This window comes from Haliotis cracherodii, unplaced genomic scaffold, assembly GCF_022045235.1.
Source record: "Haliotis cracherodii isolate W230 unplaced genomic scaffold, xgHalCrac1.p SCAF_11, whole genome shotgun sequence".
Lineage (NCBI taxonomy): Eukaryota > Metazoa > Mollusca > Gastropoda > Lepetellida > Haliotidae > Haliotis > Haliotis cracherodii.
In genome coordinates this window covers 33831774-33951516 of record NW_027266266.1, presented here as the reverse complement: position 1 = coordinate 33951516, position 119743 = coordinate 33831774, and the positions used below count along the sequence as shown (strand labels likewise).

At 40.5% G+C, this 119743-nt stretch overlaps 4 protein-coding genes across 4 annotated transcripts; 1 reads left to right on the top strand and 3 right to left on the bottom strand.

Moving 5' to 3' along the window:
• Nucleotides 1-46718: 46718 nt before the first annotated feature.
• On the bottom strand, nucleotides 46719-62717 carry LOC139455030 (uncharacterized). The gene is made up of 4 exons (XM_071236615.1): nucleotides 61089-62717; nucleotides 60150-60671; nucleotides 59042-59176; nucleotides 46719-46886 (listed from the first exon to the last, which is right to left on the bottom strand). Exons 1-4 carry the CDS (start codon nucleotides 62715-62717, stop codon nucleotides 46719-46721), a joined length of 2454 nt encoding a protein of 817 aa, XP_071092716.1.
• A 20-nt stretch (nucleotides 62718-62737) lies between these two features.
• Nucleotides 62738-63763, bottom strand: LOC139455029 (uncharacterized). The gene has a single exon (XM_071236614.1). It carries the CDS (start codon nucleotides 63761-63763, stop codon nucleotides 62738-62740), a length of 1026 nt encoding a protein of 341 aa, XP_071092715.1.
• A 7442-nt stretch (nucleotides 63764-71205) lies between these two features.
• On the bottom strand, nucleotides 71206-119316 carry LOC139456419 (uncharacterized). Its single transcript, XM_071238119.1, has 9 exons — nucleotides 119235-119316; nucleotides 114467-114592; nucleotides 110139-110518; nucleotides 106812-106912; nucleotides 102375-102520; nucleotides 95975-96579; nucleotides 79172-79273; nucleotides 76604-76739; nucleotides 71206-73153 (listed from the first exon to the last, which is right to left on the bottom strand). The coding sequence occupies exons 3-9, from the start codon at nucleotides 110218-110220 to the stop codon at nucleotides 73006-73008; spliced, it is 1320 nt and encodes a 439-aa protein (XP_071094220.1). The 5' UTR covers nucleotides 110221-110518; nucleotides 114467-114592; nucleotides 119235-119316; the 3' UTR covers nucleotides 71206-73005.
• Nucleotides 110981-113470, top strand: LOC139455028 (suprabasin-like). The gene is made up of 4 exons (XM_071236613.1): nucleotides 110981-111537; nucleotides 111653-111955; nucleotides 112003-112687; nucleotides 112811-113470. Exons 1-4 carry the CDS (start codon nucleotides 110981-110983, stop codon nucleotides 113468-113470), a joined length of 2205 nt encoding a protein of 734 aa, XP_071092714.1.
• Nucleotides 119317-119743: the final 427 nt, after the last annotated feature.

The window sequence follows — 119743 nt, the reverse complement described above, 5'->3', positions numbered from 1 at the left end:
TTGCGTGTGCTTGTTAATGGGTGGGACAGGGGACGCATACGGCGACCCGCGGCGACTCGACAAAAAGGCACCCGGCAAGTAATATAACTCTTGACAATCATAGCGTGTATTCACCCACTGGCGTTAGGCCCGATATACACTTCAGACTAAATTATGTGTAAGAATAGTTACTTTGCATAATGGTTTGAGCAATGCTGGTTTGAACGCATATGGTAAATTTTAATTTTATTCATATTTACCAAAAAGACCATATTATTTAACTTGTTTGCATCAGTGGCGTCACATCATTCGAAATTGAATGGTTAGCTTGGCCACCTCAATTTTCACATGCTTGCCTACTGGGTGGTACTCCGCTAACCGCTGGGGTAATAAAACATAGAACCCTGTGTTTCGTTGGTCGAAATGAATCCCTTACCACTGAGTAATGAAGAAGTCAAAGATATCATTTTGAAGATAATCCAATGCCTGAAATGTGACGTCGGAAGTCAGATAACACACTCTCAAATCAGGTTCGAGATCTGTGTACAGGATTTAATTACCTTAAATCAAAGATGACATGGAAACTGTACGACACAATCAGAGAATAATTTACGAGGACGTTGGTTTGATCTCCGGCAAGATAGAATACTGAATCAGAAAATAGCACTGTTCAATGACGAGATCGAAAAGTTAGAGGCGTTTAGCAGGCGTGAAAGCGTTTTTTTCTCTAACGTGAAATAGTAAACAAGGGAGACGCACACTGACTGCAAGGCAAGGTACTAGATAATTTGAACAGCAATGTTCAGACCAAGACATGGGTAGGTGATGATGTCATCCATGCACGTCGACTCGGCGCCCAACTTGAGGATACCTCTAAATCAAGACCGTTCATCACTAAATTACGGCTGTCTGCTGACAAGATGAAAGATCGAACAACACTCAGGAATAACCGTCATGGAGTCTCAAGTGACTTGACTATCCGCCAACGTGAACAACTTAAAGCCGTGAAAGATAGTGGACTGAGTGGATATTTCAAGAATAGTAAGCTGTGAAGTACACCACGCCGGGATGGACATAATCATGACAGAAAAGTCAGAGACCTCCAAATTACAATTGAGGAGAGTACCTCACAGCGTGGTGGGTACCATAGGACATTACAATCCGACCAGGACCTGTATCTTTCTACACAGAATGGAAATAACTCAAACACCGGTTACGATAAACATATGTCATTGCTGTTCGGGAACATTTGTAGTGATTGTGAGTTTATTTATCTCCAATCGTTTGATATTTGATATAACCGTGAGTGTATTGGAGACATTAATATCATATTTCTCAGACTTAAACTGGCTTCCCAGTTCCATGCCGGTTTCGATGTAGTTTTCGCATCTCATAACATACACCACATCTTTGCTGTGGCAGTTCATGTGGGCTTTCACAATGAAATCCTTGCCATTTGCAAAAAAGAAAGTAGTCCCTTCACTTATGATGTTACACGTGCCGCATCTTGGTGTGTTACATCTACTTACACATGGTACACTCTCTGTACAAGAATATTTGGATGGAAAAATAATTTGCTTGAGATTTTTTGGTTGCCTGGTACTTTTTTATTATTTTTAATTTATTCAGTCCTTGTTTCATTTTATCACTTTGCTGTAGAATTGGGAGGTTGTCCCTTATGACTGGCATGATATCACAGTTGTTAGGATTGAAGGTGGACACAAACGGTATCATTTGATCGCCCACAGATTTTTCATTAGGTTTCAAGAGAGTATGTCTTTGAATTTTTAACAACTTTTCTATAGCGTTATTTATGAAGCGAAGCGGATATCCTAGCTTCCTGAGATACCCCATCAATTCTTAAGTCTCTTTTATCCGTTTCCGACACGAAGGTGCATACGTGAATAAGGAATGTTGGTTCTTGTATGCCTTGGGTGACATGAACCGAATTGTAAGTATTGATGGGTGTCCGTTGGTTTGTAGTAGATATCAGTTTTCAATTGAGTATCTTCCTTAACTACAAGGACGTCCAGAAATGAAATTTCGCTCTCGCTAAACTCCATCGTAAAACTGATGGAAGGATGGAGCGTATTGATAATATCCAGAAAAATGTCTAAATTTTGACCAGGTGAGAGCCAAACTGTAAAACAAACGTCTAAGAAACGCTTCCAAGTTTCGCGTACATGTTTGGCAATGGATTCTGACATGGAAATAATATCCTCTATATAACCCATCACAAGTGTAGCTATGTTGGAGCGACTTTCGTTCCCATGGCCGTTCCCTTTCTTTGATGATAGAATCTTTTCCGTTGAAACAGAAGGTATTATTTTCTAAGACTAATCTTAAGGATTCCACGATGAAGCTTTCCGAAAATTCAGTGTCAATAGCCTCAGGATGTTTTCATGGCCAAAATTGAACTGCTTCCAATCCCAGATCATGGGGTATGTTGGTAAATAAACTCTTCACATCAATAAGTGCGGCATCGGGAGGTGGGTAAGAAAATCTACATCGTTTCTTACAAAACTCGGTACATGCTTTGTTAATGGTTTTAAAATGATATCGACGAGATTACTAAGGCGCTGAGTCGGGATGTTCGGTCCTCCGACAATCGGCCTGACTGTCAAATCAGTAGAGCTGGTCCGAATTCTGTTCGGCAATGGCATTACATATCAATTTACTTTTATGGATCTTGGGGAGTCCGTAGAAATAAGCCGTCAACGGGTCACAGTTTATTAAGTACTCTTTTTCTTCAGTGTGTAAATCTCCAGAGAAGTCTTCACTATGTTTTATAATCTTCTGAATTACAGCTGTTTCAGTATTATCTGTTTCATTCTAAAATTCCTTGTCTTGCAATAATTCATAAATTTGTGATTCATAATATCCCGAGTCTATTATTACGACTGCGCTGCCTTTATCTGCTTCCTTAATAACAATGGATTTGTCATTTTTAAGATCCTCCACAGCTTCCAGTGATAAGTTGGGATGGCACTTCCTGATGTTCCGCTAGAGGATATTTCTCAAGGTTGTTTAAGTAGTCATCAAGGTATTTATCCATGTTCTTTTTTGGATTGAACATGCTTTTATTCCTTATTAAGGTCTATTTGTGATCGATTTTCTTTTATCGGAAACGGATATATCATCCTCTTGATCATCACATTCAAAATATTCCATGAGTCTCAGTCTTCTACTGAATGCATGAATGTCCACTTTAAGTTCTTTGTGATTCTGTGACAGAGTTGCCGTGAACTTTAGACCCCGTTTTAGTTATTTCAGCTGCAGTGAGTTGTCTTTTAGAAATGTTAATTATTCTCGGGTCTACGCATTGTTTTTTTCTTCTGCAGCAGTTACATTTCTTTGAATCTGTGCCTTGTTTGGTGGCTGTACCCTAAAAAATAACTGTTGTAATCATCACGTTGTGCATTATTTGATCTGCTGTAAACACCTTGCTGTATATTCTTAACTCATCCTGGTCCACTGCTACGTCCTCTTCCGCGTCCTGTACCACGCAGAAAACGTTTGTGCGATTTGATTTAAAGTGGTCCAAATATTCTGCATGTTTTGGTCTCGTCGACGTCGCGGCCTCGTTCCATCTTGCGGTCTGACCTCGCTTCAATCGAGTTGAGTGATTTGAAGTAGCTTGCTGGTTAGTTTTCGCCACACTAGCATAATTTCGGGTGGCCCGATTAGAAGGATGGGTGCTTGGTGTTGTGGAATTAGAGTTCGACGGCTTAGTTTTACACTTTCTCTCCTTCACACACTTGGTCCTTGCAGTACTTCTCTGCATACCAGTTAAACCATACTTCTTTCCCACTCCATATTTCAACAGACTTCATTTCTGCTTTGGATATATCTTCCTTCTATAGTTTATTAGGAAACTCTTTAACATCCGTTGAAGGAATATCATGAAAAGCTAACGCCATATGATCATCTTTAGTTTGAACTTTACTTTCATATCTTGTCAGTCTCTTCTCTAAGAGAGCGATTTCCGTTTGAAATCTTCTAACAGCCAAGTCTTTACGAATGTCAGTGTCTTCTTTGGGTTCTCCCTGAATTTTAGTAATCCAGAATTTACGTGGAAGGATTGGTTACAAGAACTAACATTCCTTATTCACTTGCGTGGAGGGTATGCACCCCTCACGTTTGTATATATATATATATATATATATATATATATATATATATATATATATATATATATTTATTTATTCAATGATGTGATTTCACTTCTTCACACATGTTGCCCCTTGTGTTATTTTGAACAGGGTATTTCTCACGATAGTACTATCTATAGATTCGGACGTAGCTTTTTGAATCCATGCTTTGTTCTTCGTCAGATTGTACTAAATGGGAGAGTTTACAGTGATAGAGCAGGCAAGTTCACTTATGTAGGAGATAATGGTTCTTGTGCTGTTGATTTCATTGCATCTATTGATTTTTGTCCAGTGTGTAGATATGTCAAATGATGATCGATTAGATTCGGGCCTTTTCCTGCAGGTTTCCTTCCAGCAATCCTGCCATACGTAGTTTAAACCGTGAAGACTAGTCTCTATCAGGAGTCGACTTTCATGGAACGAATTGAAGGAAAGTTATTTTATCACAACACTGAGAGGGTCCTTGCATATTCATGAACATTCTTTGATGGATAAAATTGAAGCTAACGCAGAGGAGGGGATTACATATTTGGTACAGTCTGTTCTGGACTCGGCGTCCTGTATTTAGAAACAAAACGAAAGTGGTGAACCTGATCATGATAAACCAAAGTTGAATATGGTGTGTAGGGGCGCAAGATCTGAATCCACGAAGGGTCTCAGAAGGTACAGGTGTTGTTTCTGTAGAGACATTCTACACCAAGAGAGTCTATATCCCCAACAGAATGGTTAAGTAATTCAGGGAATATGTACTCGAAGTATGATTCTATATATCTAGTGGTCGATGAGTTTGAAAGTGATAAGTGAAGGGGCGTCAGTGAAAATTGTTGTGATGTTGACATCCTTCGGCTGGAATCACCTATCCTATATTTGATTGCTTTGAAACAGGTAAATCTGCTGGGATAAATTGTGTTACAGCTGAAAAGCTAAAATACACGTTACCTGATATCATGCCTTTTTGGTCAAGTTTTTGCAATCGAAAGGACTATTCAACCTCTGACTAAATATTCGCTTTGTATGCAGTCATTGATACTTAGCTTTGAAACTTAGGGTTTAAGAGGGGAAATGTAATGTTTGCCATTGTCAAAACATGTATGCAATCTAAAAAAGCATGTGTTCGCTATGGTGATACTAAGAGTAACTTTTTCGATTACCCGATTGGCTTACCCCAAGAATGTGTTTTAAGTCCTGTAATTTTCTCATTTTTAATAAATGAGTTATCTGTTGATATCATGCAATCTGGTAGACACGGCGTCAAGTTTCTCCCTGATATACCAGAACTTTTCATGCTACTTTTTGATGATGTGATCTTAATGTCTAGTAATTGGTCGACAGGAGTGTGACGTACTTTCGGAATATTCAAATGAATGGATGATAAGGTGATTTAATAATGTTGTGAATGAATACAAATGCCTTGGCATATTGTTTATCCACACACTGTATCTGAATAAGTCTATTATTAATACGTTTACCAGAGCAACGAAAGCTCTATTACGAGTCCACACTATTATCCCTCAGCTATCACTGAAAATGTATTCCAAATGATTTGATCCTCAAGTACAACCTATTTTACTGTATGGGTATGAGATATGGGGTTGTTACATATCTCTGTACAATTGAAAGGTTTGATCTCCTCGCTTGTAGAAGGTTTTCGACAGTTGGTATATTAACACCAAGTAATATTGTTTATGGAGAATGCGGGAGATTCACATTGTAAATTGTATCTTACACTCGTTGTTTGAAATATTGGTGTAAAACAATAACAATGGCCGAACACCGTTTACCTTAGAAATCTCACTACTTGCCTGTTCATCTCTCGATAATCTTGGCAAGATTACATGGGCTTCTTGTAGACGTACATTGGTTTCCATGGGCTGGCCGAGACAATTGGTTGTGTTGATGTTTTCATTGAGCACTTTCGCATGCGTGCCGTTTATAATGTCATGCAGCTACTTTTTATGTATATTAAGTTATAATGTGCATACAGATTTCCACACCTAATAAGCATAAAAATATAAAGTTTGAAGCTATATCATTAAAGCCAAACCTTATCGTCTAGCACAGTTGACTTACTGACGTCACACAATAGAAGTTGCTTTAGATGATTAAGTGTCACAGCTTGGCCACTCTGTATTTTGTGACAGTGTCCGTCATTTGTAAGAAAAGATGGCTGACTGACGCCCCAAGCGACATGCCACCTGTCACGTATATCAAGTCTCAGCTTCATTGTAGATGGATAAGCATAAATGTCAATCAGGTAAAGACAATATATTCATGTCCATTCAAACGAAATTGTTTTTATATGCATTGCTAATATTGTCCAATCATAATTTAGTACATCTGCAAATGCATTCATTATCATGTATAAAACTGTAAGTTTGTATCCGTATGAGAAGAATGTAGCCAGAGTGGCAGTCGACTCACGGGACTCGGGGCCCATGGTGCCGGGACCCCAGGTCACACTCTTAGTCGACTCCTACCGCTCTCCGTGTAATACAAATTTGACTTACACTGAGACTTAATACTTATGTATAACGATCCCCTGGCGTCAGTTAGGTGGTGACGGTGAACCACTCAATAAGTAACACTCACACGCCAGCGACGCACCCAGAGGTAACAATAACCTTAAAGTAGTAATATGTTGCAACATGAATGGCATTCAGATATTTACGAAAGATCAAGATGTGATACTTATCGTCATTTGCAGGAATTTGGTAACATCATTATTCGTTTTATACTTGGCCTGAATGATCTAAAACTTAAAACAGGAAGATTTTCATCTGTTGAGAATTAAGGGAATAACATTTTACGTTTATTCGCCCTATATATTCGAAAATAAAAGAAACAAGTACTTACCGCATGTGTCATTATCTGCTATGTCATGCTATAAGATTGTCTTTAATACTGTCCTGCAAGGACCCTATAATGCAACATCAACTGGCTTTGTACATACATCTTGCGCTTGTGTTTCGATGTGAATTGTTACCTTGACTTTGTATCTTATTGTGCTATGTTACTCCGTTGTATATGGGCATTTCCCCTTTTAAACAAAAAAGAATGGATTTGAATTGTTCCCAGAAAGACAAGTGCCAATATGAACGCTTTGTGAGATTCTTGCGCTATAAGCCACAAGCCGATGGTGCGTATTCATTGCTTCTCCAACTTTCATGTTATATCTGATCCTTCAGTCACTGTACACACAGTCACGTTCTCACACAGTACCACCACCCAATAGGCTACCACACGTATCTCCAGTCACAGTACGATTTCAGGAATATAACAAATTCGTGTAATATGCATCCATTTCTGATGTATCTGGTTTAAATTGCTTTTGTCCACATGTTCCGTTTACTTCAATCAAGACCATGTAATGGGCATCATTTGTTGCGTAACAATCGATTGCTGCAAATATGAATCCCTCCAAAGACAAGTGATAATATGTTTTGCTTTTCAATGGAGACAGGCATGTCTGTATTGTATTACCATGATGGGAGGGCGACTCTGTATGTAGCCTTCTATAAACAAATGTTTAGTTTCACGTCACTCCTGCAAATTGAGACTGTCATAAAATCGATTTCAATGAAGTTGATATCCTTAGATGATTGTCGATTTCCCTCGTAGATTGTGGAACTGACTGTTTGTGTATTCGAGCGTTTCAAAATAGAGAGCCATGACAGAGCTGATAGCTTCTCCTCTGTGCACACAGAGGCGGTTATGCTGGCTGAGAATAGATGGACATAATTCCTCTCTGTTTACATCATAGGGGAACAACCGATTAAGTATATCGACAAACACGTTAAAAAGTTTTGTTGTGTTCGTTGCCGACGGTGTGTTACCTCTACACAGTACACATAAGTAACGATATGTACTATAAAACTGGTATAAGTAGCTACTACATAACACACAGAAGTCACCCACCATATGTGCTATATAAATGACATAGGTAAGTACTCCATAATACACATAAGTAACGATATATACTATAAAACTGGCATAAGTAGCTACTACATAACACACTTAAGTCATTATATGTACTATAAAACTGGCATAAGCAACTACTACATAACACAAATAAGTCACTATATGTGCTGTATACATGACATAGGTAAGTACTCCATAATACACATAAGTAACGATATATACTATAAAACTGCCATAAGTAACTACTACATAACACACTTCAGTCACTATATGTACTATAAAACTGGCATAAGCAACTACTACATAACACACATAAGTCACTATATGTGCTATATAAATAACAGAGGTAAGTACTCCATAATACACATAAGTAACGATGTATACTATAAAACTGGCATAAGAAATTACTACATAACACACTTAAGTCACTATATGTGCTATATAAATGACATAGGTAAGTACTCCATAACACACATAAGTAACGATATATACTATAAAACTGGCATAAGAAATTACTACATAACACACTTAAGTCACTATATGTGCTATATAAATGACATAGGTAAGTACTCCATAACACACATAAGTAACGATATATACTATAAAACTGGCATAAGTAACTACTACATAACACACTTCAGTCACTATATGTACTATAAAACTGGCATAAGCACCTACTACATAACACAAATAAGTCACTATATGTTCTGTATACATGATATAGGTAAGTACTCCATAACACACATAAGTAACGATATACTAGTATACTATAAAACTGCAATAAGTAACTAATACATAACACACTTCAGTCACCATATGTACCATAAAACTGGCATAAGCAACTACTACATAACACACATAAGTCACTATACGTGCTATATAAATAACAGAGGTAAGTACTCCATAATACACATAAGTAACGATGTATACTATAAAACTGGCATAAGAAACTATTACATAACACACTTAAGTCACAATATGTACTATAAAACTGGCATAAGCAGCTACTACATAACACATATAAATAACTATATCTACGATATAGCTGATATAGGTAACTACTACATAGTACAGATGAGTAACTATATGTACTATACAACTGACATAAGTAACTACAACATAGAACACATAAGTAGCTATATGTCCTATATAACTTGCATAAGTAACTACTACATATCACACATAAGTAACTATATGTACTATATAACTGACATAAGTAACTATTATATAATACACATAAGTAACTGTTGTACCATATAACTGACAGAAGTAACAACTACATAATACACACAAGTCACTATATGTACTATATAACTGACAGAAGTAACAACTACATAATACACACAAGTCACTATATGTACTATATAAGTGACAAAAGTAACAACTACATAATACACATAAGTCACTTTATATACTATATAACTGCTATGAGTAACTACTACATAGCACATATAAGTCACTATATCTACTATAAAACTGACATAAGTAAGTACTACATAGCACACATAAGTCACTATATCTACTATATAACTGACATAAGTAACTACTACATAACAGACATAAATAACTATATATACTATATCACTGACATATGTAACTACAACATAACACACATAGTTACTATATGTACTTTATAACTGACATCAGTAACTACTACATAGCACACATAAGTCACTATATGTACTATTTAACTGACATAAGTATTTACTACATAACAGACATAAGTCACTATATGTACTATATAACTGACATAAGTAACTTCTACATAGCACACATAAGTCACTATATGTACTATATAACTGACATCAGTAACTACTACATAATACACATAAGTCACTATATCTACTATATAAGTAGCATAAGTAACTACTTACTAACACACATAAGTCACTATATATGTACTATATAATTGTCGTAAGTAACTGCTACATAGGACACAAAAGTAACTATTTGTACTATATAAGTGACATAAGTATTTACTACATAACAGACATAAGTCACTATATGTACTATATAACTGACATAAGTACCTTCTACATAGCACACATAAGTCACTATATTACTATTTATCCCGTGATATGCCAAGAGAGGCACGGGCCACCGAGCCGTGGATGCCCATGCCTATAATAAAAACAGAAGATGAGATTGGGTTAAATGGCCGAGGGTGTGCAGGTACCAGTGGGCTACTAAGCTGCTAGTTGTGTATGCCAAAATGCTACCGTTGCCATGGACTCTAGCGAGGCCAATGTCAATTCGCAGCTAGCACTGCTGGCCTGAGACTGCTATCGTTGTCCGGTCCCAACGGTAGCATATTTAAATGCTACCATTGCTTGGCAACTCCCACGCTGCCAAAAGCAGCTCCTGCTGCTGGCCTAAGTCTGACTGCTGCTGCCCACAAGCAAAGCAGATCCCACTGCCTGGCCCCATTAGCAAAACCATTGTGCGACTACCGCCGCGGACCCAACTGTCAGCTACCGCTTGACAAGACGACTTCCGCCGCCGCGCCCATATATGTGGTAATTGTTTGCCCCAACGTATGTTATTTTACGATTCCCGGCTGAAAAGTCGGGAAAGACAAGGTTCCCACTGAGAAGCAGGTAAACCCAGAAAGGTTCCCGCTGAAAAGCAGGTAGCCTTAAGCACGAGTATTAATTTGGAAGCAAGTTAATTTGTTACTAGCAGTGTAGCCCACAAGAACCCCGCCACAAAGAACCAGAGTGCTACCCCACACCCACGGCCACACGGAGATAGCATTATTGCCCAGCTTGCCTATGTACGGAAAAGAAACACTAACCTGTGGAGATAACATCCTTACTGGCGCAGAACAAGGGCCAGGGCATGCAATAAATTGTCCGTAAACACACAGAGTCCTTTGTCACTGAGGTGGACGCCCTCCCAGGCGTATCATGTCTTGTCTGATGCCAGGATCTGGGGATGTGGCACTATTGTACCGCCGAGTTCTTTGACTCGGTTGGCCAGTCGGCGGTTGATATTCTTCCGCATCCCCTCGATCTTTATTGTATCCCTGGCATCGTGCCAGTAGCGCCTGGGCAGCATTGAGGATACGATGATCTTGGTGTCAGGAAGCAGGAGTTGTATCCGAAGGATTGATGCCACCATGTCAAGGTAGAGTTGGCTGCCCTTGACAGAGCAGAGGTCGTTAGAGCCCATGTGAATGATGAGGGCTCTGGGCCTGTGCCGTGTCGCCTTGACCTGTGCATCTAGAATGGTGTCCAGTTCCTTCCACCTCATCCCCCCTCGTGCCAGCCATAGCATCCTTGGTTGGTTCAGACTGGTGCCCTTCAGGAGCAAGTACTGCCGTGCCCTGGCCATGTAGCTGGATCCCACCATCCAAACTGTAAACAATAAGAAGTGTAGTAAGTACCATGAAAGACTATTTGAATTAATTGTGCAGCATTAAATTTGTGGGTAAGCGTATGTAAGCATTGTAGCAATCTGATTTCCACCTGCCGTAGTGTTGTATGAGGTGTTCTAGCACCCCGTTCATGGCTGCTGATGTGGCTGCCCCAATGCTGAAGGAGTCCGAAGAATAGCAAGCCGTGTTTATGTTGCTGTGTGCTAAGGCCTTTTTTAGGAGTGCCTGGAATTGGTTCCCTTGTAACGGGGGAATGGTCGAAATGAACGAATGCATGCTGTGGGCCGGAGGGGCGCGCCTCCAGGTAGTACTTGATGGCGACTACCGGACATAGCGGATTACCTGGTATGGATGACATTGTAACTGTTGTTCCCATCCTGTACTGATCAGACTTTGAGTGTGGTAGATGGATTGAAAGCTGCTGGGGGTTGCCCGAGAAGCTTAAATTCTGGATGGCGCAACCTGTTTTTGAGGGTCCAGTTTGGACCAGCTCGCTAACCCTAAAGAAACCGAAGAAGGCTGTGCAGTAGACTGCCTTGAACAGTCTGGCTTCATATGCTGATGAGCATACATGTGTTTGTTACTACCTTTAGCAGATCTGCAGTGATCGGTTTTCTGGTGTCTGGTCGGCCCACTGATTTGTGTAAGCCTGTTAAAATCTTGCCCACCAGGAAATGGTTTGTACAATCGGTGAGCCCGTGGAATTTGTGCTGTGAAGACAGCGCTGCAATGTAAGTCTTGACTGTGTTAGGGGAGTGGTGAGTGACTGACAGATGAGCAATAAAGTTTACAACCTGATCCAGCGGGACTGACCACACCTCTTGTAGCTGGTGTGTGGACCGGAACTGGTGCAAGGCATTGATGCCTGTTTGGTAAGTGGCCCATGTATTTGTAGACAGAGATTGTTGTAGGAGTCTGCCGGTCTCCTGCTTCAGATCAGCCATATGTTGCACGGGATAGGTGTGGGGTTCTGGTCCGCGGCTGGTACTGCCTCTCGGAAGCGTTTGAGCTGAAACCTCGAGAGAGCATCGGCAATAGTGTTAGCAGTGGAACATACATACTTTGCCGTAAACATGATATTATATCGGAGGCACTGCAGGATTAGGCTCATCACTCTGGGGGCCTTGGTAGACTGTTTGTTGATTATTGCTACGACGGCTTGGTTGTCGCAGTAAAAGAGGACCTTTTTGTTTGCGAGTTGCTTGCCCCAAAGTTGGATGGCTAGTGTCATGGGGAACAGCTCCAGGAGCGTCAAGTCCGGTCTAGTTCCATCCGTCACCCACTGGGTTGGCCATGCGCCGTTAAACCATTTACCCTGCATGTAGGCCCCAAAGCCGGCAGCGGGTGGCACCACCCGCCGCGTCTGAAAACAGCTGGAGGAAATCGCTGTCTACCCATAGTTGGTCCTGAAACACTGAAATGCTGTTATGACTCATAAGAAATGTTAACCACATTTGTAGGTCTTCCTTGACCCAGCTAGTAATCCTAATGTGGTGAAATGGTTGCTTACCTTTGCTAAGCAGATCGATTAGCCTCCGGCTGAATGCCCTGGTATAGCCCTGCACATAAAGTTAAGCTTGCCTATGAGGGACTGAAGAGCCCTTTTTGTGACCTTGATGTTACCTGTTGACAGGATGTCTTGTATTTCCATTGTCGCCTCCTGGATCTTGGACTCTTGGATTCTGATCTGCATTGCATTGTTGTCGATGTCCAGCCCTAAGAATGTCAGTTTGGTCGTGAGGCCCACCGTCTTGTCGTGCGCAATAGGGACCCCAAGCTGTTCTAGTGTATGCACACATCCGTTGAGGTTGTCTGAGCAGTGGCTGGTGCCTGCTGTGCCCCCCATTAGGAAGTCATCCAGGTAATGCATGATCTGACACGTTGGAAGATGTGATTGCATGCACCATTGCAAGAAGGTACTAAACGTTTCAAATATGGCGCAAGATATGGAGCAGCCAAATGGTAAGCATTTATCGAAATAGAACTCATCTTCGAATCTGATGCCTAGCAGCTCGAAATCGGATGGGTGGACTGGTATAATTCTAAAGGCCGACTGAATGTCGAATTTTGCTAGTAGTGCTCCCTTTCCCAGCTGTTGAACCATATGAGTAGCTTCATCAAATCTGGCATACGCAACGGAACAGATCTGTGTCTATGAAGTCGTTTATAGATTTACCCCTGGGATACTATAGATGTCCATGGTGAATTAGACGGAATTCCTCCGCATGCTTACCCAGATGCTGACCATAGCCTGGCTGCTTCTTGGGTACCAGGCCTATTGGTGATACTTGGAGGTTGTCCAGGGGGGTGTCCTTGAAGGGGCCCGCCATCCTGCCAAGGTCGACTTCCTTTTGTAATTTTTGTTTCACATAGCCTGCCGTGTCTTGGTGCGTGGCTGATCGCAAGTTTCGTGCCAGGCGACCCGTGCGGCTTCCCTGAAACTCGAGCTTAAAACCAAAGCTAAAACCTAGCCATGAATAATTTGCATCTCTGTAATTGACCCTAGCATATTGGCGTAACCAGGGTGCCATTTCATTGAGATTCACGGGGGAAGGGGCCATTGAATTTACCTGCCTTGACGGCTGGTTTTCTGTTAGGGAAAGGCTGATTGGGCTTGTATGGGGTCGGTTGGACCCCATTCCCTCGAAAGCAGGTCTTAGAGCTTTGGGAATGTTTGCCACACTTACCGCATTTGTGAGTGTACTTACAGTTGACCCTGCTACAACCAAGTTTATTGAAGTCCCAGCATACCCGATTAGATACAGCGAAACGCTTGTGTACTTGAAGAGCGTCTGTGCGCGAATGACGGGCTTTAACAAAGGCGGGATGATGCTCGCGCGGGCTTATTCCCCGGGCACGGTGCAGAGTGGTGACCCGGGGTAGATTGAGTTACGAGGGGTGATTGGGTTACGGACGTAATTAGCCAATGGTTTGGTAGTTACTAAATGTAAATAACAAACATAAGTAACTACAACATAGTACACATAAGTCACTATATGTACTATATAAGTGACAGAAGTTACTACTACATAACACACATAAGACACTGTATGTACTATATAACTGGCATAAGTAACTGCTACATAGCACACATCAGTCACTATATGTACTATATAACTGACAGAAGTAACTACTACATAACACACATAAGTCGCTATATGTTCTATAAAACCGCCATAAGTAACTACTACATAGCACACATAAGTTGATTGCCTGGAAATTTGTATTTTATAAATACATTTTACTTCATGCATCTTTTTTTTTGTGGTTTTAAACTCGGGTGATTTAAAACCATGGTAAAAGATTTTTTGGCCGTCAGTGTAGAATTAATGTTGTCCAAGCCATCATGGCTTAATCGCAACTTCGAAGGAGCAACATACTACTTAAAATAATATGCTAATAATGGATTTTACTCAAGTGAAGATATATGCAATGAAATCGGATTCATGTCAAAAATAAAATATCCGATAATACATATGTAAGTAACGACTACATAACACAACTAAGTAACCACTACATACCATACATAAGTAACTACTGCATATCATACATATATAACTACTACATACACATATGAGTAACTACTACATTGAATACATGAGTAACTTCATACCATACATAAGTAACGACTACATAATATACATATGTAACAACTACATAACACATATAAGTAACTACTACTTTGAATACATAAATAACTACATTGAATACATAAGTAACGACTACATGATATACATATGTAACAACTACATAACACACATAAGTAACTACTACATTGAATACATAAGTAACTACATACCATACGTAAGTAACTACTACATACATATATCAGTAACTACTACATAATACACATAAGTAACTACTACATAGTAAATTCATAATTAACGACGACATAACACGGATAAGAAACTACTTCACGAGTAGCACAAGTAACTAGTACATAGGTAACATAGGTAACTACTACATTACATATATAAGTACCTGCAACATGACACCCATAAGTAGTTATCACTTAATACAGTTTTTAACACATAACTCACATTAGTAAGCTACTGCGTAACATACGTAAGTAACTACCTCGTTAACAATATAGCAGCAATTTCACTGCGGAGGGGCCCGATCTGGGTTTAATACATTGACACATAACGGTGTCGATTCTTTTTCGCCACAACACGATTTACCCCATTTAACCTCGTGTAAAGATGCTGTTCTTATGGTCAGACCCAACAAGCATGGAATAATATTATATCCGCATATTTGGAGGAGAGATGCTTGTAGTAACCCTCAAACACCTATTCAATCAAATACTTGCATCCCAGTATTATCCATGTGCCTTCAGAAAAGGTATGATAATACCTATTTATAAAGGCAAAAACGACAAACATGATCCACGTAACTACAGGGGCATAACTCTTACATCGTGTCTATCTAAACTCCTAGAGAAAATCATTTTAAGTAGAATAGAAAAATATACACCAAGTAATCTCCAATCATACCCCGATGCTTTACAATTTGGTTTCAGAAAGGAACATGGAGCAATCATGTCTGTATTCGCCGTTTTAGAATGTGTTAATTTTTACCTAGAAAGAGAATCACAAGTGTTTGCTGCATTTTTAGATAATGAAAAAGCTTTCGATCGTATTTGGCACGACGGTCTATTTGTTAAATTGCATGACCTTGGTGTGACAGGTAAATTATGGAACTTACTTTTCCATAGCTATAAAGACAGCTGTGCTTTTACATCCTACAACGGAGAAAGATCTGATGAGTTTCCCATTAAACAAGGTGTTGGGCAAGGTCGAGTTATGTCAGCCTGGTTCTTTCTCGTTTTCATAAATGAGCTTATATGTGAACTAAGGTAAGCAAACGATGGCCTCTCTGTTTATGGCATCTATATACCCTGCGTGTTATTGGCCGATGACACAACGCTCTTGTCTACAACCCCACGGGGCTTCCCTTGATTCAGTTCGTTTATATGCCAACAAATGGAGACTCACCGATAATGCATCCAAGGGTAAATCATTTGTATTTTGCAAAACACACCAGCGTCATAATGAAGTAACCTACAAATTTGGCGATGCAATAATTGACACTTCCGACTCCGTCAAATATGGCGGAATAATCATAAATAGTAATTTATCCTGTAAAGAAAGAATCATGATATGTTGCTCAAAAGCAAGAAAATGTGTTAATTCACTACGATCACTTGGCCTCAACGATTCAGACCTACACCCAGTTGCATGTGTCAATATATGGAAAAGAATGATTTTATCTACAAGCTTTTATGGATGTGAATTGTTACCAGCCTTATACGGTAAAGAACTTGAAATGATTGAATGTACACAACGTTACTTTGCTCGTCATATACAAGGATTTGGTGAAAGACGTCCAACCGATTCGTCTATTTCTAACTTGGGAATGTGGTCAATGAATGGCTACACTGATAAATGTAGACTACAATTATTAGGAAGGCTCTGCAATAACGATTGTAACTCAATAACAAAAGACCTATTTTGTGCTCACATTGCTACCAACGCTATTGTCAATATTAGCCGTCCAGTAAGCATATGCAACATCCTTCTATAAACTGCTAAAAAATACCATTTGGATAACTATATAAAGGGATATACTGATAGCGGTTCATTCCCAACAAAATCGGCTTGGCGAGCTCTTGTAATCAGACGTCTATCAGAGAATGAACAGTACATCTGGAGAGAGAGACTAGCACAGAGACCGGATCTTTCACGATACCATAAAATTCATAAACGGTTACAAATGCATGTTCTTTATAATGTAATGTATCTCTATCAACATTTAAGACAACCCCTGCAACTTTGTATTAAAATCGGATCAAGAGCAAAAGTGTCGAAAGAATGTAACCATTGTAATAGACATTGCTATGACTATGATTGCCATATTATTTTGCACTGTGAAATGTTTATGCCTGAAAGAAATAATTTCTTCTCATGCCTGATTGATAAACTTGATGTAGATGTATACGTGAAGATAGATATGCTTGACGATGATGATATGCTTTCATTCTTTCTCGGTGCAGATGTCCATGACTTGACTAACAAACTTGATTACGATACTTGGCAAAGCATCATAATGACTTTCTGCCACTTCATATGGAATTTAAAGAAACACCTTATGTATATCTACTAGACACTTTACTGCTCTCAAAATGTACATTGTAAATTATTTATTCATAGCAGTGTATAACATGATTTCATTGTATATAGTCAAGTAATTTCATTGATGTATTGTAAATAATGTATTTGCCCATGTAAAATCTTCGGATTCAACTCCGGAGGAAATACAGAAATTCATTCATTCATTCATTCATTCATTCATTCTACTACATAACACATATAAGTTACTGTATGTACTATATAACTGGCATCAGTAACTGCTACATAGCACACATCAGTCACTATATGTACTACATAACTGACATAAATAACTACTACATAACACACATAAGTCGCTATATGTACTATAAAACCGCCATAAGTAACTACTACATAGCACACATAAGTTGATTGCCTGGAAATTTGTATTTTATAAATACATTTTACTTCATGCATCTTTTTTTTGTGGTTTTGAACTCGGGTGATTTAAAACCATGGTAAAAGATTTTTTGGCCGTCAGTGTAGAATTAATGTTGTCCAAGCCATCATGGCTTAATCGCAACTTCGAAGGAGCAACATACTACTTAAAATAATATGCTAATAATGGATTTTACTCAAGTGAAGATATATGCAATGAAATCGGATTCATGTCAAAAATAAAATATCCGATAATACATATGTAAGTAACGACTACATAACACAACTAAGAAACCACTACATACCAAACATAAATAACTACTGCATATCATACATATATAACTACTACATACACACGAGTAACTACTACATTGAATACATAAATAACTACATACCATACATAAGTATCGACTACATAATATACATATGGAACAACTACATAACACACATAAGTAGCTACTACATTGAATACATAAGTTACTACTACATACCATACATAAGTAACGACTACATGATATACATATGCAACAACTACATAACACAAATAAGTAACTACTACATTGAATACATAAGTAACTACTACATACCAAACATAAGTAACTACTACATAATATACATATGTAACAACTACATAACACACATAAGTAGCTACTACATTAAATACATAAGTTACTACTACATACCATACATAAGTAACGACTACATAATATACATATATAACAACTACATAACACACATAAGTAACTACTACATTGAATACATAAGTAACTACATACCATACATAAGTAACGACTACATAATATACATATGTAACAACTACATAACACAAATAAGTAACTACTACATTGAATACATAAGTAACTACATACCATACATAAGTAACGACTACATAATATACATACGTAACAACTACATAACACACATAAGTAACTACTACATTGAATACATAAGTAACTACTACATTGAATACATAAGTAACGACTACATAATATACATATGTAACAACTACATAACACACATAAGTAACTACTTCATTGAATACATAAGTAACTACTACATACCATACGTAAGTAACTACTACATACATATATAAGTAACTACTACATAATACACATAAGTAACTACTACATAGCAAATTCATAATTAACGACGACATAACACGGATAAGAAACTACTTCACGAGTAGCACAAGTAACTAGTACATAGGTAACATAGGTAACTACTACATTACATATATAAGTACCTGCAACATGACACCCATAAGTAGTTATCACTTAATACAGTTTTTAACACATAACTCACATTAGTAAGCTACTGCGTATCATACGTAAGTAACTACCTCGTTAACAATACAGCAGCAATTTCACTGCGGAGGGGCCCGATATGGGTTTAATACATTGACACATAACGGTGTCGATTCTTTTTCGTCACAACACGATTTACCCTATTTAACCTCGTGTAAAGATGCTGTTCTTATGGTCAGACCCAGCAAGCATGGAATAATATTATAACTGCAAAAGAAACGTCACCCAAAGTCACATTGCATGAAAAGTTGTCATTTAAATATCTGGGTAATTTTGTCAAAGTTTCTAAAAATTTTACATTACCTTATCTGGAAAAATGAAATTTGATCATAAAAAAACAAAGCAGATGACAATAAAAGCGATCGCCCAAACGTATCACGGCAACAGCCATGGTACCCCGATGCACGTGAGTTCCGTGCAAATTGAAAAGCACGTGCGTTCCCCCAATTCTTGCCCTATAAAAATCCACCCAGATAGGATAATATTCATTCGTTATTGAATTGCTACCAAGACTGACAAGAAATCAGCGACACCAAACCCTTGGACGATTGCAAGCTGGACAAACCGCTCGGCAAGTAGCCAATGCATTTCAAGTCCACGTAAGGACCATATACAGGCTAACACCACAGATGACCGACCACGTAGTGGGAGACCAAGGGTCACCACCCGACGTCAGGATCGTCAGATTGTGCGCATCTTCAAGATCGCTTTGTTACTTCTGCGGAAACTGCTCGACAGACCATGGGGACACACCAGCGACACATTAGTGCAGACACCGTGCGTCGACGATAGACGAGCAGACACCTCCACTGCAGTGGAGAAGAGTCTTCTTCTCAGACGAGAGCCGTTACTGTATCTCAACAGCAGATGGCAGAGAGAGAGAGAGAGTCTGGCGACGCTGTGGGAAACGTTATTCGGATGCTTGTGTTGTTGAGAGAGACTCGTGGAGTGGTCCGAGCATCATGGTGTGGAGTGGAATTGGTCTTGCACAGAGGGTCGGCCCTGTGGTCTTCCAGAACATCGGTCCAGGGAGAGGCAATGGTGTCACAGCAGCTCGGTACATCGATCAAGTCTTGAGACCGCACACCATACCTAACTTGGCACGTTGCCGCAACCACGAGTTTCAGCATAATAACGCCCATGCACACACTGCGAGAGCAACAAGAGACGTCCGCCAGCAGAATGGCATCAGAACCATGCAGTGGCCTGCACTCAGTCCCGATTTAAATCCCATTGAGCACCTGTGGGACGAGATTCAAAGACGGCTGAATGACGTCCGACCAAGGCGGACAACTGCAGCTGAACTGCGTTAGGCGTTCCCCAGAGTGTGGGCTCAAGTGCCTATGGCCTTCATCAACAGCCTCATCCATTCCATGTATCGACGTTGCACGGCAGTCATCAATGCACATGGCGGACACACGAGATACTGACTCAGAGACTAGTGTTGTGTTTCACTTCAAGAACATTTGACACTTTTATTTCAACCTTGATTATCAGTTTTGCCAAGTTAAATCTGTTTGATATGTCTCAAAGTATGCTTACAATGTTTTGACAAATAAGGTTTCTCATATATCTATCCATGGTGACGGTTCTGTACATAACAAAATGTGACAAAATACCTATGCTAGTCCGAGCTCAAACTCGTAACATCCGCACCTTTCAGATATATCCAGGGCAACATTGAATACCACTGGAACAGTGCCGCATTGCACTGTATTTCGTTTAGATCTTTCTAGAATAGTAATATGTCAAATGCACACTGTCATTGACTGAATGTAATGGAATGTCCCCTAGGCTTAACTAGGTAAATGAAATAATTATTTCCATTCGGCAAAAAGAACAAAAAAGACAAAACTAACATATGTGATGTGATATACACATTGCATTGGTTGATAATATACTTATATCTGTCAGGTTCAGTATTCAAATCTCTTAAACTATGAACATAAGGAGAGTCATTTAAAACCAAAAATTCAGCTGTTCAAGAAAATAACCCGTGGAACAGAAAATAAGTTTAGTTTTTCGACAAATGTAACGGGTGTTTGTTCCAACGACCTGACACACTATGCCCATCACCAATAGCTAATTTTCTATGTGCCATTACGAAGGAAATTACTGCTGTCTGTGCAGTAGGCGTGAAATGTTAAACATTAAAAGTCTCTCTGAGACGATTTTAGGCCGGTATGCAGTCTACAAAACACCATGTTCTGTCTGTATATAACATTATGCATTGTTCTAGCTGCACATAACATGACGCATTGTTTATGTAACCACTGTGAGATAATAACTGAATTGCGTTCATCTTACATTCTTAATTAAATATTTATTCATGGATTAAATGGTTATCAAATAGCATGTTATCAAGCTATACATAATCAACCGTTCAATTATATTTCATAAAGGGATTACGTAGTCAAAGGGAAACCACTCTTACTTTCTATCCTTATATAGATTAACTTCCCTTGGCAAGACAGGATCACGGCCATTGTGTTACCGTTCAAACACATTACAAGTGATTCAACTGAAATAAATGAAAAGGGTGTCTTGTGTCGCGTAACATTTCGTATGGAATGAATTTTATTCCATCATCTGTTATAGACTCGTTGTTAGGCACAGGCCAAAGGTCAAGCTATGTTTGTTATGACAGACTATGACCTTTACACGTCGTTTTCTTACCTCCTTACTCACTAGCACTTACTTTCTTAATGAAACCTGTGTAAGGGGCTGGTGCTACCGGTAGACACCTAGTGGCGTCGCTATTTTCATTGACTCATTCAGATAATTTGCATTACTATTTCTGAATAATGAATCTGTATTGGTAGATATTTGAGACTGAATACAGAACATGTTTTTGAGATACAAGTAAAAGCAACATGGTTATATGTGTGTGTGTGTGTGTGTGTGTGTGTGTGTGTGTGTGTGTGTGTGTGTGTGTGTGTTAACTGCTACATAATATACACAAGTAATTGCTGATTAGTACTAAGTGCTAGCGCTTAAAGTAGTGTGTTTGGTATTGCTATATAACTTACTACTAGCAGTGACATTGGAGTTCCACACACTTCTCTCTTACGATGGCGTAATGCGCCTGGCAGTGGTAGCCAGACTCTGTGATTTCATCTAAAACATCCAAGTATCTACTAAACTCAATACACTAACTGTCATAAAAACCGAGGTAAATTGATTACGGGAGAGCGTGGGACGGCCCAGTTATTAGAGGCGGTGGTGCATGAAGTAAACCTCAAACAGTCATCTGTAGGAGATGTGACAGGAGCATCAGGCAGGGGCGACATGTCAATGAGTCAAATAGGTTTATGTCGTATGAGGCCTTAGACCAACGTACAGAGTGAAATAAACATTAATTAAAGCTTTATTCAAAATAAAATTGGTTGACTACATGTGTTGGCCATATGAAAAAGCTTGTGTCAGAAAGGCACATGCCCTGTTTGATGCACAGCAAGTTGCGTAACAATTTTTATAGACATGTACAGGTACATGTACACGTGTACACGTGTAGGCTGTATGACAACATTTGTGTAGATGTGCACTATCTGGCTTGATACACGTGTAGGCTCCATGACAACATTTATGTAAATGTGCGCTCTCCGGCTTGATACACGTGTAGGCTGAATGACAACATTTGTGTAGATGTGCACTCTCCGGCTTGATACACGTGTAGGCTGTATGACAACATTTGTGTACATGTGCACTATCTGGCTTGATACACGTGTAGGCTGTATGACAACATTTGTGTACATGTGCACTATCTGGCTTGATACACGTGTAGGCTGTAAGACGACATTTGTGGAGATTACCACTCTCCGGCTTGATACACGTGTAGGCTGTATGACAACATTTATGTAGATGTGCATACTCCGGCGTGATACACGTGTATGCTGTATGACAACATTTATGTAGATGTGCACTCTCCGGTTTTATACACGTGTAGGCTGCATGACAACATTTGTGTAGATGTGCACCCTCCGGCTTGATACACATGTAGGCTGTATGACACCATTTTGTAGATGTGCATACTCCGGCTTGATACACGTGTAGGCTGTATGACAACATGTGTGTAGATGTGCACTCTCTGGCTCGATACACGTGTTGGCTGTATGACAACATTTGTGTAGATATGCATACTCTCCGACTTGATACACGTGTAGGCTGTATGACAACATTTGTGTAGATGTGCACTCTCCGGCTTGATACACGTGTAGACTGTATGACAACATTTGTGTAGATGTGCACTCTCCGGCTTGATACACGTGTAGACTGTATGACAACATTTGTGTAGATGTGCACTCTCCGGCTTGATACACGTGTAGGCTGTATGACATTATGTGTGTAGATGTGCATACTCTCCGACTTGATACACGTGTAGGCTGTATGACATTATGTGTGTAGATGTGCATACTCTCCGGCTTGATACACGTGTAGGCTGTAAGACGACATTTGTGTGGATGCGCACACTCCGGCTTATTGTGATGGTGAACAGGATTCTCTGATGCATGGCGTTGAACTGTTTTGGGAGGTCTGTGGGGTTACCTATCAGCAAAAATTACCCCCTGCCTCCCGCGTGCCCATTGTCTATTACCAATAAATGATACTTTAAGTGTTGGCTTCCATTTGTTCATCACTATCACCTATCAGCACTAATTAACTGTTAAGTGTTCGCTTCCATTTGTCCATTGCTAATCAGCGCCAATTAGCTGTTGGCTTCTCTTGTTAAATTTCCATGTTTGCTGTCTTATCACCTTTCTTACAGATACAAACATACCAATACCCTATGGCGTAATTTGTAGTATTTTGTTGCCAGTCACACCGACGAAACAATGCCCTGTGACGTCAGGGGTCATCGATTGTGCATAAGCTCCTCCCTGTGATCTATCATCTCTACACGCAATGTCATTGAATACGCCCAGCTGTGTTGAGAGCTTTGAAAATTTGTTTACTAAATATAGCCTGCGGCGGCGCATTTTAGAGCAAGCGCTAGTTTACGAAAGCACTTTTATTTTCTACATACTTTTTATTTCGATTTTCTCGTAATTCAAGTGGATTAAATGGTTATAAATGGGAACTAATATACATATATTATTTTTTTGGTTAATTAATTTGCATTATTATGCACAAGAATACAGTTTATGAGGAATATTATACAGGAATATAGGTTTACACATCCAAATGTCGCCAGTGTTAGGGTCGGCCCTAAATCAATCCTTAGCCTTTACGATCAATCACCCCTTTACGATCCATCACAACTTTACGATTTTTAGGGTTAGGTGCGCGTTCAGAAGCTTTTAGATTACCCGAACTCTATCCTTAGCCCATGGATCCCCTTTACGATCAATCACCCCTTTACGATCATTAGGTTTAGGTAACCGTTTAGTGGCTATTACAGATTCTATAGCGGCTCCTAATATTCTTCACACAAACACGTCGAGTAAAACGGATGAAATGGTTTTGTGTCGAATACTTTGGCTACTGGAAACTGTCCTGGAACATTCACACAAGCCCTCTTCCTCGGCTACATTTTTTTCAGTACTGATTGAAAAGCGAACTCACCGTTGTGTCGTCACTAGCCATGCTCATGCCTCCCTCGTTCCTAAAGCCCTTACTATTATCCACATCATTCTTACAGTGTTCCCTACCACACATTTCTGTCAAAAAAATATTAAATACTATGTCATTCATGCGTACTCGCGAGTTCGACGTCTGACGTCTGACGCCTGGAGCTGTTTTCAGTTCGCGCCATATCGGCTCATTCCTCACCACTCGGTAACTTGTAGATTACGGATGGGACGAGTCTGCCAAATGGCATCGGGATCATTCGTAAGTGTCCGTAGACTAAAGTGACGAGACTCTCTGCCTACCTGTAGCCTTCGTAAGTGTCCGTTACATATTCGACCTTTTTCGTTCAGTTCCGTAACGTCGTAGGCCTGACTATGTAAATTTGCACTGTGTGGACGTAGCTCAGTCGGTTAGCTTGTCGGGCTAAAAATCCGACGGATCTCTCATAACTGGTTGCTTGCCTTTGAGACAGGTAACATGCGACAGAATCGTTCTCACTAGAAGATAAGGTACTCCATATATAAATTTGTTGTCATGTTGTAATGACATGTATACTGCATACTTGACTTGCGTTTCTTTTGCGTGTGAGTATATATATATATATTATATATCACATGATTAAGAAGTAAGTAAAACCTCCGAAACGCTGTGTTCCTCATAACAAAGGAGTTGACATCCACACTTTCTTTTCCCTGTGTGTATCACTTCTAAATACCATTCAAAGACTTTTTCATAGTTCTTGTGTAGAGTATAGTATATGTTACACCCAATCTGTGCAACTGTCCATTGCGTACATTGAGCAGGCTGTTTGACCAATGATTGCATGCAATGGACAGTGACGTGTATGAGTTTCAAATCTTACTCACAGAAGTCAAAAGGACAAAGTTATTTTATAACGATCTATTTTACAAAGATCTGTTCACTGAATTGTTTTCAAACACGGAAGCAACAACGTTAAATCATAAATTACTATTTATATGGTTTCTTAACTACTGTAAAACACAAATGATATACGACTCGAAAAATAATACGTCTGACCAAATGTAGACTTTAATGCGCACCAAATATATGCGATCAACCCTTATTATTATTTTTTTTAAATTACTAAAAGACGAGCTTCGCTGAACTAAACTAACGGGGAAAAGAAACGCCACCAAACAATTTTCTGATCTGAAACAAAACAGACGTAAAATTTAGAAACAGTTGATGTTTTGCTATAAAAAAACAATTATTCAAAAACGGTATTTGAAAATCACAAGATCAAAAACCATGTACTTAAAGTTCTGCAGACACGTTTATAATAAGGGTGCACTGTCCAGTATTCGATCACAAACGCAGAATCGATGTCGCTCTCTTTTAAAGTCCCGTGCTATACACGTGTCTCAGTATCGGATGTGACCCCCTCCAGCAACGATGCTGGACCCGAACACCCTGGACGTCGAACTGAGTACACGAGTCTCATGACATCCTGATTAGAGATCCTACGCCATCCTTCCTGCAAGGCAATTGCAGGGGCATCCCTCGTCAATGGCGGCTGTTGAGGTTTCCGAATCCTTCGTCCAAGTTGGTCCAAGAGGTGCTCTATGGGCGACAGGTCCGGTGATCTGGCTGGCCACTCTAATATGGTCACGTTGTTGGCGTTCAGAAAGTCGCTAGTGATTCGAGCTGTGTGAGGGGTGGCGTTGTCCTGCTGAACCAGCGTCCGTGGGTGTCCTTGAAGGAAAGGCAGTACCACAGGCCGCAAAACCTCATCACTGTAACGACGTGCAGTGAGGTTTCCGTCGATGATGACCAGAAATGTCTTCTGGTCTCCGCAGATGCCACCCCAGACCATATCACAATACCTCCATAAGGCTTCACGTCTTGGAAGCAACAAGGTGCCTTCCGTTCACCATGTCGTCGCTTGATTCGAACCCGCCCATCAAACGTGAAGAGCTAGCACTTACTCTCTTCGCTGAAGAGCACTCTTCGCCAATTTCTCTGCTGCCACTGCTGTACAGTCCTGGCCCATCTCAGTCTGTGACGTCGGTGTAGAAACGTCAACGTCATGCCCTTGAAAGGTCGATAGGCACGGAGACCGTACAGGCGGAGTTTTCTAGCAACGGTCCTTCTGCTGACTTGATGTCCAAGGCTGCTTGCGTATGATGCCGTCACAGTCCGGAATCTGTACATTAGGTGAAGCACCCGTAAATACCGGTTTTCCTGTGGGGGTCGTGGTCTTGGGTCTTCCACTCCTCGGCCTGTCTGCACTACTGCCAGTTTGCCTGTGACGTGTGACAAGTCTGGCGATGGTGCACTTGAAGCAGCCCATGATCCTGGCAACGTGCTCCTGCGTCGCTCCCAATTGCAACATACCGATGGCTCTCTCCCTCTGCACTGCGTCCAGTCAAGGCATGTTCGTTGTTTTAAACGGTTTCACGTGATGAGAGAATACAATCTTGCTCATGTTTTATATCAGAATTTCATACGGGTAACTTTGTGCACATTTTGCAGTTTTTAATGATTATATTCACTTTTCTCGCAAATCACGTGAAGCACGTGCACATGTTCACAGGGACTAGGTAAGCTGCCTTCCAGCTATGTGTTTCCAACTGTATTCGTGCTGTTTGGCAAATTTGTTGAAAACTGACGAACGTTATTTATTTGGTGGCGTTTCTTTTACCCGTTAGTTTATATCTACTCACAAAATTGTATTCCTGCTCACAAGCAGTTGGGTTGGGTTATGAACAATTGACATGAGTCACTGTACACATACAGCAGATTAGAGACCCTTTTGTTAGTTTGCTTAAGTGAGAGCAAACACATTGATGATTGCGGAAACGGGAAAATTTATTATTTTTCCGTTTTTTAAATTACATACCAGGAGTAAGCAGCAGAGACTAGAAAAAGAACAAATGTTTATCCAACTGATGAAACCCAATTGAACTTTAGAATGTATTAATACACTTGTCATTTCAATCGTAAATGTTACACTGCTACTTTACAAATACTGTATATTTCAATTCAAATGTCTACAATTATTAAATTACTTTGTGTCGGCGCTGGATTGTCTAAATACATTATGACGTTACAGTTGTAAGTTATGACATCGTCGTAAATATGACGTCATTGTCAGTTACACTGACGAGCTGTAGTGAGACAGTGAAAGTACTATGTCTGAAACTGATATAGAGAAGATGTTGGACTAACGTGGACTTTATTATCTTATTATATGATATATAATCGATCATATTCAAAAGCAAGCGTTCAAACGATCCTGTGCACGTTCAAATATAAATAATTTAAATCCCAAGATCAATTCAGTCTATATCAGGGTTAAAATAATTTCAAATTCAGCCACATATATTACATGCATGCGCAGTCATTATAAGTAAAGGAGAAAATGAGTTATTTCATCAACACTGTGTTACCGCATTGCCGCATTTTCGCGCTTATATTAAGTACTGCTTACTGCAAACCTAGAAATATATTCAGGACGAACCCCGGATTCGACCCCATGACCAAATGTTTCTGGCACACCTAGGGGAGCCAAGTCTCTACAGTGAATTTATATGAAATATGTTATTTGACATAGTATTGTTTTCAATTTGACAAAAAACAACCCACACTCTCATTAGTCTTTTTGTTTTAGAATCATTGAAGCTAAGAAATGACCACTGGATTTTGAAAAGGAGTATTACCATTGCTGCTCATGGGTAGATTAATTCACTTACTCCATTTGCGTACCATCAATTGAAAAGGGCGAACAATGCGACATTTTCAATATGTCGCATCGTCGTGTTGTCGCGCAATTAACGCCTGGTTGACACATTTTTTAAATGACGTCAACGCGACTTTTATCAATATTGAAAATGGCGAATTAATCGCATTGTCCTTCTTTGATGAAAATAAAAAAAATACCATTCAAGCCTGACAATGCAAAATGTGGCCTTGTCGCGTTGTCGCGTTGTGATTTTTATTTATATATTTGGAAAACATTTGTATGGGCGAAAACGCAACAATGTCCCTTCAGGATTTTAAACATTTGCTCTTGTAGGATGTAACTGACCTTTCGTGGTCTTCCTATAGCAGTTGGGAATAGACTGTATTCTGAAATAAATGAAGAATAATACATAGAAGAGTTTGTTTTCTTTTGGGGAGCAGCAGTAATGAGAAATGGTGTGTGTACAGAAATAAATACAAGTGTCTTCTACCTCCAGTACCACCTAGTCCAAAGGCGTTCAACAGACCAAACAATGCATTTCTCAGTACCTCGTCACACTGACATTCACATCAGGAAAACAGCCGTTAATCAGAAAACGTTTGTATTTAAAGAAAGGAAGGATTGGTTTGAAGATATTCCGATTGCTACCGTAGATCTCACTATACGACTTGTCGGCATCCCAACATGCCCGATGCCTGTGGGAGACCATCGCAGATTCCAAAATGTCAGTCTTCATGCGGTGTTCAAATAAAGCAAGCGCATTGTCTCGGCGGTGAGTTCAAGAAAAAACGGATCTGAAAACTCTGTAAACGTGTATTGAATGCAGCGCGAGAACAAAAGCTGGAAGTCAATTCTTTTGGTGTGGTTGCCATTGTATAGACACGAGCTATCAGTGCCCATTCCATGTAGAACAGGCGCCACTTTTAGGCGGGATAAGTGATACACTTATTTCATGAAAGCTAACCACTACTGTCAGGACTTTGGTGAAAAGGTGTTCAGTTTATGTGCACGAAAGTTTACAAACAAATAGCTGGAATGTACATGTGGTATGGAATAATCTATGAGAGTGATCATAGTGTGTTTGATAACGCATGTTACCGTCTTGATAGTTCGTTAACATATGCAACGTAAATTGCATAATTGGGATCAGTGATCGTAAACATCTCAAAGTGATCTCAATATTGATGATTGTGGCTACATTGAATGTATTTTAAGCAGTGAAACTTATGCACAATAATAAACTAGAACAACAAGGTACTGTAATCACCTTCCTTTTTCTGAAATATTTGCTATTAGGTCATATAATCCACAGAAAAATATACAATAAAGTTAACATACATTATTGCACTTTGATGTAATATTAAAACATAACCAATTGGCTGATTTGAAGGCTCAAGACTGCAAAAGTCAAATTCCAAAATAGCTAACAAAACGTTTCACATACTTTTGAATATTTCGCTGACATATCAAATTGTTTCGTTGTATTTACAGATTCTGCAAATTAACCGGAAACATTTAAGATTTTTAGTTTGGCTCACATGCGGCCATGTGAGATGTCAGACCTGATCGGATGTTTGGGTTATGTCTAAGGGCACCATTGCTCCACTGTAATAAGGAGCATCTGACATACATGTTTTTCTTCATAGTTACTATCTTCCAAAGTTGGTGATGATACTTACAGAAATCACTGAATTACACTTCAAACCGCAAAAAAATAGTACAGTTGAGGTTTTTAACAAATAGCATCACAGACACGTGGCATTACGGAAATATGGTATACTGGATAAAAGAAGTCCAATGTCTTTTGTTATTCATAATGTGTCACTGAACCTTTCAACAGAAAAGTAAGTTAAGATAATAAAAGATAGAATAGAATATAGATATAGAGAATCTCACCCGAGTGTCTTTTGATATCAAATATATCAACACGTGTTAATAAAAGTGGAAAAACTCCCGAGGCTGGCCGAGGATCTTTTCCACTTTTATCAACGAGTGTTGATATATTGGATATCAAAAGACACGAGGGTGATATTTTATTTATCATCCAACATCATTCTGCCAACCTCTTCAGTTTTTAGACAGTAACAAGCAGTGTCTTAAGTGTAAAAAGTACTGCTAACAGCTTCAGTAGCAGAGCCATTAGTGATGTTATTTGATTATGACGTCATGGTAGCTAGTGAAGTCACAATGGTCTGCAACGCAATGTGATGCAAGTTTATTGCAGCAATATCTACAGTGTAGATATCGCTTGATCTCACCCAAGCAAGATCTCCTTCCGGAGCCAGTTTTGGATGATAAATGTGAGTAGGCCACGGAGACATAAAAGTCACGAAAACGCTAGGTTCTAATAGAAGTGCTTCTAATAGCAGATAAAGGAATAAAACCATAATCGTATAATACTACCAACAGGATACCCAGATATGCCTGTCATACAAAGAAACGGTGAGGGAATTGAATTTAATTTGGAACGAAAATAGCTTCAGGAATGTTCGCGTAAAGTCATTCCACCTGCACTGAACACGAAACGTCGTAAATGTTTCTCAAAGAAAATATCACAAAACGATTGTGGTTATAAACGAATTAGTGAGGGAATGAGGTCTTGGCGGAAGCAGTAAGACCTGAATGGGGGTAGGTCGAAAAGTATCCGAAATGCATCAGGTCCTACTACTCCCGCCAAGAACAATTGTAGGTCGTGAACTGGCTTATATAGACATCTGCTAAGATTTATACAAGAATTAATCAACTATGTCGCATTTATTTTAAACCTATATACCCCTATTAAAAATGAGTTAGCCTAACGCTACTGGACTGTTCCACTGACCAACACCACTCCAAACTCTCTTCCCCGCAATGTTCCCTTAACCAACAATCCTCCAAACTCTCCTCCCCACAGTTTTCCATGACTAACACCACCATAACCTCTCTTCCCCATAGTGTTCCAAAGACCAATACCACCCCAAACGCTCTTCCCCACAGTGTTCTCCAAACCGACAATCCTCCAAACTCTCCTCCCCACAGTTTTCCATGACTAACACCAACATAACCTCTCTTCCCCATAGTGTTCCAAAGACCAATACCACCCCAAACGCTCTTCCCCACAGTGTTCCCCAAACCGACAATCCTCCAAACTCTCTTCCCCACAGTTTTCCATGACTAACACCACCATAAACTCTCTTCCCCATAGTGTTCCCATGACCAACACCATGGAAAACTTTCTTCCCAAAAGTGTTCCCATGCCCAACACCATCCCAAATGTCTTCCCAAATTCTCTTCCCCACAGCGTCCCCTTGTCCAACACCACCCCAAAGACTCTTCCCCACAGTTTTCCATGACTAACACCACCATAAACTCTCTTCCCCATAGTGTTCCCATGACCAACACCATGGAAAACTTTCTTCCCAAAAGTGTTCCCATGACCAACACCATCCCAAATGTCTTCCCAAATTCTCTTCCCCACAGTGTCCCCTTGTCCAACACCACCCCAAAGACTCTTCCCCACAGTTTTCCATGACTAACACCACCATAAACTCTCTTCCCCATAGTGTTCCCATGACCAACACCATGGAAAACTTTCTTCCCAAAAGTGTTCCCATGACCAACACCATCCCAAATGTCTTCCCAAATTCTCTTCCCCACAGCGTCCCCTTGTCCAACACCACCCCAAAGACTCTTCCCCACAGTTTTCCATGACTAACACCACCCTAAACTCTCTTCCCCATAGTGTTCCCATGACCAACACCATGGAAAACTTTCTTCCCAAAAGTGTTCCCATGACCAACACCATCCCAAATGTCTTCCCAAATTCTCTTCCCCACAGTGTCCCCTTGTCCAACACCACCCCAAAGACTCTTCCCCATAGTGTCACCCTGACTAACACCATCGAAAACTCTACTTCCCTGTAGTGTCACATTAACCGCACCATCGAAAACTCTCTTCCCCATAGTGTTCCCATGACCAACACCACCCTAAACTCTCTTCCCCATAGTGTTCCCATGACCAACACCATCGAAAACTCTCTACCCCATAGTGTTCCCATGACCAACACCACCCCAAATGTCTTCCCAAATTCTCTTCCCCACAGTGTCCCCTTGTCCAACACCACCCCAAAGACTCTTCCCCATAGTGTCACCCTGACTAACACCATCGAAAACTCTACTTCCCTGTAGTGTCACCTTAACCGCACCATCGAAAACTCTCTTCCCCATAGCGTTCCCATGACCAACACCACCCTAAACTCTCTTCCCCATAGTGTTCCCATGACCAACACCATCGAAAACTCTCTTCCCCATAGTGTTCCCATGACCAACACCATCGAAAAAATCCTACCCCATAGTGTTCCCATGGCCAACACCACCCCAATCTCTCTTCCCCGCAATGTTTTAATGTCCAACACCACCCCAAACGCTCTTCCCCATAGTGTCACCCTAACACCATCGAAAACTCTACTTCCCCATAGTGTTCCCATGACCAACACCATCGAAAACTCTCTTCCCCATAGTGTTCCCATGACCAACGCCATCGAAAACTCTCTTCCCCATAGTGTTCCCATGACCATCACCATCGAAAACTCTCTTCCCCATAGTGTTCCCATGACCAACACCACCATAAACTCTCTTCCCCATAGTGTTCCCATGACCAACACCATCGAAAACTCTCTTCTCCATAGTGTTCCCATGACCAACACCATCGAAAACTCTCTTCCCCGCAGTGACACCCGCCCCATTCAAACCTGTCTGCATTTTGGTGCATTTTGGTGTGAATATGTATGTAGGATTGTTTAATGTCTGATTTAATGTTTATTAATATTGTAGCATTAAAAGTGCCCATGCTTTATATGTAAGTGTAGTTCTGTACATGATTCTGACCTACATCTTACATACCCGTGTGACACTGTAACAAACAATTCCTCCATTCATTCACTGCTGTATACCGGGAGCCTTGAGACACTTAGTATCCTGAACAAACACATTTGGTTCTACTGTTTTAGTGTATATTCCAAACGTGTGACTATTAAACCAACATGCAGACACGACTCTTGACTGGCATTTATGATAATATCCCCAATACCAGGAAGGCACGAATATTGCTTTTTAATCAGTTTCTACATTCTTTCTTTTCTCCCTAACTATACTCATTAATGGCATTGTAAAAAGAAAAAATCCCATTGCAATAAAATGGGGAAAATGTCCAATAATGTGTTAAAATGTCCCTATATTCGTCCAATTCTTGTGGATGTATGAGTCGCGGACCCGGACTAAGACGGACAAGCGAGGCGCGGTAATCTCCCGTTGGCTGGCAAAGCCTTCGGGGAGCCTGCATCAAATAAAGCTCGTCTATGCAAACGCTGCTCGTTGATTTAATTTCATAAAGTAAAAATGCCCGTGGATCTCTATTGATTGCTTGGAAAACCCCTGGGTGGTTGACTGTGAGGAAAACAATTTGCTGACGATTATGAAGCTGATGAGATGATTACGGCTCCAGCGTTGTGAACGGTCTGAGGGCTGGGAGGCGAGGTCACCTACAGACCACGTGGCTGACATTCCTGTAAGCCATCTCCCTCTATACAAGGCCCAGGCCACTCCATAAGCAGGGAGGGTTTAGAGTACATATGTGAGCGAACGTCTCGTGACCATGTATTTATTGTCAGATAGGATTAAAGACTTTAGTGCAATTAACTTGTAGGTGGCGGGTAAATCACTCGCAAAAACTAAACCGACAACGTATGAGTTTTCCACCCATAAGAATAATTCAAAACGCTCATCTAATAAAGTAAGATTTTTTTACATCACCGCTGACCAAAAGGCTTTTAAAGATGTTTTCTTATTTCGCACCCCAGGTTATTGTATTGAAATATGTTCCATGTCGATTTCAATGTTAAAACCTGACTGGTTTTCAGAATGAAAATATATTGCACACATAAACAATCCGCCCATCTGTTCATGAAAACACACATGTTGCCTTAAGTAGTTGGTTGGTTTTCACTGATGAACACCTCCGAGTTACGTAATGAGAGGTCTGGCTGAAAGTGACACTACATTGATGGAAAACCTGTTCCTCGATTCACAATCCTTTGCAATACACGAAGCACCGTTCAAGTAAGGTGTAAAAAAATATGCCTTAAATCACCGACGAAATCTTTCTGAATTAGAAAGTACTTTGGATGCATAGGTTGAAGGACATGAAACACGTCTCTCGGTGATAATGACAAACTGTGCTCAAAGAACAAAAAGGTCAGTTATTTTTTGTGACGTCACTTGCGACGGTCATATGTGTCATCACAACATGGTGTTTAGATATGGTGAAATATGTTTTGTTGGTCGTTGAACACTAGTGGAATGCGTTACATACACTGTAAAATGTGTTTAGAATGTAAACACATACAAGACATGTTTAGATATAAACAAAGATGTTTAAGAATGTGATTAAATCCTAAGTGGGGTACACAGTAGGTGTGTTCTGTCTGAACATATATAGGGTCTCAACAAGTGATTACCTCCCCTGGATGGATCGGTGCATACAAGATAGCTCTCAAGAAAAATATCATTATCCATAGTACATATGAAGATCGGCTAAATCATACCACTCCACTGAAAGTGAGAATACGCCTACAGTTATGGAGAACAAGAATCGGAACTCTTGTTCCCCCGAAAGGCAAACAAGTTGAGAAAATGTCGCCGTACTCCCCACACACAGGCCCCTGAAGCAGGATAGTGATATTACTGAAACACCAGACAAATACAGTATAGGTACTAGTAAATAGACAAGTTACGTCACTCGCCACCTTGGTCAAAGTTGAAATTAGCTGTATCGTATAAATTAAATGGAAATGTACGCATGCCATGTTCACATACCTCCACACCGCACTCAACATACGCCCTGCATGCCACAAATCTTCATTGTTTTGCATTTTATTGGCTATATAGGTTGATTTTATCGACATATTGGCCCAGTCGCGGCTGTCGGACACGGATGTAAACGAAAAATCTCCACGCTCAATGGCGTCTCCACACTCAAGGTGGACGAGCCGGACTGTCGTTCAAAAAAGAGGTACGTGTTATTAAAACCGAGATCGATCATCAGAAAGAACAAGAAGCTATCCTAAGACTTGATAATAGATGCTATGAATAATAGAGTGGGCGACAAACAAAATCATTTGGATAGTATCAGTGAGTTAGAGTCAAGTTAGAGATATAAACAATAGACAAGGCGACAGGAGAGACACATACCCCTGGTCGTTAGGCTGTGAGATAGGAGTGTGGCTAGGGCCGTGACAGTTTATGGGTGCATCAAACAAATGTACCCCACAATACTGACAACAATGATGTACATTTTTTATTTTGGAATGTATCAGTGCTGATGGCTAAATTACAGGATTGTGACTTTGTAAACTTATATGTAAATGCGACATCATTGGATTGACATAATCTTGGTGCAAAACAATTAAGTTAAACACCCATGTTTCCAGATTTTATTGTTATAACAAAAGACAGAGAAAATATACCGAACCAAGTTTAAAAACTTCACAATCCTAATATTTTAACATTTTGACAAGCTATCATTGTGGGCCCTTATTGTGTATTTAAACAGTAATGGTCACGTATTGTCTTCAGATAACACCCGTTTTTGTGCAGGTGAATCGATCAAAATCATGTGCACAGCACTATAGTGGCAAAAGTGTTTTTGCACGTGCAACTGGTCACGTGGTCATAATACCGCACGTGTTTTCAGCCATACTTGTTAGCAGTCATTAACAAAAAAAGAAAAACACAAGAAAACAAAAGTCTTTACGGCATATTTGTCATGCCACGCCTTTCAAATGTGCAACGTGAACGTGCCATCGGCATGTTGCAGACGGGAACGTCCGTAGCTGAAGTCGCAAGGACGATGGGTTGTAGTCGACGAACTGTTTATGATTTACTGACGCGTCTACAGCAAACGGGTACCACCGCTGATCGCCCTCGGCCAGGTCGACCACGTGTGACGTCACATGCAGAGGATCGTCAGATTGTCTTACGTCATCTCCTTAACCGATTTTTGACGGCTTCATCAACCAGAAATGAACTGTTTAGGGGTAGACTGAGTGCGCAAACTGTTCGAAACCGTCTGAGAACTGCTCACCTTCAAGCACGACGGCCATACTGTGGGCCGATTCTGACTCAATTACACAGACGTCAACGTCAATTGTGGGCACAGCGACACTTACGATGGACTCAGAGGAATTGGAATCAAGTCGTCTTCAGTGATGAATCCCGATTTAATTTTCTATTTGCTGATGGTAGGGCGAGGGTGTGGAGGCGCCGTCATGAACGTTACGCCCAGAGTTGTGTACAGGAAGTTGACAGATTTCGAGGCGGAAGTGTCATGGTGTGGGGTGCTTTCTGTGACAATGCATGTTCCAGGCTTCTTGTCCTCCGTGGTAACCTCAACACTGCTGCTTACCGCGACCAGGTATTGGCACCAGAACTTCTGCCTTTTATGGCAGCACATGGACCCGGTTTGATCTTCCAACACGGCAATGCCAGACCCCACACACAACACGTCTGGGATGCTCTTGGCAGAAGTCTGTGCACTCTCCAGAACCAACCACAGAATTTGCAAGATCTTGGCACCATTTTGCAGCAACAATTGCGTCGTCTTCCCAATCATGTGTTCACAAGCATCACAAGGTCCATGCGGAGGCGTTGTGTGGCAGTTGTCAACGCACATAATGACCATACACGCTACTCAACTTGTGTGCCATCAGATTCTCGTGCTTGGGACTTATGATTTAAACTGTTGATGTTATTACCGAATACCGTAGGTGCTTGGAACAAATTATGGTTACCACCGTTAATTAAAATCCTTCTTTGGACATTAATGATTACATAATCTGTTCATCTGTGTTGTTTGACGTGTGCTGTAATTTCAAGATCGTATCACGGAAGGAATTTTCTCATCTTCCTGTCCCGGTTAGCTTACGTACTGCTATGCAGACTGAACCCGTGCAAGCCCATAGTAATAAGAAGGCTTCTGTTTGGGTCAGCGATAAAGGTGACGAATTTATGACAACATGTTAAGCAGTGAATACTATCTTTTATTAGAAAAGTCTGTTGACGAAGTGTTACACAACATAGTCGAAAGCGTTCGATGCATGTCCGAGGCCTTGGGCACGGCAGCAAGTGATGTGAAAAGACTGATCTACAGTTGCATCATATTTCTCATATGGTCTAAGGAAAATTTACATAATACAAACAAAATTCAGACATGATGATAGTGAATTAAAAAATGACCAATTTATAAAGGTTTAAACGAGGATCCAAAATGGCAGGTCATGTGAAAATTCATATCATGTTTTCACTGAATGTCCTTTTTTTAAATCAGCTAGAAACGAATTGATGCACTCACTATTGTTAATTATGAAAGATGCTTGTGATGTAAATATTGACCTGGCAATGAAATTTTACCTAATCATGTGAACGAAAACATTTTTAGGAATGTACATGCATATATTAAGAAAACCAAAATATTCGAGTGAGCAATGTGAATGTACATACGTTTCTCTATTTCATTTTTTTCCTTTCTGTTCTTTTAATGTATTAATTGTATACATGTAAATCTATGGGAGAGGGCGATCTAAGTTGTGACAACTTGTGCCCAATCCTTTTCATGAGAATAAAATATGTTTAAACTGAAGAGTGTGTACTTTAAACACGTCTAGTCAACAGTGGTTTCACCATGAATGTGAACTACTTAAAAAAGAAAGATGTAAATATTTAAACAAGGTATACTAGTAATATCATAAGAAATAGATATAACAGTGTATGCAGAGAAAAGAAAGTGATATTTTTCAAAGGGAAGCAGGGAACACTTGAATATTGTATACGCGATTCTATACAATTTTAGACCATTCTTAAAGGGTTAAATACTAATTGTTATTCACAAAACAATATTCCAATCGATGATTGGTTTAACCATTTCAAGGAACTATTTTCAACTTCTACAGAGAACGAGGAAAGATGTTTTGATATTGACGAATCGAATGCATTTGATAAATCTTTTTGCCAGTTAACCTAAGATATTCTTGATTCACCAATAACAAGAAATGAAATTCAGAGAGCATTGAAAATTTAAAAGGTAATAAAGGAGTAGTGAAGAAGTTGATTCTTAAATTTGTAAAATATTCATACGAAATTATCTTCCCCTACCTTGAAATCCTTTTTTCACGTTATGACGAAAAGTCTTTTTTTCCAGAACAGTGGACTGTAGGGATTGTAATTCCTTTGTACAAACAGGGATCAACTAATGACAGCAACAACTATAGGGGTATAAATCTTTTGAGTGTTTTTCAGGTAGATTTCTACCAGTATTATACACAAACGTTTAGTATTTTAACCGATTCCTTTGATAATATAGATGAAGCAAAAGCTGGTTTCAGGCATGCACTCTCTACAATTGATCATGTATTAATATTTCAGACACTTGTGCAGATTTTGTCAGCACGAAAAGGAGAAAAAATGTATACCATAATTGTAGATTTTGCCAAAGCGTTTGACTCGGTGGACAGAAACATGCTGTGAGCCCTTTGTAAATCTCAAGGTATCAGTACTAAAGTTGGTAAATTATTATGTTGCATATTTCACAATGTGAAGGTTTGTGTTCGAAACAATTAACACATTATCCGATTCCTTTTCCTGTAATATTGGATGTTAGACAAGGATGCATTCTAAGTCCATTTCTGTTTTCGTTTTTCATAAATGAACTTTCGATACAAATATATGAAAATTGTAACGAAGCCATCCAACTTCATCCGGAAACTATCAAACTTTTTCTACTTCTTTTCGCTGATGATATACATGTAGTTATTTTCTCGAGCACAGTACATTGACTTCAAAAGGTAATTATGAATTTGAGTACGATTGTAATGAATGAAAATTGAATGTCAATATCGATAAGACAAAAGTTATAGATTTCGTAAATGAATAGAAATTATCAAAATGGGAAAAATGGTTCTATAAATGTGAGGTTGTAAGAAGTTTCAAATATTCGGGTGTACATTTTACAAATCGACGAACATGGTCACTGCATTGTAACAAAGCCACACTACAAGCCAAAACGATTTTAATTGGCATTTTACAAAAACTAAAACCCCTCCGAAACATTAGCTTTGAAACTTTTTTCAAGATTTTCGACACTAAGGTTAGTCCTATTCTTCTCTATTAATGTTATAGTATGGGGTCTATGGGTATCTAAAACTATGATACAACGGAAAAGGAATCTATATGCGTGTAAAGGATTTTAGGCGTAAATTCCATCACTCCAAATGTTACACTTTATGGGGAAAATGGGAGATAGCCTTTGTATATATTTAGCAACCTGAAAGTTATAAAATATTGGATATAATTGCTTAAAATGCCAAGTACCAGATTCCCAAAGAAATGCTATAACATGCTATAACATGAAGATTCTTTACTATAGTAGAGGTAAAAATTACTGGGCCTCGGGTGTGATTTCATTTGGAGAGAGAAACATGTACCAGCACCATATCATTTCATATATAATTTAAGACATAGAACTTTACTGTGCTTTATATAAACTGACCAGAGTTTGAAATCACTCTTGCTCAAAAATAACATACAAAAAATATACATGCATGAAGTAAAATGTATTGAGAAGATCAATATATCAACTTAATCAACACTGAAAATGACAATCACACCGCGACCGAAAATGACGTCAGAGCCCCCCAAAGTTGGGTGTGGTACAAAAATCGAGCTTTCAGAATCATGGACAATAGGCAGAGTACATAAACAATCGCTCACGTTCATTAGTAGTCATTAGTAGCGTGTGTGACCACCAAATGCCTCAATACACACAAAAACTCTTCAAGGCACAGAAAAAGTCAGTCGTCTGATGAGGTCACGTGGGATTTGACGCCATTCTTCTTGGAGGGCCAAGATCAGTTCTTGCCGGTTGGCTTGACAGTGTGGTCGTTGTCGAACACGACGATCCATCAAGTCCCAGATGCGTTCTATGGGGGACATGTCGGGTGAGCGTGCAGGCCACGGCAGGACGTTGACGTTGTTTGCTGCGAGGAAGTTAGTGACAATTCTGGCTGTATGGGCTCTAGCGTTGTCATGCTGATAAATGACAGCACGTGGCTGCTGTTGGAGAAATGGTAGGACAACTGGACGAAGAATGTTATCCATGTAACGCTGAGCTGTCAAGTTTCCGTCAACGATGACCAGCGGTGTCCTCTCCTGCCCACAGATCCCTCCCCACACCATGACACTCCCTCCACCATATGGTACGACCTCCAGCACGCAACACGCCGCCGTTCGTTCACCCCTTCGGCGGTAAACACATTGTCTTCCATCAGCCCTAAACATACAGAATCGACTTTCGTCAGTGAAGACAACCCTCTGCCAGTCACGTCGTTGCCAACGTCGTACAGTCTGGGCCCATCTCAATCGCAGACGACGATGTTGCACTGTCAATAGCTGTCCTCTGTATGGTCTAAAAGCCCTGATTCCATGAGCCCTGAGTCTCCTGGCCACTGTCTGTCGACTAACCCTGTGACCTAAGGCATTTGTCGCCGATGACGTCACTGTCAGGAAGCGATTTCGGAGGTGCAAGGTACGCAAGTACCGGTCATCATGGGGCGTGGTCACCCTGGGTCTGCCTGTTCTTCGCCTGTCAGCGGTCCGCCCTGTCTGTCTGTAACGTTGCGTCAAGTTGGTAACGGCAACACGGGAACAACCGAAGGTTCGTGCAATATGTGTGGCTCCCATCTGTACCATACCCAAGGCTCGTTGACGTTGTTCGACTGTGAGTCGTGGCATTTCTTTTGTGTTTTTTTATCACTGTGGATGTCTGATTTGCCGTTGCAGTCGTTTTATACCCTTACCCGCACGTGCATTTGCAGTTGTCCGTGGTGCACGTGTTTTTCACTTTTTCGCGTGTTATCTCGCAAACATGTAACAGACGATTAACATTTTCTGCATACACTATTGTTGACTTTAGGTTATGTGTTTAAGATAGACTTCATCGAAAAAAAATGTATACTTTGTCTGAAATTTATATTTTCAGCAGGTAAAGTTTCTTTTGGACGTCAGTTTATATCATTCATTCATTCTTACTGAAAATATCGTTTGGACATAAAGGTTGAGAAATTCAGAAAAGCACTATCCAGTTTCAGTTGTAGTTCTCATGAACTTCTGACGGAAAAAGGTCGAGTTTTCGCCATATCAAGGGAAGACCGATTGTGTAAATATCTTACTTGTCATGAGATAGAAGATGAATACCACTGCATGCAAATATCAGAGAAGAATACATAAAAAACACATTTGTATCTGAATCCGCGAATAGACAAATTTTATATCCTCATGTCATATCAAAATCAAACATTCACAAAGTATCTTGCAATGTATATATACCATGCAATGTACAACAGATCCTCTGCATAATAGATGTGATATTATTTACGATATATGTAATTCCCACTGCACCCATTGCCACAGTGTGTATATATGTACTATAGGCCTATGGCATTTTTAGTACTGTAAATAAAGATTGATTGACAAGTGAAATGAGTTTCGTCTCACAGCTAAAACACAACATCCCCATAATCTAAATATGTTTACGAAAATATTACATATCATGCTGAAATATCATAATGATCTAAACATATTTTAATAAAGTGCATATCATTCGGCCCTAAGATGAATAAGATGTGTAATATATTTTGAAATTAGAAGTGTAAATCAGATCAACACGCACATGCATAACACATATACCACCAGGACTTACAACGAACTTGGTACAATATGAACATAAAAACCAAGCTAAGTTCGTGGTGACTAGGAAAGCCTCCGTAACACAGGAGGTCATGCATGGTGACAACGACTATATATATGATGCTGATGATGATTCCATGTACCGCTACTCTCATCCTGAGATATACTCCAGGGAATATCCCCTTACCAGACCCCATCATCACCCCACCAACTCAAGACGCATCAATCCTTAATATCCATCATTTCCAGACCCACGCAGATCTAAAAACTTCAGACTCAGAAAGATCCACCAACAATAGACTCACACAGATTCACAACCATACTCCCGCAGATCCATCATCTCCAGACCCACGCATCCACCAAAAGCCACAGAGATCCACCAACACCAGACTCTCTCAGATCCACCAACACCAGACTCTCTCAGATCCATCAACAATAGACTCGCGCAGATCCACCTACAATAGACCCACACAGATCCAACAACAACAGACTCACGCAGATCCACCAACACCAGACTCTCTCAGATCCATCAACAATAGACTCGCGCAGATCCACCTACAATAGACTCACACAGGTCAACCAACAATAGACTCTCTCAGATCCATCAACAATAGACTCGCGCAGATCAACCAACAATAGACTCACACAGGTCAACCAACAATAGACTCACACAGATCCACCAACACCAGACTCACACAGATCCATCAACACAAGATTAACCCAGGTGTACCAACACCAGACCCACACATATCCACCAACACCAGACTCACGCAGATCCACCAACATCAGGCTCACGCAGATCCACCAACATCAGACCCTCTCAGATTAACCAACAATAGACTCACACAGATTAATCAACACCAGACTCACAGAGATCCATCAACATCAGCCTTAAGTAGATCCACCAACCCCAGACACATACAGATACACCAACACTAGACTAACGTATGTCGAGGAGTTGAGGAGATTAGGAGGCTGTGTTCTGATGATACATGCGACTTCACACCTCGTATCACCACGGAGGCGGTCGAGCGAGTCTGCAAGGCACTGAGGAATGGCAAAGCTGGAGGTGTAGATAGGTTGGTATATGAACACTTGAAATTTGGCCGAAAGATTTTATGTATCATCTCTGCCGTCTGTTCATTCTGCACGAATTGAAAAGAAGTGTTATCCTGCCCATTCACATAAGAGGACGAAAATCTAGAAAAGAATCGAACACTTACAGAGGATTATCGTAGTTCCACAACTGACAGCAGTGAGGCAACCAACGACTTTTTCCTAATTTCCAACAAATGGCACACAAAAACGGCTTATGTTCCACACGTGCTTCCTTTAACCTACAAGAAACTGTAAACCACTATGTGGGGCGATATAGCGTTGCCTATGTACTTGTCATAGACAGCACAAAAGCCTTTGATGGTGTATGGCATGATGGTCAAAAAGGAAGCTGTATGATGACGACGTGAGGGGAAAACTGTGGACTGTCATTGACAAACTGTATCAGAACATGGAGAGCTCCATTGAAATAGAAGATAGGCAGTCTCGCTGGTTTACACTGCAACATGGAGTACGGCAAGGGGTGTACTATCAGCACGTCTTTATCTACTTTTCATAAACCAGCTCTTAGACAGGATTGTGGACTTCAAACGAGGGTCGCTTATCATGAACTTACAAGCTTATGATGTCTCCTTGGTCAGCTCAAGTTCAGTAAATCCCTTTGGCACTTCTGAAAATCCCTGCAGATTACAGTAAACAGTGGCGTTCATACTCTGTCCCGCTTAAAGTCAGAACATGACCTTCGGAAGCAGAAAAAGGTATCCACAAGCGACAGCTGAAATAATGCTCCACGGGCACCCTATACCTACAGCCAAGTCAGTCGAGCATGTTGGTGTTATACTGACTGATGACTTCAACTCTATGGAGAGGACTCTGGAGGTCCAGCAATAAGCTAAGGTCTTATGCGTACTCCAAGTCACGCAAGGGACTAGATGCAAAATTTGTCAATTCCAAACATGTTTGAGACTTATCAAGGCTGCTGCTCTACCAAAGTGACTCTTTGGATGTCAGTTATGGATCTCTAGCAGCTCTACTGAAATTGCTATACTTGAAAGAGTCTATCGACATGTAATCAAAGTCATCCAAGGGGTGCAAAAGAGAGTAAGGACTGAAGTATAACCTGGCCTGTTGGGACTACTACCCTTAGAGGCCGTGATATATATATGCAAACTTTTCTTTGTGGGAAACCTCGTGAACTAGATATATCTTCCTCATCAGGTATTGTTGATCACACAAATACGTTGTGTGCATGGCCTATGCGAAGGGACAACGCGGTTTTATACCTGATGCGATTAAACAACTCATGCAGAAGTACCCTCTAGGTAATATAATAGATTGGTACCTGTGCACAGGCAACTTTCCCAGTCAGAAGATGTGGAAACAGACTGTAAAAGTTGCTGTTAAGATGTTGACAGCGTGATGTAAACGAATTACAAAGTTCTCATTGATCTATTAAAATGTTGTGGTTCACCCAGTATGGAAGTTAGCACATCCCGTGTGCAGAGCAAGGTTTCTACTCCATATCTGTGCCTCCACAAAAGATCTTACCGACGTGACATTCCTTTGTAAGAAACGTGGTAGACCTACAGAGACCCTCGTATCCATGCAGTTCTTCACTGTGATGACCTTAATGTTATACGGGATAAACTTTGTTGTGCACTGATCAACACTGGAAAAATAGGCTTTAGTGTATACCTCCTAGGGCTGGGATGGGTAACTTGGGTACTCGGGTCTGGTGGGTACTGAGTAGGACCCGGGTACCCAAAGGACTACCCGGACCCGTGGTTAGTAATGTGATATATTGTTTAATGACAAAAATTCACTATATAACTACAATTTTAAGTCGCATTTCTTCATTACTCTGAACACGTTCCTTCTGACTTACATATGTTTGAACAAAGCTGAAACTTCAGTCAATCTCAGAGTATGCATGGCCACATCATTTTATACAGTATCTAAATACATTTTGCCAGGGCTACTGTCAAACTATCCCCAATCTTTTGACACCAAGATCGGGTAGCCGGGTAAAGTCGGGTAATAGGGGTGTGAATACCCGGGTAGTAAATTTGGACTCGTCCCAGCCCTAATACCTCCACAGCCTACCCGATATAGAGCCTGTGCTATGCCTACTGTCCTGTCGGACTGTCTACGAACTGAACCAAGACGAGTCTGAACAATTCATCTCTGTGTGTGTGAGTTATGTACACCTGATGTTTAGAGGACTCGCTGCACTGATACAACAGTACTGACACAACGAACTCCTATGAATTTTCAGTAAAGCCATCCATAATTTACCTGTGCCTATACGATAAGTAACGTCCAGTTATGTACATAACTACATAATCTCCTGAGTATGTTATTGTAATCTACCAACTCAGAGGATGAATAAAGAATATATGGATGCATCACAACGTTTGGAGTCTATCACACTTAGTACAACTTCAAGTTTCCTATCGACAGACATAGAAAGCACTACAAAAGGTATTTACAGTATACTGTATCAAATTATAAAACTATTTTTTGTATTCTCGCAAGAAAAAAACATCGTATCAATTTTGTGTAATTCGTCAAAATTATGTTGGCATACTATGTCTGTTTTAAGTGACCATAAGTTTGTATATACACTGGCCAAAAAAAAGAAACGCATAACAGAATAATCAGTGTTTCATTACATGTTTAATGAAATAGGATTACACAATAAATAATGAAGATACAAAAACCAAATTTTACACAGGATGAGGCACATGTTTCTTACGCTACAATGTTCTAAGGGACGTCCATGTCTGTGATGACACTGTGCCAAAGTCAGTACCGGGTGTTACCACCACGAGCATCGATCACAGCTCTGCACCGCCTGGGCATGGACTGTATGAGTTGTCGAATCTGGCGTTGTGGAATCCCTCTCCACTCATCCTGCAATGCATGGTTCAGCTGTTTTTGAAGCATTTGTGGTTGAGGCAGTCGGCATCGTACACGTCTGTCTAGCAGATCCCTCATATGTTCAATGGGGTTTAGATCAGGCCATTTGGAGGGCCATGGCAGCACAGTAACATTGCTGTGGGCAAGATAATCCATGGTAACACGTGCAGTATGCGGTCTTGCTAGAAAATCTCTCTTCTGGCGTCAATGGCGGGAATAAGGTGACGTTGAAGGATTTCATCACGGTAGCGTACGGCAGTTAAATTTCCCTGCACGTGCACCAGATCTGTCCTACTATTCACGGATATGCCTACCCACATCATGACACTTCCACCGCCGTATCGGTCGACTTTATGAATACAGTGTCGAGTGTTGCGTTCATTTCTCCGTCTGTAGACACGCATCCTACCATCATGGCGACTCATCACTGAACCATATCCTTCTCCAGTGCGTTAGGGTCCATGGTCGAACATTTCTGCTCCATTGCAGACGTGCACGACGATGATGTTGCAGCAGAACGGGCGCTGTATATGGTCTCATTGGCTGTATCCCATGCTGTCTTCGGCGATTTCTGATGGTTTGCGCTGAGACTCTGCGAAGACCAGGAACACTGTTAGCTGTGAATGCTGCACTGATTGTCCGGTTGCGAAGATTCGACACCCGGATGAAGCGGTCCTGCGCCGCAGTTGTGACCCTGGGTCTTCCACTTCTCGGTCGATCTCTTGTCGATTCGTGGAGTCTGTAGCGCTGCCACAGACGAGAAATGGTACTCTGCCTCACGTTAAAGTGCCGGGCTACTGATGTCTGACTTTCTCCAGCTTCCAGACGTCCAATGGCTCTGTTTCTACATTCTTCATTCAGTCTTAGCATCATGAGAGTCGAGTATACAGAACATCGGAGAGTGATTCGCAGCAGGACTCCCAAATTGTTTATGCCCATCGGTATAAAGGTTAAGTAGCCGTATTTGCACGTGCAGCATGCTTACAGCTTTTTCTCCATGCAATTTCTCCCAGTTTGGTTTCAAGATGCTGTATTTTGGCGACAAGTCACCAAATGTTGTGTTCGGGTGCAATAGATTAGTGTAAGGTCAATATTCACAGTTAGCAATGACATTTATATTGAGTTCAAGCCTTCATCTTTAATAACAGTCAAGTTTGAAAAACAGATTTCAGCTATGCGTTTCTTTTTTTGGCCAGTATATTTTTCCCTTTTCTCTGGTTGTATTTCCACTTAAAGAAAACACGATGGTCTATTTTATTTTATTTCATTGTAGTGATGGCGGTTTGGCAGCTATAATGACTGGTCACTAGAGTTGTTTCACAGCACTTTAGACAAAAACATTTTCAATGCACGCGATAACCAATCCGAAAAACATTGTTATCACTATCCAAAAAAATTGCAAGGGCCTATTTTAGTAAGACCTATGTGTTAATCTTCGATTATAATACCGAATCCTAAATATGATATATTAGGAAATTGATAACGAAGCAGCGGGTCCAGGGTATGTATTAGTATTTATCTACAATTCTTTTAGTATTTATCTACAATTCTTAGGTTACTACTGATGCAGCGTCAACATTTAGTGAGATGATATATTTCACATATGTACTTTTGAATAAGTATAGTCTTCCTGTATGTATCATGCTAAACAGTATATGTGTCTAGGTTTGTCAGCACCATACCCGTGCTCGTGGGTTTCACCAAAGTGGCAAACGTCTGATACCTGCATCACTTCGGGTTTTCCTCCCACATTAAGCTGACACGCCGTGATATAACTGGAATACTGTTCAAAGCTCCATTAAGCCCAACTCACTCACTGCTGATTCTCCTCCTAATATTACTACTGTTACTACAACTACTATTGCTACTACTTTTACTACTACTACTACTACTACTACTACTACTACTACTATTGCTACTACTACTACTACTTTTACTACTACTACTACTATTGCTACTACTTTTACTACTACTCCTACTACTACTTTTGCTACTACTACTACTACTACTACTACTATTACTACTACTACTGTTACAACTTCTATTTCTACTACAACTACTACCATTGCTTTTACTACTACCATTACTACTACTAGTATTGCTACTACTGCTGTTGCTACTACTACTACTATTACTACTACTATTGCTACTACTACTATTGCTACTACTGCTCCTATTATCATTACTGCTGCTTTTAGTTCTGCTGCTGCTACTACTACTGCTGCTGCTAATGATACTACTGCAAATGCTACAAGTACTGTAGCTGTTACTACAATTGCTATCACCACTAATGTGACGACAGTTGTAATTAAACATATTGCTGATGAATGGTAATGCACACCTTGTTGTGGTGTTTCATAATCACCATAACAACGTACGGTATAGAGAGTATCCACGATCTTCAATGAAGTGCGTATAAGCTGGCGGTTGTCCCGCACAAAGTGCATGGTCCGATGTTATCTTTCACTCGTATGACACAGTAGTACTATTGGCGGTATCGCGTTAACAATCTGATCACACAATCCACAGGCGATCACACAACAAATACCCACTGCGATCGATTATCAGCAGTGAACAGGTTTCAGTTTTGCAAACATATAACTCACATGTTGGTCCTCCGTTGATCGATAGCTGGTGGCGCACAAACTATATCCTGTGTCAAACGCCGGTGCCCAGCCGACAACATGAGCGTCCTGCTGTCATCAGTGAGGTTCTGACATCAGCTACCATACTTGTGTCGCAGCCATATGTACAATCAGGTTCTGGTTGAGTATGTCTCCTCTGTTCCTACAACATATACATAGAACCCACACTGCACTGTCCATGATGACGTGTTATTGTCTATGGAAAGATATTCGAGCATATGTTTGTTTGGAGATATGGATGAACATCTCGCATGACGTATTTTGAATAAAACAAATTGTCGCAGAATCATGAAATACTGAAAGAAAAAAAAACTGCTGCCGTGACTTGTTTAAACATAATAGTTGGAATACTTGGAGAATGTCCACACGACTTAACGTATATTTAACGAAAAAGAGTAAATGTTCATACCTTGAAAGATTTGAACATAACTTTTGGGGAGAATGTTCCTTACACCCGGAAGTTTCGAACACTTGGTATATTTTGTCACGGGGTAACACATTTCTGAGGGATTGTGACTAATAATTGTGCATGATGTGTTTAGTTTGGCAGTGATGCCAATATAAAGAGACTACAGCACGATGATGAACTTGGTAGAGCGGCTGTTGACGTTCGTTGAACACCACAGGTATTTTACAGACGTTTGAAACACTTATATTATGTTTCGTCTGTATCTTGAAATTCCACGTGTTGGTCTGTCATCAGCAGTATGTGTCCCATGTTTGATGGTGTCGTGAACACCCACAGCACACAGCATTGGCCATAGCCATGTCGCCTTGATAGGTTTACCTTGTCAGTGTAACTTTCACTACACAAATACTGTACCCGTCTCCACGGAGAAAATAAGGAAAGTTTAGTATTACCAGCCCATTTGCTGGAATACAGTAGAGGGCCGCTAGTTATGTAGTACTTCATACGACAGTGGCAGAGGACAAATGTGTCACCTATGGTATTGTATACGGCTGTGGCAGAGGACGCAAGTGTTACCTGTGGTATTGTATACGGCCGTGGCAGAGGACGAAATTGTCACCTGATTATACGAAGACCAATGATATTACGAAGACTAAAGGCATGAGTCCTGACCTTAACCCCGTAGAGCACGTGTACGCCGGCGTGAAGGCCACCGCCCGCTACATTAACTAAACCAGGCGCTGCTAGAGGAGTGAATAAGACTCCCTCACTTTGTCATCGGGAGTTTGATCCGGGCCATGCCACGCGGTACGAACAACAACCAATCGCGGGGGCGGGACCCATTATTGATCAAGTCATCTCAAACGGTCATTTTTGTACTTCACACCCGTGTCGTCTTTCTTCGTTGTTTGCACCCTTACAATACACCACACCGCCAACACCTTCGTCGTCATGTTACACCGCCAACACCTTCGTCGTCATGGTACACCTCGGCCGTCCTTCTTCATATCCAGTAACATCACTTGATAAATCTGTTTATCATATAATGGGTAGGTTACTCGGCAGGATAAAGCCAACGGATAAAAACGATATCTGTTGTGATCATATGCAGATAGAGATGCAAATATCAAAGGTCAAGCAGTGACTACTTTCAGTGTTTATAAACAAACATGGCGTCGCACTTGTAATTCGGCGATCGAGTCATAATTAACCATCTTAAGTCTGGATAAACTACAGGGATAATTGCTATAATTATCCAAAAAAACAGTCTTAGATACTGAAAATCAGTGTCTATCTGTGACGTAACTAAGTTTTAAAAAAACATTTTAAAAGTTTGGCAAATTTGGAGATATAAATTTTGAAACAATTTTGCGAGGGCACTAGGCCTAGTCAAGCGGGATCAGTAGCCATATCTGTGCTTGTAGATCTCTGCGGCTTGAAACCTTTTCCACAAATAAAAATAGTTGGATTTAGGCGAAATATGTATGAATTGTTACCTTGTTTCGTTTCTTAACGTTATGACAGAACAGGCCGACTGTCAACAACGTCTGAACGAGGCCGTGACGTCTCATAGACTAGGGTAAGAGTAGCTTCCCTTTGACAAAGGGCAGTTACTCTAGCGGACAGACCGATGAATTGCCGCGAAAGGCAAGTAAAAACAATTGTTGTTTTGCGTATATGTTGCTTCGCCACTGTATAAGAAACAGATTTCACTTGGAACTCTATTGGCTACTGTCACTGTCCGACTGACACAATCATCACTAACCCTGTGACGTAATAAATATTAATGCGCACCAAGGCTCGCTAAATACAATGTTTATTCCTAATGCAGGATATTTACCATCCCCAAACACACTCGCGTGATTTCCTCTATTTATTTCTGTAATCATCGGTTATTTTCGAACATAACCTCCGATGTTTGGAGAACATATTTCACATGTGTATATGTTGACAATAGGGATGGTTCGACATAAATGTCAACTCTAAAGACATCGTTATTCGGATATAGAAATATCACAAAGAAAGTGGTGTAAAACAAAGACGCTTTCATACAAAACGAAAGCTTACACATGATGATGATCAATAAGTGCATTGAACAAAGGTGAGGTTAAATGGGATTTAACGTCGCATTCAAGATTATTACACTTATATAGCGACGTACATACACGTGTGTGTGTGTGTGTGTGTGTGTGTGTGCGCGTGTGCGTGTACTAGTCCGGACTGATGCCGATTTATAGTGCTGGCCCACTGAAATACCATGCCGCAGTTTAACATGAATACCCCACTCAGAACAGTATGCTGACTCCAAGCCGATCAGTCCTTGTTTTAGCCCCTTTTATCCCCACCAGACAGGATAACAACATGTACCATCTTTAAACGTCTTTTAACGTTATGACGCGAATTGGGATCGAACCCCGGACATTCCGCTCTCCGGGCGTACGCTGTACTACCAGACCACGGAGGCGGTCTGCATAGAACTATGTCAATATGTTCGCCTTGAAGTGTGCAGTATGGTCCCGTAAATGAAATCTGCACATGAGAAACAGTTTTTGTTGATCTGAGAAATAAAAGACATACGTATGATACACACTGCATTGCTTGAATTAATATGTGATTTCTTTGACACATGTTTTATATTCTCTTATTAATGGACACGATGGCTGAGGAAACTATATACACTCGGAAACACAGGCGCACGCCCACAAACTCGGGACCAGACAGATGTCACGATACTATATTAGTGACTCGGAAACATCTGCAGCCACACATGCGCACGCCCAGAAACATCTTGGAAATAAAACGCATGCAAATCATTATATGAGCAAAATGCCGAGAGACAATGATATGCATAACAGGGTGCATTGTATATAGTTTTCATTTCATTTCATTGCAAAACAACCAGGCGAACTCTAGGGCGGCACGTAACCATAGTGATGTAGATGATTGGAACCGTCGTGGGAAGCAACGCCCCATTTGTCTGACAATAAAAGCGATGAATGCATACGAACCATCAATCATGTACGGTGGCAGTCAGTTAATCAATACTACCTAGCACAAATAATATTGCACCATCCTTACCCCGATTCACCCACAGTACATTTCAGACATTAGTGTACTGTTATATCAGATCATCCCATGTATATAATCGTGTCTTGAAGGTTACTGGTATATCAGTTCAAACCATTTATATAATCGTGTCTTACAGCGTACTGTTATATCAGATCATCCCATGTATACAATCGTGTCTTACAGCGTACTGTTACATCAGATCATCCCATGTATATAATCATGTCTTACAGCGTACTGTTACATCAGATCATCCCATGTATATAATCGTGTCTTACAGTGTACTGTTATATCAGATCATCCCATGTATATAATCGTGTCCTGCAGGTTACTGTTATATCAGTTCACATCATGTATATAATCGTTTCTCCCAGCGTACTGTTATATCAGATCATCCCATGTACATAATATTGTCTTGCAGCTGACTGTTTTATCAGATCATCCTACGTATATAATCGTGTCTTGCAGTTTACCGTTATATCATATCATCCCATATATAGAATCGTGTCTTGCAGCTCAATGTTATATCAGATCATCCCATGTATATAATCGTGTTGCAGCTTACTAATGTGTACGACCATGCTACGGGGTGAATTCCCCATCAAATGGCACAGAGTAATATAAAATTCCACTGCAAATGTCACGGGGGTGATGACAAATTCCACTGAAAATGTCACGGGGTAATATCAAATTCCACTGCAAATGCCACAGGGTAATATATACTTCCATTGCATATATCACAGGGTAATATATACTTCCACTGCAAATATCACAGGGTAATATAGTAATATATACTTCCATTGCAAATATCACAGGGTAATATATACTTCCACTGCAAATATCACAGGGTAATATAGTAATATATACTTCCATTGCAAATGTCACAGGGTAGTATAAACTTCCACTGCAAATGTCACAGGGTATTATAAAATTCCACTGCTTATATCACAGGGTAATATACATTTTCACTGCTAATGTCACAGGGTAATATAAACTTCCACTGCTGATATCACGGGGTAATATAAACTTCCACTGCTAATGGCACAAAGTAATATAAACTTCCACTGCTGATATCACAGGGTAATATACATTTTCACTGCTGATATCAAAGGGTAATATAGTAATATAAACTTCCACTGCTAATGGCACAGGGTAATGTAAACTTCCACTGCAAATGTCACAGGGTAGTATAAACTTCCACTGCAAATGTCACAGGGTACTATAAACTTCCACTGCTGATATCACAGGGTAATATACATTTTCACTGCTAATGTCACAGGGTAATATAGACTTCCACTGCAAATGTCACAGGGTAGTATAACCTTCCACTGCTGATATCACGGGGTAATATAACATTCCACTGCTGATATCACAGGGTAATATACATTTTCACTGCTAATGTCACAGGGTAATATAAACTTCCACTGCTGATATCACGGGGTAATATAAACTTCCACTGCAAATGTCACAGGGCAGTATAACCTTCCACTGCTGATGGCACAGGGTAATATAAACTTCCACTGCTAATATCACAGGGTATTAAACCTTCCACTGCAAATATCACAGGGTAATATAAACTTCCACTGTAGCAGTCACGGGGGTGTCATAAAACTCCACTGCAGCTGTAACGGGGGTATATACAGCGCCATTGCTGCAGGTGAAAGGGCTTATGTACAGCTCCACTGCAGGTGAAAGGTTACAAGCAGTAGTCGCCGTGACTGATAGCTGCATGTTTTGATTAAGGGAAAACTTTTGTTTGCTTTTATTTATCATTTGGGAATATACTTTACATGAGCCCATGAGTATTGTTTGTTCTGTTGTTTGTTATATATTCTCTTATTGCAGAAATACTAGATGTTTTGCTGTATTTCTAATTTTAAAGGTATATATGCACTTTCATAAAAATCAATTTTAGAAGCTACGTGTTAAAAAATCATTTCAGATTAGGGAAGGCTCTCCTGGTTCAATTTCCAGCCCCAGCCGCAGGGGATCTGCCGCCTTGTGAAGGTCAGTTAAGACCGAAGGATTTACTGGTCAATAAATGACGTCAAGAAAGCTGTGCTGCTATCAATTCAGGCTGCAACTAATCACAGGCTTCCTTTTTGGGTGATTATAAAACACTGACTTGATCTCTCGTCATTGGTTTACCTCTGGACAGAATAACAGCTCTTGCTTCTGCTAACCAAAGGTTATGAGCCTAACCGTTCTAATGTCTTTCTTCATTTGTTATGTCTACATTTATTCTAAATTTTACAAAATAGGCTGTAGTTCAACAGCTCACCTGGCTTCCTGTCACGTACTGACTCGTGAAGATTCCGGGGTAGACTAGGTCTTCAGCAACCCATGCTTGCCGTAAAAGGTGACTATGCTTGTCGTAAAAGGCGACTAACGGGATCGGGTGGTCAGGCTCGCTGATTTGGTTGAAGCATGTCATCGATCCCAATTGCGTGGATCGATGCTCATGATATTAATCACTGGATTGTCTGGTCCAGGATCGATTATTTACAGACCGCCGTCATATAGCTGGAATATTGCTGAGTGCGGCTTAAAACAACCAACCAATCCTGTCACTTACTGATGATATTAGTTAAGGTAATATTGGAGCATATTAGACAATTTGTTCATGCTTTGTTAAACTACATGTACTTAATATTTGACGCAAAGCAGACGAATTAATTCTAAACAAAACATCTCGGCCTTTTTCTGCCATATTTGTATGACGGATAATCTGGGATTCGATGGCGTCTGATTGGTTTGCTAAAATAGATTTTTCAGCATGTCTAATGTTCATGTAACAAACCTTGATCGTACTATAACTGATATCTAATTATATATATATAGCCTTGAACATAACACTTGAAATTTCACCGCAGTGAACATAACACTTTGACGGAACTATTGGCATACAAGAGTTACCTCCCCTTACATTGTCTCCCTTTATCGTAAGTGTCTAGCCCGTACACAAACTGTTGACGTCCTTTTTATGTTAGTTCCACATTGACAAGGCCAAATAATGACAGATTGTCATTTATGGAGTGAATATCACTTGTTGCCGTTTGTTATCCTCTCGAAAATGTGTCGTTATCAACTGTAGATTTCTTATTTAACTCATCAATCGAGAGTGTTCGCCATTTTTGTTACTTCATTATCGTGCAATCTTTCGCTTCCAACAGCGGTCTAGTTTTCAAGGAAATATTTTTTTGTTAAAGTTGTTTTTGTATATAATCATATCTAAATGTATGATAAAGAGTGTTCGTGACCCTTAATATTTTTTTAAACTTTTGTTTACATTGTTTAAGGTTTAGCAAACACAAAACTACTTTTAAAGTGAACCGTCCCCGTGTGTTAGGTAGGAAGAATTTACGCCACTCGTGAAAATATCTCCTTTTTCCTCGTCACTGGATGAGAGAAACATGATATTTCACTCGACAAATGAAATATCCTCTATATATTTTTAACATTCGACAATTGATATTAATACATAATTCATCATTTTAAAGATGTAGATTGTACTCTATAATCGTATTATAATCTTTCGGAAGTCTCTTACATATGTTATATGTTTACAATGAGTAAATGCTTTATGGTCGCTGATTTCGCGACAGGTGCGCGCGGTTTGACCTCGCGTGTTGTCAGACAACTGGGTATAGTTTCGGAACAAGTAATATTATCTACCTAGTTGTGACTGGGCTCGAACGTAGTACATCACGATTAGGAATATTTCCACGGTAGCCGACGAGTAAATGAGAACGTTTATCGCTTGACTAAGAGCGAAAGAATTGTATGTTGACATGTGCTTTTCAGATGTGATTCAAGACAATAACGGCATCCCATGACAATAATGTGCATATAGTTGTGCAATTGAATGGCATGTCTTAGACTACAAGGGCAAGCTGTCAAAATACATCCACGTCGAGAACGGCCTTTGTTGCATTACTTTCGCCACACAAATTAATCTAAAACATTTCAATAAAATAAATAAGTAAATACACACAATATACATAAATGATTTCTGAATGACAAAAAAATTGTATCTTGTAAAGGAGATTCCGTTATTTTCTAACATTATTGTATATATGATTTTACCCTGCATTATCTGATGATATCAATATATATATATATATATATATATATATATATATATATATATATATATATATATGTTATTCAATCTGTTATTAATTTTAATACTATCGAATACGTAAATATTATGTGATACATGAAGTCATATTTAAAAACAAAGAATTGTCACATTGATTACAATTAGAATTAGTACAATATAAAACGTCTAATAGAAGTATGACTGGACTGGAAGATCCTTATCCGTTTCTGCCAATAACACTGTATCATCTGCATATAATAACACGAGAAGCTTTGGAAATGTACGTAAATCATACCCTATTTGATCACTATCAGATTTCAGAACAATCACATCAATTTGTAAAAGGTACTAGACATAGTAAATCTGTGATCACTGTATACTACCCAATTTGGAGAACGTGGGTATCACTACATTGTTGTACAAATGCCATGCAGGTTTGCGTAGACAATGAAAAACTCACTGTCAAAGGTTTGAGTAGGCAATGATAAACACACTGTCAAAGGTTTGAGTAGACAATGATAAATACACTGTCAATAGATTGAGTAGATAATGATAAACACACTCTCAATAGTTTGAGGAGACTGATAAAACACTGTCAATAGTTTGAGTAGACAATGATAAACACTCTGTCAAAGGTTTGAGTAGATAATGATAAACACACTCTCAATAGTTTGAGTAGACAATGATAAAAACACTGTCAATAGTTTCAGTGGACAATGATAAACACATTGTCAAAGATTTGAGTAGACAATGATAAACACACTGTCAATAGTTTGAGTGGACAAAGATACACACACTATCAATAGTTTGAGTGGACAAAGATACACACACTATCAATAGTTTGAGTGGACAAAGATACACACACTGTCAATAGTTTGAGTGGACAAAGATACACACACTGTCAATAGTTTGAGTAGACAATGACAAACACACCAAAAAACAGTGCCAAAAACATAATTTGAGGGATTCTGCTGTTGGTGTCGTGACCGCCAAACCGACGAATTAGCTCTGAATACACACCGTTTTATGATATAAACGAGACATATAGAAAACAATGGTACAAATGGACAACATGCAGGAAACAAGGATACAATTAAATACAGGTCATGTATTATCAATTCACAGCTAACTAGCAGTGAGTCTACGCAAGATGGGGGATGTGTTTACAGATATAGCGCTCAAGAATATCAAAAGTAAGGAAGAGCTCTTGACTTTTATTTACAGTTGCAGTGATAAAGCGCTCATGATCAAACAGATCGGGTAGTCAAACAGAGGGATCACGGCCGATTGCTTGATTATCAATAACAACGTACCTTCAACTTTGGCCAGCATATTACGGACGTTTCCTTCGAAAGGATTCGCAAAAGAATTTGAAACACAATCCTTAAATATCCTTGTACATGACCTCACTGTGAACACTGTGAATGGAGAGAGAGGATATCAAAGTTTCAACTCGATCCAGCACTTTAATATTGTCTTTAATTTCAAACTTCACAAATTCCATATACCATAATTCCATAAATTCAGTGAATATCCACACAATGATTGAATAACATATCACACACTCCAAGAATAAGTCGTAATATAATAAACAGTCGCAGCACAGTTGCAGGATAAATGCAGGATAGCTTGTACCGTGGCTCGGACAGTAGCTCGGAGAAGTTGAAAAACCGTATGTCCTCTATTCCCTTAACACAATCTTCTTACACTCTCTTAGAAACATGTCTTACTTCTTTCGTATCTTAAAACTCTCTCCTCTTTCTCACACTCATTCGTCCAGCTATATATCTGAAATTCTTGTGGGATGCTTATCGCTGATGATCAGGTCACGACCTCTAAGACTCCACACAAAACAATTAACTTTAAAGTCTTAGCTGCAACATTATACTACTGCTGTCACCAACCCCTGGGAAAATAGCCTGAAACGGCCACTGGCAGCAAGGGCTGGCTGTTTCTAATGTTTTATCTTATAATTATACTAAACACATGCATCCATGCACACATACAAACCCTAACAAAGTTCCAATTAAAAGGATTCTCAATGAACCACAAATGCCTAAAATTCGGCTCTAACATTCCGGCCCCTAATTGTTACTTGTATTTGACTATAACAATTACCAAGAACTCATGGACAGAGCGAATTTTGAATGTACAACAATGTCTTCCTAAGCAACTGTAATTAGCTGCATAACTACATTCTATAACATAAGATGATCCTGTTTGTCATATTTAAATCTTAGTCTTTTACATTATGCATGAATGTAGTAAACATACAATATTGATCAATGCCATTCATCTTAACATCAAGACAGCTCATTGTCATTGAACATTGTACAGGAATTACATCCTATGTTCTATACTGTCAACACTTCATAAGCCTCAAAGTCTTGATCCTGTCTTTAAGGCAGTGTCAACATCACACAATCTCAAAACACAGCTTAAGTGTCACTCTCTAGAAGCAAACATAGCTTGCTAATAGGTCTGTCCAAAACCTTTGTCTGGGTTTTCACCTCAACCCGTCTTACAACACCCTTTCTGTCAGGCATAAGCTTCACAACCTTGCCCATCGACCAAGAGTTTCTAGGTGCAGTATTGTCCACTATGAGCACAATGTCACCAATCTTCAAATTTCTTCTAAGCTTCACCCACTTCTGTCGCTCCTGTAGGAATGGCAGGCACTCTCTTAACCATCTCTTCCAAAACAGATCTGCCATGTACTGCACTTGACGCCACCTCCGTCTTGGATAATGACCATCCATACCAAACATACCTGGTGGCAAATTTGGTTTTCTTTTCAAGAGCAACAAGTGATTTGGAGTGAGGGCTTCCAAATCATTTGGATCACTTGATGTTCTGGAGATAGGTCTATTATTGATAATAGCCTCTACCTCACACAACACAGTTCGCAAAGTTTCATCATCTAACGTTTGTTCTCTTACCAGAGATCTCAACACTTTTCTCGCGGTTCTGATTTGTCTCTCCCACACGCCGCCATGGTGGGAACCAGCAGGAGGATTGAATGTCCATTCAACATTTCTTTGTAACATCTCTTGATGAATCTGACATTTGTTCCAGTTCTCTTAACTCTTCTCTGAGCTCACACTCACTTCCAACAAAGTTGGTACCATTATCTGATCTGATGACTTTGACTTGACCTCTTCTAGCCATGAAACGGCGCAATGCATTAATACAAGAGTCAGTGTCTAAGCTATACGCCACTTCTATGTGCACAGCACGAGTTGTGAGGCACGTGAACAAAACTCCATACCTTTTTTCATGCTTTCGTCCACGTTTTACATCAAATGGACCAAAGTAATCCACTCCAACAAAGGTAAAAGGAGGTTCATCAGGAGTCACACGTTGAGATGGCAAGTCAGCCATCTTTTGCTTATCTGCTACAACTTGATTGCGTCGGCAAGTTAAACATCTGTGTATTTCTTGCCTCACTGCTGCATTGGCTTTGATAATCCAATATTTCTCAAACAATTTTGAAAGTACAAAGTTTCTGCCTGAATGCCCACATTCACGATGAACATGGCGAATAATCAGTTCCGAGACATGCGATTTCTTTGGTAGAATCACTGGGTGTTTGGAGCTTTCGGGCATGTTAGCGCGACTTAGTCTTCCACCCACCCTCAGCACACCATCTTCTACAAATGGATCAAACTTGGAGATTGGACTACCTTTGTTCAAATCAAGCTCTTTGTTTGAATTAAGTCTTTCAAGTTCACTTGAAAAGTCTTGCTGTTGAACATAGCAAACAATGGCTTTCTCTGCATTTTCTAAGTCTTTCACAGTCAACACTACAGGCATGCTTTGCTGAGGTGCTAAGCCTGCCTTCTTCTTTTGACTGCGATCCAGGAGTACTTCCCGTATCCTGAGCACCCATGCGATAGCTTTCTTCAGTGCAAACCAGTCAGAATAGTGACTGATAAGGCTGTCTATGTCCTTACATGGCTTGCTGTAGTCTATCAAGTTGACTCGGGCAACCTTCTTTAATTCAACGTCTTTCTTGGGAATATCTGTTAAAATGTGTGTCTGTTGAGACCACATTTCTTCATCTTCCCACATGAACTTTGGTCCTGAGAGCCATCTGGTATCTTTCAGAAATGCATCTATTGACAGTCCTCGAGATGCTTCATCAGCAGGATTGTTCTGAGTGTCCACATACTTCCATTGAGATGGGCTTGAGCCTTCATGAATTACTGACAGCCTATTTGCCACAAAGGTATGGAATCGCATTGAATCATTGGCGATGTATCTTAAAACTGACATACTGTCTGACCAAAAGTAAGTTTGGTCAATTGGCATTTCCAGCTTTCATTTGAGCATACTGTCTACCCGTATTGCTAGAGTAGCGGCTGATAGCTCCATTCTTGGTATCGTGATCTGCTTAAGTGGGGCAACTCTCGATTTGCTGATGAGAAATGCACAATGAATTTGACCAGTGCTACTGACTTGTCTTAGGTAAGAAACAGTTCCATAACCTGTTTCACTGGCATCCGAAAAATGATGTATTTGAGATACCATCTTCTGATTACTATCATTTGGTTGAATGCATCTTCTAATCACCATTTCCTCAAGCCTGCGTAGTTCCGACAACCATTTGGTCCAGTCCTTCTGCAAGGGAACGGGGATTACGTCATCCCATCCTATCTTAAGTCTGCAGAGGTCTTGTAAAATTCCCTTTGCTTTGAGAACATAAGGGCCTGCAAATCCTAATGGATCATAGATGGAGCTGACAGTTGACAGTATTCCTCTTCTCGTTATTGGTTTGTCTTTGATTGCAATCCGGAATTCAAATGTATCTGATTCGACGCACCAGTGTACACCTAATGCCCTTTCGATTGGTAAAGCATCATCTATGTCCAAGTCTTTAACTTCTTTGGCTCGCTCCTCTTCTGGGATTGATTCTATCGCAGCTCTGCTGTTACTTATCCATTTTGTCAAGCGAAATCCACCCTTCTTACAGATTTCTCTCAGCTTATGTGACATTTCAATGGCCATTTTCTCAGATTGGACTGAAGTAAGACAGTCATCCACGTAGAAACTCTTTTCAACAGCATGAACAACTTCCTTGCCAAACAAGTCCATGTTGTCCTTCACTGTTTCTTTCAGGGCAAAGTTGGCACAACTTGGTGATGAGACAGCGCCAAATAAGTGCACTTTCATCTGATGTTCTTGTAATTCTTCCTCCAAGTTTCCATTGGGCCACCATAGGAACCGCAGAACATCATAGTCGTCTGGTTCAACTCTAACCTGGTAAAACATAGCTTCGATGTCTGCCATCAGAGCTATTGGTTCTTGGCGAAATCTCAGGAGCACTCCCAATAGGGTATTGGTTAGATCCGGCCCCTGTAGAAGGTGGTCGTTTAGAGATTTCCCTCTGAAAGTTGCTGCACAGTCAAATACAACTCGTATCTTCTCTGGCTTTTTTGGATGGTACACACCATGATGTGGTATATACCACACCTTTCCATCCTTACGGTCTTTCTTATTCTCTGGTACTTTCTGGGCATAGTCTTTGTCCAGGAGATCTTTCATGAATACCTTGTAGTCTTCATAAAAGTTTTCATTCTTCTTAAATTTCTTCTTAAGTGAAATGGCTCTTTGTTCAGCTTGTAGTTTATTGTTAGGAAAATCTAATTGGGCATCTTTGAATGGGAGTGACATCTGGTAATGTCCTCCTGTCAGTGTCTTTGAGGAGTTCATGATGTCTAAGAATTGCTTGTCGTCTCTTGACATCTCAGGTTGATCATTACTGATGCGCTCGTTGAACTCCCTGTTGAAGTATCCTATTAACTGAAGATCCAATTTCTCGTCTCCAAGAACGTCAGTCCTGTTTACTGAGATCTCACTGGGAGATTCTGATTCCTGTACTAGCCCATTTACAATCCATCCAAGAATGGTTCTGACTGCATAGGGCCCGTTACCATCGCTGTTGATTATCTCATACGGTTCCATTGCTCTTGGGACATTGTTGCCAATAAGGAGTCCTATCTCCGCATCTATAGGTGGTAGTGTGACGTCCTGTAGATGGGACCATTGATGTATGAACTTTTCTTTGGGGACTGTGCTTGTGGAAATTGGCATTTCATCCTGTGTAAAGACAGTAGGCAGTTTGACCCAATTGTTTCCGTCAATGTCACCAACTTCTAGATTTGATAGGATGGAGGTATTTACAGTTTTCCTTTGAGTCATGGTGCTGACAACTATGTTTGTCATCTTTCCAGCTCCTCTGCCAAATTGCTGGTACAAAAGGTTGCTGAACTGCCGTTGTCAAGGAAGGCATATGTTTTGACATATCTGTCACCAGAGTTGACTTTAATCCTAACAGGGATCACAGGCATGTAGCTCAAGTCTTTGTGGTCCCCGCTCTCACTCGTAGCCAAACTGTTGTTTGTGACAACCCTTGGCTTCGTTTGGTCCATTTCTTTCTTTTCTCTGTCCTTACTGTTGTCATGAAAACAGGTTGCATGTCTCAGTTTACATATATGACATGTCAATCTGCTGGGGCAGTCGCGACTCATATGTCCAAATTGTAAGCAGCCAAAACACAAGCCCTTTGGTCTTAAGAAGTCAGTCTTCTCATCCAACGTCTTACACTGCATTCCCTTGCACATTTCCATGGTGTGGTCCTCATTGCAGAACCAGCATGGCTTGATGAATGCTCTAGACGTGTTGGCTGTTCTTTCTCTAGTTGCAGATGGCTTACCAGATGTCATCAATTTTGGTTGAACTGGGTAGGCTGCCCTGGTGGCAGTTTCTTGACCTAATTCAGACTTTGATGTGTCGGTAGCAAAGCTCTTATATCTCTTTGGCGCTTCTTTCATCTTTGGTCTTGCTTGAACTTGGATGTCGTCGATGATATTGCCAAACAAAGGACTTGACAAGATCTGTGCTTGTTTATCTACGAAACCAACAAGGTCCGCAAAGGTGACATTTCTTCTTTCCAAGATATTAAACGAAACTGTTCTCCATCTTTCTCTTAACTTATATGGCAACTTTTGGATCAACTCTCTGATGTTCTTTGGGTGTTCTAATTCTCTTAGATAGTCGATATCGGTCATGGTATTTCCACAGCTGGTCAGGAATACAGCAAAGCTGTTAAGTGCTTCGCTGTCCTCTGACTTAATAGCCGGCCATTTCAATGCTTTGTCCATGTAAACTGTTGCTATCTTGTACTTGTTCCCAAATTTCTTATCCAACAGTGACCTGGCTTGTTCATAGCCACTTTCAGGGTTCATGAATAGGCAGCTTCTTACCAAGTCATTCGGTTCACCGTTGGTGTACTGATCCAAGTAATAGAGCCTATCTTTTGAATTGATGGTTTTATCTTCTATACCATGCTCGAATGCTTGTATGAAGGGCTTAAACTGTTGTGGGTCACCACTGAACACAGGAATCTTCCTAGTGGGTAGCGTGGCCAGTTTCTGGTGTTCTACCACTAGCTGGATTATCTCATTCTGTTGCTTACATACTTCATCAAATTTTGAATTGTGGACTCCAACCTGTAGGTTTGTACTCTGTATAGGGGTAAATTCTTCAGCTTCTGGGTTCAAATCTTTATTTCGGGTCTTTACTTGCTTGAAGGACCTTAGTGAACTTTATGGTTTTCGAGAACTGTGTGATTCTCGGTCATACTGGTCAAAAATTTCATACTGGGCATCGGCAATTTCTACTTCTGTCTCAAGTTCTAATCTTTCTCGTCTTTGTTTTAATCTGTTTTCTTCTTCTTCTAATTGGTGTCTTCGTTCTAAACATTTCTGTCTGGCAATAAGTTCTGCCCTTTTTGCAAGGATCTCCATTTTGGCAGAGGAGGCAGAGGAGATTACTGAACCCTTAGGTAATCCAACTTGAGAAACACTATCTTCTGGTCAAATGTCATCTCCCGTACTGTAATGTTTAATGAAGGAGGTAACATTTCTTTCAAACTGCGAAAAGGTGCCTAACTTTGATTGGAACCAAGTTGCTTCATCGCCTTTAGCTGATTGGCTATGAAGTTTTTCATGATAAGCTTTAGCCGATTCTTGAAACTTGTCACATAATTCCTTCCAATCTTCAAATTCATTTTTGACGGCATCCAAATCTGCATCAGAGCTCATCAAATACTCAATGTCCTTTATCTTTGAAGAAACCTGCTTGTATAAGAATTTCATTTTATCCTGTGCCATGTTCAAAACATATTTTTGGCCCTTTTCAGTCTGTTTTCTTAATCTTGATTCAGTTATTAATGATTTAGCATTTCTTGCAGATTCATGAATCAGTTCTTTGTCACTTGTAACAGCATCACTCAATGTTCTACTTGCCATGATTTCAAATCAGTTCAACACCAGTTCCAATAATCATGAAATATTTGATGTAACTTACAGTTCTTGAGTTCCGTAATCCTATGTGATAAGTCCAATTCGGTGTATACACGATTCCAGTGACATATAATCCCTCCTGTATTTGCTTGTTTCTGAATAAACACACACTTCAATACTCGAACAGGTAGTCTTATTACCCGTAAGTTCTTTTATCACGCATTGATAAAACCATAAAAGTCACATTTACTTCACAATGTCAACTTCTTGAGAAAATAAAATACCTTACCTCGACTTCGAGTCCTTAATCCAATCTGTGTTAATCCGTTTTGAACTTTGCAGGATCCTGTTGCCAATTCACGAATGGAGACACAATCTTCTCCATGTCCAAGTCTTAGGTTTACATCCGGATTTTCACGGGTTTTTCAACTTTTAATGTGAACTCTTAAATTATCTAATTAATGGAGATAGAGGATATCAAAGTTTCAACTCGATCCAGCACTTTAATATTGTCTTTAATTTCAAACTTCACAAATTCCATATACCATAATTCCATAAATTCAGTGAATATCCACACAATGATTGAATAACATATCACACACTCCAAGAATAAGTCGTAATATAATAAACAGTCGCAGCACAGTTGCAGGATAAATGCAGGATAGCTTGTACCGTGGCTCGGACAGTAGCTCGGACAGTAGCTCGGACAAGTTGAAAAACCGTATGTCCTCTATTCCCTTAACACAATCTTCTTACACTCTCTTAGAAACATGTCTTACTTCTTTCGTATCTTAAAACTCTCTGCTCTCTTTCTCACACTCATTCGTCCAGCTATATATCTGAAATTCTTGTGGGATGCTTATCGCTGATGATCAGGTCACGACCTCTAAGACTCCACACAAAACAATTAAAGTCTTAGCTGCAACATTATACTATTGCTGTCACCAACCCCTGGGAAAATAGCCTGAAACGGCCACTGGCAGCAAGGGCTGGCTGTTTCTAATGTTTTATCTTATAATTATACTAAACACATGCATCCATGCACACATACAAACCCTAACAAAGTTCCAATTAAAAGGATTCTCAATGAACCACAAATACCTAAAATTCGGCTCTAACACTCACTATTCACCATTCTACGAAAGGATTAACTTGGTAATCATAAGGATTGTTTTTCATTTGTGTGCTTTTATCGAGGGATAACAGACAGATATTAAATAAAATCGTCTAGCGTAGTGTCACTAGTGTCATCTAAAGATACTTCAGATCAAAGTTGCCTACTGTAGTTTTGAGTGGTAGAACTGTTTGATGCAGTAAAGCAGCTGGCGGAGGAGATGTTCTGGCGGTAGAACTGTTTGGGGCAGTGAAGCAGCTGGCGGAGGAGATGTTCGGGCGGTAGAAATGTTTGATGCAGTGAAGCAGCTGGCAGAGATGTTCTGGCTGTAGAACTGTTTGAAGCTTTGAAGCAGCTGGCGGGGGAGATGTTCGGACGGTAGAGCTGTTTGATGCAGTAAAGCAGCTGCTGGAGGAGAGGTTCGGTCAGTAGAACTGTTTGTTGCAGTGAAGCAACCGGCTGAGGAGAGGTTCGGGAGGTGGAACTGTTTAATGTAGTGATGCAGCTATCGCAGGATAGGTTCTGGTGGTAGAACTATTTAATGCAGTGAAGCAGCTGTCGGAGGAGATGTTCTGGCGGTAGAACTGTTTGATACAGTGAAGCAACTGGCGGACGAGATGTTCTGGCGGTAGAACTGTTTGATGCAGTGAAGCAGCTGGCGGAGGAGATGTTCTGGCGGTAGAACAGTTTGATGCAGTGAAGCAGCTGGCGGAGGAGATGTTCTGGCGGTAGAACAGTTTGATGCAGTGACGCAGCTGGCGGAGGAGATGTTCTGGCGCTAGAACTGTTTGATACAGTGAAGCAGCTGGCGGAGGAGATGTTCTGGCGGTAGAACAGTTTGATGCGGTGAAGCAGCTGGCGGAGGAGATGTTCGGGCGGTAGAACTGTTTGATGCAGTGAAGCAGCTGGCGGAGGAGATGTTCTGGCGCTAGAACTGTTTGATACAGTGAAGCAGCTGGTGGAGGAGATGTTCTGGCGGTAGAACAGTTTGATGCAGTAAAGCAGCTGGCGGAGGAGATGTTCGGGCGGTAGAACAGTTTGATGCAGTGAAGCAGCTGGCGGAGGAGATGTTCGGGCGGTAGAACTGTTTGATGCAGTGAAGCAGCTGGCGGAGGAGATGTTCTGGCGGTAGATCTTTCTGATGCAGTGAAGCAGCTGGCGGAGATGTTCGGGCGGTAGAACTTTTTGATGCAGTGAAGCAGCTGGCGGAGATGTTTGGGCGGTGGAACTGTTTGATGCAGTAAAGCAGCTGGCGGAGGAGATGTTCGGGCAGTGGAACTGTTTGATGCAGTGAAGCAACTGGCGGAGGAGATGTTCGGGCGGTGGAACTGTTTGATGCAGTGAAGCAGCTGGTGGAGGAGATGTTCTGGCGGTAGAACTGTTTCATACAGTGAATCAGCTGGCGGAGATGATTGACATCCTGAGCATCGATTCACGCAATGACATGCATCAACCAAGTCAGCGAGCCTAACCACCCACATCTTCCCGAGGCAAGAGAGTTAACTTACTATAAAAGTCCAGTTTCCACCCTTGCCGAACTAGGCTGGCATTATGGAGTTACATTTTGTACATTTTGTACATTGTCTATGCATAGTCCAATCACACTCACGCAAAGAAAGCGAAATCCGATTCGTAAACTGTCGTGCAGATTTCGATCGATTGCAGGATTTGCAAAGCATGTGCACCGCCAACTCGTTGTCAACACATATTTTCCAAATCTTTTCGTTTTTAATCTCAAAAATCGTCTCACTGACAACAGACGTCAACGGTGTGTACACAACGTCGAAACTGGGGCAATCGTCGCTGGTCACGTGTCATGCATTTAATGCCATGGCCATCATTGAGCCCAGACAATTTGTCCACTGAACACGTCAGGGAGATAGGGAGACGTGTGCGTCAACGTCATAGGCCGCCGACCACGTTGTCTGAAGTTGGCCAGGCGACGCAAGAGACAGACTCCCTCAAATCGCCTTGAGCGACTCAAGGTCGTTGGTGGTCATAACATCTGCTATCATACTTCACTATCAGTTGTAATGTGTTCCTAATTGGTTCATTATTATCACAACTATTACTAAAAACTGATATATCATACAATTTTGAACATTTTGAAACATTTCCGAGTATCTTTTTCTTTTTTAAAGAGTATATTCAGTAAATTGCCTGATATTGTGTTCTAGATTTTCTAGTTCTGGCATTTTATGACGTCACTACAGTTCCTATAACGTCTCTTTATTACCTTTTGTAGTCTTTGGAGTACTTCTGACGTCACTTCCGGTTCTGAGATAATTTATGACTTCTTTACCGGTACATATTAGCTATTGCTCCTTTAGGCTAACATAATTGTATCCATAACCACTCCATGGCATTTCCCACATTTCCGTTTCCTGTCGGGGATATTTGCGTATATTTGACGTATTTGTCAGGTACTGATCATTCGTGACCAACTCGTGTTATTCCGGGACAAGCCGAATAGCGACTCGTGCCCCTCTCGTGGCCATTTTTGCGACCGGGTTCCGTCTTAGCGCAAACGGGCATACCTAAAACAATTGTCAACTCGTTGCGCAATGGTTCACATATTTTCCTCATATTATTATGTATATTTCAGATGCAATTTAAAGCACATCGGGACGTGCGGAATTATACAGTATGATTGAACACATTTAACTGTGTCTTTGGTATATTTATAGATGCAAGACATATGTAAAATCAAAAATTATTTCTGAGGGATTCTTTGACGAAGAGCTTGAAATCATTCGCGCATTCTGATTGGTTTGTCGTATTTTCGCACATAACATTCATCGATAGGGGGACGAGTCTTCTTGCAGGTTACGGAAAGGGGCGAGTGGTGACGAATGGGTACTGATGTCTCCTATGACGTCACTTCTGGTGGCTAGTACATTGTTACATCCGACACTATAATGTACAACCCTTATATAACCTCATACCCCTTGATTTAAGATTCGATTAAGTTAGCCTCTGATCTTGACCACGCTCTCGTAGACAAGGGTACAAATGGCCAACTTACCTTCCACTTTCTGGTACTTCTGGAATCCTCGCGATCAGCACTGATGAATGGTGGATCCGAACTTGCCAAGCTTTGATAGCTTGAATTTTCGCTCTGATTTCCAGCTAGTTGCTGTACAACTTCATGTTTTGAGGAAACCGTTTTCCCTGTACTGTGACGTCGTCTTTGTGAGGTGCAAGTAGTTGGATGGGGCAGACTGTGTTCTCTTTGATCTCCGACTTGTCCTGACCGGCCGATAGGAAGTCTTCAATGTTGTCATGTATTCAAGCTTTAGATGAGCAAACGCAATAACCGGTAAAAATCCTGGTAAATAATTGAGATAAGGCGATGTGGTGAACGATAGAATGTTGAACGGATTCTTCTGCTTCTTGACTACAACTTGTAAATAATGTTGGTAACTTAAATGGTAACTTAACTTGGTAACTTAAATGGATGAGGACGTGAAAATAGGCGTCCTGAAAGTCTAGGCTTATCACCCAATCAGCTCGTCTGAGGGCATTCGTTAATATTTTTTGGAACTTGTGACGATGAATTAGATAGTCCTAGTTGAGTAATTTCAAATAGATTTAACATTTCCAATATATTTTATTTCGAAACCAAGAAGACTGTTGAGTAGAATCCTTGGATGATGTATGACTCTTCTAAAGCCCTGATGGCTCCTTTGTCCAGAAGCATTTTGTGGCGACTAGCTTGGTGCCTCCCAAAAGGAATCAGCGCTTTACAGGATGGACCATAAGACCTGGGAAAGGTAGCTTGTACCTTCATTTACAACCTCCAGCTGTCAAGTGTCGTCCTTTATTAACTTCGAATTTTGGGCGTATTGCATGAGGCGATCCCTGACTTCTCCCGGGGCTGTCATGCGACAAGCAAGGTCGACATGAGTTTGAGATGTGAGTGATAAGCTGAACCTGATGCGAGTCACTTGTCTCTGCCTCTGTGAAAAGGACTGCTTGTTCTTTGTGTAGCTGGTCTCTGGTTTTGACAATATATCTGGGGCAGAATAATAATCATATCCCCACGTGACATATCTTCATTTGGAAAGATCTCACTGACTTTCAAAATCGGACAGTCGTACCTGTATCATAGAAGCCAGGGTGATGGTGGAGAAGTATATTCCTCTTCAGCGGCTCCTGGATCTGCTGGCGTATGGTGTTGCACGATTTGGAAGACATCAATACTTGCACTGATCTTGCATCTTCAGGATATGGCCAGACCTGTTCTTAAACACATCAATCTACCTGATGACATTGATGGTATAGGATGGGAATGGTAGAGTGTAACAATCTTCCAAACTTATGACTTGCTCTTTATAACCCTACCGCTCAATAAATGACTTGATTGCCTGATCTTTCCTGTTGGTGGGGCATAATGCCAGTATGAGGTTTCAGCATCATAGGAAGAGGCTGTGTTAGTGGCAGAAACACATGTGCTGGGGTGAGTAATGCATGGTGTCCTGGTAATCCAAGTTTGTCATGGATGAGGTAATGGTTCTGAGAACTCTTTCAGGATAAATGGGACTTGTGGTATGGCATGGGCCTCTGTGGCTCTTTCAGACCTACAGGAACCACTTCACTTGAAAGGCCTGTGAGCATGTCAGTGTTCCTGAGACCAGAAAGGAACGTCTGCTCCCTTTTATCTGTGGGAGGGTGGGACAGGCAATGAGATCTCCCATCTCTTGAGGAGACGGCACCTCCTTTCATACCGATTTGTCACCCAAGTGTCTCTCAGTGAATTTTGAACCCGAAAGAGACACTTTTTCAACCTTCATTGTGTTCTCAGTAGCTGAAGATTGTATGGATGCCTATTTTGCTGACCTTTCTGAAGAATGCCTCTGACTGTGGCACACAGGCATCTCAGACAACAGTGGGCACACCCGCTTTGAGGTCATCAAGAGAGACGTACCATTAGGCAGCACTCCAAGAGCATGACAGGTACGTTGGTGGCAGCATCATGGCTTACCATCACCTTAAGACAACAGGACGTGTCTGATGTTTGGGCAAGGGAATAAGACCTGTCAGCATGGTCCTAATTTTGCATCCTGTGGTCATCCCATTTGCTCAATGCTCAGATCAGAACTTTGCCTTCCAGGATGACTGAGCACGTCCTCACAGAGACAGCAAGGTGCCATAAAAGCTCATTCCTTTCCGATTGTTACGAGGTGAGCTGTGTTGTTTAACGGCTATTAAATAATGAACAACATGATTCAAATGTTTATTTATACTAAAGACATACCAAAATGCATCCTACAGCTGAATCTCAATTCCGAGTTCCTGTTGTGTCATCAACAAAAAACTGGTGAAAGCATATAACTTCTGCCTTTGTGCCAAATATTCACATTTTCAATCAAGAACAATAACAAACGGACTTTACAAATTATTCTTTTATCCATAATGCAATAACTTATATTACATTTTCCAATGAATAAGTGTGGTTGTGTGTACTTGTAACTGAAGGAAATGGTAAACAGGGCATAATCATTTTAACTGTATTATTGGCACAATATTTTGTACCAGCTCTTACTGACAAAGCCGTTTATGCAACTGTTATGAAAAAGTTACAAAAGAACCCTCTTGAATATGCTGTAGACATCACAGACATAATGCCAATAAACATCTCATCTTACCGAGCAGCAATACCATAAATATCATGGGATGTTTCCTGTAACATGGCAACAGTACAATACACATCTTATGGGATGTTTCCTGTAATATGGTAACTGTACAATATACATCTTATGGGATGTTTCCTGTAACATGGCAACAGTACAATACACATATTATGGGATGTTTCCTGTAACATGGCAACAGAACAATACATATCATGGAATGTTTCCTGTAACATGGCAACAGTACAATAGATATCATGGAATGTTTCCTGTAACATGGCAACAGTACAATACACATATTATGGGATGTTTCCTGTAACATGGCAACAGTACAATACATATCATGGAATGTTTCCTGTAACATGGCAACAGTACAATACACATATTATGGGATGTTTCCTGTAACATGGCAACAGTACAATACATATCATGGAATGTTTCCTGTAACATGGCAACAGTACAATACATATCATGGAATGTTTCCTGTAACATGGCAACAGTACAATACACATATTATGGGATGTTTCCTGTAACATGCCAACAGTACAATATACATCTTATGGGATGTTTCCTGTAACATGGCAACAGTACAATACATATCATGGAATGTTTCCTGTAACATGGCAACAGTACAATACATATCATGGAATGTTTCCTGTAATATGGCAACAGTACAATACATATCATGGAATGTTTCCTGTAACATGGCAACAGTACAATACACATCTTATGGGATGTTTCCTGTAACATGGCAACAGCACAATACATATCATGGAATGTTTCCTATAACATGGCAACAGTACAACACATGATACTAATCAGGTAGAACAACATTTTAGGTCATTAGATACTAATCAGGTAGAACAACATTTTAGGTCATTAGATACAAATCTGCTAGAACAACATTTTAAGTCATTAGTTACTAATCTGGTAGAACAACATTTTAGGTCATTAGATACTAATCTGGTAGAACAACATTTTAGGTCATTAGATACTAATCTGGTAGAACAACATTTTAGGTCATTAGATACTAATCAGGTAGAACAACATTTTAGGTCATTAGATACTAATCTGGTAGAACAACATTTTAGGTCATTAGATACTAATCAGGTAGAACAACATTTTAGGTCATTAGATACAAATCTGGTAGAACAACATTTTAGGTCATTACTTACTAATCTGGTAGAACAACATTTAGGTCATTAGATACTAATCTGGTAGAACTACATTTTAGGGCTAGAAACATGCCGGGTGACTTATTCCAAACATGACAGGCCTTGAAAAAAAAGGAATCATGTAGTGAATTAATTGAAAGGTTTAAAGATTAAAAAATGTTCCATTGTTGAAATAGTTCTTGTGGTACCATACAGGCAGCACAGGAATCATATGGAAGTGAATATTTTCACTGCCTTATCCCAGGGCAGATTTCAATGGCAAACTCAAGTCTTCTTTGGCTGAGGTTTGAGAGCTGACATTTCTGCAGACAGAACTTTGGTGACTTGAATGCACTTCTGGGCTTCCTCGACATTCATCTTGCTAAGTGCCAGTTCAGCAGCCTGTCTCACAGTAGAGATGGGGTCATTCCGCCTAAACAGGAACAAAATGCAATTTATTGGCTTTTCTGGTGTCAAACTGGTATGCATATAGAGATATCGAATAAGCAGTGAAACTAGATAATGCCACAATCACTGAAGCTCACCTGGATACATAGTCCACAGTTTAAATGCCAACAAAAAGTCTCTGAGCATTGAGGCAGCAAAGCCTGCGTAGGAGAAAGTGATTCTAGGCCATACTAAGTCCTACATAAGAGATAGCAAGTCCTACGTAGGAGATAGTAAGTCCTACATGTATACAAACCAAACTTTATTACATTTTGAACGAAAATGGAAGAGTAACGGCCTTAAAACCCCACCCTGACTATAAATAGCCCGCAAGGTGGTGATGTTTCAGTTTTGAACAATAATTGACTTCGGGAGAAGCTTTTAGAAAAACATACGCAAAAAAGATCAAAGTGAATTTGTCAAAGTCTCTGTTGCACTTGAAAAGGCGGGAAGAGAGGCACCATCTTGTCAATTTGTTGACGGTTGGAATGTCATCATCTTGAATTGGAACTTTCTCCATGCTATGAGATCGCGTGGTCAGGAAGGGGGAAAACAAAAAGTTTTAGCAAGTAAAAAATGAAATTTGCAGTGCAATCAAAAAGTACCATGTACAGGATGTTTTTTAATAATAGTATTCACAATAACATTTCTTTTCTAAAAATGCAAATTAAGTTATTAATTCATCCCAAGGTCGTGACCCTGATCACATGGTGGGTATTTGGAAGGAATCTTGTGATGACGCTGTGCACCATCATAAAAGAACCATGTCAACTTTATCTTTCTTCAGTTGTTTATTAAATATTTGTTTCTGAAGCAAAGCAAATTGATCTACATTGTAAATTAATTGATAGACTAGATTCTAGTACCAAGTGTTTAAACCTTTTTTTAAATGTCATAAAATAACTTACACAATTATTGATAGACATTATTTTAGTAATATATTTTCTTTCAGCCGCCCACTCTCTAGTTAGTTGAGGCTCAAGGGGAGAAACACATACAAAAAATATGGATGGCCTTATGCAAATAACACTTGGCATGCCAATCAACAGAGAATCTGGGTCACTGGGACCCGCCAAGTTTCACGGATCGAGTTACTTCGGCATGAAGGGCTTTTGGACAAGTGTGACTTTGCCAAAACACATTGCTTCTAGGCAATGAAAACATGTCACAGAAAAGACAAGAAACTACTTTCATCATCTAAAAAAAATATTTTTGACCATTACCATGGTTTTTTACAAGATGGATGTCATCCAGATTCCAGATGAAGGCAAGATGAAGAAAAACACTGTTGAAATCAACGATTGCCGTATATATGCATCTTCCCGAGTCAAGAGAGTTAATTGACTTTAAAAGTCCAGTTTCCACCCTTGCCGAACTAGGCTGGAATTCCTGGGATCGATTGTAGCGCCACCAGTAGCTGTTATGAGTTATGTCCCTTCTATGCCTCTCCTATGGACCAATCAGATTCCACCTCTCACATCACTTGCATTTGTTTCAAACAAAAAGGCGGCGCCCAGACAAGACGATCTGATCGACAATCAAGATCAATATTGTGATAAAACGGGTCTTACACCGCGAAGTGCATCAAATCATGTGAGCACCTTTATTAAACTTGAAAAGATTTAGAAAATATCTGTTGACAACGAGTTGGCGGTTCACATGCTTTGTAAATCCTGCAATCGACCGAAATCTTAATGACAGTTTACGAAGCAGATTTCAATTTCGGTTCGCGATTTTGATTGGACTATGCATAGACTCGTTAGTCCAGACAAAATGTAACTCCATAATACCAGCCTAGTTCGGCAAGGTTGGAAACTGGACTTTTATAGTAAGTTAACTCCCTTGCCTCGGGAAGATGTATATATGGTGAGAAATGCTATTCATAAAATGCAGATATACAGTACACTACAGGATTATGATTGGTGCCGTGACACATATCATGTTTTTTTGTTCAATATCACTGCTCTTATTCATCACGACAAACGTATTTCATTCTCGTCCAGGGAATAGCTCAGAACTATAATTTGTGTGTTGAACTGTGTTGGATAAATTGTGGACATTCCCAGGTATCATTTTATGAAGATGTGAAGACGACATAACAAAACCTACATGTTTGGTGAAAAGACTTGGAATTGTTTGATGGATATTTATTCCCATTAAAACTTACATCCTTGTTGTCAAACGTCCCATGTGGGTGGGTGTTCACATGACGTCACCCATTTACACATTAACCAAATAAATTCATGTGTTATCATGATGCATATTGACCTGTCAGATCACTCGTATAAGCTGCGCCCACTAGAGTGCGGTAGTTCCTACTGCAGATGCCCCTTTAAGGAGTTTCAGTTTGCAGTATGGTTGAAGTGCAAAGGTCAGTGAAGGTCAAAATGTAAAATATCACAAAGAAAAATAAAGCGTCTCTTGGTTCCCACAAACAACTGAACAAACACAACATGTTATTACACTTTGCAAACAAATGGCCCACTAATGGTCATAAATAGGTTTTTCAATATGGCTGCTGTGGGAGAACAGATTCAAACCTCTTGAACAATTGGGGTGTCATCATTGGTGGGAATAAACATGTTTGTTTGTTTGTTTGTTCGTTTGTTTAACACTGCACTCAGCAAAATTCTCACCATATGATGGCAGTCTGTAAATAATCGACTCTGGACCAGACAATCCAGTGACTGACATCATGAGCATCAATCCACGCAACTGGGATACGATGACATGCATAAACCATGTCAGCGAGTCTGACCCCCCTATCCCGTTAGTCACCTCTTATGACAAGCATGGGTTGCTGAAGACCTACTCTACCCCCGATCTTCACGGGGGAATGAGCATGTGAAATTTCAGCTTCAGCTTCATAGGTCCAGTGCTTTCTGAGGAGAACCAGCCACAACATAAGCTCACTTGACTTTTAGTCAGGTAACCTAAAAAGAGGCATGTAAAGGTCAAAGGACACAGCAAATTCAAAAGTAAAATTTTACCTAAAAAACCTTTGGTTTGCTGTTTAATACCCCACTTAGCAATATTCCAGTCATATGACAGTTGAATATAAATGAATGAAGATCAGACAAAACAGAGATTGCTATTATGTGACAAGGTACCTGACCACCCAATCCATGAAGTCACCTCTTACAACCAGCATGGGGGTGATGAAAGACCTATTTTAAACCTGAATCCATATGGGATTCAAAACAATATAATATCAATCATAAACATATTTAACACATGTTGTAAAGGTATACCAAATACTTCTACACAATGAATTTCATAAACAATAAATGCAGGAAAGGCTGTTCTATTAATATGGCTGCCATTGCAATGTTGTACACTTGATTGATTTATGTGATGGTCCAAGGTTATAGCAGATTTTGCTGATCATCTGGAAGAAATATCAGCTGTTTATATGAGGCTGATTGTGTATACCTACCATCTGTCTACAATGTAGGAGACAGCTCTCTGGGACTTGAGGTATCCAAGAGACAGGCATGCACTTTCCCTCACCAGTCGATCCTCGTCCTCCATAATGCTGATCAGCTTATCAACTGTTTCTCGCCTCTGTTTGCCTGACACATCAACAAAAGCAATATGAGGCAAACTTAAGACCACGACACTCAACTTTCGATATATACATATGAGGGGTGATAGGTATGTTCTGAGATTCACATAGAAAGACTTGATCTAAAAACATTATAATGATATATTTTTCATAATAATCCTCTTCCACATTGAAACACTTTTGCCAACAATGTCGGAGAGATTTTAACCTTCTCTTGGCTATTCAAAAAGTTCTCCACAGCTGCTATGATGTCATCATCACTGATAGCTGCATTGCCTAAGAAGGTGTATGTACATGTAGACATTATATCAATCCTACACTGTCATAACTTGTTACAGTTCTTATTGTTCATTGCCGGTGAAAATTCATTTCAATTTGTCCTCACATACAGGTCTTGTCTTCTTAATTTATCGTGTTTGCAATCGTATTGCAAAGTGTCTGTAATACTGTTAGTTGATCTGTCTGGATGTTCATGCCTCATTATTTCCAGTGTCCGGATATCTTGAAGTTACACCACGGGCCTGCTATTTTCGAGATACTATTTTTCGATTGAACTTATTCACTGCGAATGCATGTTCCTCAAGTTTGTCCAAATGTCACAGACCTCTGTTTATTTTACCGAGTAGTCATACCGAAACACTTTCTTCCATTGACTCCAGCTTTTGTGTACATACCTCTGTGACATCATGTATTGTCCACAACCAACAGATATATTACAAATACACAATTTCCTTTATGTGAGCCTCAGAACATAACAATCAACACCCGATATTCATTAAAGCCACGACACTAATACAAACAAGGTGGAGCCACAATTTAAGGCTCAGTAGGTCATCTAAAATTCTCTCCAATAATTTCATAAAGGTCACAACAGAAGGGTAGATGAGACTAGTAAAATATGTGAGGTGAAATGGGGTTTAACATTGTGTTTAAGATTATTGCACTTACACAACGACGAGCAGGTACATGTGTGTACATGTTTGTACTAGTCCAGACCGATGCTGGTTTCATAGTTCTAGACCACTGAGATACCACGTCGTATACTGACTCCGAGCTAACAGACCTTGCTTTATCCCTTTAATGCTGAGTGCCAGGCAGGGTAACAACAAGTACATCTTTTTTATGACATGGCCGAGGATCAAACTACCGACCTTCTGCTCTCCTGGCATATGCTCTATCCACTAGATTCCAACAAAACATGAATTTATCATAATGATAAGCCTTAGGTCTGGGGTAAAGAAACCTTGATTCTCTAAAACAGTTTTATTATTTTTTATCCAACATACTTATTGCATATCAAATTTGTCAATGTTACATACATAAATAGCTGAGGAAATAATATGACAAAGTCTATAGGTTGCTAAAATAACCATGTTTTAAATTAGATGATATGTCTGTGGCCACAATTGATGGGATCATCATTGATATTTTCAGCTTCACTGAAGAAGCTTTCAGGGAAGATGTCCAAAATGCTGCAAAACTAGATATCTAACACATGTGAATGGCCAAGGCCTTAGATGGGTCAGAATGAAAACATGTAGGTCTTGGATGAGCCCACATTTACTAACCAGGTACCTGATGCCCTATTACCTGGCCCTATCTGGGCACCCCTTATATATATAGGTCTTGAGAGCTGGGTACAAAATGTCCAAATGGGAATCGTATTGATGCAGCCCTGGCAAAAATTATTTAGGTACACATACAAAACGATCTGATCATGAATACACTGAATTTAACTGAAACTTTAACTTTGAAATATAAAAAATGCCAGACTGTCAGGCTGCCATCAGGACCAACAGACTTTAGAAGCTGTCATCTTCCCGAGGCAAAGGAGATAACTGACAATAAAAGTTCAGTTTCCACCCCTGCTGAACTAGGCTGGAATTTCTGGGCTCAATCGGAGCACCCCCAGTGGCTATTACGAGTTATATCCATTCTATGCCCCTTAAAACATGTTTTAACTTGGGAATCAACACGTTACAGTGATGATACAGAAATGTCTGAAGAAAGAGCAAAATGACAAGTTCCATGGGACACTGGGGCAGCCATGTTTAAAATCAGATCATAACTCTGTGAGCATGTTTCAGTGACACTATAACTGGGATCATACTTGCCAAGTTTCAGCTTACATAGAACTTCTGACATTGTAATCTATACATTGCATGTTTTTTTACAACAATAGTCAGTTGAGATGTAACTGACATGTAACTCACAAGTATTAGAAGTGTGTAAATATGAAGACTTCTTGAGAGTCGTCATAGACATTCCTTGCAACTACTTCAATAGAACAAATCATTTCAAGCCTAAAGTGGTGAAGTAAGATTCAGGTAATAAAAGTCCCACATTTAACTAGCCAAATTCAGTCATAATGTATAGTTTCAACACTCGTCCAGATTAGTGTCAGGAGGCAGATCCACTCTTACTCATGCTATCACTCACCTGCTTTGGCAAGAGCTATGGCAGCCACTGCCCGGATGTTTGGATCATCATCATGAAGGAGATCAGACAAACCATTCACAATCGCAGGAAAGGAAAACTTGCCTACAACACATCATCGGCATAGATTAATATCAAACACGAAGACTACAACACATCATCGGCATAGATTAATATCAACCACTGAGACAACAACACATCATCAGCATAGATTAATATCAACCACTGAGTCTACAACACATCTTCGGCATAGATTAATATCAACCCCTGAGACAACAACATATCATCAGCATAGATTAATATCAACCACTGAGACTAGAACACATCATCGGCATAGACTAATATCAACCACAGAGACTAGAACACATCATCTGCATAGATCAATATCAACCACTGAGACTACAACACATCATCGGCATAGATCAATATCAACCACTGAGACTACAACACATCATCGGCATAGATTAATATCAAACACGAAGACTACAACTCATCATCGGCATAGATTAATATCAAACACGGAGAGAATAACATATCATCAGCAAAGATTAATATCAAACATGGAAACAATAACATATCATCGGCATAAATTAATATCAAACATGGAGACTACATCATATCATCGGCATAGATTAATACCAAACACTGAGATTACAACACATCATCGGTATATAGATGTTATCATGTGGGTGTGTTTAGGGATGGTAAATATGCTGTATTAGGAATAAACATTGTATTTAACAAGCCTTGGCAATACAGATGTTTTTTATATTTGTATACTTAACCTGCAGTACTCCTTAATGCATTCACTGCTTGTTCTTGACAGAGAAAGCGCTGTGTGAGGTCTTGCTGAAGAAGAAGTTGTTCCACCTTGTTGAGTGGCTAACACAGCTCCCATGTGACCACGGAAGAGGTGACATCACTGATCCGCACATTACTGGTAAAAACAGATCATCTGATGACATCATGGGAGGGCAACTCTGCAACAGGTGGGCCACTTTAGACAAAGTAATGCAGGATAAGTATACAAATATAAAAAATATCCAGATTTCACTAGATATTTTAACTTATCCTGCATAACTCCTTAATGCATCTTTATCAGACAGCATACCTTCAGATGTGATCTTCAATAAACATTCTATAGACTCTAACCAATCAGCAACAGCGATGTCTGGCACTGAGTAACCTTTCCTGTCGGTAGGAGACGAGAGAGTGAGGTATGCGTGATGTCCAAATATAATTGCAGTAATAAAAATTAAGCAAAGCTAAAGTCTAGAACCAATGCGTGCAGCATGTAACCTTCTAGTCTGGGGTGTCTGGGAGAGGTCGAAAGGTTGGTTCCAGACATGCTGGGGCACTGACCTGTTCGGCAACCACAAAAGTGCCAAAGCTGTGGCCACCTTAGACGTCTTCTAAGGCAACATCTTGCGAGAAGTGGCGGGTGAAGACTGTGTCCACTGGAAGCAGCCTTCCATAATGGCATGGATGGAACATTTGCTGTGAAGCATTATGGTACAGGTGACCACCCAGATCTCATGCGGGTTGTTGGCTCAATGAGGGTCCAGTCCCAGTCCCCATAGACCTGAAGAATGATGGCGTGAAGCCATATTGTGATCGTTTTGCGGCTGACTTCCACCTACAATGTCGTAGATACTGGGATGAAAAGGTGGCATTGTTGTCCTCAACCAATCTTTGAGTGTCGAATGAAGCATCGCAGTGCACAAATAGTAGTACTGGACACAGTAGAAGTTCCTGTTCATCTTTAACCCCAAGTATTGAAGATAGGCACAGGATGGTGAAGGATCTATCTGTCTGTCCTTGGAGTTGATTCTTGGCTATGAAGTCCCTTCACAGCCCAAGATGAATGGCTTCCTATGCGCTCCACACTCAAAACTAACATGGGTGATATCCAGAGCATGCAGTTCACTCAATCATGCTGCTGTTGCCAGAGCCAAGAGGAAGACTGTTGCTGGGAGTGCCGGAATCTTGGTTTTCTTTCTATCTTCCGGAACTGCCAAGACAGAGTTAAGGGCCACAAGGTAGGTCTTGATGGTGCTGACCCACAGACAAAGGCACAGAAATAGTAGAAATTCTGTCAAGAATTATAGAAACTCTCGAAGGAACACCACATGTCATCATAAAGGCCCCTGGTGTAAGGTCTGTCGGCCAAGGTGATTGCTTTTGCCGTCCCTGACGAGTAACCCTTGGTGCTTAGGGCTCTTTGTAGATGGACCAGGCATGAAGATGGCTGACGTCTCATTGAGATCCACAAACCAGCCTCTCGCAGGCGCTATTAAAGTCACAGCGAGGCTCTTTGTCAACCTAATCTTTAGAACTACCCTGGGAAGGATCACTGGTGGTGGAAAAGCGTACACTATTAGTTCTTCCCAGGGGACAATGAAGGCATCGACTGCCCAGGCTTGTGGATCCAGCACTGGAGATATGAAGGTCTCGACCTGAAAGTTCTGGCTGGTGGCAAATAGGTCGATGTTGGCGTAGCCGAGGTGTTGACAAATGGAGCTCCAGTTGATCAACTAGTTGGAAGAACCAGAACGTCAGAACAGGGAGGAGGAGTGGGTTGTCCTCTAATTGCAGAGGCACCGATGACGGTGATGTTGTCTGTGGATATGGTGATCTGAGTGCTGAAGCGCCTGTTTTCAGTGAGAGAGAGCCAGGATGAGAGCCTCTATTTCTAGGTTGTTGATGTGCCACTGATGAAGACCACATCCCTGAGTCCGAATCCTTCATGGGGGACGAGGAATATTGGCCAGCAGCATGCGGATGTTGGAAAGAAGGAGCTGCTGTTGTGTTGGGGGGCAGGTATCTGCTATGGTGACGATGTCAGTGGCGGGTCATCTCTCAGTGTGAGTTGAAACTGGTGGCGCAGGATGTTGATAACTTATGGGTCCAATTCTGCTAGTAGAGTCTTATTCTCCAAGCTACAGGTGTCTCGACAATTGGAACTAGGGATGGGACATTCGAGTCGTTGGCATCCGTCGTATCATCACTTATTCTTGTGTCACCATTCCCTCTATGGGAATGGTCACAGCGCGGCTGGTAGGTTCCAGTAGACTTCCCCTTGCCACGGCTACTGCCACGAAAGGCCTTGAAGGCAGTCTTGTCTCTAGCCGTGGAGACACTGGAGTGGGTGGCAGAGACTTGGCCATTGAAGAGGTGGATGCCATTATAGAAAGAGACTTGATGGAGCAATCAATTTTCGTCTCGATGTATGCCAGTCTAGTATCCATGACACAGATGGTTCCTGTACTTGGGTGCTTTGAAGGAGGCGGTAAGTGAAAGCTTGGCTAAGTTTTTGTCATAAGCTGATATCCTGTCTTTGATCATCAGATCAGGATGGACGGATGTTGGATGTTTATCCATCTCTGGACCCTGTGAAGGAGTGACAGTCGCCAGGCAATTCGCTAGCCAGTCAGGGACCTGCTTGAAGCCGAGGTGGGAGTCTACATACAGATGAGTCGGAATGGTAGTTTCTAGAGCACCAGACAAGAGAGCAGCATCTTGAATGGGATGTCTTGCTTCCACTGTGTCTGGATGTTGAACCAGGAGAGGCAGAGCCGTGTGACGAGAAAGAACGGACTGTAGAGGTACCACCAAGATCCATAGGAGGTGCTGTCTCTGTCTCGCGCGGCTGGAGGAGCTAGAAACTGCAAATAACCACCTCTTTAATAACGGTAATATGTAAGGGTAAGACAATGAATTAAGGAAACCAAGCAATATAAAGAATACAGAATGCATGACATGAACAAACGTGACCACGCAATGAATTCAAAATGGCTAATTGGAACGGCAAACACCACCACCAGGCATTTAATAATAATGCTATGGCAGAAATCATATGAAATATATGAAGAGACAAACTGTAAGCAGAATAACAATCACAATGTAATAATAGGGTTGATAAAATCAGCAAAGGATTCAAATAGATTAAGCAGAGTTCTCAAACATGTGACTGTTCTCTAGGTGACAGCTATAATGTGCTGATCAGTGCTGGCCATCATTGTTGCTAATTGGTTGGAGTCAAAGGAGGTATGCCGTCTGATAAAGATGCATTAAGGAGTTATGCAGGATAAGATGATTTTACTAGATATTTTAGCTTAATTCTAAAGTAACCTATCCATTGCAGAGCTGTCCCCCAATGATGTCTTCAGATGATCTGTTTTTACCAGTAATGTGCTGATCAGTGATGTCACCTCTTCCGTGGTCAGTTGGGAGCTGTGTGATAGGGTTAGCCACTCTAACAATTGGAACAACCTTTTCTTCAGCAAGACCTCATACAGCTCTTTCTATGTCAAGAACAAGCAGTGAATGCATTAAGGAGTAATGCAGGATACGTGAAAAAATCAGGATATTTACCATCCCCAAACACACAAATGTGATAACCTCTTTATGAAATAATGTCATTCTTCAATTCTGTTCTCTTCCCATCTCTCACAAACATTACCTAAACACTGCAAGTTTTCCTGGAATGTGCGCATCAATATATATTACGTCAGAAGGTAAGTGATGTGTCAGTCGGACAGTGACAACAGTCAACATAGTTCCAACTGAAATCTGTTTCTTATACAGTGGCGTAACTACAAATAGCCAAAACAACAACTGCCTACACAAATTGTTTCTACTTGCCTTTCACAGCAATCCACTGGTCTGCACTTTTTCAAAGGGAAGCTACTCTAACCCTAGTCTTTGAGACATCACGTTTGTTTAGAATCTGCCTGTCCTGTCATAATGTCACAAAGTGCAGTCAGATGTACACACAGCGACAAAAGTAAACAAGATAACAATTCAGACATATTTTGGTCAATTCTAACTGTTTTCATTTTGGGAAAAGGTTCCAAGCCACAGGGGTCTACAAGCACAGATATGGTAACTGATCCCGCTAGACAAGTATCTTCGCTAAATTGTTTATATCTTCAAAGTTTCTAAAACTTGTAAAATGCCTTAGCTACGTCACAGTTGGACACTGATTTTCAGTATATGAGACTATTCTTTGGATAATCATAGCAGTTAGCCCAGTAGTTTCTCCTGTGGTTAATTCTGACTTGATTTCTAAATGACAAGGGCGATGCCATGTTGGTTTGTAATCACTGAAAGTAGTCCCTACCCAGCTGGAACACAACAATGTTTAATATTGGTTACTTTTAGGTTGTGACATTGATCAACCAAAATACCTATGTACATCAGTTCAATTCGACCTTTGACTTTTGGAAAATCCACGTTAGTCAATCATTTTCTTTATATCAGTTTCAGACATAGTACTTTCGCTGTCTTTGAAGAGCTGTCATGAGACAGTGAAAGTACTATGTCTGAAACTGATATAAAGAAGATGATGGACTAACGTGGAGTTTATTATTTTATTATATATTACATGTACACCGAGTGAACATTTACCTCATTTTTGTATATATATATATATATATATATATATATATATATATATATATATATATATGTATATAATAAAATAATATCGACGGGTATTTGTGTCAGCAAACACATTGATGATTGCGGAAACGGGGAAATTTACCATTTTTCCGTTTTATTAATTGTATACAAGTAACAAGCAGCTGAGACTGGAAAAAGAACAAATGTTTATCCAATTGATGAAACCCAAATTGAACTCTAGAATGTAGTAATAGAATCTCATTTCAATCGTAAATGTTACACTGTTTCTTTACAAATACTGTATATTTTAATTCAAATGTCTCCCTACAATTGTTAAATTACTTGGTGTCGTCGCTGGAATGTGTAAATACATTATGAAGTCACATTTTATTATATATATTATATGTCATTGTCAGTTACACTGAAGAGCTGTCATGAGACAGCGAAAGTACTGTCTGAAACATATAAAGAGAAGATGATGGACTAACGTGGACTTTATCATTTTATTATATATTACATGTACACCGTGTGTATATATATATATATATATATATATGCACACGCACAAATTTAGAGAATGGACATAGAAAAAAATATACTGCATCCCGAAGGACGCATAAAATATTCCTTGTGTCTACAGTGCATCAAGATCAGTAATAGTAACGGGTGTCCCTGTATATCATGCAAATGTTTAATTGAAAAAAGCATAACGTTAAACTCAACACTAAAAAATAAAGAACTTGCCACTTGGATTTGAACTCGATACTTGCAGTTGATGATAATTGCATATTTAGCATCAGCGTAGACAGGAAGTAGATTTGCGACTGCGCAGAAAATGAAAAACTTGCCCGACATATGATCGAGAAGGTAGTTTCAAGTAACATTTGGGCACGTTTTGTTTCCATTCTTTTCTTGAAAATGAATTGTAGTTTGATGGTTATTTAGTTATAACACATAAATCTATAAAATTGCATTTTCGCACAAAAATTGGATGAACAGATAAAAAACAACAACAACCAATCTGTCCGGTGATAGGCTAGGCCTATAGGGCTTTATGAAGTACAGCTCAGCTCAGTCGGTATTCGCAACATTATGAACTGACTTTTATTAACGTGTAGTTAAAATTCATATATCCCCAAATATGTTTAGTAAAGTTAATGAAAAATACAATATAGTTGTTGAAACGTGGACCCAATGAACACAGTGGTTGTGGCCAGGATGTTCAAGGTTTCCACAAGCCATTATGGAATTTCTGTGTGCAGCATTTTCGAGTAAATCTTCGATCAATATGTTGCATTATGTCAATTTACGATGTTTATGATTTGCTTTGAGTGCAATATACCGCACACCTTCTAAAATGTTTTGGTAATGGATGTGCATGAGCTCATTCCTTAGTAACGGTTTCCATGTTTTCCAGATGCCATATTTTGCTGCATAGCTAAAAAACAGTGGGTTTGGGGAGGGAGGTGGGGCTTGCCCCACACACAAAAGCTCGAATTAAATGCTTTTGTAAATAAAGGAATGTTTCATTACCAAAGTAGATAAAAAATACAATGTGTTGGCTGAAATGTGTCTTCGACGGATGTCACTGATAAGGTTGGCGCATGCCATGATGGAACTTCTAATATTGAGTACTTTTTAAATTTAATTTAATATTCAATTTCAAGGTTTAATCATATTAAATCATACAAATCCAACATGGTAATTCTTTCTGCTTATTTTGAGCTTTATTGTATTATTTTTTCAAATATTGATGCTGTCGCATGAAGCTTTATTAGTGGCATCAAACAAACATGGCGGATAGGTGTCCGGTATAATGCAGGTGCACCGATATTGGGGCCATTATTTTCTTCTGCTTATTTTGAACTTTATCACTTACTTTTCAATTATTTGATTCGTCAATGTCTATAGACAAGTCTACTCAGGCATGTTAGAATATCCTCAAACCATTACTGCATTAGCCAAGCTATAATTAGCAGCAAATTAACAAGTCAGCATCCCTACAAGAAGACAGAAACTATTCCATTAGACATCATGAATGAGTGGAGTGCCAATGTATAGGTCTTGCGTAATTGTGTGGTCAGGCGTGGTGATTTGGTTGATTGCCTGTCACTGATTTGTCTATTCTTTTTCAAAATTTCCACTAGGATTGTCCACTATAGGCCCATATAGCATATGGTATGTCATATGAACTATGCTCTGCCATTATCAACTTAAGCAATTTTACCACTGAAATGACTTGAAATGTTCACAACTGTTGCAATTTTCATAATATTGCTGTTCATTTCAGTGTTAATATATTACTTAAGATTTGTGTTGCATGCAGTTAACATTGATTGATGGATACACTTCCAGTTTTTAGCATGTCAAATTGTTGAATAATTTTCAACAGATGACATTTCTGAGGCGTTGAAGAATGTACCATGTAGAGGTGGATGCCCTTGCCTTACCTAGTAGTAGCAGTGAGGAAGAAGACAAACATCAGGAGGTTGCTGATCCCATTCTGAATGACTCAGAGAATACTGACAGTGCAAGTTCTGAGGAAGAAAACATGCAACATTTGTGCCTGGAAGTGATACTGGCACATCTGTTGAGTCTCACAATGAATTGAGGGATGAAGTAGAAAATAACTTGGTGGGACTGCTCGCTGGTTGGGCTGATTACAATAAATGCACACGTTCATCACTAAATGAACGTCTGGATATCCACAGGAAGCAAGGTCTCCGTCTCCCTAAAGACACACACACTCTTTTGAAACACCTAGGAATATTGTAATCACAGAAAAATGTAGAGGTGACTACCTCTATTTAGGGATGGATTCAGGTATTCTAAGGTCATAGTGCAACATCCACAGTTCTTTGAAGGAACCAATATATTGGTCTTACTCAACTTCAACATTGATGGAATTCCTCTGTTCAAGTCATCAAATATGCAGTGGTGGCCAATTTATGCGGTGTGAACAACTTCGATCCATTTATTGTTGCAGCTTGTGGAAAAGCAAAACCAAATCCTGTGGTTGAATATTTGTCTGCCTTTTTAGTTGAACTTCAAGAGATATGTGCCAATGGCATTGATGTGGATAGATGTCATTTTTCAGTGAAAGTAAGTTCTTTCATATGTGATGCTGAAGGTTGGGTCTTTTCGAAAAGTATCAAGGGACATAATGCATACTATAGTTGTGAGTGGTGTGTTGTAAGAAGAACATGGGAACGCCGTGTAGTCTTTGATGTTCAAGAAAATATCCTTAAGCTGAGGACTGATGAAGGATTACATCATATGTTGTACAACGATCATCAAGTTGGAAGGTCTCCTTTGAATTGACATAGGCATACCATGCATCAGTTCCTTCTCTTTTGACTACATGCATCTTGTGTTTCTTGGTGTTGTGAAGAAGACTTGAAACAAGGCCCGAGAGAGTGCAAGTTGTCCCATCAGCAAATAAATATCATCTCAGATAACCTAATGTCACTAAGTGGAAAGATGCCAAGACAATCTGCAAGATAACCATGACCTCTTGAAATGCTGGACAGATAGAAGACAACAGAGTTGCGGCAATTCTTACACTATATTGGTCCAGTTGTTTTACGCAACATGCTGACCAACAGAATGTATCATATTTTCCTTAGATTAACTGTCACAATGTCAGTTCTTTTGGATTTGAAAGCTAACACAAGGAAAGCCTACTTGCAGTATGCAAGTGATTTGATGGTCAAATTTTGTTCAGTCGGGAAAAGAGATATATTGTGTAATCTTACAATGGTCATGCATTGATTCACATGCCAGATGATGTTGAGCATTATGGAGTATCACTCAATGAACTCAGTGCATTCCAGTTTGAAAATTATTTGCAAAAGCTTAATAAGATGGTGAAGAAAGCTAAAAAACACAGTCGTTCAAAGTCAAAAACTCACTAAATTTGAAAAGTCCAAAAGCCAACCCCACAAGAGATCCTTGTCATAATACATAACTACCAAGAAGAAGGATGGTTGTTTGTTTTTAAATGACCAGTCAAGGAGAAGAGAGAAAATGGTTTCTCTGTTTGCAAAATATTGAGCAACCACAGAATAGAAAGCTATTTTTGGAGACCCTGTGATTCCAAACTTCTGAATATTGGTGTCTTGAATTACCTGCACATTGGAAGATATGGCCACGAAAGACTTGTCACAAGAGAGGACATTGAGAGAAAAGTGGTGTTGTCTGCCATTAGACAATAGAAGTCATCTTCCCTTACCACTTTAGCATGGAGTTGAGACATCATAAACGGTATTTCTTTGTTTTATATACTAACAGTTAAAAACTTAATTAATCACATTAATTGCAGCGGCACAATTATGTCTATGTATGTTTGTATCATGCAAGTAATTGCAAAGACAAAATGAAAGGTTTCATAGTATCATGAGTAAATATGTTGCAGTAAACAGACGATGAAGCAAAACTGAATACATTTATAAGTCACATTGAGCTCTTACAAGATTTTGACAGTTTAGATTTGACGATTTGTTACTATATATTTATTCTTATTGTTTAAATACTCAAGTATTTGCACATTGAATCCTTATAGTAGCTGTACCACATATTTTAGAGATGTCAAGATATCTCAGAGAAACTAAATATTTTGTGGATGAGGTATAGCTTTATGATCCTAGATACATATACTTGACCCATACTATTCTCTTATAGTAGAACATGTACACTGTGTGTAACAACATAGGACTAAGGTAAATATTTGTTTGTAGGTACTAGATAAATCATGAAGATGAAGACATGGGCAAGAGTGGTATGGATGGACGCAGACGAGGAGATGGAGGAGGCCATACCGTCTGTGTGGATACATGAAGGAGATGCGATGTCCGACAAGGAAATGGCTTACATTTAACCTAGTGAAGGTAAAATGTAGATCTGGTAAGCATATATCCATTTAATTATTGGTAAACCATCAGGGATGCAGCGATACAGGAAGGGTAGGGTATGATACATATCACTATGCACTGGCTGAAGTAAATCAACATGTATATAGTAATCACAAACTAAATCTTGCATGGTCATGAATGAGTGTATCTCAGATCATACCTTGCAGCCGTTATATGTTATTGTTACTATTGTTTTTCAAGTATTGGATGTGTGCGTTTTACATAGACTCAAAGAGGGAATGCTAGGACTTTGATTTCACAACTACAGTGGAGAACTCTTCAGATGATGAGCAGTTGTGTCAAACACCTGAAAAAAGATTGGCCAAGAAAAAAGTGATGTTGGATTTTGTATCAGGAATGCATATACAGATCACAATGAAGGGACTAATATTTTTATTTGCATCTTTACACTCAATATGTTAGTGTATATATTTTAGCATTTTATTAGAGTTGGTTTTTTTATTGATCTTCACTTTCTCAAGTTGACATAGTAGAAATAATATGTATTTCATACTTCTTTAATATCATTGGAAATTACTTAACAGTTGCAGTTTTAATAACAATGTTGCTTCTGTACACAAACAGAACTTTTCATCTTTCATCTGCTTATAGTACAAATATTGCAATCAATAACTCACTAAATTTGTAATGTTGGTGCCATATTATGCAGATCTTGATTCACATATTTGGTTTATTTAGGGATTACAATGTAACCTTAGTGGAATCCTTTTTGTTTATTCTAAATAGATCAAGGTGAAGACTTGGGTCTCTACGCTGGAGCATCAGCTAAGCATGCAATACCTCATTGTAGTTCAGGTAGGACTAAGAAACACATATTTTTTTGAAGCAGTTTTGTATCTTTACTCAAATTGTGAAAATATATTGAATATTTACAGACAAGATTTAGTTGGCAGTATGGATTTGCTCAAAGATACATTGTCAAGCAACATTACATAAGCATTTATAGGATAAAGCTCATATTTGAACATGTGTTTGCAAAATACCCCTATTATGCATACATATTTCAACCTAGAATGTCATGTATGGTATTTAATACTTGTACTTTGTGGGTTTAAGACATTTACATTTTGCAAATTTAAAAGATTATGTATTTCCACCACTGACATCATGATCTGAAAAAGAAATATAGACTGAACCACAAAAGAAACGTCACCCCAAGTAACATTGCATGAAAAGTTGTCATTTAAGTATCTGGGTAATTTTTGTCAAAGTTTCTAAAATTTAGCATTACCTTGTCTGAAAAAATGAAATTTGATGATAAAAAACAAAGCAGATAACAATAAAACCGATCGCCAAAATGCATCACGGCAATGGCCATGGTAACCCAATGCACGGGAGTTCCGTGTAAATTGAAATGCACATGAGTTCCCCCATCTCTTGCCCAGTTAGAATCCAACCAGATCGGATAACATTCTTTCGTTATTGAATTGCTACCACATGCCAAGATTAACAAGAAATCAGAGACAGCAAATCCTTGCACGATTTCAAGCTGGACAAACCGACCGGGAAGTAGCCAATGCATTTCAAGTCCTTGTAAGAACCATTTACATGCTCCAGCAACGGTACCAGACCACCAACACTACAGATGACCGACCACGTAGTGGAAGACCAAGGGACACCATCCGACGTCAGGATCGTCAGATTGTGCGACAGCATCTTCAAGATCGCGTTGTTACTGCTGCGGAAACTGCTCGACAGACCATGGGGACACACCAGCGACACATTATTGCGGACACCGTGTGTCGACGATTGACGAGCAGACACCTCCACTGTCACAGGCCACACCGAGGACCCATTATGACACCACGTCATCGCCGGGCAACACAGCACTAATATTGGCGCCACCAGCAGTGGGGAAGAGTCCTCTTCTCAGACGAGAGCCGTTACTGTATCTCATCAGCAGATGGCAGAGAAAGAGTATGGCAACACTGTGGGGAACATTATTCTGATGCTTGTGTTGTTGAGAGAGACTCATGGGGTGGTCCGAGCATCATGGTGTGGGATGGAGGGTCGGCCCTGTGATGTTCCAGAACATTGGTCCAGGAAGAGGCAATAGTGTCACAGCAGCTCGGTACATTGATCAAGTCTTGAGACCACATGACCATACCTCATTTGGCACGTCGCCGCAACCACGGGTTTCAGCATGATAACACCCATGCACACACTGTGAGAGCTACAAGAGACTTCCTCCAGCAGAATGGCATCAGAACCATGCAGTGGCCTGCACTCAGTCCCGATTTAAATCCCATTGAACACCTTTAGGATCTGTGGGACGAGATTCAAAGACGGCTGAATGACGTCCGATTAAGGCCCACAACTGCAGCTGAACTGCGTCAGGCGTTCCCCAGAGTGTGGGCTCAAGTGCCTATGGCCTTCATCAACCGCCTCATCCATTCCATGTATCGACGTTGCATGGCAGTCATCAATGCACATGGCGGACACACGAGATACTGACTTGTGATGCCATTTTCTCAGAGATTAGTGTTGTGTTTCACTTTGAGAATATTTGACACTTTAATTTCAACCTTGATGATCAGTTTTGCCAAGTTTCATCTTTTTATTATGTCTCACAGTATGTTTACATTGTTTGAACAAACAAGGTTTCTCCTATAACTATCCATGGTGATGTTTCTTTTGCAGTTCAGTATATTTTTGTTTACAGGAAATATACCACCTTTCCCTGAACAACAGGCATACAGTATCACAAACTTTTCAAACATGTCACAATACCCTATGATGTAATTTGTAGTATTTTGTTGCCAGTCACACCGGCGAAATTCAAGTGGCTAAAATGATTATAAATGAGAAATACATACATGTATACTATTTTTTCAAATTAACTTTCATTATTAAGACTTTATTACATATGAATGCAGTTTATCAGGTTGGTGTTTAGTTGCTATAAGATTACTTGAACTCTGCCCTTAGCCCTTGGATCCCCTTTACGATCTATCAACTCTAGCTTTACGATCATTAGGGTCAGGTACCCATTTAGTTGCTATTAGATTACTCGAACTCTGTCCTTAGCCCTAGTCTGGACCAGACAATCCAGTGATTGACATCATGAGCATCGACCTACGCAATTTATATGATGACATGCATCAACCAAGTCAGTGATCCTGACCACCCAATCCGGTTAGTTGCCTCTTACGACAATTATGGGTTGCTGAGGACCTATTCTAACCCGGATCTTCATGGGTGTGGTTGAATTAATATACTTATCATGACTTTGCATATATGCATGACTGTTTTGATTTTCATACCACATATGAAGTTCAAATGTTCTTTGTACAGAAAAAGTACCGAAGGGTTGGCTGGGCGAATGCCAATTACCATGTAAAAAAGGCAATGCTGAGGTAAAATAAAGTGAATTAGTGAAGGGTTACAGTAGCTCAGTACGTAGAACTCAAGCCTATGGAGCAATAGAAGTCTGGTACTAGAAGTGGTTGAGTCGGTAGTCCTGACAATGTGTGAAGGTATTTACTTTTTATGTATACTTCAGTGTGAAAGAGTTTTCTGAAGTTGAGAAAAGTGATATTTTCATTGCAGTGAATCTAACACAAGTAAATGTGCAATTCTGTATGTAATGAGTCAACAGATGAATGTTCTTTAAGAAGCATACATTGTTTACCAACAAAAGATCCACCATGGTCACATCCATATGAAATGGAAAGTAAAACGTTTGTTTCTGTGGGTGTTTTTATGCAAACAAATGACAAATAACAAGAAACAAGCGTATAGTCGACGAAGTCATCTATATCCCCAACCCATTTAACACATTATGGTCCCAAACCAGGTAACTGACCCAACATTTCTCTTAGCCCATGTCAAAATAGCTGTAATGGAAATTATAAAATAAACATTTCTAAAACTCCTTAATATCAAATGGCACCTGTTCTGTATGTAATTTATATATGGACATGCAATGTTTGGCAAGGAAATATTTAACAGTTTATTTGTTATACTCCATAAGTGAACCCACCATATATGAAAACTTAAATCCATCTTGTTGCCATGTAAACGTAAAAAATAAAAAATTCTAAAATTCCTAAATAGCAAAAGGCCTCAGTTCAGTATGTGCCTCATAGACATGCAAACTTTTGTAAGAAAGTTTTGAATGGGTTTTGAGTTATGCTCCGGAAACCAACTCTATCCTATAGAACCTAAGTCCAACTGGTTGCCATGGAAACGTAAAAAAATAAATAATTTTTTTTTTCCTAAATAGCAAAAGGCACCAGTTCAGTATGTGCCTGGTAGACATGCAAAGTTTTGTAAGAAAGTATTTAACGGTTTTTGAGTTACGCTCCGGAAACGAACACCACCCTTATAGAACCTAAGTACAACTTGTTACCATGGAAACGTAAAAAATAAAAATTTCTAAAATTCCTACATAGCAAAAGGCACAACTTCAGTATGTGACTGATAGATATGCCAAGTTTCGATCAAATACACTGAATTATTTTCGAGTTCTGCCCAAAAAAAGGAAATGATTACGGACGGACGGACGGACGGACGGACAGACTGGCTGATCGCTATATCACCCTGCATTATATGCCGGGGAGATAATAATGACAGATGGTCATTTATGGAGTGTTCTTGCCGTTTGTTATTCTCTCGAAAATGTTTCATTACAAACTGTAAATATCTCCTTTAACTCGTCAATCGAGATGGTTTGTTTCACAAAGCTCCATTGTTGTTCCTTGACCAGCGCGTATTCTTTCACTTCTGACAGCAGTCTCCTAGTTTTCAGGAATAATTTTTTGTTAAAGTTGATTTTGTACATAATCGTATCTAAATGTATGATAAAGAATTTTTGTGACCCTAAATATCTTTTAATACTTTTGTTTATATTGTTTAAGATTTTGCAAACACAGAACCACTTTTAAGTTGCAAATGTATGAGGGTTGGTGAGCCATCCCTGTGTGTCAGGTAAAGAGAATTTACGTTTCAAGGTTTTACATTTGTAATGAAATAATTTAATTTTCTGGTAGACAGAAAGATATTCCATATGTCTCATGAAATATCATGTTTCTCTCATCTCGTGACGAGGGGAAAAGGAGATATTTTCACTCGTGGCTATGCCACTAAATATAGCCTTCGGCAGCACATTTTATAGCAAGCACTAGTTTCTGAAAGCACTTTTATTTTCAACGTTATTTATATTTCGTTATTACACTTTTGATTGAACTATTGTCATACAAGGGTTACCTCCTCTGAAATTGTCTCCCTTTATCGTAGTGTCAAGCCCATACACAAACTGTTTTACGTTACTTTCACATTGACAAGGCAAATAATGACAGATGGTCATTTATGGAGTTAATCTTTTGCTGTTGGTTATTCATTTCATATTTCACTTGACATATGAAATATCCTCTATTTACTGCCTCATTGCAAGATAATTGGAAAGTTTATAATGAGGAGTGGGTGAGTGAGAGAGTATGGTTTAATGCCACTTTCAGCAATACTCTAGCAATATCATGGTGGGGGACACTGGAAATGGGCTTCACACATTATACCCATGTGGGGAATCAACCCGGGTCTTCGGTGTGACAAGTGAAAGCTCAAATCACTAGGTTACCACACTGCCCCTTATAATAATAAGGAAGTGGTGTTAATCCACATGCAAATAATAAAAAAGTTGGTCAATGATTATATATACATCAAAAACATCGATCTATACTTTGAATTTGCATCCTCAGATATTTTACTGGTTATTTTTCAGGATGATGACAAAGTCACTTATGTTGAAGATCAATATGAAGGGGAAGAAGGACAAGACTGCCTTCTCCACTTGTGTATGGTAATATATGTTAGGCAAATTGGTTACCACCCTAATTAACCTATAGCTTAGCTTAATTATTGTTTAACTGAAAGAAAATGGTTAGTTGTTTGGTGTGTATAATGATCATCTAGAATATTTCTCAAATCTTGAACACAGGCAATTTCTGAAAGTGTCCTGCCACAGGGAAGCCACCACTTCATGAGCTGATGCTGTACTGAAAGACGGTTTCTAGGTTTACAACTGGTCCCCTGATACATGCACGTTGAAACATACAACTTGAAACATACACATTGAAACATACACAATGAAGCAACGTAGAAATTATGTTGAGATAACGTTGAAATAATGTTGAAGCAACATTAAAAAAATGTTGAAGCAACATTGAAAAATGATGTTGAAACCCAACTTTGAATTGTCATCGTCAGTTCAATTTTCATATGAAACCAATTTGCAATGTTGTTTCAACGTTGAAGAGTAACGTTGTTTCAACGCTGTTTCAATGTTCTTATGCCTGCTGGGTACTTGACCTTGATATTTACATCTCTATCAGCATATGACCCCATCGGATATAGTGTTTATCTGCAGGCTTTATCCTGCCGAGAGGTACCCATAATATGATAGAGATAGATATCACACACTGAGACTACAGGTTTCATAAAGGAATTAAACGTCCTGATTGCTATTGCTCACCCAAACTCTGTATGGTAGTGATGCGGAGTGTGCTGTCCATGCCAATCACTTCCCTCAGTGAGAGATAGGCAATAGCGTACTCCTCAATCCTGTTGTAGAAACAGTGTGGGTCAGCATTCATGTTGTTGCTGCATGCCTGGTTATACACAAACTTGCTGACTGTTTTCTTCAGATCGAAGATATCCTTATACATCAGATTAACAAACAGTTTCTTCTTATCTTCAGAATACTGCTCAACTATCTTGTCACCATAGTCAAGCACAAATGCATCTTTAAAGTCTTTCCATGGTACCTCTGTTCTTCCTTCAAAATGCCTGTCCCAGAAATCATAACTGAGACCAGATCTGGCCAGTGATGCTTGTTGATTGGAAGGGTTAGTTGTCACATCCTCCTCCCCCAGATACTCCGTGGCAAAGTCCAAGCCATGGGTAAAGTTGATGTTGATCTTCATCCCATGTGTAGTCACTAAGTCCTGGGTGGTTGCAGCCTCTCTCTCATGATGGAGAAGAATGTTGTGGATGCAGTCTATCAACTTGGGTACATTTTCTCTGTACAGTGTGTCCTTGAAGACAAAAACCCAGTTGATTTTCGCTAACATTAAACGCCTGGAATGAAAAAGCAAACAAAACGTAACTAGTCATGATCAATCATATTAGGACCAGTTGTGGTTATGACACTGAAAACAGATAGAAGAGTGAGTGAGAGAGTGAGTTGGGTTTAACGCCGCTTTTAACAGTTTTCCAGTTATATCGCGGTGTGTCAGCTTAATGTGGGAGGAAAGCCCCAAGTGAAGCAGGTCTCAGACGTTTACCACTCGGTGAAACCCACGAGCACCGGTATGGTGCTGACAAACCTTGAAACATAATCAGGGCGAACCAGGATTCGAACCCACAATCATAGATTTTTGGCATGCCCAAAGGATGCAACTCTGCACAGCGAATTGTGGCGCCTTAGATGATTGGGCCATCTGTGCCCCCAAGAGATGTAAGACTCTATGGTCCCATCTGTTTGCAGTACTGCCGACAAAGGTCACAAGTTTTTGCATGCCAAATTGCCACATATCTCAACATTTTTGAAAGTACAAAAGTGACTTCTTGCAATATTACCACCACTGCTGATTTGTTGAATATCAGACCTGACTTGTGTGGGGCCAAGTACAGTTCCAACTTCATCTTCCTTTAAGTCTCATAGAGATACAAAAACTGTAAAATGATGGACAGGGGAACATGAGAGAGATGGCTAACAGAAAACCACTTCCTGATATAGGATTCCTACTATTCCAATCCAGTGACAAAAGTAGAGTTTCATTAAATATGAAAGTTCCAGAGGATGGCCAGGTAGAACATGGGGGATTAACCATCTGTATATTCAGATACTAGGTTGTAAACCCTCATCTTGATGGTATATAGCTTCGATATAAATTGCCATGAAGCAGATGGGATATATGCTGTCATCATATAAACAGATAGGATATAATAATTCATGGATGAGGTTCATTTATATCACACTACTTTGCATACTGTCTAAGCATCACAACAGTTTATACCCTATCTGTTTATATCCAATGTTTATTCCCATCAGTTTTTATCCCATCAGTTCAGAACCCATCTGATTAAATCCCATCTGTTTAAGTCCGATCTGTGTAAAGTCCATCTGTTTATATCCTAACTGTTTATATCCCATCTCTTTATATCCCATCTGTTTAAATCCCATCAGTTTATATCCCATCTGTTTAAATCTCATCTGTTTATATCCCATCTGTTTATATCCCATCTGTTTAAATTCGGGGTGACTATTGGTCTGGAAATCATTATTGCGATAACTATTGCTATTGAAAGAAACTATTGAGATAACTATTGATATTGCAACCAACTATTGCGATAAATATCGATAGTTTTCAGATGGATTTAGAGTTGATTTAAACCTTGGAACTGAAGTTTCCTTTGAATGTGATAACCATAACAACAAATTAAAAGTAAAGTTTTAGATATGACTGATTTGTTTTTTCTTTACCCTGTTAGTAAATTATTTAAGAAAAAGAAACTTCCACATTACTATGTGGAAATTACTGCCACTCATGATGAAAAGAAAAACAAATTTGAACAGCATTGCATGTATCTTATTGATATGGTAAATGCAATCGAAGCTATCAATATTCTTTACTGAAATCGATACTATTGATCGTAAACTGAATTAACAATCGATTTAATTACTTCAAGTTCTTACCAATATCGATATTTCGATTTATCGTGACACCCCTAGTTTAAATCCCATCTCCTTATACCCCAGATGTTTATAACACATCTCTATATAACACATCTCTATATATACCCCATCTGTTCATATCCCATCTCTTTTTCCCCATATGTTGATATCACATCTCTATATACCCCATCTGTTACACCCAATCTGTTTACATCTATACCACAACAGAAGAACCTTTTCTGAATATGTCCCATCTGTAGATCACATCAGTTTATATCCCTCTCTTTACATATATATCACAACAGTTCTACTAAAATCTAAATATTTTTTATATTTGTATACTTATCCTGCATTACTCCTTAAAGCATTTACTGCTTGTTTTTGACAGAGAAAGCGCTGTGAGAGGTCTTGCTGAAGACAAGTTGTTCCAACTAGTTGTAGGGCTAAGTCTGTTACCTTCTGACGTAATATATATTAATGCGCACATACCAGGAAAACTTGCAATGTTTACGTAATGTTTGTGAGAGATGGGAAGAGATTTTTCGGGCACAGAATTGAAGAATGACATTATTTGATAAAGAGTTTATCACACTTGTGTGTTTGTGGATGGTAAATATCCTGATTTTTTTACTTATCCTGCATTACTCCTTAATACATTCACTGCTTGTTTTTGGCATAGAAAGGGCAGTGAGAGGTCTTGCTGAAGAAGAAGTTGTTCCAACTGGTTGAGTGGCTAACCCTATCACACATCTACCATGTGACCACGGAAGAGGTGACATCACTGATCAGCATATTACTGGTAAAAACAGATCATCTGAAGACATCATGGCAGGGCAGCTCTGCAACAGGTGGGCCTCTTTGAGTAATGTGGGATAAGTGTACAAATATAGAAAATATCTAGATTTTACAAGATTTTTTAATTCATCCTGCATTACTCCTTAATGCATCTGTATCTGACAGTACGGAGGAGGGCATACCATCAGATGTGTTTTTCCAAAACTCTCCTTCGTCTCCACTAATCAGCAACAGTGATGTCCGGCATCGAGTGACCATTCCTGTTGGCAGGGAAGGAGAGAGTCAGGTATGTGACGTCCAGGTATCATTGCAGTAAAAGAAATTAAACAGAGTTAAAGTCTAGAACTGACATACCGAGCCAGTGCATGTAGCATGTCACCTTCTTGTCTAGGGTGTCACACACCGGAGAGGTTGACAGGTCGGCTCCCGACATGTGGAAGCGTCAGTGGCGTCTAGGGACAGTGACCTTTTGGGTAACCACCACAAGGCCAAAGTTATGGATGCCTTCCAAAGGTGACATCTCTTAGGTAGTGGCCAGCGAAGACGTTGTCTGAATGCCAGAAACAGCCTTCCATAATGGCGAAGATGGAGCAGTTACGTAACAGCATTTGGACTTCCGGAGTTCTGGTACTGCCCTACAGATGACGCTTGTGTTGCAGAAACAGGACAAATTCAGCCGAGAAATGGGGTGATGCAGTGGTAGGATCCTGGTGTACCTCCTTGCAGAAACTCTCAAAGGAGCGCCACATGTCGTCATAAAGGCCCCTGGTGGAAGGTCTGTGGGCCAAGGTGATGGCTTTTGTTACCCTTGCCGAATAACCTTTGGCGCTTGGGGCTCTTTGTAGATGGACCAGGCGTGAAGATGTAACCTGTCTGGAGCCATGTGGGGCTGTCTGCTGTGAGGGTGGATCAGCAGGTTTGGCAAGTCTGGAAGTTTGAGGGGGTTGGTGGATGATGTTCCTCCACGAACCAGCCACCAAGGCGCTATCAAAGTCAGAGCAAGGCTCTAGATCATAGATCGGGTAGCGCGATGGAAAAGGTGGTTTGCTGAAACTCTGCCCCAGCAGAGCAGAGGCAAGTTCTGGTCCATATCGTGAGCCATGGCTCTGAAGACATCGGGAGGAGAAGACTGAAGAGACTGCAGCGTATCTCCAACCTTAAAGCCAACATACGTCGGTTTGTCATCATCTTTTGATAACTCAGGCAGAAAAGTGAGATAGCCAAGCCATAGCCAGGCTGTCGTCACAATCCATCGTTGACATTGATTGTGTAGATGTAGATGAAGGGACTGGTGTACTGGTCGATGGTCCATGGACCTCCGACGTAGTCGAATCCGTCTTGGTCGACGCCGTCGAGGCTAGTACTGCCGTCGTGATCTGGGCTATCAAAGCCAGGTCGATATGAAAGTGAGACGAGGGGGACGATCGATCATTATCTCTACGATGATGATCTCCCAAAAACTCCCTTTGAGAGCTTCGCACATCCCCGTGGGGACGAGCGCTACGATCTCTAACTGTAGAAGTACTACGATCCCCATCGTAGTTATCGTCCGAATCGAACTCCAGACGACCTCGAAGGCGATGAACGTCCTCGTGTCGTTTACAGTCTCACGGCGAGGCACTCGACCTGTCGTCCCGGGGCGGGAACGACTTGTAGAGTGGGATCCGTGTTCACTGTCGACCTGCACGACGTCCCTATCGTCGTTGGTAGGACATGACGGACCGACTGGGGACCGTAGTCCCCTCATGGTCCTCGTCACAAGCCGGTCCCAACGTAACAGGGGAGGCTGAGTGACGCTCTCGATCAACCGATTGACGAAGATCAGTCGTGCGTGTAGTATCATCAGCAGGCAAAAGGTCACGTGTCTTGTCGAAAACATAAGTTGACTGGGGCTGGTCTTATAAACTGATTTCTTGGGTGTGGCCGACGCGCCACCCCCAGGCCCAGATCAAGAGGCTGCAGAGTCCAGGGATCCACCCGATGACCTACTCTGCTTGTAGCACTGGTATCAATTAAAGATATCAATTAAAGTTTATTAAAGTGATCACATTCTTTACAACGTTTATCCCACGAACACGTTGAAAATCCATCCTTAATTATGCAGGAAGGACAATACTTGTGATGATCAACTTTAGACAGCATACTTTGACACAAGGCAGAAAAGCCCGACATATTGCCACGTGTGAAATCAAGTCAAACAGTGAAACACGTGTTGAACACAAACAATGGATTACCAAGGATTACATTCCAGGAGTCTACAGGTAAGACATACTATTATTCCTGTATTAGAACAACAACTGCAGACACACGATAAGTACTAGTAGAATACAAACTAGCAGTATATCGCGAAAGTCCTTCTCGAACGACCAGCTCAGGGGCACCCTGAGAGATTTGTTATATGTCATAGGGAGGTGCGTGCGCAACCGGACGGAAACAAGTTTATTGTTTAAATTCCAGCTTCTGGCTTCCTTTTAACGTGCGACTAGAGGTATGAGATACCCATTTTGTACGACTGAAAACAGACTAAAACATAAATTATATCTAGATTTTAGTAGAACTGTTGAGATATATATGTAAAGAGAGGGGATATAAACTGATGTGATCTACAGATGGGACATATTCAGAAAAGGTTCATCTGTTGTGGTATAGATGTCAACAGATGGGGTATAACAGATGGGGCTTAAACAGATGGGATATAAAGAGATGGGATATAAACAGATAGGATATAAACAGATGGAATTTACACAGATGGGACTTAAACAGATGGGATATAATCAGATGGGTTCTGAACTGATGGGATAAAAACTGATGGGAATAAACATTGGATATAAACAGATAGGGTATAAACTGTTGTGATGCTTAGACAGTATGCAAAGTAGTGTGATATAAATGAACCTCATCCATGAATTATTATATCCTATCTGTTTATATGATGACAGCATATATCCCATCTGCTTCATGGCAATTTATATCGAAGCTATATATCATCAAGATGAGGGTTTACAACCTAGTATCTGAATATACAGATGGTTAATCCCCCATGTTCTACCTGGCCATCCTCTGGAACTTTCATATTTAATGAAACTCTACTTTTGTCACTGGATTGGAATAGTAGGAATCCTATATCAGGAAGTGGTTTTCTGTTAGCCATCTCTCTCATGTTCCCCTGTCCATCATTTTACAGTTTTTGTATCTCTATGAAGATGAAGATGGAACTGTTAAAAGTTAAAAATCAACCTCAACCGTACATGTAACATATGTACATCACAACAGTAAAAATCCCTTCTATACAGCTATATCACTATGAGGAAATATACAGCTTCTCACTCAATGCATACTATGATTAATGTTTGCAATGTGTATGCATCTGTCTGCTCCCATGTTGTAATGCTATACTCACGTTCCACCACTGAGAATGGGAGCCAGGTCCCGGTAAGTGCTGAGCCCGACTGGGAACACAGCAGAGTCAGAAATGTAGGCCAGGGCAAGTTCATCATTCAGCTGCTTGTCAGATGCAGAATCCTTTGACAATATTGGCAGGAATGCCTGTCATCAAAAAGGGGAACATATCGAATGGAGGAAAGAGCACAGGTATTACTGCCGACATTAGCATGTTTACAAGGATTTGTATGTAACACATAGAAAGAAAATAATTACTTGACACATTCAGAATCAGTGTGAGAGTTCTGTTCACTAATCTTATTTGCACAAAACCAACAACATCCAAAATTACAAAGTGACAGAAGCTACATGCCAAAGGTGATTAACATTAAACTGAGTGAACGCTGCAGGTCTACTTACACAAAATCAAGTTTGTCATGCAGGCTCTATTCAATAAACAGTAACATGACTGAATTTATTCCCAAGTGTCCACCAAAAGAACTAAATAAATGGAAGAGAATAGTGGGACACTGAGCTGCCCATTAAACAGGTAGCTGAAACTTCTTCTGCCTGGAGACACATTGTACCACAATACTAGAAGAGAAACAGCATCTGCCTGGAGACACCTTGTACCACTATACAGGAAGAGAAACACCATCTGCCTGGAGACACATTCTAACACAATACTGGAAGAGAAACACCATCTGCCTAGAGACACATTGTATCACTATACTGGAAGAGAAACAGCATCTGCCTGGAGACACATTGTACTACTATACTGGTAGAGAAACACCATCTGCCTGGAGACACATTGTAACACAATACTGGTAGAGAAACAGCATCTGCCTGGAGACACATTTTACCGCTATACTGGAAGAGAAACAGCATCTGCCTAGAGACACATTGTACCACTATACTGGAAGAGAAACAGCATCTGCCTGGAAACACATTGTAACACAATACTAGAAGAGAAACACCATCTGCCTGGAGACACATTGTAACACTATACTGGAAGAGAAAAACCATCTGCCTGGAGACACATTGTACCACTACATTGGAAGAGAAACACCACCTGCCTGGAGACACATTGTACCACTATACTGGAAGAGAAACACCATCTGCCTGGAGACACAATGTAACACAATACTGGAAGAGAAACAGCATCTGCCTGGAGACACCTTGTACCACGATATTGGAAGAGAAACACCATCTGCCTGGAGACACATTGTACCACTATACTCGAAAAGAAACACCATCTGCCTGGAGACACATTGTACCACTATACTGGAAGAGGAACACCATCTGCCTGGAGACACCTTGTACCACTACACTGGAAGAGAAACACCATCTGCCTGGAGAAACATTGTACCACGATACTTGAAGAGAAACACCATCTGCCTGGAGACACATTGTACCACGATACTTGAAGAGAAACACCATCTGCCTGGAGACACCTTGTACAACTATGCTGGAAGAGAAACACCATCTGCCTGGAAACACATTGTAACACAATACTAGAAGAGAAACACCATCTGCCTGGAGACACATTGTAACACTATACTGGAAGAGAAAAACCATCTGCCTGGAGACACATTGTACCACTACATTGGAAGAGAAACACCACCTGCCTGGAGACACATTGTACCACTATACTGGAAGAGAAACACCATCTGCCTGGAGACACAATGTAACACAATACTGGAAGAGAAACAGCATCTGCCTGGAGACACCTTGTACCACGATATTGGAAGAGAAACACCATCTGCCTGGAGACACATTGTACCACTATACTCGAAAAGAAACACCATCTGCCTGGAGACACAATGTAACACAATACTGGAAGAGAAACAGCATCTGCCTGGAGACACCTTGTACCACGATATTGGAAGAGAAACACCATCTGCCTGGAGACACATTGTACCACTATACTCGAAAAGAAACACCATCTGCCTGGAGACACATTGTACCACTATACTGGAAGAGGAACACCATCTGCCTGGAGACACCTTGTACCACTACACTGGAAGAGAAACACCATCTGCCTGGAGAAACATTGTACCACGATACTTGAAGAGAAACACCATCTGCCTGGAGACACATTGTACCACGATACTTGAAGAGAAACACCATCTGCCTGGAGACACCTTGTACAACTATGCTGGAAGAGAAACACCATCTGCCTGGAAACACATTGTAACACAATACTAGAAGAGAAACACCATCTGCCTGGAGACACATTGTAACACTATACTGGAAGAGAAAAACCATCTGCCTGGAGACACATTGTACCACTACATTGGAAGAGAAACACCACCTGCCTGGAGACACATTGTACCACTATACTGGAAGAGAAACACCATCTGCCTGGAGACACAATGTAACACAATACTGGAAGAGAAACAGCATCTGCCTGGAGACACCTTGTACCACGATATTGGAAGAGAAACACCATCTGCCTGGAGACACATTGTACCACTATACTCGAAAAGAAACACCATCTGCCTGGAGACACATTGTACCACTATACTGGAAGAGGAACACCATCTGCCTGGAGACACCTTGTACCACTACACTGGAAGAGAAACACCATCTGCCTGGAGAAACATTGTACCACTATACTGGAAGAGAAAAACCATCTGCCTGGAGACACCTTGTACAACTATACTGGAAAAGAAACACCATCTGCCTGGAGACACATTGTACCACTATACTGGAAGAGAAACACCATCTGCCTAGAGACACATTGTACCACGATACTTGAAGAGAAACACCATCTGCCTGGAGACACATTGTACCACGATACTTGAAGAGAAACACCATCTGCCTAGAGACACATTGTACCACTATACTGGAAGAGAAACACCATCTGCCTGGAGACACATTGTAACACAATACTTGAAGAGAAACACCATCTGCCTGGAGACACATTGTACCACGATACTTGAAGAGAAACACCACCTACCTGGAGACACATTGTACCACAATACTGGAAAAGAAACACCATCTGCCTGGAGACACTTTGTACCACTATACTGGAAAAGAAACACTATCTGCCTGGAGACACATTGTACCACTATACTGGAAGAGAAACACCATCTGCCTGGAGACACATTGTACCACTATACTGGAAGAGAAACACCATCTGCCTGGAGACACATTGTACCACTATACTGGAAGAGAAACACCACCTGCCTGGAGACACTTTGTACCACTATAATGGAAAAGAAACACCATCTGCCTGGAGACACATTGTACCACGATACTAGAAGAGAAACACCATCTGCCTGGAGACACATTGTAACACAATACTAGAAGAGAAACACCATCTGCCTGGAGACACATTGTACCACGATACTTGAAGAGAAACACCACCTGCCTGGAGACACATTGTATCACTATACTGGAAGAGAAACACCATCTGCTTGGAGACACATTGTACCACTCTACTGGAAGAGAAACACCATCTGCTTGGAGACACATTGTACCACTCTACTGGAAGAGAAACACCATCTGCCTGGAGACACATTGTACCACTATACAGGAAGAGAAACACCATCTGCCTGGAGACACATTGTACCACTATACAGGAAGAGAAACACCATCTGCCTGGAGACACCTTGTACCACTATACTGGAAGAGAAACACCATCTGCCTGGAGACACATTGTACCACTATACTGGAAGAGAAACACCATCTGCCTGGAGACACTTTGTACCACTACACTGGAAGAGAAACACCATCTGCCTGGAGACACATTGTACCACTATACTGGAAGAGAAACACCATCTGCCTGGAGACACATTGTACCACTAAACTGGAAGAGAAACACCATCTGCCTGGAGACACATTGTAGCACTATACTGGAAGAGAAACACCATCTGCCTGGAGAAACATTGTAACACAATACTGGAAGAGAAACATCATCTGCCTGGAGACACATTGTAACACAATACTTGAAGAGAAACACCATCTGCCTGGAGACACATTGTACCACGATACTTGAAGAGAAACACCACCTGCCTGGAGACACATTGTACCACGATACTGGAAAAGAAACACCATCTGCCTGGAGACACTTTGTACCACTATACTGGAAAAGAAACACCATCTGCCTGGAGACACATTGTACCACTATACTGGAAGAGAAAAACCATCCGCCTGGAGACACATTGTACCACTATACTGGAAAAGAATCACCATCTGCCTGGAGACACATTGTACTACTATACTGGTAGAGAAACACCATCTGCCTGGAGACACATTGTTCCACTATACTGGAAGAGAAACCACATCTGCCTGGAGACACATTGTAACACAATACTGGTAGAGAAACACCACCTGCCTGGAGATGTCCATGTAATGGCCATTAGAAGATAATTAAATAGAGCTGCAATGGCTGCCATACTTAAAGTTGTATCTGAAATCCCCAAAATAATTTTAAATGCTCAACGGTCACCTTGCATCCTAGAATTGCCTGACTCTTGAGCTGTCCCACCTGGTGATGTGGGAGTGAGGGGCTGGCATACCACACAGACAACTTGGCTTCACGCAAAGCATCTGCAAACAAAGCTCTCTCTCTCCATATATGTATCTTTATACATTTGTTACATTTTACCTTTTGCTACACATCCCAGTTGTTACTCTTATTTGCCCCAATTCACTATTTATTTCACTTCCCATATGTTACACTTCCCATTTGCTACACTTTCCATTTATTACACTTCCCATTTGTTACACATCCCGTTTGTTACACTTCACATTTATTACACTTCCCATTTGTTACACTTTCCATTTGTTACACTTTCCATTTATTACACTTCCCATTTGTTACACTTCCCATTTATTACACTTTCCATTTATTACACTTCTTGCTTGTTACACTTCCCATTTGTTACACATCCCGTTTGTTACACTTCCCATTTGTTACACTTTCCATTTATTACACTTCCCATTTGTTACACTTCCGATTTATTACACTTCCCATTTGTTACACTTCCCATTTGTTACACTTCCCGTTTGTTACACTTCTTGCTTGTTACACTTCCCATTTGTTACACATCCCGTTTGTTACACTTCACATTTATTACACTTCCCATTTGCTACACTTTCCATTTATTACACTTCCCATTTGTTACACATCCCGTTTGTTACACTTCACATTTATTACACTTCCCATTTGTTACACTTCCCATTTGCTACACTTTCCATTTATTACACTTCCCATTTGTTACACATCCCGTTTGTTACACTTCACATTTATTACACTTCCCATTTGTTACACTTTCCATTTGTTACACTTCCCATTTATTACACTTCCCATTTGTTACACTTCCCATTTGTTACACTTTCCATTTATTACACTTTCCATTTATTACATTTCCCATTTGTTACACATCCCGTTTGTTACACTTTCCATTTATTACACTTCCCATTTGTTACACTTCCGATTTATTACACTTCCCGTTTGTTACACTTCTTGCTTGTTACACTTCCCATTTGTTACACATCCCGTTTGTTACACTTCACATTTATTACACTTCCCATTTGTTACACTTTCCATTTGTTACACTTCCCATTTATTACACTTCCCATTTGTTACACTTTCCATTTATTACACTTTCCATTTATTACACTTCCCATTTGTTACACTTCCGATTTATTACACTTCCCGTTTGTTACACTTCTTGCTTGTTACACTTCCCATTTGTTACACATCCCGTTTGTTACACTTCACATTTATTACACTTCCCATTTGTTACACTTTCCATTTGTTACACTTCCCATTTATTACACTTCCCATTTGTTACACTTTCCATTTGTTACACTTCCCATTTGTTACACTTCACATTTATTACACTTCCCATTTGTTACACTTCTTGTTTGTTACACTTCCCGTTTGTTACACTTTCCATTTGTTACACTTCACATTTATTACACTTCCCATTTGTTACACTTTCCATTTGTTACACTTCCCATTTATTACACTTCCCATTTGTTACACTTTCCATTTGTTACACTTCCCATTTGTTACACTTCACATTTATTACACTTCCCATTTGTTACACTTCCCATTTATTACACTTCCGATTTATTACACTTCCCGTTTGTTACACTTTCCATTTGTTACACTTCCCATTTATTACACTTCCCATTTGTTACACTTTCCATTTGTTACACTTCCCATTTATTACACTTCCCATTTGTTACACTTTCCATTTATTACACTTCCCATTTGTTACACTTCCGATTTATTACACTTCCCGTTTGTTACACTTCTTGCTTGTTACACTTCCCATTTGTTACACATCCCGTTTGTTACACTTCACATTTATTACACTTCCCATTTGTTACACTTTCCATTTGTTACACTTCCCATTTATTACACTTCCCATTTGTTACACTTCCCATTTGTTACACTTATTTGTTACACTTCCAGTTTGTTACACTTCCCATTTGTTACACTTCCCATTTATTACACTTCCCATTTGTTACACTTCCCATTTGTTACACTTCCAGTTTGTTACACTTCCCGTTTGTTACACTTATTTGTTACACTTATTTGTTACACTTCCCGTTTGTTACACTTCCCGTTTGTTACACTTCCCATTTGTTACACTTCCCGTTCCCATTTGTTACACTTCCCGTTTGTTACACTTCCCATTTGTTACACTTTTCTATTACACTTCCCATTTGTTACACTTTCCATTTATTACACTTCCCATTTGTTACACTTCCCGTTTGTTACACTTCCCGTTTGTTACACTTCCCGTTTGTTACACTTCCCATTTGTTACACTTCCCGTTTGTTTCACTTCCCGTTTGTTACACTTCCCGTTTGTTACACTTCCCGTTTGTTACACTTCCCATTTGTTACACTTCCCGTTTGTTACACTTCCCATTTGTTACACTTCCCATTTGTTACACTTATTTGTTACACTTCCAGTTTGTTACACTTCCCATTTGTTACACTTCCCATTTATTACACTTCCCATTTGTTACACTTCCCATTTGTTACACTTCCAGTTTGTTAAACTTCCCGTTTGTTACACTTCCCGTTTGTTACACTTATTTGTTACACTTCCCGTTTGTTACACTTCCCATTTGTTACACTTCCCGTTCCCATTTGTTACACTTCCCGTTTGTTACACTTCCCATTTGTTACACTTACTTGTTACACTTCCAGTTTGTTACACTTCCCATTTGTTACACTTATTTGTTACACTTCCAGTTGGTTACACTTCCCATTTGTTACACTTCCCGTTCCCATTTGTAACACTTATTTGTTACACTTCCCGTTTGTTACACTTCCCATTTGTTACACTTCCCATTTGTTACACTTTCCATTTATTATATTTCCCATTTGTTAAACTTCACCATTTATTACACTTCCCATTTGTTACACTTCCCATTTGTTATACTTCTCATTTGTTACACTTTCCATTTGTTACAGTTTCCATATATTACACTTCCCATTTATTACACTTTTCTATTACACTTTCCATTTATTACACTTCCCATTTGTTACACTTCCCATATATTACACTTCCCATTTATTACACTTCCCATTTGTTATACTTCTCATTTGTTACACTTTCCATGTGTTACATTTCTCCATTGTTAAACTTCACGATTTGTTACACTCATTTATTACACTGACCATTTACTACACATATTTGTTACACTTCCCATTTGTTACACGTATTTGTTACATTACCCATTTGTTGCACTTCCCATTTGTTAACTTTCCATTGTTAAGCTTCACCATTTGTTACACTCTAACTTACCAGCTAACTTCCTGACAAAATCTGTGTCACATGGACAGTATGCAATAACCACGTCTTCCAGTCTGGGTGTTGAGCTCGCCATCTCAAGTCTTGTGCAACACAAAAGTGGCTTACAATTCTTGTGTTAGGTATGCACTTTAGACACAGATCACAGTACAGAAGTTATTAACAAGTTTTAAGCGTTGATGTTGGGTATATATGGATACAAAACGAGTCACTGTATGGTTTCTCAATGTGGAGTATCTATGGATACAGAACGTGTCACTGTATTTCTTGTTGAGGTTGGGTATCTGTGGAAGCAGCACCAGAATCACTGGGCTGAGAGCTTGGAGACTGTAATGCTATGTCACTGCGTTCACCAATGCTTGTTGGTTCAATTACTGAAACATAAAACAATGTTACAATATCAAATTCTTGATTTGATTAAATTAAAAGACTGAAAGTATGCACATAAAACTGGGGATCAAAACCCTATTGTTCTATACCAAGTGAATCATTAATGTCACCAAGCAGAATTTGTTGTCACTACTTGTCTGTGGGCATGTGGATAATTTGGAGGTTAACAAATCCGCACTGAAGTGTTCAGAAGATCTATCCGCCTTGATGTTAATATCTGTCATGTCTATTTCAATAATCTTATTCAAAATTTAATTCCATATTGTTTAACTAACTATTGGAGAAATTGTGTGTCACTGGGAAGTGGGAAGGAGAGAGAGTGGGAGGGAGAGGGAGCGGGAAGGAGAGGGAGAGGGAGTAGGAATGGGGAGGAAGAGGGAGCAGGAAGGAGAAGGAGAGGGAGTGGGAAGGGGAGGAAGAGGGAAGGAGAGGGAGAGGGAGTAGGAATGGGGAGGAAGGGGGAGCGGCAAGGGGAGGGAGAGGGAGTGGGAAGGAGAGGAAGAGGGAAGGAGAGGGAGAGGGATAGGGAAGGAGAGGGAGAGGGAGGGAGAGGGAGCTGGAGGGAGAGGGAGCGGGAACGAGAGGGAGAGGGAGTGGAAAGGAGAGGGAAGGAAAGGGAGAGGGAGTGGAAAGGAGAGGGAGTGGAAAGGAGAGGAAGTGGGAAGGGGAGGAAGAGGGTGTGTGAAGGGGAGGGAGCGGGAAGGAGAGGGAGAGGGAGCGGGAAGGGGAGAGAAGGGAAGGAGAGGGAGAGGGAGTGGAAAGGAGAGGGAGCGGGAAGGGGAGGGAAGGGGAGGGAGAGGGACTGGGAAGGTGAGGGAGAGGGAGCGGCAAGGGGAGGGAGCGGGAAGGAGAGGGACAGGGAGCAGGAAGGGGAGAGAAGGGGAGGGAGAGGGTGTGGGAAGGAGAAGGAGAGGGAGAGGGAAGGAGAGGGAGTGGGAAGGAGAGGGAGAGGGAGCGAGAAGGAGAGGAAGAGGGAGTTGGAAGAGATGGAGAGGGAAGGAGAGTGAGTGGGAAGGAGAGTGAGTTGGAAGGAGAGGGAGTGGGAAGGAGAGGGGTTGGGAAGTAGAGGGAGTTGGAAGGAGAGGGAGAGGTACGGTAGTGGGAAGGTGAGGGAGCAGGAGCGGGAAGGAGAGGAAGAGGGAGTGGGAAGGAGAGGGAGCGGGAAGGAGAGGCAGTGGGAAGGAGAGGGAGCGGGGAGGAGAGGTAGTGGGGAGGAGAGGGAGCAGGAAGGAGAGGGAGAGGGAGGAGAGGAAGCAGGAAGGAGAGGGAGTGGGAAGGAGAGGTAGTGGGAAGGAGAGGGAGTGGGAAGGAGAGGGAGAGAGAAGCAGAGGGAGTGGGAAAGAGAGGGAGAGGGAGAGGGAGCAGGAGGGAGAGGGAGTGGGGAGGAGAGGGAGTGGGAAGGAGAGGGAGTGGGAAGGAGAGTGAGTGGGAAGGAGAGGGAGTGGGAAAGAGAGGGAGTGGGAAGGAGAGGTAGTGGGAAGGAGAGGGAGTGGGAAGGAGAGGGAGTGGGAAGGAGAGGGAGTGGGAAGGAGAGGGAGTGGGAAGGAGAGGGAGTGGGAAGGAGAGGGAGTGGGAAGGAGAGGGAGAGGGAGTGGGAAGGGGAGAGAAGGGGAGGGAGAGGGTGTGGGAAGGAGAAGGAGAGGGAAGGAGAGGGAGTGGGAAAGAGAGGGAGTGGGAAGGAGAGGGAGTGGGAAGGAGAGGGAGTGGGAAAGAGAGGGAGAGGGAAGGAGAGGGAGAGGGAGTGGGAAGGGGAGAGAAGGGGAGGGAGAGGGTGTGGGAAGGAGAAGGAGAGGGAAGGAGAGGGAGTGGGAAGGAGAGGGAGTGGGAAGGAGAGGGAGTGGGAAGGAGAGGGAGTGGGAAGGAGAGGGAGTGGGAAGGAGAGGGAGTGGGAAGGAGAGGGAGAGGGAGTGGGAAGGGGAGAGAAGGGGAGGGAGAGGGTGTGGGAAGGAGAAGGAGAGGGAAGGAGAGGGAGTGGGAAAGAGAGGGAGTGGGAAGGAGAGGGAGTGGGAAGGAGAGGGAGTGGGAAAGAGAGGGAGAGGGAAGGAGAGGGAGAGGGAGTGGGAAGGGGAGAGAAGGGGAGGGAGAGGGTGTGGGAAGGAGAAGGAGAGGGAAGGAGAGGGAGTGGGAAGGAGAGGGAGTGGGAAGGAGAGGGAGTGGGAAGGAGAGGGAGTGGGAAGGAGAGGGAGTGGGAAGGAGAGGGAGAGGGAAGGAGAGGGAGTGGGAAGGAGAGGGAGAGGGAAGGAGAGGGAGTGGGAAGGAGAGGGAGTGGGAAGGAGAGGGAGAGGGAAGGAGAGGGAGAGGGAACGGGAAGGGGAGAGAAGGGGAGGGAGAGGGTTTGGGAAGGAGAGGGAGAGGGAAGGAGAGGGAGTGGGAAGGAGAGGGAGTGGGAAGGAGAGGGAGTGGGAAGGAGAGGGAGTGGGAAGGAGAGGGAGAGGGAAGGAGAGGGAGAGGGAACGGGAAGGGGAGAGAAGGGGAGGGAGAGGGTTTGGGAAGGAGAGGGAGAGGGAAGGAGAGGGAGTGGGAAGGAGAGGGAGTGGGAAGGAGAGGGAGTGGGAAGGAGAGGGAGTGGGAAGGAGAGGGAGTGGGAAGGAGAGGGAGAGGGAAGGAGAGGGAGAGGGAACGGGAAGGGGAGAGAAGGGGAGGGAGAGGGTTTGGGAAGGAGAGGGAGAGGGAAGGAGAGGGAGTGGGAAGGAGAGGGAGTGGGAAGGAGAGGGAGTGGGAAGGAGAGGGAGTGGGAAGGAGAGGGAGTGGGAAAGAGAGGGAGAGGGAAGGAGAGGGAGAGGGAGCGGGAAGGGGAGAGAAGGGGAGGGAGAGGGTTTGGGAAGGAGAGGGAGTGGGAAGGAGAGGGAGTGGGAAGGAGAGGTAGTGTGAAGGAGAGGGAGTGGGAAAGAGAGGGAGAGGGAAGGAGAGGGAGAGGGAAGGAGAGGGAGAGATAGCGGGAAGGGGAGAGAAGGGGAGGGAGAGGGTTTGGGAAGGAGAGGGAGAGGGAAGGAGAGGGAGAGGGAGCGGGAAGGGGAGAGAAGGGGAGGGAGAGGGTGTGGGAAGGGGAGGGAGAGGGAATGGGAATCAGAGGAAGTGGGAGTAAGAAGGAGAGAGAGAGGGATTAAAAAGGAGAGTGAGTGGGAAGGAGGTGGAAAGGAAGTGGGAAGATAAAGGGGGAGAGAGAGGGTTTGGGAGAGGGGGATAGGGAGGAGGAGAGGGAGAGGTGTTCCTTGTCATTTATTGTATGTCAACGGGCTTCACAACTGGGGTTGTGTGTATGATTTGAGTATATGGTCACAGTGACCTAAATGTAATATCAAGAGATTATTGCCATTTGTCATACATTTGTTCTGTTTGTTGGTCAACCTGGCAATCAGCAATATTTCAGCTATATGAAGGGGGCCAGTAAATAATTGAGTCTTGATCAGATAATCCAGTGATTGATATATTCAGCAATGATCCATGGTGTTTATGGGTTGCTGGGACAACTGTTCTAATCTGGATCCTTATGGGGTCTTTTGTCATACATGAGTATTTTTCATAATATAACTATTATATGCATAAGACTTGCATAGAAATACATGCACAAAAAGGCATTTTGTGAAAATGCCAAATAAGTATAATGTTTGACCTATTATGTCACCTTGGCCTCATACATAGGTCACTCACACCTTGTTTCCATCTTGGGACTGCTCTCAAGATGACTCGTTTCATTGACCTAAAGTAAATCCTTCTTGAGGCAAAGATATGCCCTTGATGATGGCCTTGACCTTTGACACAACTAATCAAGATGTCAAAAATACATAAAAGAGAAATGCATGATGTCATATCCCTGAGATGGCCAATCGCTGAATGGTTTTGTAGAATGTGCGGCAGCAGCGGTTCAAACTAAGACAAAATAGAATTTACATGATGCTTGTTAATACTTGATCTACAGATACTGGACTTACTGTTGATGCGTATATTTCGGCCAGCCGAGTTACCAGATGCTTTGTTGTTGTGCTGTGAAGATGACAGAGCACATCCCATGTCAAACATCAGCAACACTACACGACAGCCATCACATTGTGCATCACCTAAATCAAGTACCCAAATAACAACAATAACTACAATCATATTCATCTCAACAACATGCAGATTGAAGAAGTGACACTGTTAACTGAAAGCACTGAAGCTGTTAGGAATAGGTATTGGAGGTTTGAAGAGTATCACAATATTTTATGATGCACAAGGCCGTTGTTTGGGGGCTGAACCTTAATGAGTCTAAATTGAAGTATCAGCTCAATGCTATTCTAATATAGGTGATGACAGATTTACCTAAATAAAATAGTTCAAGGCAATCTATTAAACTATGTAGACATAACTTTTGTCTTATTGAATAGTATAAGAGAGAAAATTTGTATAAATGTTACACCATGATAATTTATAAAAGCACTTGCTATGGATCTAATTATTATATGAAAGCTTAGTATATTACATCATGATACAGTAAATGAACATGTCTAGTGATGTTTTATATCAAATTTCTAGTCAACCAAGTTTGTTGTCACCCAATTGTTGATACCTGAATTTGCTGAAGGGATATGATGACATTTTTTCTGCGAAAATACTTGAAACCATATTTTTTCCAAAATACTAAATGGACATTTAATAAATATGCATTGATGCACGCTCCATGTATTTGGCAAGGTGAGGCTTGAAAACAAGTCAAGCAGACCTGTCAACCCTCCCGCATTTTGCAGGAGACTCCCGCAATTTGATGAAATCTCCCAGTCTCCCACATGATGGACTATTTCACCAGCAAAACAGAATTCTTCATTATTTTAAAAATTTGCCACCATTGTCCCATGAGTAAAAACAATGAATGGAATGTTTGCGTCCCGATCTGTCTGGTAGGCTCCCGGATTAGCGACCCTTATCACAGCCACCCGCAGGGGGACCCAGATAGGCCTTTGTCCAGTAATCAACTGGTAATTAAATTCATATGGTGAACGATTGAACAATGTAAACTGTTAAGAAAACTCGGATAGTCGTAACAGGTGCCTGAAGGGTTGAACTTGAAATGAAAAATCAGCCAAGTATTCATCACTTCATGAAATGAACTGTTGTCTTCATGTTCTTAGCGTGTTTATTCTTCCATAATTTAAGAACGTAGATACATATGGCCGGTCCAGTTATACATGACTTTATTGGTAATCAGATTTGTCAGAAAACTTTGTTAAAACATTAACATACCTCAAAGTTACGTCATTGAACTCTTGGAAATGAAAACAAAATATGTCCTGCAAGCACCGTCTTCAGAAACAACACTGTGCGTGATTGATTGATTCGGTAGTCGAAATAACAATGAGTTACACGATCAGGCTTCCTCACAGTTAGGATTTCAAAGTCAAAGTTTAAAGTAAAACTTATATATTTCCTTTTGACTGACACCATGACTTGTGTGCACAGAAAATATCAAAATGGAACTTTATCAAATTTCAAGAGAATGTATCATGTGATTATTATACACGATTTGATTGGCTAATAGTTTGCTTGCATCCCCGATCTGCAATCTAATTTGCATACAACAGGACTAGTCAACCAATGAGATTAGAGATATTATTTCGTCTATTTTATATATATTATCCATCTATGTAGTCACTCAGAACAAATGCCATGAGTGTGTGCAAAGACAACAAATACTGTGATCATTATCAGATTATATATGTACGACAAAGGTGCTAAATCTAGGCAGTGAAAGTGGTACTTTTGTAACAGGATATTGTACATACAGTTTTTAGGCATATATACTCAACAACAAAAGTTCCTGTGACACCAATATTTTAGTGTATTTTTCAAACAAGTAAAGTTTGGTTTTCAATATTGTTGTACATGTATGGAATCAAGTCACAAAAATGCAACTGCTACAGAAAAGCATGCATTCCATACAAAAGTTGACTTTAATGCAAGCCCCATGCATTTCACTACCCAAGAATGGGTATAAAAACATGTGCGTTAACGGGATTCCATATGCATTGTTTAGCATCCTGCTGACAACAACCACTCAGTAAAACAACAAAATTACGCAATTATTCAACATTACAAAATGCCACGCCTGTTCGAAAATGGGCGTCTGCGAGCCATTGGTATGCTTGAAGCAGGATCGAGTCAACGTAATGTTGCAAGACAATTTAACGTCCACAGAAACACCATTTGGTGTTTATGGCAACGTTGGCAACAGACGAATGCAGTCAGAGACCATCCTCGCAGTGGCAGGCTACACGTAACCAATAATCAACAAGACAACTGGATTCGAACAACACACCTACCAAATCGATTCCAGTTTCAACAGTGACTGTAAGAAGCATCCCTGGCCTGCGACGAATATCTTCACAAACCATACGTTGTCGCCTCAGATGTGCAGGGATTTTTCGCCAGAAGACCCGCCAGACATCAAATTTTGACAGGAAACCACCGTCAAGCACGTCTACAGTGGTGCAGACAGCGTCGACGCTGGATGGCCATGCAGTGGGGACAAGTTCTATTCACTGAAGAGTCTCATTTCACCTCAGCCACAGCGATGGACGGATTCGAGTGTACCGCCGTCAAGGTGAACGTTACGTCAATAATTGTGTCATGGAAGAAGATCGGTTCAGGGGTGGCAGCGTTATGGTATGGGGTGGGATTACAGTAAGACAGAGGACCCGTTTGATAGTGGTAGAGGGAAATCTCAATGGACAGCGCTACCACGATGAGATCATCGGCCCTGTTGTTCTAACGTTTTTGCGTCATCATGGCCCAGGCATTACCTTTCAACATGACAACGCCCGGCCTCATATTGCTCGAGTTGTTCAGGATTCTCTTCAACAAAACAACGCGAAAGTCATCCTCTGGCCGGCTTGCTCCCTGTATCTCTCACCAATTGAGCACATGTGGGATGAGATGGATCAGCGCCTTCGACGTCAACCACGTGTTCCACAGACACTCAAGGAACTTCGAAACATGCTCCAGCAGATATGGGCAGATATCCCACAGGACTTTGTGCGACGCCCGGTCCATTCCATGAGACAAAGATGTGTTGCTTGCATCGCAACCAGAGGTGGACACACACGCAATTGATTTGTAAATTGACATTTTGGCATGTTCATGTTTTTTTATGAAATCACACATTTTCTGAAGTCGGTATGGCAAATTAAACCATTTGAACACTTGCAGGAGTGTTTATTTGTTGCAAACCAAAATTGTTTCAGATTGAGTAAAAAACATAACTTTGCATTAAATTATATTCAAAGTCACAGGAACTTTTGTTGTCCAGTATAGTTTTAGCTTTTTCATTTCAAGTTGTTGTATATATCTTCATTAGTTGTAGTACAAAATGTATATGCTTGGGTTGAGTCCAAGCAGTTGGTCCATTTTATTGAAGGGTGGACAGGTTAGTCTATTCCTGTCCCTCTGTCACAAATTCTCTAGCTTGTCAATACAATAGCTTTCAGCTTCCTAGCTTATTAACTTTATCTAACTACAGCTTTCTTCCCTAACATTTCCACACTTTTTATTCACTCTGCTTATAACTGCACAGACAAGACATGAACTACATATAGTTCAGGTTAGTTATTTACATTATATTTCCTAAATAGAATTCTAACTTATCATTTAAATATTGTAATCAATAATGTAAAATATTGTAAATGCTTACCTATGATATCAAATAATCAAGATATCTTCTATTTTATCAGTATAAAGGGTTTATATGTAAGTATGTGTGAGAGCATGATTTGATCGGGAGTTTTGAATGTAAGGATAGAATTAGAAGTTTTCTATAATTTAAGGAAATGGTTGTCATGATGTATGTACGCATGTATGTATGTATGTATGTATGTATGTATGTACGTACGTACGTACGTATGTACGTATGTATGTACGTATGTATGTATGTATGTATACATTCGGGCATGATAGTTATGTTATTTACTTTTTATAGGAATGCCATAATCCTATATGATGTGGGTTTATAGACACATGCCGGTGTCACCCACAGGGTATGTATAAATCCTTTATTTTATCACTCACTTATGAATGAATTCATATGTATTATCTACGTGTTATTATTTAACACAACATGTTAGAATTTTATATATATTCTTACTCTTAGAAATAATAAGTATATATTTATGACGCCACACGGCTAATGGTATTCTTCTAACTATATAGTGTGTAACTGATATATTCAGTTATGATAAGAGACATTTAATATATGTATTAGCATTTGAAAGTTCTGTAAATTGTATATGATATAAGTTATCTACAAAGAACTATTGATGTGTAACTATATGTGTTGCGTGTATGAATTAATGTGACTGCTCAAACTAGGATATAATTAATATGCAGCCGTATCTTTGAATGCTATTTAATGTTATATTTTAATACAGGGTGATTGATTGAGGAAGTGATTCATAATGGAACAAATGTCACCTCCACAAACACAACCGAAGCTTGTCATTTTTCGTGATGAACTACCCCTGCAACACTTTCGCAATCGCAATTTGACGCTTATAAAATTTTGTGTTGCTGATCCATGCAAAATACATCTGGATTTTCGTACTGCTGCTACATCAAGCTGAAGGTACATCCAACTCATCCAGGATACAATGTATAAACCAAAACGTTACTATGATAGTTACCAACACATAGACTAGATATAGTACACATCAAAACAAAAATATTTATATATCTTACGTTGTTGATAGGTTTGTCAGTCTTCTGAGCTAACGGTGACCATGACACCATCAACAAGGCCTACATACTTCCTCTTCCGGCTTCCATAGGTTACTAGCCCAAACGGCACAATGCCAATTGGGCTTTCTTATTTTCATCCAAAACGGCTCAATTTACGACCCCTTGAGGGTGCGTGCAAGAGTTACTTGTATGGACATTTGGTAGTCGAATACGATTTCAGTAAAGTAGTATAGGTAATGGGGGTTCTGCCGCAACTCCACTGGAGCAAGATTTATATACCTATACCACCACTACAAGGGGAATTTTTTATGTGTAAATGATCATGCGATTCAACGATAGTCATGAGATTAGACTAAATTGACTCTAGCTCAACACCACCTGGAGTCAATCAATGTTTCTATGATATACATTTTCATAGGTAATGGGGGTTCTGCCGCAACTCCACTGGAGCCAGATTTATATACCTATACCACCACCACAGAGGGATTTTTTTATGTAAAAACGCTGAT

What these genes read in the sequence shown, in the direction of transcription:
- LOC139455030 (XM_071236615.1), bottom strand. Translation starts at nt 62,717, where the DNA reads ATGACTCAAAGGAAAACTGTAAATACCTCCATCCTATCAAATCTAGAA. An exon ending in TACGCAGGCTTGAGGAAATG is followed by an intron (nt 60,672 to 61,088) that starts GTGATTAGAAGA and finishes GTGGACACTCAG; the next exon opens with AACAATCCTGCTGATGAAGC. An exon ending in TGCCTGACAGAAAGGGTGTT is followed by an intron (nt 46,887 to 59,041) that starts GTAAGACGGGTT and finishes TGGTCTTCGCAG; the next exon opens with AGTCTCAGCGCAAACCATCA.
- LOC139455029 (XM_071236614.1), bottom strand. Translation starts at nt 63,763, where the DNA reads ATGAACCCTGAAAGTGGCTATGAACAAGCCAGGTCACTGTTGGATAAG.
- LOC139456419 (XM_071238119.1), bottom strand. Translation starts at nt 110,220, where the DNA reads ATGGCGAGCTCAACACCCAGACTGGAAGACGTGGTTATTGCATACTGT. An exon ending in CCCATTCTCAGTGGTGGAAC is followed by an intron (nt 96,580 to 102,374) that starts GTGAGTATAGCA and finishes TTTTCATTCCAG; the next exon opens with GCGTTTAATGTTAGCGAAAA. An exon ending in TCCTACATTGTAGACAGATG is followed by an intron (nt 73,154 to 76,603) that starts GTAGGTATACAC and finishes GTTCCTGTTTAG; the next exon opens with GCGGAATGACCCCATCTCTA.
- LOC139455028 (XM_071236613.1), top strand. Translation starts at nt 110,981, where the DNA reads ATGGGGAGGAAGGGGGAGCGGCAAGGGGAGGGAGAGGGAGTGGGAAGG. An exon ending in GAGATGGAGAGGGAAGGAGA is followed by an intron (nt 111,538 to 111,652) that starts GTGAGTGGGAAG and finishes GTGAGGGAGCAG; the next exon opens with GAGCGGGAAGGAGAGGAAGA. An exon ending in GGGAGTGGGAAGGAGAGGGA is followed by an intron (nt 112,688 to 112,810) that starts GTGGGAAGGAGA and finishes AGTGGGAAGGAG; the next exon opens with AGGGAGAGGGAAGGAGAGGG.